This window comes from Beta vulgaris, chromosome 4 (genome assembly GCF_026745355.1).
Source record: "Beta vulgaris subsp. vulgaris cultivar EL10 chromosome 4, EL10.2, whole genome shotgun sequence".
NCBI lineage: Eukaryota > Viridiplantae > Streptophyta > Magnoliopsida > Caryophyllales > Amaranthaceae > Beta > Beta vulgaris.
Window position 1 is genome coordinate 39809807 of NC_079205.1, and position 144179 is coordinate 39953985.

Genomic DNA, 144179 nt, shown 5'->3' on the forward strand with positions numbered 1-144179 from the left:
TTGTGTCAATTTGACATAAAAAATGCAAAAAAATAATTTTTTTATTTTATTTTTTTGGGGTCCAAAATGGCTGCGTTTTTTGACTAAAAACGCAGCCCTTCTTCAAGTGAAGGGCTTCTTTTTGACAAAAACGCAGTCCTTCACTTGAAGAAGGGCTGCGTTTGTATGTAAAACCGCAGCCCTTCGTTTTGAAGGGCTTCGTTTTGAAAACCACAACCCTTCCTTTATGTTGAAGGGTTGCTATGGAAAGGGCTGCTGTTAAAAAACGCAGCCCTAAGGGTCTTTTTAACCGCAGCCCTTCCTTATTTTTCCACTAGTGATTCAACAATGTTTGGATGTTTGTGTGATATATTATATTTAATATAATGTATATTATTTTATATTTTACACAACTATAATAATCCAAATGAGCATTTTGAAGACCTTCTAATTGTCCAATTATAAGAGATTATTGATGAACACAATCCTCTTGATTTATTTTTAGGATGGTAAGAGCTCTCTTTAACAGTGATACATGTCAGAATGTGAAATTAAAGCTAATTAGAAAAAACAAATCGGATTGAAGGACATACAATCTACCTAGAGCCTCTGAGTTTGTTGCCTTAATAATTGGAGATACTTATAGTGGGAAAAAAGAGATAAAACTATTGAAACAAATAGCGGAAGATTGAGACAGATATTCGAACTTCGTCCTTCTTATTTTGTCTTGCAATATCCTTTTCTATTTCCATATGATGATGGTGGATATCGAGCTAAAAACGTGTTTTGCTCAAATAAAAAATAGGAATAGTGTGAACACGTTTTCTTTTGTTGAACTTCATCCTTCTTATAGAGCTTAATACTTCCTCCGCTTTCTTTTGTTGAACACATTTATCGCATTATTAATGGTGAGTTAAAAATGACTATTAAATAGTAGTGCGAATACAATTTTTGCACCTTAAGACTAATGAGACTTTAAGTCATAAAATTATATTATTTATGGAAAGATTTAAAATAGGAAATATATATTGAAATTTCCCAATAAAAAACACAAGTTCAACAAAAGAAAATGGAGGGAGTATTAAAAATTAATTTACTTTAACTTCGACGTAAAAACATACAAGATTACAAAACAAATATATAAAGGCCTTGTTTGGTTGACAAAATAAATCATGGGAAGTGTAAATTCCTAGGAAGTAGAAAGATATGAAGTTGTTTGGTTGGCAAAATCATTGGAATTTGCACATCCTAGGAAGTTCTACTTCCTCCAAAATGGAGGAAGTTACTTACCTAGGTCCTCCTAGGTAAGTAGAGCTTTCCACAGGAAGTTCTACTTCCCATTATCAACCAAACACAATTTTACACTTCCTAGGATTTCAAATACATGGAAAGAATAACTTCCTAGGAAGTATGACTTCCTATATACAACCAAACAAGGCCAAAAAAAGAAGTGATAACTTTACAAAAAGCTATGAAAAAAACTTAACGTTTTAGAATGTTTTTTACCACAAATAGTATTGTATTCATTCATTAAATTTTCTATGATCTTTTTTAATGGAAAGTGACAATGTTTTACATTAGTATATACTCCCTTCGTTTCCTAAAGATCTTCCCTCTTTCCGTTTAAGTGCGTTTTCAAAAGATATTCTCTCTTTTACTTTATTCCTTATATGGAATTTTTTCCCTTTTTACCCTCTCATGTCCCTATCATATGGTCCATAATTACATTATTAATTCAATTTTACTCCCTTTCTCTCTTCTACTTTAACCCCTTTTGATTTGTTTATTTATCTTAACCTCTTTCTCTCTCCTACTTTACCCACCCCATACCTCACACACATGGATCTTCCTTGGTATTAGTAGGAACAGTAACAAGGAAGATCTTTAGGAAACGGAGGGAGTAGTTATAGAAAACATATTTAACTAATTCTAATAAATATCAAGGTATGTGATCAAATAAGCAACATACATGAAACTTTCTAATAAACATAAGTAATGAATAATACTCCCTCTGTTTTTTTTATCTTTCTCACTTTCCTATGCGCATCTCCTAATGCACATCTTTGAACTTAAATATCTTTCATTATATATTAGTAAAAATTATAATGATTGAATATTAATAATATACTAATTGAGACGAATCAAACAAGACCCCATATGACTATATTTTTTCTTATAAATTGAAAATTGAGAAGATTCTCTCTAAGTATGAATACTGTCAAGAGTCTAAGTGAGAACCATACAAAAAACAAAGGGAGTAAGAACTAAGAATTGAAAATGATAATGAATACAAAATGAAAAATTACATAATGTAAGATGACATGATGAAAAGTCAGAATTTACTTTAATTAGAAAGATCACTCCAACCAATAGTATTATACTAGTCTTCTATACACGCGATGCGTGCGTCTATTATTTGGATCTATTCTTAATAAATTTCATCAAAATATAATTATAAAAGTGTGATTTATAATTATTGTTATACAAACTACTGTAATCTATAAAGCTTTTAGAAATTGAGATAAACATTTAGATGTAAAGTTTTATGGTCAAACTATATTGAATTTTTTTTATATTGAGTAACCATTTTTTCTTAGTATGTCAAGTTACTTTGTTAATGTTTATTTAATTTATTATTAGAATTTTAACCCATCTTTAAATTAGGAAAGGATATAATTGTATAAAATCTGAATATCCAATTAAGTATATATATATTTAGGTAAGGATAAAAAAGACATTTTATTAGGGGGACACCATAGCTCTCTCCTTGGCTTATGTAATAAGATATGAGCCAAAAGAAAATGAAAAGTGTTAGGATTACCCTAGAACAAGTGGAGTATTAGAAATTAATTTACATTAATTTTGCAATGCAACATACAATGATACAAGACTATAATACAAATATATATAACAAAATTAATATAATGAGACTTTTATGGCAGGTTATTGAATTCTCGATCATTTATGTGCAACTACTTCCTTACATCGTAAAGTCTGCCAAATAGTTTTTTATCGATAACACCTGCCAAAATTTCCCGTAGCATAGTGTTCTAGTGGGTGGTGGCTTGGTGTAGTGCAAGGTTGGTGTCAGAAAACAAGAGAGTGGCCGGTGAACATGACTACATAAAGTGGGAGTGGAAGTGGTTCCACGATTGACTGCAAGTGGTGGTTCTAAGTTACTAAAAAAAATGATTAATAACGTGTTCCACCATGATATAAAGTACATTAGTCACTGAATGTACGGGTCATAAGTCAGTTTTGAGCATTTTGACACATGATATGATTATAAAAATTTAAATCACGAGCTAACATCACACTATGTTTTTAAGATAAACATCTTAAAATCTTAATTCATAAAATAATAATAAAAAATCATGTGAATTTTGAATGGGTCCACGAACTTTAAACGACGAAATTATTTGGATCACCATAATCAATGTGACATGAGTTATGGATTACAAATTTACCAATGAAATTCACGGGTTGTAAGCCATAAGCTATAAGTCATAATTGTACAACTCACGGGTTGTAAGCCAATTTCGACCTAATCAGTGTGATCAATGATGATTATTACAAATAAGTCACAAGTCATAATTGCGATACTTACGAGTTGTAAGCCAATTTTAAATTATTCTAAATTAAAATAGTTATTCAAAGTTAATTAATTTACCTTAAGCAAAGTGCAGGTTTTTATTTCATTAAACTCTATACTGAAAATCTTTCCTTAAATTATATTACATCTTTAGCAAAATTTTGTTAACATAATATATTGTATGTTATAATAAGGATATAGCATGGGTATATTATCTTTGCAAGCACTAATTTTTTTTCAATATTTAATTGTTAGTAAATAAAAGAAAACAATGAACAACATTAGTATAATATATTTTGGATGGTTTATAATATATAATATAACAAGATATAGCATGAGTATCATATATCATAATTGTGCAACACATGTGTTGTGTTGTAATCAATTTTTAAATATACTAATACAATATCATAATTTTAAAACAAAAGCTAATAATTTAATTTTACATATTATATTTTTTCAACTTTATATGTATGCATTCTAATAATAGCGCATTTAATAGATTTGGAACCGAAAAACTAGTTATGTAATAAAAGATATTTAAAGTCAAAAAAAGTGTATTTGCAAAAGCGCACAGTCAAAATAGGAAAGATAAATAAATACATAGGGAATACGCTTATTTCAAATGAGTATGCATTTTGTCATATGAGTATCCATCTTTCCAGATGAATATTTAAATAAATTTTGTACATCTTCTGCAATTGAATATTTCAAATAAGCATGATAATTTTGCATATACTCCCTCCGTTTCCTAAAGAGCTTCCCTATTTCCGTTTAAGTGCGTTTCCAAAAGATGTACCCTCTTTTACTTTATTCGTTATTTGGAATTTTTTTCCCTTTTTACCCTCTCATGTCCCTATTATATGGTCTACCATTACATTATTAATTCAATTGTACTCCCTTTCTCTTTCCTACTTTAACCTTTTTTTATTTGTTTATTTATCTTAACCCCTTTCTCTCTCCTACTTTACCCACCCCACACCCCATACAAATGGATCCTCCTTTGTATCTGTAGGAACAGTAACAAGGAAAGTTTATAGAAAACAGAAGGAGTAATTGCATTTATTATAATATTTATGCTGTTTTTTTCAAATGGATATTTATGTTGATAGGCTAGTGTAAGTAATTCTTGTTGTTACACAAATGAGTATGATAATTTTTGAATGTGTACAATCTCTTGCAAAAAAAATTATATACTCTCAAAATAGTATTTGGGAGTGTTATATTGTCTAGGTTGAGCAGGTTGTGGTAAAGTTATAATAAAAGAATTTTCTATACTCACATAAAACCTGTTGTACTTATTTGAATTTTATGTAACTTACTTGATCCAAAAAAAATTTGGAGAGAAAGCAAACATGATTTAATTAGAAATGTGTACTTCATTTATTTTGTTTTCATTGAAAACCAAATCATAAAGCAAATAAAGAAATCCTATGTTAAATAAAATTCTTTTCCTAAAAGACTCTAAAAGGATTTTGACAAATCTTCATATATATATTTAAAAATGAAAAATTGATTTTAAAAATATCTTCTAACTAATTCACTAGAATTAAGGAAACATATATTAAAACCTTTAGAAAATAATTAGTAACTAAATTATTAAACCAAAATACACGTTATAACTAACTAAGTGCTTGTTTGGTATACAGGAAGTTATGTAGGCAATTGAAAATGCCATAATTTTCTGATTTGGGTAGTTGTTTAGTTGATGTGAAGTTAGAAAAATGGAGGCAATGAGAATTCCTGGGAATTTATTCACCCACCCCCTGGCTATTCAAGATTCACACATCAATTCATGATAAGTACAAGTTCCTCACATTAAGTCCATTTTCTAGGAATTACATAAGGAAAATAACTTCCTAGGATATGGAACTTCCTATGGAAATTAAATTCCTATGCATAAACTGGTTGTTTGGTATACAAAAAATTATTTAGACAATAGAATTCCCCCGTAATTTTCTAGTTTGGATAGTTATTTGGTTAATAGGAATTTGGGAAAAAATTATTTAGACAATAGAATTCCCCCATAATTTTCCGGTTGGGTCTCCCAATCCCTTTTCACCCTTAGTTTGCGTCGGGACTCCCTATCCTCTCCCCCAAGTTTCGCGTCGGGCCTCCCTATCCCCTCCCCCCTAGTTCGTGTCGGGCTTCCCTAAGTGGGCTCCTCCTACAGTTGTTTATCAGTAGTTTCAAGAAGTTTATCAGTATGTTTCTTAAAAGTTTAAGGGTCAATTGGTTGGATAAGGCATGGGGTTTCAACACAGTCAAATTTGTGGTCTTTTTGGAATTTGTGTTGGGGATACAGGTGAATCAAGTGACTAGTGCGTGTTGTCGGGGTGATGCACGTTTTTCATGGTTGGGTTTTTCGTTTTCCGGTTTCGCAAACCGGCGAAGTGTTCGAGACCTCACTTTATTTAGCTCTCTATCTAGCTTGGCATTGATCTTACTGATCTTTGCCTTGACAAAATCAAATCTGCAGGCGGCACATCAGTTGTATCTGGTGGTTTTCAGCGCGCCCACACGACAGCGTTTCTACCTTCTATTGGAGAAACCTGCAACACTCTCGAGCGAGAGTATCGAGTCACGTAGGACTGTGACTCTTCTCAAGATCATGAGCCTAGAATCCCAAGCAATAACAGTTTATTGGGATTGCTCATGCGGCGACGTACGACACTCGCCATTGGTTGTTCGTCGTCCGAATCGTGAACGACAATCGTTCTTCTCACCACATTCATCAGCGATCCATGTTTGACCTCCACTATCACTAACTTTGACAAGCGATGCCCTCCGTCATATACAACTCTTTCTAGTTTTATGTTGGTTTTGTTTTTTATGTATTGTAAGAACTCTTACAGTTTCTTTCAGTTTGTTTGCTTGTTGTATATGTAGTTGTATTAGTATTAGGTTGTAATTCCTCTTTTAAATTAATGTACGATTTCTTGATGTCAAAAAAACAAAAAAAAAACAAAAATTAATACCTATCTATTTTTGCTTTATTATCTAAGGACTCCTTACTGATGTTAATGAGCTAACCAGAATTAACAATTAGATATCTTTATTAAACATACCTGCATTTATCTTCTTAGAAGTGATTTATTGCTTTGGCAAAATCCATCACTAATGAAGGCTTAAGCGTTCTTTATTTCGAAAAGACAAACTTTAAGCTCATTATTTTAGCGAGACTTAGTTTATTATATGGTTTGAAAAACTAAGTGAATTCTTAAAATTAATCAAACTATATATACATAAACTAATATGCATTTGAAATATTAAGCACAAGCAAAATATTAAATCCAATAACTCAATTTTTTTAATGTGGAATCCAAAACTTGTCTTGACTTAGAGTTGGATCCCATCCATCTCTTTTATTAAATATCCTAACAAGTCTATAAGATATACTTTAATAAAATTAAATATTACTTTATAAAAAATACAAAACATTTTTTGTTTATATTTGTCCCAAATTAGTTTGTATACTTTTATTTTTGGTATGGTCACATTTTGTTATAGAAGCTTCTTACACCCTTTTGGCCCACACTATATTTTTATCAATAAAACTACTCAATTTTCTCTCTCTTTGAATATTTTAAAAATAGTATTTTTTGCACGCTATGTATGCATGTCATATTAACATTCTTTTTCTCAATTACTTATTCATCAGTGCTACAAAAAAATTGATTTGAACAGATATTCTTAATGATTTTAAATTATTTACACATATTTTTCTTAAATCAATGTCTTGTTAGTATTTTTAGTTATTTGTTAATCATTATTCAAATCTCTATTATATAAGTGAAGGAAATACACAGCAAAAGAAAGCCCATGCTCAAATAAAGTGGAAGAATTTGTATATCAGATTCAATCGTTGAATATTAATAAAGTGGAAGAATTTGTGTATCAGTTTCAATAATTGAATATTAATAAAGTAGAAGAGTTTAATTTATATAATAGAGATTATTCAATAATAATCAATATTTAGGTTTTAAAATATTATCATTATAATTATTAAAGTGGAAGAGTTTAATTTATATAATAGAAATTATTGAATAATAATCAATATTTAGGTTTTAAAATATTATCATTATAATTATTAATATGAAATAGAATCAAGTCCCATCAAGTTATATTGTCAATTTAATTTTTTTATTAGAGTTTTTCTCACATATTAAGAGAAAATCATTCTCCTTAATTTAATATTTAATTTAAATTTGAAATTCACTTTCATTATTAACTTGTTCAATATATATGGCAAGTAGGAAGAAGAAAAGACTATTAAATATATAAAGAAATTTAAATCATTAAGGATATATTAGACTTTTTGTGAGGGGACATCATCTTCCTCACCCCCTCACTTATATAATAGAGATAGACGTACTAAAAATGGACGGTCATTTGATATTTGAAAACTACACATTGAAATGAATTTAACAATATCTCACATAACTATATATTTTCTAATAGTGGATACCTAAGGATATTCGTATAATATGTGCAAACCTATATTTTAATACAATTATAGAGGTTTAATTTTTGTTTGTCCTTATGCAGCTGACATTTGGAGTAGAATTTGCCATATTCTTCACTTCTTGGGTCAGGGAGTGAATTTTGATCTTGAGTGTCGGATTGCCATCTAAAGCCAGAGGTAGCAGTAGATTTGCTAGACTCTATAGTATGTGCTTTACTGAATCTGTTTATGCTATCTGGAAGCAAAGAAACAACAAGATCTTCAACGGGAGAGCTGCCCGTAGTTATCGGCTTGTTAAAGATATTATCTTCCATGTTGCCTATAAAGGTAAGGAATAAGATAGAAAAGTGTTACTGTATTGATCCTTGATCCTCTATAGTTTCTTTGGTGCTTGCCTGTGTGCAACTCTTTTTGTTTGGCCTTCTTGTTGAGCTTGTTCAATAGTTGGTTTAATTGTGGTGTTTGGTTGTTACTTTCATTACCAATCTTTTTTTGGTAGTCACTAAAAATTTTGAATTCACAAAAAAATATAACTATAGAGGTTATTTGGTATACATGGAAATTTAATTCCCATAGGAAGTTCCATTTCCTATGAAGTTATTTCCCTTATGTAATTCCTAGGAAATTAACTTAATGTGTTTAGTTGACATCAAGGAATTTGTAACTCCCATGGATTGATGTGGAAATTTTGAATGACTAAGGAAGGGGCGGGTGAATAAGGTTCTATGTTTTGTGGGAATTTCAATTTCACAGAATTTTTCGCCTCCCCCATTTTCCCCAATTCTTGTCAACCAAATAACTATACAACTCAAAAAATTATGGAAATTTCTATTACCTACATTATTTTTTGTATAACAAACAACCACATAGTGTCAGTACTCCCTAGAAAGCCATGCCATCATTAAGTATTCACATGGTATCAAGAGCCAAGTTCTCTCTCCCCCTTGAATCCCAAACATGCGACATTCTTCTTGTTAGAATGGTGTCTCTCAATATTGTAAATTTCTTGTAAAAATAGTTTATAGGATTGATTACGGAATATTTATCTATTCATATTAGGTAATCAAAATGTTTAGTTGGAAACCACTTTCGATTTGTTAACTCAATAAGATCAATTGTTGTAAGCAGCTTAATCATAATTGAACCTATAGAATCACACATAAAGCATTGAATGAACCATTAAGTTGATCTTGAAGAGCAACAAATATAAACTAAATAAAATATTAAAGTCGATAGGATAAAATTGCGCTTTTGTGCAAATAATTGGAAATATCATGTGATAAAGAGCAAAGCGGGGGGGGGGGGTGTGGCTTGACTTTAGCTAACAACAAAGTCCGAGTTTGTTGAGTGAATGAGTTACTGAAAGTTTTAGAAGGATACAGTAAGCAGTTACACAACATACCCACACTCTCTCTTGCGCTCTCTCTCTCTCTCTCTTTCTCACGACATTCTTTCTCTATCTCACTCGTGACATTTTTTGTAATTAATTGTATTTTTTATAAATATTTTCTAAAAGTAAAAGATATTATGAAAATAAGATTTTTTATTTCTTAAGATATATAATTGAATTCCAAATCCAAAAGATATTATTCAATGAAACATAGAAAGAATCTTTTAATTTCGGATAACAAATAAACTTTGATCAGATCTATGATTGAGTGATGCAGCAGCCGGATGCATCAAGTAGACCAGGTTGCGCAAGCGTAACATCGAGAAAATCAACAAAACTTAGAAGCGCATGAAGAAATGTGTGTGACACATTGTGATGCGTATTATGCAACACATATATCTTGGATTTCTAATTTTCCGTATAAATAGACACTCCAAATATACTTCAAACACATATTCCAAACACTTTCAATTTACATTCAATCTCTATCCAAGCTTCAATATTTCTCCTCATACAGACCGTTATTCAAGACTCAGGCGAAAAAATGTATAATTCTTGAGGGTCAATTCCAATTTATTTCTTATTATACTAACAATAATCTACTTTTTATGATGTAGATCTTTAAACCATTCATGCGCTCTCGCATATTCTTCTCTAATCTTTCCTTTTTTGTATTTCTTTTCTATATCATATTCATAAGCATGTCCATGAGTCTATTGCTTTCATCACCGCACATGTTTATTTCTGCTAAATCAAGACCTAAACAAATGTTCCCATGCTTAGTAATTAAGATAATTTGGAGGACAATTTGATTTAGGATCCTATTAATATGATTACTTAATAAACATGTCACTAAATAAAACTTAGTCATTATGTGTTTAACAATCCAAACTAATGAATTTTTAGAAAGCATGAATATATTATTTAGTTATTTAATTGCATAAAACTAGATACATGAATCATTTTGAGTAGAGGCTAACAATTGGTGAACTTGATTCTTGCTCATATTCATACTCTCACTTCCAAACTCAATATTTGGTTCATTGACCAATTAACAAATCATAAATGAGAAATCTACATTAGATAAGTTCCTAAGACGTCCCTATGGTTTATCAAATATCCAATTAGGTTTATGAGTCTTCCTTTAAAGACTTGTTGGCGACTTCTTTTTCAAAACTAAAAAACCTATAAAATTAGGTAGTCAAATACGCACTCATCCCACGAATGCAATACAAATATTAAAGCGTCTTACGTAAGGCCGGCCACACCTATAAATACAGGTGTAGCTGCACGCGTGTGTGACACCCTGTCAACTTATTTTCAAATGGTCATATCTCACTTGTTTCTCATCGGAACCAAGCTTTTGACCAAGAGTTGGAAAGCTATCGAACCAAATTTTCATCTTCAACTTGAATCTTACCAAAATATGAGTGTGATGTGAGATATGGCCTTTTAAATTTGATCCTTGTGCACAAACCCTTAAGAACAAATGGATTAACTCTTATCAGCAAATGAAGTTACTTGTATGAATATATGGTTACTCTTAGCATAAAAGGGTGTACAGTTATAAAAAAATGTGGTTACTTTAATAACAAAAGGGAATACTAATCAGTTTACTTTTATGAACGAATGATGTTACTCGTATGAAGAAAATGGGTTTACTTTTGTCAACAATTGGAGTCACTCATATGATTAAATAGGGCCACCGTGTTATTCAACAAGGTTACTCTTGTGAACTAATAAGATTACTCATATGAATAAGTGAGGTTACTTTTGTTAGCAATTGAGGTTACCATTATGATTAAATAGAGTCGTCATATGATTAACCGAGGTTTCTCATAAATAGTGTTACTTTAGTGAATAATTGGAGTTACTCATATGATTAAATAGTTAAGTGATCAAGTTACTGTTATGAACGAATGGGGTTACTCGTATGAAATAATGGAGTTACTTGTATGAATAAATGGGGTTTACTCGTACGATTAGCGTCATCGTATGATTAAATGAGGTCATGAATGAATGAGATTAATTACTCATATCAATAAATGGGGTCACTCTTATGAATGAAAAGAGGTTACTCGTTTGAGTAAATAGGATAATTAATCAGTTTACTCTCATAAATGAACGGAGTTACTCTTTGAATAAATACGGTTAGTTTTGTGAACTTAATTTTGCGGTTATTTCGTATGATTAAATTAGGTTACTTGTATAAATAAACGAGCTTACTCATATAAACAAATAATGTTTCTAGTATTAATAAATGGGGCTACTTATAAGATTTAACGAGGCTACTTATAAGATTAAATGAGTTTACTCATATATCCTAGGCAAAATTAGCCTCGATACCCTAAATTATAGTACACTTGCACCAAACACACCCAACTAATACTTATAGCCATAACACCCCAAAGTACAAATCTAGGTGCACTCTGTACCATAAATGAGGTAGTGATCGGAATCCTCGCCGACGACGGAAGATTCTTAATTTTTTATAGTTATTATTTTCCATTCCAAGCCCCTTCTTATTTTCTTATTTATTACCCTAATTTTTTTACTTAAACAAAAAAGGCACGAAGAAGACACAAGCAGTAGCACCGCCAACAACCACCACCAACAAGGACAGTAGCGTTGTTGAACTAAGCAACCCACAAGAGAGAGAGACGGGGAGAGAGAGAGTCACGCACAAGAGAGAATGGGAAGGGTTTGGGGTATTGGGATTTTGTTTCCTATTTAATTTGGTGATTAATGAAATACATAGTCCTTAGCTCAATTGGTATAGGCTGGTAATGAGTCAAGAAGGGGAGCTAAAGGTAAACACACAAATAGAGCAACTCTGGCTTAAGATGAAAGAGACACGAAAAAAAAGATGGAAAGAAAAATTGTGGCTTCCTTACAATTAGACATGAGGAGAGGAGACATAAAATGAGAATTGGTAAAAAAAAAAAAGAAGAAGAAAATAAGAATGGGGAAAAATGAAAATAATATTTAAAAATATTAAGAATCTCCTATTGCCGGTGAGAATTCCGATCACCTACCTTATTTATGATACGGAGTGCACCCATGTCCGTACTTTGAGGTGTTCTGGCTATAAGTCTTAATTGGGGGTGACTGGTGCACCTATGCTATAATTTAGGATGTTGAAGCCAATTTTGCCTATATTAAATGATATTCCATGTATGACTAAGCGAGAAAATGAGAAACTAATCAATTTACTCTTATGAATGAAAGGGGTAACTCGTTTTAATAAATTTAGTTACTTTTGTGAACAATTGGGGGTTACTCGTATAATTAAATGAGGTTACTTGTATAAATAAATGAGGTTACTAGTATGGATTAATGAGGTTATTCATAAGATTAAACAAGGTTACTCATAAGATTAAACGAGGTTACTCATAGATTAAATGACCTTACTTGCATGACTAAACGAGAAAATGATAAACTAATCAGTTTACTCTAACAAATGAATGGAGTTACTCATTTGAATATATGAGCTAGGTTACTTTTGTAAACAATTGGGGTTATTCGAATGATTAAATGAGCTTCCTCGTATAAATAAATGAGGTTACTATTATGAATAAATAGGGTTACTTATAAGATTGAACGAGGTTACTTATAAAATTAAACGAGATCATACATTAAATGACATTACTTGTATGACTAAACGAGAAAATGAGAAACTAATTAATCAATTTACTGTTATGAATTAAAGGGGTTACTCGTCTGAATAAATGTGATTACTTTTGTGGATAATTGTGGTCACTCTTATGGTTAAATAAGATTATTAGTATGAAGAAATGATGTTACTCATAAGATAAAACGAGTTACTCATAGGTTAAATAACATTACTTATATGATTAAATGAGGTTACTCGTATGATTTACATGAGGTTACCCATAAACTATTTTTATGGTTAGGATTTCTATAAATCACCAAAAATAACTATAAAACCTGTGAAATTTTGGCAAGAACTATATCTAGATGTTATAAGCACTCAATTAAAATTTCACAAAATAATTCAATTTCAGTAAATTGCAGTTATCGTTTTACTCCAACTGATCCAGTTTCTAATGATTTCATACCAACTTCAAACTTACGCTTCAAAACCATATCAAAACAACTCGAACAATTATCAAAATTTAACACATTAAACCAAAAAGGGAATAATACAATTTAGGCTCAAGAAACTCTGAAAAAGTCAAAAGTATGCTTGGAGACCAAAGGTTTCAAAGTTCACTTTAATTATGTGCGAAAATCAACAAAAACAACTCCAAATTATGTGAAATTATGATACAAACTACGGTTTTTTCACCATATACCCCTGAAATTTTTTTTTTTGCACTGTATACCCTTTCAACTTTCCAAATTCATCATATACCCCTCACTTTTGAAAAAATACATTAACTTACCCTTTTGACTAACGGAAGGCTAACGTCGTTAGTCATTTAACCCTAATCATCCCTTTAACCCTAATTAGCTATCATAAAGCTAAACCAAACCCTAACCCTAATCTAATACCATAAGTCCCTAACCCTAACCAGCCCTTACCCCAGCCCCCACTCCCCCCACCCCCTACCCTAGCAGGCAGCAGCCTCCACCCACTCCCCCACCCCTTACCCCACCACCCCCTCCCCACCCTTTACCTCACCACCCTAGAATCTAACCGCCTCCCCAAATACACCACCATTGAAACCCACCCCCGAAGCCCACCCCCGCCCACCCCTTTGCCCCACCACCGCCGAAGCCCACCCCCGCCTCTTCTACTCTCGCCATTTTTCTTTCTCACCCTCCTTCGCACCTCACCGGAGCCATTTCTCCTCTCGCGCTTTTTCTTTCTCTACCTCTCGTTGCTCCTCTCTCTCGCCGTCATTTCCTCGGCTCACCGGAGCCACTTCTCCTCTCGCCAGTCTTCGCCACTCTGTTTTTTGAAGTCTTCGCCGCTCTGTTAGTCGAAGGAGAACAGGGGTGTGGGAGGGGGGTTGCCGGTCTTTGTTTTTTGAAGTCTTCGCCGCCCTGTTTTTCGAAGGGGAACAGGGGTGTGGAAGGAGGGTCGCCGATCTCTGCTTTCTCATTGGTGTGGGGGAGGGTTCAGGGCGTGGTGGCGTTTCTCACTGGTGTAGTGGTTGCGCGGGAGCGGACAGGGGGGGTGGGGTTGCCGGGGAAAGGGGAGGGGGTGGGGTTGCCGGGGAAAGGGAAGGGGGTGGGTTTGCCGAGGTGGTGGTCGGTCAGTTGGTGGTGCTGGTTAGGGTTAGGGTGAGGGGGGTGGTGGGCTGTGGGTTAGGGATGGGGTGGTGGGCTATGGGCTAGTGGGGTGGGTTAGGTTTTGAGAGGGTTAGTGTTAGGGTTTAGGATAGTTAATTAGGATTAAGAGTAGATTAGGGCCTAATGACTAACGGAAGTCTAACACCGTTAGTCAAAAGGGTAAGTTAATGTATTTGTTGAAAAGTGATGGGTATATGATGAATTTGGAAAGCTGAAAGGGTATATGGTGCAAAAAAAAAATTTTCAGGGGTATATGGTGAAAAAACCGTACAAACTATATACAGATGTTATAAGTACTAAGTTAAAACTTGACGTGAAATTTCAATCCCAGTAGATTGCAGTTATTGTTTTACTCCAACTGGTCCAGTTTCCAGCGATTTAATAGCAATTTCAAACTTCCACTTCAAAACCGTATGAAATCAACTCAATTTTTTTTGAAAAATTAAAATGTAAAAATAAATAGGCATTAGTACAATTTAGGCTCAAGAAACACTGAAAAAGTCGAAGTATGTTGGGAAAAGGAAGGTTTCAAAGTTCACCTTAATTATGTACGAATATGGACAACAAGTAAGGAGTGTTTCCCTTATATCTTGGGCAAAGCTGTCAAGTATCTGAATGAAGAAGAAAGAAAACCATGAGAGAGAAGAGAGAGAAGAAGAGATAAGAAAATCACAAAAAACAAAGAGGAAGAAGAGGGTGGATTTTATATAGGAAAAATTCACAAGAAAAACTATCAATTTTTTTTTATAAGTCTCAACTATGGAATATTCAATACAGGTTCCAAGTTTAATATCTTGTGATTTTTATAGGACCTGACAAGTAAGCAACTTAATATAGCAGGTTAAATGTCACTTGCTATCACATGAGTTTTAAAATGTCAGCCCCCCATTTAAATCTCCCATGAACTTGTCATTTCCTCTCCTTTCTTTCATTTCACCATGGCTGTACGAAAATTTCAGCTTGTTGCCATTAACCAATACGAAACTATGGTCATCCAATGTCGTTAACCTAAGAAAACTCCCCCCAGCTTATTGCCATTAATAATAAGACCGGAGAATGAAAAAGAGGCGGTAGATTTGGGAGAGGAGGAAAGAGGATGAGCAGCGGTAACTGCGTTGCAGCACTAGTGAGAAGCACCAGAACAACCTTAGCACCAGTGCAACAACCAACCCTCAAAAATGCATATAACACCCTTATTCTGCTAGGAATTTCCAATCCTATGGATTCAAGTTTGCGAGGCAACGTTTGCGGCACTGCGGCGTTCAGTGGTAAGGTTCGGCGAGGGTAGAGGAGAGAGAATGGGGGTGAGGCTGGAGATTGGGGTGGGGTTGGGAGGAGAGAGTGAGAGAGATATTGTATGAGAGAATGAGGGGTGAGGTGGGAAAGGCGGCGACAAGGGTGGCTCTGCCCCTGTTTTCCGTCCAAGTGCTGATGCGGCAGTTTCTTTTGCGAAGGAGAAGGAAAGATTGTGAGGGGGGAGAATAGAGAACAAGGAGTGAAGCTAGAGGTTGGGGTGGGGTTGGGAGGAGAGAGGGAGAGAGAGATGCTGCGTGAGAGAATGAGGGGTCAGGCTGGGAAGGCGGGGCAGTGTGGCTCAACCCCTATTTCCGACCAGCTAATGCAGAGGGAGAGGGGTGAAGGAAGGAGAAGAGGTGTAACCTGCATTTTTTAAAAAAAAAAAAAACAAAACCTTCTTAACCGGTTTAAAGTAAATCAGGACCTATAAAATCACAAACTGTTAAACATGGAACGTATAGAGAGGGACTAATAAAGAAAATATGGAATAGTTGAGTCCTCTCATTTGAAAATTTTCCTTTTATATATGGGTCGGCAACACCTATAAATATAGGTGTAGTTGGCCAGGTATAAGAATTTGCGCAGAAATATGCCTACATTAAGATACATATTGGGCAAATGGGTTATTCGAAACACTAGGTGGGCTCAATAACGCCAATATAAAGTAAAATAATTTCATGGCCATTAATTCAAACTCTAATAATTTGGAACCAATGTCGATTGTTTGGAACCAGGAAGCCATTATAAAACCAAAATTACCACATTTGAAGCTCTCAAAAAAAATCTGCCTTAATCATTTGTGAAATTTATTGTAAAGAATATATTATTTTAATAAAAAATCTTAAATTTTGTTCTTAATAATTATTTAATATATAAAAAAATTGTTAAGATTTTGAATTGATTATGAAAATTTTCAAAATTCGAATTTAATACTCGTAAAATATTGAGGTGGCAAACGAACCTTTTGGGTTGTATACATGTCGGGTATCTTTGGGTTGGTCTATTTTGGTATTCATATAAGCTTATTTTTAGGTGATATCAGGTCGCGTCGAGTTTGTTTAGGTTAAGTAAATATTTGAATTTTAAAATGATTAATATTTAAATGAAAATATTTTCAGTCAATTATTATAAATAACTGATAATATTAAAGTCAATAACAAAGTATTAGAACAATATAAAATTAATAGTTGGTTCATTTCCTAGTGGAGAATCATACACTATAGTTCAGGTTGAGTTATTCGAGTCTTCGGTCAATTTCGGGGTCTCCACGAGTCTTAGATCGGATATCCAGTGGGGTCATTTTGTTGGTATCATTAATTTGTATTGGGTTAGTAAAGTCATGTCTACATAATTTGTTTAATGCCTTTTCCATATATAATTTTACACAACAAGACATCTAGTCTTATTGTTGGATTTATGAAAAGTATTCACAATTTTTCTCAAGGATATTATGATGAATTTCAGGTCATTGAACAAAAAAATATATATTTGAAGTATAAATTCATCATTGAAAGACCAATTTGACTACCACACTAGTCGCTAAGCAGAAATTCACTTACATTTATGCATAGCAAAATTGGGAATGCTCCCTTTCTCATTGTTTGATTTTAATACTTTTATCTTGTCACATGTTGCCATTTGGAAGAAAAAAAACCCCACAAAAAGGCTTGATCCCCGTGTTACAATTTGTTCAGCAAAATTCTTGATGAAGTCGGCACAAAAAGGTTGCAAACACCCCTGCTATCCTAGTGCAAGATCGAGTACAGGCTTCACGAAGGTTTCGAGCAAAAAGTGCGTCATGTTTACTGGTGTACAACTTCTAAAGAATTTTGTAGAATTACGAATATATGTATTTTCAGTGTATATACACAGCTCATGCTTTACAATGTAATCAACTACTCTGGCCAATGATTCTTTACTAGAACTCTAGTCTCTACACCTTCGCAAGGCTAGAAGTTGATCTAGGTGGAACCACGGACCTAGCATAAGCAATCGGCAACGAAAGCAGCTTCTTTGCTTTGCCAACATAAGCCCTCTTTGTGAAGTTATTGTAATCATTCACTTCTATTTCATCCAGTATCTGACGGTACAAAAGCAATGATGCCCACACCTGAAATATATATCAATTTGGTTGTCTTAATTAGATATACAACCTTTCTTTACTCTATAATTTAGGGAGAAATAAAATCAACAGTATATTAAAATACTTCAGCAATTTGAGCAGTATATGTAAAATTATGATATGCTCATTCAGCTCACCGGCCATCTGCTAGCTGCACTGAGTTCTGAAACTCCATTTTCCGCTTGATCAAAGAACATCCTGGCACGCTTGATCTGTTTCTTCATGAAATTCCTCCATTTATCCGTAACCTTTCCTGCAAATATATCTTCATCTGAAAGACCTGCCTGTGCCAATTCGTCTTGTGGCAAATAAACACGGCCTCTCCTGGCACTGAACCCAGCAATCAGAGTAAGTTGTATGAAACTTTCTTTTATTACAAAAAAATTTCAAAAAAATTAAGTCTAGAATAGGAGGATATGTAACTAAGAATGATAGCATTATTAGTTGCACTTACTCTTCTCCGACATCTCTAAGTATGTTGGTCAGCTGATTGGCAATTCCTAATGCTAATGCAGCATTGTAGACACTTTCTGTTGATGCCTTTGATTCAGGTGCTATGCCCATAACAGGAACACTCATTAATCCAACTGTTCCAGCAACATAATAGCAGTACAGGTATAATTCGTCAAAGTTCTTGTATCTAGACTTCTTAAGATCCAGCCTCATTCCTTCAATCATATCTTTGAATGGCTGCCAGACAAATAGTAAATTGTCAGAATAATCGATAAACAATACATACGATGAGACTGAGAAGAAAAAAAAGTCTACTTGTTGAGGAGAAGAAATCCAAATCAACATGACACACTGAGGAGGATCTTTTACATAAGTATTAGTACAAGTAACTAAGAATTATATTATCAAAAAACATAGCTGTTTTCAAGAATGAGTATAATTGAATGGGCTTCAGTTTCGCAACCCTCTTCTCTGATCCCTCCATCCTAAATGAAACATTATGTTCCTCTATGTAACTTGGACTCAGGTATTCTTGTCGTATGCGAGTACATGTCTAAATGTTCCACTTGGCAAATATATGAAAGTTCTATGATTTTGGCACAATGAAGTGTCAAAGTATCTATGCCTATGTAGGGGGTCAAGGATCCGATACGGGTACCTGAGCTAAAATGAAGAATCCGGCTATTATCAAAGCAATTTTTCAGAAATTACAAGTAGGCAGTTGGCAAGTGTTGTTGAAAATTTTTATACTAAGAACAATAATTACACAGAATAGGCTTGTTCTATGAATTAATGGCAAACCTGGATATCAATTGGGAACTTAGTAACAGTGTCAGATAAGGCAGCATCAAGCATGTCAAACGGACGGCCTCTAAAGAGGTCTTCTAACCTTGCCTCCCACCTATCCAAAGCCATAGGTGTTATATGTGAAGCATTAGGTCCATCAACAAGCTCATCCTCCTACACCACACTGCACAGAAATGTAATATGTTAAGGAAATAAAACTAAAGGAACATTCATTATAAGACGAACAAAGGCACAACCCTCAACAGCAAGGAAAACAGGTTACAAAGCAATAAGGGAAAAACAATCACATGGCTCACATTTCGTCAAAATGCCAACCTCAAGGATTTCTTCCCACAGCAAACGAATCAGAATTACGTGGCTAGATACAGTATAAACAGCATATCAATTTTAAAATTCAAATTCTTATGGTTATGCAACTGAATCCTATGTCCTTTCAATGCAAAACAGATAAAAGAAACTTGTCTTCTTTTTATAATGACGTTAGATGTATGATAGAGTCAAGCATCCAAGCACAATCTCTCTCTTATTTCGACTTTTGTTTTGTTACCTCGTTTCCAAGCAATTATTTTTGTTATTAAGCATCAAAAGTTCTATATCAGGTAAATTATGCTCAAGGTGTTACAAGATCAGTAGTGAAACATATAAAACAACCATTTGCTTACCATATATTGCCCATATAGCCTGTCGCTTTACAGGGGTCATAAGCTGAGTTCCTGTGACATTAACAACAATGCTACTTATAGTTAGAATCATACCCCCAAAAACAATAGTATACAGAAAAATTTATTTTTTGCAACTGTCTCTCTTTTGACACTTTCTTTGTTCCTTATTCTAATTTTTTGTTTCCTTTTCCTCAAAAAACCTCTAAGTGATTCTATTCCTAAAAGGAGCAAAACTCACCCAAGTAAAAAGTTTTGGCATACTCAGCACAAACTTCACCACACCGGTCATAAGCCTCACCAAGCAAGCTTAGAGTCCCTGGAACAGCAATATCTGGCTTCACATCAACATCAAGATCATCTCGCGACCTCAACTCCCTATTTACCAAAGCTGCCTGCTTCAATACCACATCATACACCCTTTGCTCTGACGACAAAACTGTCATGTCTCCTGTTGGATTCGCCACCATGCTCGAAAGCACCGGAAATCCTCCTCTCTTTTGCTGTTTTGCAACATTGAATGTCCAAGAATTCCAATTCTCTTGTTTCCTAGAGATCTTCTTTGACCTTCCATTGAAAATAGAACGACCCACCAATGATTCTGTGACACCAAATCCACTATACACCTCTGTACTTGGGGATACAACCCATACTAAACTGAGAGGCATGCTGTTTCTTTTTTCTAAACTAAAGCTCTATATATTCCTCCCCTTTGTACACATGTACAGTTCTCAAAAGATTTGATCAATCCCAAAATGCAACCAAGTAGAATCCTTCCAAATTTCTGCAAATAAATCAAAATTAGGCAAACAATACATACCATTAATATCATACAATCATAATTAGTGATATATCCAAATGAGTTTCATTCCCGAAAAAAAACTTGAAAATAAATTAATTAAATTTTAAAAAAAAAATCATTAAATTTTCAAATGAGATTGACCATACTTAACTGCAGGACTACGGTCCATAATTATATCCTTTTAAAGTAAAAACTTAAATAATTATACTTAATTTATAGCTAAACTCATTTTATAATACAACTTACAAAGATTATTTCTATTTCAGGATGATTTGTCTTTGTCCCACCGCACAAGTTTTTAAACTTCCAAAAGATAATAAAAACACACCCTCATAACACCCTTAAACCCAGCATAAGAAAATGGATTAAAATTAGATGGTTAGTTATAAAGTTGTTAGTCTATTGTTTTTTTTTGTATATTCTCTATGAATATAAGAATAAATATAAATGTTTTTTTTTTTCTCCTTTCTCTCCTATCAATGGATTTTCTTCTCCAAACTTACGATTTCTAATAATAAGGATAAAGGATATCCATTTGAAAAAAGCAACATTATCAAATTAAACGCACTAATTTAAAAGAATATATATACGAGAGCTCAACGTACCTGTCTCAAATGGAAATTAGAAAAATCGGGCAGAATTTTGCAAACTAAGCTACTCCAAAAAGAGTTCCCTTTCTATAAAATTCGAAATTCTTGCTATAATATTGGCCCTTGTTCTTGATTTTGACCCACCCAGCAAAAAATTTCTTGCTGGTTTTGTACCCTCTTTTTAAGTGCCCTTTTTGTAAAGTGGAATTTTCGATTATATAGTGAACTGTGAATGTGAAGGTTTATTTCTGGAATTGTCAACTTGGCACTGGAGAAGGAAATTTGTGAACAGAGTGATTAACCTCTATTATCTCTCCACCACATCTTAATGTCAGTCGAGGCAGCATCTTTTTATTTGCTTTTGTTTTGTCTAGAGTCTGGACCCCAAAATCTGCGGTCAATTGCGCTTGCACCTTGTCCGCTCATCCGGTTTGGTTTTTGATAGACTAGTAAGATGCTTTAAAAGCTAAAGCACTCGTGGAACGGATTAGAGTCCATTGAGGTGGCAAATAGGGAGTTCGGTTAAAATCAAGTTGGGATTATTTTTAGGTGATGAACTAGATGGATCGGTTTTATGTTGGCGAGGGTTAATTGGTATTCTGTTAGATGATTAATTTCAGAGGAGTTTGGGTTTAAATGTTGTACTCGTAATCCACAATAGGGGTAATTATGTAAAAGATATAATCTAGTGAGTTAAAATTGATCCTATCAAATGTAACACCTTTACGTGTGTCGGAGCCTACTAGTATATATCGTTCTCTTTAAGCCTAACCCGCAAGGTTTTGCTCTAGTGCAGAACCGAAGTCCTACCCAAAAGGCTTATATTAAGTTGAGGTGTCCACCTCTTAATAAATCAGGTTTCTTTCTCCTCAACTTTCGATGTCGGATAGCCAAGTCTTAGGCACCTTCTCCCCTTTTTCACTCATAATTACAAAACTTAATTAAAGAAACATAATAATAACAAAATTAGATTAATAAATTAATTTAAAGAAGAAAAGAAAGAGAATGACCACCAGACGACCACCACACAACACCACACGACCGGCGAGTCACACTTCGCTCGACCCACATTCACACAGCACCGCGCGCAGGCCTTGCACACAACAACTTGACTCGGCAGCGATAATGACTCGCACACCACACTTCGCGTTGCACATCCTCGCACACACCCTCGAGTCACTCGCACCAACCACCCGCACACACCGGCACACAACACTTGTCAAAGGGCCAACTAAACCAAAAGCTTAAGCTAATGGTTGAGACCCCATGAATAGATTTATACTCTATCACGCCCCTCACGCAAGAGCCCTTTGGGCTTGAAGTTTGAATGCAGCACAGGTCTTCCTCATACCTAGTGCTAAATGTTCCACTGAAAAAGGAGGGGTGGATGAGATTCGAACCTGTGACCTTTCTGTCACGCTGGCTCTTGATACCATGTCAAATGTTTCGAATTTGGGAAACGGCTTGTAGAACAACTAAATTTCTTGTTATTGAATGATATGGGTAAAACCCTATTTATATAGTACAATGACCTTGGACAATAAGCTAACCCTAGAATCCTAATAAAGATTCTTACCTAATATCATAAGAAAACTATATTCGTTTCCTTATAAGTCTAGGACTCTAATATAATATAATTACCATAACTCTAATACTCCCCCTTAATCGCAGGGTAGTAAGACGAACACTACGATTGAAAAAAATATATATATACAAGAATTATTAGGAGACCAATAAGACGTGAATCAATCAACTTCATCAATAACCAGACAACCAATAAACACCATTTTGGATTAGGGACAACCAAGAAATACCCTTTTTGGATTATGGACAACCAATCAACCTTCATGATCCAATTCGTCACTTAGGTCATCAACGATGCACAACCGCAGACAGCAACAATAGTATGCACGAGTAGAACATATTAAGAAACGAAGAATAGACCGACAGCACACGTGCACTCGTACAAACGGGAGTACACACGAGTACCCGCAGAACCAAATAGGAGAGAAAAAAAACGTGCCTTTGAAAAAAATTGAAAACAAACCAGGAGAATAACGACCAGCACAGACGCGCGAAATAAACCAACCAGAGAACATAAGGTCTGAAGAAGGTGAGCGAATAAGACAAAGTAATGGCAAAGTCAACCGACAACAGCAGTGGATAAACAACAGTAGCTGTAGACAAACAACAGTTAACAACAGAAGGGAGCAGACTGGCACACTGTCAAAGCAGAAGACAGCAGGTAATAATAATAGAGAGCGTGACAGGTGCGCAAAGCAAACCCAGCCGGAAAACACAACCAACACCTATACGAAAAAAATTAATGAAGACAAACCACACGACAGGTAAATCGGTGATCAAGAAGACATAAAAAAAATCTCACATCCGCAGAGCAAACCCAGCGAGAGAATACAAAACGCACTCGCACCAACACGATGCAGAATAGCACCAACACAATAGCTTGGATGGGCCACCATAACCCATCACAATAACGATGCGTAACCACACCAACCCAACGAGGGACCCAACTACGGTTTTGTAGAAACGATGTACAACCGCATCAACCGAACAAGATCATGTCTTGGTCACACACCTCCAATATACCACAAGCAAGATCAAGAAGACATGAAAAAAATAGTTATCGCACAAAGTAGATGCGTAAAACAACAACCAGAACACAGTAGCAGGCAAGAAACCCAGCGACGCACTTTCACGAAGACAACCAGTAGAGAACAACATCAGAAAATGGATCACACCCGCAGGCCGAAGAGAAAGCAAACCTAGTGAGGCGATTTCATGAAGACAAAACAAAAAACATAATTTATTGGAGAAAGACAAAACACTCACACGTGAGAAAGTCGATCACACACACACACAGTAAAGCAACAAAGACACCACGACGGCGGCAAAAAAAATCTCAACTTTGACGGAAATAATTTGGCCGGTGGGTTTAAATCTCAAACCCACCGGCAAGAGAACGAGTTTTTACCCAAGATTTTAACTTGCTCTTGATACCATGTTAAGGTTTAGAATTTGGGAAACGGCTTGCAGAACAACTAAATTTCTTGTTATTGAATGATATGGGTACAACCCTATTTATATAGTACAATGACCTTGGACAATAAGCTAACCCTAGAATCCTAATAAAGATACTTACCTAATATCATAAGGAAACTATACTCGTTTCCTTATAAGTCAAGGATTCTAATATAATATACTTACCATAACTCTAATAACACTCGTGCTTCGCAACCCTAGCACACACAACCCCTCGCCTCGAACGTTCACAACCTCGCCCAACACTCAAACACGCACTCCTCGAGTCCCGCACTTGCTTCGCACACACACACTATAGAACCCTTGAGTCTCGCACGACAGTCGCTCGACTCGCTCTGATGCTCGCACACACAGTCGCTCAACTTGCCTCGACCGCATCGACCCACACACGCAGTCTCACATAACACTTGAAGGTTGACGAAAGTTCAGGGGAGTGAAGAAGAAATAGTGCGAAGGAGGAGGAAGAAGAATGGTGAGAGAGTGACGAGAAAAATCTTTGAGGGAGAATGAGAGAAAACAATTGATTGTAAGCTTAGGTTTTTTTTCTCTCCTATTTATAACATGAGTAACCTAGGTTTAATAGGATTTGTTTCCAAAAACAATTTCTTATATTATTTATTTGGAAAATAAAACAAAATCGAATTAAAATATAATTAGGTAGAAAAGTAGGTTTTATATTTAAATTATAACTGTAGGTTTATCCAAACTATATTTTTCTGTAAATAATATTAAAATACTTTCACTTTATTTTTTTATTTTCTTATTTTATAAAAGAATAACTCCCAAAAAACATGGAGTATTACAGGCTTCCAAGTTCCCCCCTTAAAGGAAGTTTCGTCCCGAAACTTTGGGGTAGTCAGTTTTAACGATGATCTTTTGCACTTCTAAGTCCCAATGTTTAACAAGCATTTTCTAATTTTCGCAAGTCACATAAGCAATAAATACGCATAAATAACAACTTAACATACTTTAGCAAACTTTAGGGTGGAAGCGCAAAATTCTATCGCATTCTTCCCCCCTTAAAAGAAAAGTTACATCCCCGTAACTCACCTACCTTTTGAAAAAGCTCAGGGTACTTGAGACGCATGGCATCTTTTTGTTTCTCATGTGGCTTCGTCAGTTTTCTTATTTTCTCTACAACACCTTCACAATTTTGACGTCCTTATTTCTCGTACTACGCACCTTGTGGTCTAGGATCTTGATGGGTTTCTCCTCATCGGACAAGGTTTTATTTAACTCGACGATTTCGGGTTCTAGGACATGCGACTTGTCAGGTATGTATTTCCGGAGCTAGGATATGTGAAATACGTTGTGGACCCTTTCAAACTCATTGGGAAATTCTAAGCGATAAGCCACTTTGCCTACTCATGCCAAAATCTAATATGGTCCCATGAACTTAGGGCTTAGTTTCCCTTTCTTCCCAAATCGCATCATTCCTTTCACTGGGGACATCTCAAGCAACACTTTTTCACCAACTTCATAATTCTCTTCCCTTTGCTTTTGATCCGCATAGGATTTTTGCCTGTCCTGTGCAGCCCTAATCTTCTCTTGAATGACTCGGACTTGATCAACAGTCTCTCGAATAATTTCAGGACTTAACACCATAGTGTCACTAATGTCGTTCCAACACAAGGAACTACGACACTTTCTCCTATACAGTGCTTCGAATGGAGCCATTTTAATACTAACATGATAACTGTTGTATGAGAACTTTATGAGGTTCAAATGGTCTTCCCATGATCCTTGGTATTCAAAGGCACAAGCTCTTAACATGTCTTCCAAGGTCTGAATCGTTCTTTCTATCTGACCGTCTGTAGCTGGGTGAAAGGTTATACTCATCAATAGCTCACTACCAAATGCTTCTTGGATCTTTTTCCAGAAATTCAAAAGGAATCGCAAATCCCTATCAGATACTATACTCGTGAGTACTCCATGCAATCGAATGACATGTTTAACATATGCTTTGGCTAGGGCTTCCATACTCCACGTGTCTTTCATTAGTATGAACCTTGCAGTCTTGGTCATTATCACCCATATTATATTATTGCCTCCCCGACTCCTAGGTAAGGCTACGACGAAGTCCATGGATATCAAATCCCACTTTCATGTTGGAATGTCTAGAGGTTGGATTTTTCTTTCATGTCTCTTGTGTTCACTTTTAACCTTCTGACACGTCAAACATTTGAAAACAAACTCGGCTAATACCCTCTTCATTCCAGACCATTAAACATTATTTTGAGGTCCATATATAACTTCTCTCTCCTGAGTGGATGGAATAGTTCGTGTTATGACCTTCACTCATTATCTTTTTCTTCAACTCCTCACATTTTTGCGGTACACACCACCGACCCTTGTAGCATATACTCCCATCTTCATAGATGTCAAACCCTTCTGCCTTTCCCTCCTTAAGTTTCACTTTGACTCACTCAAGTTTCACATCCCCAGGATAACCCTCTCTTATTTCATCTAGGAAGTTGGGCTGGATAGTTAGGGCACTCAATTGTCTAACCCAGATGTTATCAGAGCCAGGGCCCATTTCGATGTCCTATTGTGCCTACGGGAACGTAGACTCCTTAAAGGAGTAGAGAAGGTGCCTAAGATCTTGGCTATCCCACATCAAAAGTTGAGGAGAACGAAACCTTTTTTTATTTAGAGGTGGACACCTTAACCTAGTAGAGACCTTTTGGGTAGAACTTAGGTTCAGCTCCAAAGCAAAACCTTGCGGGTTAGGCCCAAAGAGGACAATATCTACTAGCAGGCTCCTACACACTTAGGGGTGTTACATTTAATACTAATGACTTGTTTAATTTTCTAGTATATATTAATTGACGATAAACTAGAATATGACTCAATGAGAATAAATTCAAAATGATTAGTATTCCAATCGTATAGCTTATCGTCAAATTATAATAAATTAGATAAACTAAACCTACATTCTCTTAACAAGCCTATAACATAATTTTTTTTAAAAAAACCCATACCTACATTCTCTTAACAAGCTTAATACATCTTAATCTAACCGAACACTATCCTCATAATCTCGCAACAACCTAGTCGTCCCTTTTTTTGTTTCCCTTTGAATCTCGTAGTACAATAGACTATTTTAAGAATCATCCCAATAGTCTTACAAAATGGATTAAGCTAGTCACTAAATGGATTAAATAATGTGAAAACTGAATGGATAAAACTGGTCACCGAATTGATTAAACTAGACACTATATTTATAAAGGTGGTTCGTTCTCTTCTAATTTTGGATTTAAACTGTTACTTAATTTTAAATTAAAAGTAGGCGTTCGCTTACAAGATCAACCCCAATTTGTTTCAACTATGCTACTCCTACATTATTATTTATTCCACACTAACCACTTTCGATATAAATATACTAGAATTTTTTGCACGCGATGCGTGCTTGAATTTTTTCGAAACAGAAACTCGATTTTCTTCGGCATAAGAGTCAAAATTTGAACATTAGACATACAAAGTATAATTGTTTTTAGTTGTAAAATTTGATTGGTTTAGTTTCTATCACTTAAGTCTCTCACCATTCTTTTTGTTTTTTTTTTTTTTTACTTTTCAAAGTTAAATTCTATGAACAAAATAGAAATTTTATTGAATTTATTTATGATTTCTAATATTATAATTTTTTAGTTGATTTTTGAATTAAGTACAATACTTCATAAATTGTAAAGAAAGTGGACACTTTGATTTCAAGTCAATTTTTTCATAGGTTGTAGTTTGTAAGTGAATTTTTAAGTTTTTATAAAGTTTCCTCATTTTAGTGATTAATGATTTTAGTTGACTTGTGAGTGATTGTTATAATTATATTTTTGGTATTGTTGTTTGAAGCCCCCTTTGATTTGTAAGTGAATTTGTAATTTATAATGGGAAGGGGGGCAAAATATATTAAAGGCATTCCTAACAAGGAACGGTGTCACGTGACGCTCTCCTAAGGAGAATTTTAGTTCATGTAATCCATGTACAATAAAAAAAAAATTAGAAATTACATAGTGTAGGTTTCAATCCCGTGACCTCAAATTCACATACAAAAGTTTTAACCATCAAACTAAGCTGTATTTAGTGTTATCATTTTAAAGTGCAATATTTTTTTTTTTGGGAAATTCAAAATTGTTATTGATAACCAAAAAAAGGTTTACAAACACCAATACATCAACTACAGCATCATGATTAGGATATTACAGCTTTAGAACCAATCTTTTCCCACCTTCTAGGAAGGGTTGAGAAGATTAACCTATCATGAACTTATCCTAAACATATGAACTATAACTACAAAACCCAACAATTATCTATACAACAGATTTTTCATGCTGTCATTCACTCTTGCAGCAACATTAAACACTATATCATTAATAAGCTCATCTGGAGACTTGTATTTGCCTTCAAAAAATTTAAAGTACAATATTGATAAATAGAAGTTTTCCTTACTTGAAGTATAACCCGAACCTAAAAACTAATTGAATATTAAAAAATGGTATACGAGTAGGGTACACATTTTATAGAAAGACATTTTTTCAGTACCACCCCCTTCTAGTTACATTCCGAGTATAGACCACATGTTGTGCGGGCCCCAGCCATTTGCTCTTTTTGCATTAGATGGACCCAAACCCACCACGAGGGCCATAGTTTTAAAGTAATTACAAAAACAAATGCATCACCACTTTTTCTCCAAAATTCCAATTACAATTCTTCCTCATTTAAATTTTGCTACGTCGACAATGCAACACGACCTCTGGGCCCACTCCAAGATGATCGTGGCACTTGCATTACTCCCCCCCTTTCCCCTAATTCAAGTGATGACCCATTACCTATAGGCCATACAGTTGGTCTTGTAAGAGACCGTCTACTTTTAATTTAAAAGTAGGCGCGGTCCAAGCCCAATATTAAGAAGAGAATAGATCATATTTCTTAATATAGTGACTACTTTAATCTATTTAGTGACCATTTTAATCTATTTAGTGACCAGTTTAATCTATTCAATAATAACATTCTTTAATTCATTTAGTGACTGATTTAATCCATTTAGTGACTAGCTTAATCCATTTTGTAAGACTGATGGACTATTTTTAAAAATTGTTTGTTCTAATTCAAAATTAGAAGGGAAATAAAAGAAGGAGAAGAGAATGGACGACTAGGATGGTGCAAGATACCTAAAAATAGTGTTAGGTTAGAGAGAAATTGAATGGGCTTCTTAGGAGAACGTAGGTTTGCATTGTCTAATTTTATATTAAAATTAGACCGTCTATTATAATAATTTGTGTAGGCCATAAGCCATATCCATTCATCTTGCTCCACTTTTTTTAAAGGTTTAAATTTGATGATGATAACGTTATCTTGTCCTGATTTGATGACCCTTCCACGTGGCTATCAATTAGCTTATGAGTTCAGATTCCACATATCTCTTTTGCTTTCTTTGCTCATCTATTCCTATTTGGGTAGATTTTGGAATGAAGAATATGCGTTTTTTATTACTATACCTTTTTTTTCCTATTCTTTTCCTCTTGGTGGGGTATAATATAAGTAGGATTAACATAATATGAAGTTGGACTTAAAAAAGCTAATGCTCCAAAACCTGCCGACTTTCTGGTTAGATTTTAGATTTTGTGTTTGATTAACACTAATTTTAGGACCCGTGTATAATGTACGGATATTAATTGCTTTATAGCATAACTAATGAGCAATAAAAACAATCAAAATGATGCAAATAACGGAACATCATAAAATCATCATATATGAAGGGATCAAATCATTAATTATACGTATGATATTTTAACGCAATCTATATGTTTGAAAACACTTCCTTATAAACTACATTTGTTGTACTTGTACGCACTCCGTGTTCTTTGTCAAAAGGAAGAATCTCCAAACCTTTTATGCTCGTAACTCTGGAAACAACAACATAAAATTGGCCGTGGTTAAAAACAGGTCTCGGGAGATACAAGCTTACATGAGACAAAGATTTTCCTTGACTTTTATTTATAGTCATAGCAAAACAAACCATTAAAAGAAATTGACTTCTCTGAAATCTGATAGGAAACTTGGTGGAGTCCGACGACGTCAATGTCATTCTTGGGATAAAAACTTTTGCACCCACATTACTTCCGGAAATAACAGTAGCTTCAATAACACGATTACCTAAATGATGGACGACTAACCTTGTGCCATTACATAATCCAGATGTTTGATCAATATTCCGTAGAAGCATAACCGGTGCACCAACCTTTACTCGTATGCTATGATTTGGGAAACCAGCGCATTTTATTGTATTGAGGAATTCATTGGAGTATATTTCGTGGACTCCAAAGTTTCCTTCCTCTTTGCTTATAGCATCCGAACTCCAATAGACTTTCTCTTCTCCTAGAATAGTAGATAGAACATTATCATTTACTATCTCCACTATCTCATTTGTTGGGGCCAAAATAGCTCTTTCCTGAAAATATTTAGCTTCCCAAATATGCTCCAGTAGGTCTGGATACGTGCTTTCAACAATTGCTGAAATTGGATCGGCCCCAGGATCTATAAGGATATCTTTTGCAACCTCGATGACGGCTTCACCATCATTAGGACCCCCATCATTTCCATCTCCTACGCTTAGTATCCACTTTGAGAATTCTCCCAATTCATCAACAGAAGGTTTCGAGGAACCTGATTGTAATCTCATATTGCGAGTAAATCTTAGAACCTTACACGAATCTCATAAGTAAGACGAATTAACGGTGGCGAACACGATATCCTGCCCAGTATCCCTTTGGTACAACTGGTAATATCTGCCTGAGATCACCACCGAATACTATCACTCTACCTCCAAATGGTCGATGCAAGTTATCCCTATCAACGGACCTCATTATGGCCCTCAATCTTCTACCAAGTGCTTCAAAACAATACTTATGCATCATTGGAGCTTCATCCCAAATGATTAGTTTTGTCTTAATGAGAAGAGTAGCCATCCGACCAGGGCGAATTCGGCGCAAGTAGAATTCATTTACATTCAAAGGGATACCAAATCTAGAATGAGCTGTTCTTCCACGTGGAAGGAGGAGAGAAGCAATTCCACTCGAAGCTACTGGCAATACAATTCGCCCTTCTTTCTTATTGCAGCACATAATGTTTCCAAACATAGTTTTACCCTCCCTCCATAGCCGTAAACGAAAAATAACCTCCTTCTTCACTCGACACAACATCCAATACTTCTCGATAAATCATCGACTGCTCATCAGTTAAACCTTTATACAATTTGTCGTGTTCCAAGGTCATTTCCTCAATGTCATATGAAAGCTCATCTGCTATAAGCTTGTTTTGTCCTTCAAACATGATTAGTTCATCGGAAAGGCATTTCACTGAATCTAGCAAGCTGCTACCATTACTTTGGAGCATGGTTTCAATCTCAGCCAATGCAAAAGCTTCAATTTGATCGTCAGCTAAATGGAGGTCTGTGAAATATTTTTTAAAAAATAGTAACCTATATTAAGAATGCACGTTGCTAAAAAGTATATCGTTTTTGACTAAAAAATTTTCGTAGTTTTACCTTTATTTTTTTGAACAAGCTGCTTGTAAGATGTCATCAGATAATAACTGCCATGTCTTTGCCAAACTTCCTCCGGCTTCGACATGCTACCAGATAATAGTAACTAGAGAACAAATGTCTTAGATAATACCTGATTCTCTAAAACTTGCTTCTGTTATTGCATACATATTCCTTGTCATCATCAAGTAAACCCCTTGCTAGCAAGCTTCCTTGAATGTAGGATACAACTACACCATCAACCGTTCTAATGTCTTCGTAGCATGTCGCGCCTTTTACAAAATTAATAAAGTTCTAAGTAGAACTTCTCTCCAGATCCTGGTGAGACTGGTAGATTCGTCCTATTGTGAACCGACTCTGGTGTCCATCTCTCTGTGCCTGTTTCCAAACAAATTTTGTAGGGAACTCCACATAAGTAAGCTCCCTAGCTTCTTCATATTTTGGTTACATTGCATCCAAGTAGGAATTTCGTATTGTCAATATGAGGTCTTCTAGTACAGATTCCACATCCGCATGGTCTTAAACAAAACGTTTGTTCTCCGGTAGATGAAAATTAATCTTTCAACAGCAGGGTTCGATAATGTATGCTGAATCCAAAAATCCTCCAAATTGCTTCACACGCCGAAATATATCGGCAATCATAGTACATCTTTATTTCATCTATTTCTTTAGCTTCACCTTCTTTCTGTTTATCTTGATAAGCCACACTGTAACCCTATCATACCCTTGTTTATATATTTGAACAAATATTTAATTATCTAGATTGTTACACCATTCAACGTTTATGTTTCCTTGATATTTACGAAGCAATTCAGCATTATACGGAACAAAATATCGATTATCAAGATGAACCCCACTCTTCTCAACCATAGATCTATTATCTCTTTGCCTATACACTGGATATCCTTCATCATCTACTCTAGTTGCATCATTGAACCTCTTGGGAAAATGCTTACTGCATTGCTTGTCAATCATACACGGAGCATTTGCATTTGCTGACCCACATGGACCGTGCATCATGTACTCACTTACGGCTTGATATAGTTCTAGATCTTCACATTTGTCGGGAAACTCAGCACAAATAATCTTATCAATATCTAAAGCAACAGGGTATTTGTCTTCCTGATGCATGAACAACAAAATATGAGCGTGCAGCAAACCACACTTTTGGAATTCAACTGTATAAACCATTGAAAATAAGTAGACAGCAAAATAAGTTTTGATATTAAAATTAAATACAATATATAATGATAACAATCCAATTTAAACTAACATATAATAATAATAATAGAAATAAGGACGATGTCTAACATACCAGCCCTAACCCTGCCTAATATTTCGCGATCTTTCAGATCTTTCACCAGCTGGTCTAGTTTCATCTTAAAAACTTGGCATATGATGTCTGGCCTATCCTCTGACCTTAGGCCTCTTTTTTTTTTTTTTTTACAAATCTAGTAATCTCTGGCCACTTAGGATTACACATAAATGTTATGAATAAATCTGGATAACCATAACATCTGCAAATAGCCATCGCATCTTGATAGTTTTCTCTCATATAACTATGTTCTCCTGTGAAGGAAGCTGACAATACTATACGACTTCCAGTCAAAGATCCTTCTGTTTCACCTCTTTCGACAGCACCTCTTAAATTCTTGACGTTCGCGGCTCTCAAGCTCTGTTGGTTGTGTCTAAGAAAAGACAACCTTTCAGCTTCAATCATTGTGTAAGCATCTACTAAGAATTGTTGTAGCAACCTCCGAGATAATAGTATTGTTGCCGCCTCCAGAGCTCGATCTTGTATTCTGTATGCAAAAAACTCATGCATTGTGAGTTTAAATCTCTTTCCTGTTGAACCGTCTGTTGGAGTCTTATCTCTATGCATAATATCTGTTCTAAATCCATCTTCTCCGTATGGAAATAATAGTGGATATTGCATAGCGAGGTAAGAAGGATGAAGCGGAAATTTGCTATAGCTTTCCACCCTTCGTTTCGATAATTATATCTCTTTTGTCGGCACTATCAATATCTCCTACAATAAGTGCAGCTACTTCTGACGATGTTGTTGGCAAATTGTAAGTTCTTCCATCAGACTCTCTTTTGCCAATAAGTTTTAATTTAAAATTCTCACACGTGTTAAATGCAAACCTATCCATAGCCATTCTTAAATTATGAGTTAAAGGGTTATTATGATCTAACATATTTTGTAATTGTGCGACTAAGCGATCATCAAACTTGTCAGGGTTTGACGTAATGGTAAGACATAATGAAAAATGAGTTAGAATCCGAAACAGAATATGCAAATTAAACAATTAATGTGAAAATGATACTTAAATCCATTTAGTATGTTGTACCTTGCAGCTGTTCTCATGTTCTTTATTTCATCCTCAGCATCATATATGTAAAGTTGGGAAAACTTTGGTCTTGCACCATCAGCAGGCAATAAAGTTCCTATTAAGTGATGATTTTGACCACCAATTTTGTAATTGTATGGACCTCGACCTTTAGTTGTAGGTGCAATAATCCTTTCACCCATCGATTTAAACAAATACATCATATTATATCCTCTTATATTTTCAAGAAAGTGGTTGCTTCTATTATGTTTCTTCTTCAATAGATTATAAATAAGTTGAGGTGGATGTTTTAGTAGAGGTAACTGAACCTTCCCTTGCATGCAACACAACGAAAACTTTGGGTTGATTTTTTTGGTTTTCTTGTTGACTCTCTCGTCAAACCACATTTCCGCGCCACAAAACTCACAGACATATGTTGGGTCTCCTAAATCTGAGCAGCTCTCTGTGAAAAAACAAAATCATTAATATAATAAATATGTAATATAAATTGTAAACAATAAGAAAACACAACAAATTACAATAATAATCATGACGTTTCACATGATTTGCAATAGTTAGTAAAAATTATATGCCAACCTGTGACGATATCCATATAATTGACGTTGTTGTCACTATCGTCTTATGTAAGACACTCATCTTGAACGATAGTGTTTGATTGGTCATGAGAAGTTGATTCAATAGTTTCATCTTTATATAACAATCATAAACAATAATACATTTGAGATATGATACGAAAAGTACTTCAAATATTACATACTTATATTAAATAAATAAATAATAAATTAATATCGTTTATAATTCTCCGTGTAACAAGGATATTTGAAATTCGAACCACATATCTCTTAGATCTAACATGACTATGAGATTGTGCCAGTTCCAACATGTCTCCAGAAACCATAGAGTTGCCTATTAATTATTGCGTTTTAGTTAATATAAACAAACAAATCGATGTAATTATCGAATACAATCATGACTTTGAAATGTAGATAATGCATACCTCGAGCTCTTTTTTCTAACATAATAAGCTTTCTGTTACTTCTGGCAATATGAGAAGGAGATTTTGTCGCTAAAGTAAATTTCAAATAAATATGATCATGAGATTTTGCATATTAATTTTATTTTATCGTTTAATATGAATAATAATAATTATATATCGAAATGTATGTAAAGCATATACCGTTAATAACAATGCTGGTAGGATTATTGTTAGAAATAACTGTGTCTAGCGGTGCCTCAAAAGACGACTTAGAAGATGATGATTGCAAGTCTAGAACAATAAAAAGTGTATATTAATTTATGTTAATATAAACATTAAAATTTAATTACCATATCAAGGGAATTTATCATATACTTACCTCTACGCCCCAATGGAGTAGTACAAATAATACTTGAATCATTAAATATTGTGCTTATTGACTGTGAATGAACAACGGATCCATCTGAATATAATACGAAAAGATAAAATAATTTTATATTTAACTTACGATAATATCTCGTATAATAATAGCCTCTATAATACACATCTATATCCTTCAATGAATGACAAAAAATATTGGATCCGTTTGCCAAATAACAAAAACAACACAATACAAAAATTTAAGTTATATAACGATAATATAATTGCCAAATAAAAACCCACCAAAAGATAATTTGTCATTATACTAATTAATTAAATTTTAAATAATAATATTTTATTATGCCTATATCTTAAGTATTCATAATATCACAAAAAACTAAGTATTCAGAGGGCTAAAGATAATATGTTTACATAAACCATAGTTCATAATATTTAGTAAATTTATATGCACTTTTTCATTATACATTATTTAAAACATTGTTTTTAAAAATGATATTCATGCACTGTTACTAATTAGATTCATTTATAATGTATCAAATATTTAGTTCATTAAACCGTTAATCATTGATTCATCTAAATATAATTTAGAAAATGTTTTTCACAAAGTCTTCTTAAAATTGATGTTTTTTGACATGAAAATGGACTGCTTTCATGAAATTAACCTATATATTATTTGTTTTCTTTAAACACATAAAATAACATTACTAACATACCATTTGGCTGTTTATAGAAATCCAAATTATAAGCCCAAAATGAAGTGATTATTTCGGTCAAATACATAAGTTGATAATCAACACTATTTATTATGTGTGATGATTCACATTCCTCATTAACTTTATTCCATTTCTCAAAAGTATCCAACAACTTCATTTTTTTTTTCAATCTCTCTAACTTCTCTCTAAGAATATTCAACTATCTCTTCATCTACTCCTCCAAATATTTCGAAATTCTCTTCATTTCTCGCGATTTTGTCCTAAAAATTCTTATTTACACAATCAAATATACAAATTCAACATCAAATATGAGAACAACAAAAAAAAAAAAAAACAGATTTTTTGGTTCGAAATATGTACGGATGCCCATAATATGGAAATGCTACATGTTATTTCACTATGAACACTACAAGAGGGGGAGTGAATTGTATGTGTAGAAATAAACATAACTTTTTGCGGAAATTCAAACTTAAACAAATAAACAACCTAAAGCAACACAAGGGATTTTTACGAGGAAAAACTTCTTGTGCCCAACAAGAAGAAACAACCTCGACCACTAGGGATTTTAAACGAACTCAACTCTTTCACTAATTAGGCCAAACAACTCTGTTACAACCTAATTCTATTTACGAGCCACACCTTGAGTTCCTAAACTCAAGTTCTTGAGCCACTGTTCCCTTAACAACAGTTCCTCTCAACTTCACTCGAAGTTTTCTCACTCTTTCTAGCTTTACTCAAAGCTTCTCTCTTACAGAACTTCACTCAAAGTCCCCTTACCCCAAAAACTAAAATACAATAGATCGAAATAAGCTTAGTGGAATTAGAGTAAGAAAGCAAAGAAAAAATGACTATTATGAGAGAATGAAGGCACTGACACTTTAATTAGTTAAACTCACTAAAACACTTAGTCAGACACAATTTGGAACTTACTTAGAAATTATTATTTATAGTGACAGTAGTTTAGAACGTGGGAATTAAAATATGTATTTGTGAAAACCATTATCCCATGATGTTCCTTACCCCAAGGAACACGTTCCTCAAAAAATCCCATGATCATTGTTAGACGTGGGAGTGTTTTTAGTTACTGCTCCTTAATTATAGTAACTATTTTGAGCATTACTCGAAAATCAGATTTAATTTAAAACATATTAAATATTAAATCTGAAATTAAATTATTTCAATAAAAATATTATCTTGAAATAAATTTCGTAAAAATCGAATAATATTTTTATTATCTTTTGAAAAATAAAATCTTTTCCTTAAAAAGATTTTCCACAAAATCAGATTTTTCCTTAGATAAAAACGGTTACCTATATTCTAGGCATTATCTTCTCAACTGCCATCAATGTACCGTTGTAATGCTTCAACCTAAGTCTAGTTCCTTTTATTTGTTAGTTCCTTTAACTCATTAGTTTAGTGCCAATTCGTCTGTTCCTTATCAAGGAACAAACTATCATTCTCAAATAAAAACTGCCACAGTTCCTTACCATCTTTACTCGTTCCTTTACAATGGAACTAGAAATAAAACGTCTCGCTTTATTCTTCTTGCTCCAATGCTGCTCCCGTATCAATTAAGAAAACATCTTCACTTAGTCTTCACAATCCAAACTTGATTTCTTACTTGACTTAGTATTCTCTTTGTTCCTTTCAATGATACCTTGAAATTCATGCACTTAAATAACTCATTAGTCCACTACTTAGTTTGCATCTTTGTTCCTTTGTCATCATCAAAACTAGGGTTCAACAATTTTCCCCTTTTTGATAATGACAACAAAGGTACAAACTAAGGAAATAACAAATAATATAAGAGAATGAAAAAGACAAAATAATAAAACAGGAAAGAAAAATAAAACAGGATTAAAGTATCTTAATTTTGATTTTTCATTTACTTTTACCTTAAAAAAATGTTCTTATTTTTTATTTTATTTTTAGTTTGTTCCTTAATCTTTTCCCCCTTTGTCATCTTCAAAAAGAGCAAACTCTGCGTGATTTCATGAAATGTGATCAAGACCTTGAGACCATGAGCAAGCACCAAAAAATGGTTAAGTTAGAATATTCAAAGGGTAGACTAGCTCAAACATCAATCACAAAATACTAGCCATTCCAAGTAAGAAATTATGCACAAAAATCACAAACGAAGAGAAATAGCAAAAGTCATATATATATAGCACTTGTTCCTTTAAGTACAAAAAGAGACAAAGAAAGAAAAAGAAAATAAAGCTAATTAGTCTTGTTCCTCGAAGAGAAACAAGAACTAAGAACTAGGAAGGGAAGGGGAATGGTGTTGTAATATCCTGAAAACTTAAACGTGTTTAAGTAAATAATTAATTTTTTTATGAGTAGTTAAATTAGATTTTACTTAAAGTTTCACTAATTAAGTAATGTTTAATAAAACGAATATAAAAATTCCCAACTTAAAAATATTAATATACTAGTGACGATAATTTATTTACGATTTCATGAGTTAAACAAGAAGGCTAATATAGTTGATAATTCACTTAAAGTACAAAATGTCAACATTTCACCCAAAATTTCATTAAGTCACGTTTAGGAGTGTTAGTATGGAAAATTTTCTGATTTTTGGGTTGCAAAATAAAAAGAGAAAAGAGAAAACAAAGCTATGGTTAATTTCCCCCCCCCCCCCCATTAATGGTGTCTTCTTCCTCACTCCACCATGTCCATTTATTACACATGCAATCACAACTTTCTTCTCCTTCTTCAGACAAATCTGTCACCAATCCTCACCCAAAGCTTCTTCAAGTTAGCAAAATCAGATTATTTACTTCACCATCCTCCTCCCAACCACTGATTTTAACTCCCAAATTTCCACTATAAATAGCCATGGAAATTCAACATCAAGAACTCACCAACAACAACCTTCATCCTCTCTTCTCCCTCTAAATCAGAAACTCAGTCAATAATCGCCGGAAAATTGTAACTAAAAGAAAAGAAAAGAAAAGAGAAAACCCCAAATTCATAATCTCTCTCCTCTGTTTCGGACCCCACACAACCGACCACCGCGGCCACCGGGCGCGCCACCTGTGCCGCGATCAGTCCCGCCCTCACCTCGTCGTCGCTCGCCGGCCGCCTCGCACGTCACTCGCCAGAGACCGCCGCGCCAACAGTTCTCTCTCTCTCCTCGCGCTGTCTCTCTCGCCCCTCTTTTTCTTCGCGCGACGCTGCTGCACGCGCAGCACTGCCGATGACCCGCGCGCCCACCGCCGGAGATCGACGCTGCTGCTGGTCGCGCCGTTCACCGGAGCCGGCATCCCACCTCTGCCGGAATTGTCGTCCTCCCTGCTCCTAGTAGCAGAGGTGATGATACTCTTCTTTTAAAATTTACTGACTTCTTATTTTCTAATGCAAGCCCAAGTTTATAACCCTTAACCTTTAATATTTTATTTGGGCCTAGAACCTTGCACTCAGGAATAAACTTAAGTTTCAAATCTGAATTATATTGTTGTTGGGCTAAAGGAGTTAAAGTAAAGCTGATTTAGTGCTTTAATAAGTCATGTTAGGTTAATTTATTAAGTTAAGTATAATGTTGGGCTTATAATATGATTTATTTAGCTAAGTCACTTAAGTTAATCTTGTTGCTTTAATATATTGAGCTTTAGTGGACTGATTTAGTTAGTTTTACTAAACCACCTAACTTATTTACTAAAATATATTATTGGGTTATAATTCATGATTTCTAAACTAGTTGAGTTGTTTAAAAACTAATTAAAAATAATTCATTAAGCTTGTTGTTATAATTGAGTTTAAGTTATGAATACTTCACTAATTCTTAAGTTCACTTATAAAAACTAGTTACTTGACTTGTTAGTTTTAAATGACTAAATAATATTAAAATAATGTTAATGGATCTATTATAACCTTAAACTTAATATATTAGCGGACGACTAATTAGTTATTAACTATGAACTAGAATAATGTTATGTATTCGAAAGGTTATATAATATGTAGTAATATAACTTTAATGTTTCGATAATTCTAAAAATATAGCTAAATGAGTTATTTCATTAAGTGGTTGTTAAAGAGTCACCTTAATTGAACAAAGTTATTAACGATTAAGAAATAATGACCTTTAAGGAGACTTTACGACGTTATAATGACCGTTATGACCTCAATAAGCGCTAACTAATATTTAGGCTTAAAAGCTAAATAACGAAACATTCATTAATAAAATTATTCTTGAATAGATTAAAGAAGATAAAGGATATTACAAGCCTCACCCGACTATCAAGGTTGGTAAGCAGGAATTCAGGTAACGTCTACTGCTAACACCCACAATCCCTTTCGAATGATGTTTTATGGTATTTCGCACTATGTTGTTGATTTATGGATTGTGGGATATGAAAGGTTTTACGAATACGATGATTTTCGATGAAATGAAACGACTTCGATGTTACGAAAATATGAGTATAATAATGCTATGGTTCAATGATGTTTCATGATTATGATTATAATGATGTAATGTAATTATGATATTTGAAACATGATAAAGTAAAGTGAAAGATGGTTCTTGGCAAGTATGTGGGCATTGGAAATGTCACCTATGATGTGACCGCCTTTCTGGCAATATTTGGACACCAAGAGTGTCATCCATTTGTGGCCTTTCTGGCAATATTTGGACACCGAGAGTGTCATCCATTTGTGACTGCCTTTCTGGCAATATTTGGACACCGAGAGTGTCACCCATTTGTTTAGGGAGACGTCCCTATATGCGATATGTGATATGCGATATTTGCCAAGTTACCAAAGTAAAAGATATATGATGATGAACATGATAAAGAAGATAATGTAACATGATATGATATGTTTGTGAAATGTTTGAATTATTCTCTCCTCCCTGTTTATAAATAAAATGATGTGAAATGAATTTACAATGTTAGAGTAGTATGTTACTGAGCCTCGGCTCACGACGTTTTGTTTTATGTTTTAGGTATGGGAGAACAGTTGTGGATCACGATTATATTGCGTTATGGAGATTATGTATGATTCATGAGGTTTTGAGATACTTTGTATAATGGATAAACAAGTATTATTATATGATGAATATTTGTATAGTGAATTTTCAATTTTAAGCTATTACTTTATTTGTGGGTCATAACCCACAGGATTAAGTTATGCTTCCGCTGGCGATTAAGGTTATGTAAATTTGTCGGGGCGTTACAGGTGTTCCTCAACAACTTCTTCTTCAACCACATCCTCCAATTTCTTCATCACCTCTCCATGATTTTCACCAAGTCTCTGCTTCAAACTCTCAAGGGCTTGGGCCATCGTCTCCATCTTCTCTATTGATCAATCATCGTATCACTAACAACTTTCATTAAACCCAGCATCTTATCAGTTTTGGCATCTAAAGTCCAGTGAAGGTGATTATAAATTTAATCATGTGTTGTGCCGGAAGACAAACTTCATTTACCAAGCCACAATAATCAGAAGGAACTTGTTCCTCTCCCTTAGAACTAGAGGCAGTAGGTGGTTTTATTGGTGGAGGAACTGGGGTGGTGTCTTGTGAAGGACCAACTGTTCCTGGAGTAGAAACAGATGGAGAAGTGGTGGTATAAATGGGAGGAAGAAAAGGAGGAGGAGGTGGAAGATCAGTAGAGGTGGTGGAGAAGGGATTGGGACCAGTCATCTCATCCTTTAACTGTTCAAAGCTAGAAGGAACAGAGAAGGATGAGGGAGATATGGAAGAGAGTTTAGTGTGGGGAACAAAGATTTTTGGTGAGGATGGAGGAGTTGGTTCCTTAGGAGAGTTATGTTCCTGTTCGTCCGCATCAGAAAGTACTAATGGAGAGTCCTTGTTGGAAGGAACAAGGGGCAGTTTTAGCAATTTTTAGTCTAGAGCTCTGCCTAACTCTTTTAGGAACAGGAGGGGTAGGCTTTTTGGCTATTGTTTTGCGCCTCTTAGGTTTCGATTCCTTTGGTTCAATGGGAGCAGGAACTTGTTCCTCCAAAATAACGTCAGCCAGTTCCTCTTCAACTGCCCTATGCAGTTTCCTCTTGCTAGAGGAACTGGGAGCAGTTCTCCTTTGAGTTAACACTCCCTCTTGCACAGAGAGATCCAAACCATGAAGTGTTTTCTCATTTAGAATATTTCCTTGCTTAATTCCCAATATAGGCCATCCGGTTATTTTTACTTTAAAGTGATGAAGAAGAGACGTAATTAAAGCTCCATAGCCAACTACACAATTGTTTTCAATGCAATGAGTAAAGTGTTGGATGAAGAGAGAAGGAAAGTTTATTTGGATGTGGTGGTCAAGGTAGAACATATAACACATGTCCAAGAGACCCACTTCATTCCTCTTTTCAGTTTGAGGAATGAGTGCTCTCCAAACTAAGTTAAAAAAAAATTTTGTGGACAGGAGAGAGTAGGTTACGGTTGATTTTATTTTGGCCAGCAGTTCCCCCAAAAGATTCAACAATCTTGTATTGGGGAAATTAAAATTGGGAAAGGCAACAGTTCCTTTCCGTTTAAAGTACACATCAGTTCCTTTGCAAGGAACTTCCCAAATCTTTGCCAAAGTTTCTTTAGAAAATTTTATTTTCTTCCCCCTTACTTCAGTAGTACAAATTCCATCAGTGTTAGCAAAATTTGCACAAAATTCATCCGTGGCTAAAGGAACTAGGGCATTGTTAAATGCATATTCAAACAGGTATTTCATACCCTATTCCTTTAGAATATCGGTCAATTCATTGAATTTCACCTCTTTTGCCCATTTTAAATCGACACAAAAACCTAAAATATACCTTGATTCACTTCTTTCCACTCGTTTCTTGGAGGAAGAATTAGCAGTTCCTTTGGAAGGAACATGGGTAACTTCTTCTTCCCCCTTAGATTGTTCCGGGGATTCTTCTTCATCATCCTCCCCAATCAATTTTCGCCTTCTCACACTTCTTCTTGGTGATTCTAATTTTTGTTCTTCTTCCACCATGGGTGTTTCTCGATTTTTTTTGGTTTCTAGGGTTTTGGTAGGAGAAGAGGTGTTTCCCATTTTAGAGGTTTTGGGAGATTTTGTGTTTGGAAAAGGTGAATTGCTGAGGTTTTTGCCATTTTGTGAAGTGAGTTTGGTGTTTTATGGTGTGTGAAGAGGATAAACAATGGTGAAGATGAAGCGACTAAGGAACACGGTTTTGGGATGAAATAAAGAAGGAGAAGAAATGCATGTAACAGTAGGTGAAGAGTTACACGTGGAAAAATAGATAAATAAAAATAAGCGAAAAAACAGATAAATGATGAATCATGTTTAATTAAATCTGATTCCTATATTTTTGGGATTTTCGGATCTTTTTGGATTTTTATGGTTTTTAATTTTGAAAAGAAAATAAAAGCTAAGGAACTTGTGCTATAGGAACAACTTATGCTACATATCAACGTTCTTCATATTATGCATGTTTCTTTAACTTAGGAACAGTAAGGGGAGTATTATGTGACATTTGCGAGTTGTTTTATTCCTTTGAATTCATGTTTATGTTCTTCAGATCTTATTTTGCAATGGTCTTAGGCAATCAATCACAATCACTTCATATCACATAGAGTAAGTCAAATTAATTCAAACATGGGGGAATGGAATAGGAACAACTACTTAAGTTTTATTAAACCTAACTCAAGCCTTAATTTTTCATATCTATCTCTTTGTAGAGGCTTAGTTAGATATCAGCAATTTGAATTTTTCAGCTTGACAAAACTCAAGTTTAACTAAACCTTTTTCCACATTTTCTTTTAGAAAGTGATGTCTGATATGTATATGCTTAACTCTTGAATGATGCACTGGATCTTTTGAAATACTAATGGCACTAGTATTATCACAATAAATAGGAACACAATTAAAGTTTATTCCATAGTCACATAGTTGTTGTTTTATCCAAAGCATTTGAGAGCAACATGTAGCAGCAGCTATATATTCTGCTTCAGCAGTGGATAAAGCGATTGTGTTTTGTTTCTTGGTGCTCCAAGAAACTAAACTATGACTAAGAAATTGAACCATACCTGAGGTGCTTTTCCTATTTACAAGATCTCCAGCATAATCAGCATCACATATCCTTTTACTCAAATGTGTTCACTTCTTGGATAGTAGAGTCCAAGATCATCTGTTCCTTTAAGATATCTAAGAATTCTCTTCACGCGTTATATGAGATCCTTGGATTAGCTTGAAATCTAGCACACAAACCAACACTGAAAGCTATGTCTGGACGACTAGCAGTTAGATACAAAAGTGAACCAATCATTCCTCTATATTTTGTTTGATCAACACTTGTTCCTATGGAGTCTTCATCTAATCTAGTTGAAGTTCCCATAGGAGTGTGATTTATCTTTGAGTTTTCGAGGCCATATTTCTTTAAAGTTCCTTTATGTATTTTTGTTGATGAACAATTATTCCCTTTTCAGTTTGCTTAATTTGTAACCAAGAAAGAAATTTAACTCACCCATCATATTCATTTCAAATTCATTACTCATGAGATTTGAGAATTCATTGCATAATGTTTCATTTGTTGCTCCAAATATGATGTCATCAACATATATTTGAACAAGTAAAATGTCCATTCATTCGATTTTAGGAACAAGGTTTTATCACCTTTCCTCTTTTAAAGTTGTTTTCTAAAAGGAACTTAGATAATCTCTCATACCATGATCTAGGCGCTTGCTTTAACCATAAAGAGCCTTTCAAGCTTGTAGACATGGTTTGGAGATTATTATTTTCAAACCAGGAGTTGTTCAACATATACATCTTCATTTAAATAGACATTTAAAATGCACACTTAACATCCATTTGATATAATTTAAATCCCATATAAGCAGCAAATGCAATTAGAATTCTAATGGCTTCTAATCTAGCTACAGGAGCAAAGGTTTCTTCATAGTCTATTCCTTCTTGTTGATTATAACCTTTTACTACAAGTCTAGCTTTGTTCCTGACAATGGTTCCATATTATCTAGTTTATTTTAAACACCCATTTTAAGCCAATTACTTTTTGTTGTTTAGAAGAAGGAACTAGATGCCATACCTTGTTTCTTTCGAACTCATTTAATTCAGCTTGCATGGCAGTGATCCAATCAGAGTCAGTTAGGGCTTCTTCATGATTTCAGGGTTCCATCATTGATAGAAACGCATGAAAGGCACAAAACTTCCTTAACCGAGATCTAGTATGCGTACCTTTTAATATGTCACTGATTATGAGCTCCATTGGATGTGACTTTTGTTGTCTCCAAGGTTTTGGTTAAAACTCTCTTATAGGAACAAGTTGTTCTTCATGAGTTCCTTGAGTAGATAAGGAGCTATGATATGTTATTCCTCTGTTGGCCATAGTAGACTCAGTTCCTTCGTCTTGAGGAACAGGAACAGCTCCATCACCTTGAGGAACAGGAACATCATTGTTGTGATTATTTTCATTTTCTTCGTTCCTTTCCTCTTTTACTTCTTCTTCTTCATTTGAATCTGCATATTTCTCACTTGGTTGTACCAACCCAATTTCATAGTCATCAACCTTTCTTATTGTCACCAAATGTCACACTTCCACCTTCGTAGGTTGAGAGTGAGAGAAACTTAGTTTTGTCTCCTGTCATGTGCTTGGAACAACCACTATCAAGATACCATGTGTTGTTCCCCCTCACTCCAACCTGCAAAAATCAACTAATTGTTAGTTGTAGGAACCCCTTCTTTCGTGGGTTCCTGTTTTTGACTAGGACTTGATTTGATAACCCCCTTTTTTTTTACTTATCTTCACATTCTTGCCAATCATATCAGTTTTTAGTTGATGTTGGTTTATGTAATGACCTACCTTTCCACAATACATACAAAATTTATCGCTAGGTAGTCAACATATTTCTTGTCTTGTTCCTTTTCTTGTAGTTTTCAAAACCAAGACCTTCTTTTCTCTTGGTCTGTGGTTTCTCAATCCACTTAGGAACAACCATCGTTTTGCCTCTGTTCCTTGCAACAACCAGTTCCTTCAAAACAATTTTTTCTTTATTCAAATTTTCGATCTCAGATCTGTATCCTTTCAAAGGGGTTGATCTTATATCAAAGGAACTTAGAACAGGGACAAACTCCTTCAAGTGTGAAATTTCTAAATTGATTAGATAATTTTCATTTTTCACACTTTCATAATATTCTTTGATTTTTAAGTTTTTGTCAAACAAATCAAAGAATCTAGTTTCAACATCTGTTCTCATTTTCTTAAGCCATTCTATGTGTTCTTTGCAGACCTTTAAGAGGCTTGTTCAGTTTGTTCACGTTTTTCACGTTCATCTCTACATTCAAGAATTGCATCATAAAGAAGATCATATATTTCAGCCTAGTTTTCAATCAAGTCTGACTCAAGCCATGTTGACTTACCTCAACTTTTCTTCATCTTCTTTTTCATCAATGTTTGCCATGAGGCAAAGTTTGCGTTTCTTCAGTTTGTTGTTCTTCTTCTCTTCCGTTTTTGAATCTCCCCAAGCAGCTATCGTTGCCTTTCGAACGTTTGCCTTAAAGAAAGGTGCCTTTGATTCTTTGTTCCTTTCAGCAAAGCATTCCTTGTTCCATTCTTTGGTTTTATCCATTTTCCCAAAGTGGACATTCCTTGATGAAGTGATCTGTACTACACATTTATGACAAGCAGCTTTGTTAGAAAATTTTTAGTTTTACCTTTGAAGTTCCCATTCTTCATGTTCCTTACATCTTTCGAAATTTTCGAACCATGAGAGCTGCTTCTCTTCTTCTGAGTCGAATCATCTTCATCATCTGCTTTGAGAGCAATGGATTTTGATTTGGAGCTTTCACCATATTCAGTATCAAGGTGAAGCTCATGAGTCATAAGTGACCCGCCAGCTGTTCAATTGAACTTAGTGAAGTCTTTTGTTTCTTGTAAGACAGTGACTTTAGCCATCCATCTGTCCTTAGGAAGACTCCTAAGAACCTTTCGAACCTGTTCCTCAGATGAAATAAACTTTCCAAGAGAAGCTAACTCATTAATAATGTTAGTAAAACGAGTAAACATCTCGAATGCTTTCCTTAGTTTCATGGAGAACAGTTCATATTGATTCATAGTAAATCAATTTTGATCTTTTGACTTCATTAGTTCCTTCTGGGTTACTTCTAGTAAATCCCATATTTGCTTTGCGGATTTGCATCCCATGATCCTATTATGTTCATGGGGTCCAAGTCCACAATGCAACATTTAATAGCCATTGCATTTACTTCCATTTTTTCAAAATCATCTTTGTCATATTCAGAGAGGGTGTTTAGAGTTACCTCATTTTTGTATTTGTAGTTGTGACCTTGAAATCACCAACTTCAATGACTCTCCATACCTGGTAGTTTTCAGCCTTGATAAATATCTCCATTCGGTTCTTCCAGTAGGAGTAGAACTTCCCATTGAACATGGGAGGCCTTTGACTAGAGTAACCTTCCTTAAGTTTCTTGGTGGTATTCATTTTTCCTTGGATCTTTTTCTCAAAATAGAGTTTCCTATCTTTTGTGAGTTCTGGCTATGATACCAACTGTTATTTCACTAGGAACACTACAAGAGAGGGGGTGAATTGTATGTGTTGAAATAAACGTAACTTTTTGCGAAAATTCAAACTTAAACGAATAAACAACCTAAACGAACACAAGGCCGGATTTTTACGAGGAAAAACTTTTTGGACCCAACAAGAAGATACAACCTCGACCACTAGGGATTTTAAACTCAACTCTTTCACTAATTAGGCCAAACAACTCTGTTACAACCTAATTATACTTACGAGCCACACCTTGAGTTCCTAAACTCAAGTTCTTGAGCCACGTTTCCCTTAACAGCAGTTCCTCTTAACTTCACTCGAACTTTTCTCACTCTTTCTAGCTTTACTCAAAGCTTCTTTCTTACAGATTTTCACTCAAAGTCCCCTTATCCCAAAAACCAAAATACAATAGATCGAAATAAGCTTAGTGGAATTAGAGTAAGAAAGCAAAGAACAAATGGCTATTATGAGAGAATGAAGGCACTGACAATTTAATTAGCTAAACTCACTAAAACACTTAGTCAGACACAATTTGGAACTTACTTAGACATTATTATTTATAGTGACAGTAATTTAGAACGTGGGAATGAAAACATGTATTTGTGCAAAACCATCATCCCATGATGTTCCTTACCCCAAGGAACACGTTCCTCAAAACATCCCATGATCACTGTTAGACGTTGGAGTGTTTTTAGTTATTGCTCCTTAATTATAGTAATTATTTTGAGCATTACTCGAAAATCAGATTTAATTTAAAACATATTAAATATTAATTCTGAAATTAAATTATATTAATAAAAATATTATCTTGAAAAAAATTTCGTAAAAACCGAATAATATTATTATTATCTTTTGAAAAATAAAATCTTTTCCTTAAAAAGATTTTCCACAAAATTAGATTTTTCCTTAGATAAAAACGGTTACCTATATTCTAGGCATTATCTTCTCAACTGCCATCAATGTACCGTTGTAATGCTTCAACCTAAGTCTAGTTCCTTTAAGTCATTAGTTTAGTGCCAATTCGTCTGTTCCTTCTCAAGAAACAAACTATCATTCTCAAATAAAAACTGCCACAGTTCCTTACCATCTTTACTCATTCCTTTACAATGGAACTAGAAATAAAACTTCTTGCTTTATTCTTCTTGCTCCAATGCTACTCCAGTATCAATTAAGGAAACATCTTCACTTAGTCTTCAAAATCCAAACTTGATTTATTCCTTGACTTAGTATTCTCTTTGTTCCTTTCAAAGATACCTTGAAATTCATGCACTTAGATAACTCGTTAGTCCACTACTTAGTTTGAATCTTCGTTCATTTGTCATCATCAAAACTAGGGTTCAACACTACATATTTCCATTTTTTCGAATTTTTCATTCGAAAATTTAGTAAATGTTGATTAGTTATGGAGGAAATACTTGCAAAATTTATTTGCATGTCATCATCTCAACAAATTCAAGATGGAAATTAAAGATTTTTGGTAAGTTTTAACATTGTTTTTTTTTTTTCCGTTTATGTATAGATAGTTTGTGTTATCTGGATACGTAGTTTTATAGTTGTTGGCTTTTACTTATAAAAATATGAATAAATACAATAAATTATATTGGAAAATTGATTTGCGTGTAAAAACTTTGATGAATAATGGGTGAATTTAAGCTACATAAGTTTAATAGGAAGTGAAAAAAATATTTCTTTTACAATTTTTTTCTTTCGATTATATTATACATGATGAATCTATAATTACAAATGTTTTTCATTATAATTATTCATATCACTGGTTATTAATACAAATATGATTGAGTATTTAGATTGCATATTAATATTTCTTGAAAATTAAAATTTTATCTTCAATATAATGAAAGTAAGAAACAAAGATTTTTGGTAATTTTAACATGGTTTTTTTTTTTTCGTTTATGTATAGATAGTTTGTGTTGTCTTGATATGCAGTTTTATAGTTTTTGGATTTTGCTTATAAAAATATGAATAAATACAATAAATTATATTGTAAAATTGATTTGCATGTAAAAATTTGGTGAATAATGGGTCAATTTAAGCTACATAAGATTTATAGGAAGTGAAAAAAATATTCTTTTTACAATTTTTTTTTCTTCCGATGATATTATACATGATGAATCTACAATTACAATTTTTTTTCATTATAATTATTCATATTACTGGTTATTAATACAAATATGATTGAGTATTTAGATTGCATGTTAATATTTCTTCAAAATTAAAATTTTATCTTCAATATAATGAAAGTAAGAAATAAAGTCCTAACCTTTTTTCTATTATAATTTAAATTTAAAACAATGTACTATTGAATAATTATCTGATTTTATTATTTTTAAAATTATAGATCTTGGTGGAATATCAATAATAAGTTGGTATATTTTATATTCGGTTCACATTAATTCAATTTCAGGTAAAATTATATATTTACTGTTTTTTTATTTCTGTCCATAAATCTATATTGAACCAAGTTTGATTATAATATGTATGTATACGAATTTTGCACTTGTGTAGTTAAAATTGAAAATTGGGTTGCATGTCAGTATGTTGCAAAGCAGATTTACCTTTTTGAGTAAATACAAATTGGAAAAACTGAAATATGCATAATATAATCTAACATAAACATATTTTAATTTGAAGACACGGATATTAGTGCAATATAATTTTATGTACTATTTTTTGTAATTAGATTAAATTTAATTTTCTAAATGCAAATTTAAATTATTTGATTCGATTGTTAAGGATATGTATTAAAATGTGATTCCATACGACTAAAAGAATATGAAGAAAATAATTTATTAAGTTACTGTAAATGGAAAAAGATATTGTTTCTATTAGTTTTAAAACTAACAATAAATAAAACAAAATAAATATGACATCTATTATTACTATAGTAAATTGTATTTCATGCATAATTACAAATAGAGTAGTATAAAAAAAAATAACATAATTCATGGGCTTTTAACTTTTTTAACATTAAAATGGGAATATTATGCAATCGAAATACCATTAGAGATGTCGCATAAAGGATTTTCGAGTAATACAACTTATGTGACTTCTTTGAGAATGAAAATGTAGTTCTTGTTCTTTACTAACATTATGTGCAAAAATTCAATAAAATGTTATATTTCATATAACCACAAATATTAAATGATATATTAAAAGCAAATGTGTATAGACAAATACAATGAACAATACATACCATGTAATATGTTAGGATTTTTGTTACACTTTTGATGTAATATATATTTCCTGTTTTTCCTTGCTAATTTGTACTTCTCTCTTTGCGTAGTGCCCCTTGCATATATGATTGGTGAATATGGATTTTCGTTTGATTGCACTTGTGTTTCAAAACTTGTCACAACTATATATTTGAAAATTATCAAATATGTCACAACTATACACATATTCAAAATAAATGAAGTTTCTATTATAAAATAATGATAAATATATTACCATTTGAAATATCGCTTAAATGAGAGCGTTGACTTGTAAATTGCTCTTCTATTCTTGGCAACAAAGTACGCGATTGGATTTCGAGTAAGTCTGGTAACCAATCATATAATTTAGTAGAAGGAATACTTGTATAAATAATAAACATACATATTGCCATGGAATAAAATACATATACATATAGTGTTTGCTATTTCTGAAAGTTAACAACTTCATCAATTGTAATTTATAATCTTAAATATAATGTTTTATTGTAATAATAAATCTTATTTTTTTTTGTCATTTTGCATGTGGATATGCATTTGAAAAACATGAGTAAAATCAAATAGTTTACAACACATCGCACAAGATTTATGAAGAATTTAGGTGAGAATCCTAATACTTATATTTTAGACTATTTATATATAATCTTTCTTTGCTTTAAAAAATGATTACTAAACCGTTTATAATTAGTTTTTAAAAGAAATATCTGATATTCCATCTATATCGTGAAATGTTTAATGTAATAATTAGTTACTGTAATTTATTTATAGTTAAATTGTAATTTAATAATTTGGTATATTGTATTTATTGGCAAGAAGATGGAATATCATATATTCATATATAAAAGCTAACTATAAATGGTTAGATGAATACATACCTATATGATATGCATGTCGTTTTGAACCCTTTCCCTTCTTAACATGACCATCTTGTTTCGATACACTTGGATCATCATTTTCATTATTCATTTCGAATTGGTGAATGAATTTAATTAATAGATTAAAAATGAATACGCTATCTTAATATATAATTTGAATGAATATTATAAACTATTAGCATTGGTAGACATACATAATATATATTATGTAATAGGAATACATATTTATTTATAGTTGGCAAAGATTACAATCCTGATTTTAGCCTTAATTTTAGTTGTCAAATATTACCTAGCTAGGTTAAATTATCATGTAATATATATAGAAAGATAATTTCGAAATATTTTTTTATTCGTCAACATCAATATCATAATGGATATTATAAGATAATATTAGCTTAAATTTGACATACTTCCTGTTAATACACACCAATTACGATTTTAAAATTTATTAAATAAAAAATACTACTAATGTGTATATATATTAAGGTTGAAATGAAGGAAATTAGTCCTATATATATTATATTATTCGACTTTAAATATTATTTTATGATGAGTTCAAGGTTATATTGAAATAAGGGGTGAGAGGATAAAACTTAAACTGTAACACCCCAAAATTTCTCTGAAATTTTCACGCGTTAATTATTATTACCTGAGTGTTAGATTATATTTTTCCAATATATTTTCGGTAAGTATATATATATATATATATATATATATATAAATATATATATATATATATATATAAAATATATATATTATATATTATATATATACACCTACATTATTTTAATTGATATTGTTTAATGTATTTATAATGTGTGTTATATGTGTGGCATTGTTGTTAGACGTATGATATTCATATCTGCGTTATTATATGAAACGGACAATGTAGTGCTCGTGTCTGTGCCAAGTGTAAAATGTGGTGGTGTAGGGCGTGCGTATTTGTATTACGTTAGTAATTATAATTTTAAATTTTAAAAATATTTACTTATACATATTATTTTTGAACGTTTTTTACTTGGTGCCTGAAATGTACATTGTACTAGTATTTTCGTACATTGTATTATGTGTATTAGGAGGTCTGAATTTCTGATCTTATGTCATGGTATGCGAAGAGTTTTGGACAGCCATGTTAAGCCCTTGTAACGTTAAAGTTAATCAAAAGTTATCTCTTCATTTACCCCCTTATTACACCCCTTAATCATCAACCTTTTCACCTTCATTTTTCTGAAAATAAAATCAGAAAACTTCCCCCTTTGTTACTCCATTTCACACGCCTATTTCAAGAAAAAAAGGGAGAGGAAAAGCTTTGATTCTTCATTCACATTCCTCACACAAAAATCAGTCATTTGTTACTTGATTTCAAGCCGTTGTTGCACCGGTTTTCAAGCACGTGTTGAGTTCGTTGCGTTTGTGTTCGTAGGAGACGAAGGTGGTGATATTCCACAAGGCGTTTAGGGTACATTTGAAGCGTTCTACTACATTTCACTTCAAGGAAAAGGTAACTAGCGTTACTCTAGTTCGGTAGAGTATAGGTTTTGGAACTTAGGTTGTTAGAATTGCGTTAGAGAACGTAGTATCATGCTACGAGGAACTTAGAGGATTGTATGATTAAAGTTTCATGTAGATTCTATGGTATTTGGTGTTGTTTTTGTACTTTGGATTGCTACTATGATCATATATGTTAAGACATGTCGATTAGTGGTCTCCTTGTTGTTGTTGTGGTTGATTTTATTTAATTGGTTCACTTTGATTTCTTTCTTGGTTTTGAGTGGTGGTTGTTTTGATGAGTTTAGCCCATGTGAGGAGGATTAGTGTTGTGTTTGGCACGAATTTGAGTTAGAGTGGGCGTAGGAGGCTAAGTGTAAAATCATTGGATTTTTGGTGGAAGAACGAGCGAAGCCCGAAGGCCACGAGCAATCGCTGCTCGCGACTCGCGAGCCTCCTCGCGACTTGCGATGGCTGGGTGTTGCTACCCGCGACGAGGGCCTGTCCCCTGGGTCGTGATGCTTTGGTTTAATTTCCTTTTTAGCTTACAACTTATATATCTTTGCTTGATTAGTCTTAGGCATGTATACTAAGGGTGTTTGAGTAAACTTGGGTTGATTTAAGTATTACATTAAGGGTGTGTGCCCAATTGTGTTGGGTAGCTTTTGGATTTTTGCTTTGAAATGGGTTGGTTGCTTGTGCTTGGCTATGTATTCTCATGATTGAACATTGATTGGCTAGATGGTTTGGTTTGCTTGTATAACTTGTTGTATGTACATTTGAAAGTGGATTTGGGATTTATTGGCGTATACCTTGACGTGTATACTTGTACGTTGTTGAGTTGTTTGATTCTAGGAACGGTGGAGTTCTAGAGATTTGTGTTAGATGATCCTAAGAACGGTATGGTTCTAGGAACTTGAGTTTGATTATCCTAAGGGCGGTATGGTCCTAGGAACTTGGTAACTTAACCTTGGGCGGTATGGTCCATTGGTTCACTTACGAGTGGTGTGATCCGTAGATTATAGCTATTCGAAAAGGGCGGTATGGTTCCTCGAATATGCTGGCTATTCGAAAAGGGCGGTATGGTTCCTCGAATATGCAACTTAGACCTAGGGCGGCATGGTCCAATGAGTCTACTCACAGACGGTATGGTCTGTTATGTTTGAGCTTGTTGACCGCATTTGTTGCATGATTGACCGGGACTTGGTGTGTTATAGGTTTTTCCTTACTGGTTACTTACAATTGTTGGTATCCTATGGTGAGAATGATACCTTGATAATGTGTTCTTTGATGTTGCTTCGAATTATTTGAGTTCATTATCCGTTTCTATTTGAGCTGGGAGAACTGCTAGTTACTCCCCACTGATTGTGGAAGTTGTTGATTTATTATGCAGATGGTGATGCTGTTTAGGATCGTTACAGTTTGGACCGGGGTTGTGCGTTATAACCATGTGAGCAAGAATGTGGTGCTAGTCATAGTGGACGATCATTTTGAGACCGGAATTAGAACTAGCTACTTAGTTGGTCTTAAGTAGCTATCGCTCTAGTTTTGTCATATGTTTTGAACTAGGGATTCCAGTTGTTTTTGGTTTGAATTTACTCTATTTTAGGTTTCTTATGGTAATCTTATGACATTTCGAGACTTGTTGGGATGAGGGTATGTGACCTCATTTTCCCTTTTGATATATATGACTTTGGAGTTTGATTAATGTCTTTGAAGGCTTTACCTATTTATAGTTTCATATTCTACTCCATAAAGTAGCATCTCCGTCTTATTGGTATTTCCGCTGTCACTATTTGTATCATTTTCTTTACTTTAAGTCTCCACTCTTCTTTGAATTGGACGGGATGTTACAGTTGGTATCAGAGCAAAACGTTGCAGAAGCTCTCTTTAAGTTGCTATTTATTTCCAGAGGTTGAGTAGACTTGTGACTAGGATTACTAGTGTCTTAGGCTTCAAGTTTAGAGCGTATGAGAGTTACCTGGGTAGGAAAGTAAACCTTGGGAATCATTTTTGTTTATCGTATTGATCGATTTAATGCCTTCTTATGTGAATTTAGTTAACTAATGTGAAAGCTTCTGTTTTGTAGAATGCCTCCACGACAACAGTTGGCTGCTAGAAAGGAAGCCGCTCGTCGTCGTCGCGTAAGCCTGGAAAATGCTTTTATATCCTTGGCTAACAGAGCTGTTACTCCCAGTGGTGGGAAGTCTGCTTTCGATCGATATGACCGTCATAGGCCCCCTACTTATTATGGTGCTGCTGACTCGGTGGCTCTGGAGAATTGGTTAAGGGAAATGGAGAAGCTCTTCACGGCAACAAACTGCCCCGTTGCTGAGATGGTACCTATTGAGACGTAGTATTTAAACAGAGAGACTGATAATTGGTGGGGTACGGTGAAGGCTGAATGCATGGCTATTGCTGGTTTGGGTGCACTCAGTTCTCCGCCAAGCTGAAGGAGAGGTTCTACCCTGACGAGTTGCGTTGGCAGAAGCAAGAGGAGTTTTTATCTCTGACTGAGGGGAATATGGATATCCAAAAGTACACCGACCGCTTCACCGAGCTGTCTAAGTTTGCTGGTACTATTATTCCCACCGAAGATGAGAGGGTTAAGAGATACATGAAGAAGATGGATCATATGGTAAGGACTCTTGTGTTGTGCTTGGGAGTTACTACCTTCCAAGCTGCTTATGAGATGGCCCTGAGCGTCCATGCGTCAGTCAAAGAGGAAGAAGCTGTTAAGGCTGCATCTGAGAGGAAGCCTATACCGTCTGTTGCTCCTGGTCTGGTTAAGAAGCCGACGTTTGAACCGAGTTTCCGTGGTGGATATCAAAGTTCCAGTTCTAGGCCGAGTTTTGACCCGTCCAAGTGTGGGAGGTGTGAGAAGCCGGTGCATCCGGGGAAGGATTATGATGGATGTGCTATTGTTTGCTTCTACTGTAGGGAAGCGGGTCACAAGAGTTATGAGTGTCCTAAGAATCTGAGGGCTACAGCTAAGCCTCCTGCTACTCCTAGTCTTTCTGCTCTGCCGAAGAATCAAGTTTACAACATGACTCATTCCGACGCCGGTGTTCATCCCGACGTCATCTCTGGTACCTTCCTTGTTAATTATGTCCCTGCTTCTGTGTTGTTTGATTCTGGTGCTTCTGTGTCATGTGTGTCTAACTCTTTTGACAAGAAAGCTAACCTGTCTTCGAGTTCTCCTCTTCGAACTCTTATAACTTTGCCTTCTGGTGAGAACTACCCTTGTTTTGTCAAGTATCGTGATGTGCCTATTTCTTTGTTGGGTACCAATCTTCCTGCTGATCTCAAGGAATTCTCCATGGTTGAGTTTGATGTTATTTTGGGTATGGATTGGTTGGTTAAGTATCGTGCTCAGATTCATTGCCGCGATCAAAAAGTGACTCTTCGTAGTCCGTGTGGCAAGCGTATCTCCTATAGTGGAGTGATGTTGAAGAAAGGGGTAAAGATCGTGTCTGCTCTCAAAATGCAAAAGCTTCATCAGAAAGGGGAACAAGTGTTCCTCTGCATGGTTAACGATGCATTGGGACTAGAAACAAAAAACCTTGCCTTGTTCCTCTTCTTCCAACGCTTCTCCAGTATCAGTTCCTTGAGCATCTTCACTTAGTCTTTAAAATCCAAACTTTATATCTTCTTCTAACTTAGTATTCTCTTTGATCTTTGTAGACATATAATCGTGTCTCCCCATTTAAGGATCTGATGATGAAACATACCGTGGTCTTAATTGGTCTGATCCAAGGGCAGAGCAGTCTAAAAAGCTATTCAAAACCATTTTGAAAAGTGTTAAAATTCCTATTTTTAGAACCCAATTAATTATTCATGATAATAAATTGTATTTTGAGCCCAATCCTTTGACAAGCGCAATTAATTGTTTAATAATAATTAATTATCATATTTTTAATAAATAAATATTTCAAAAGATATTTTTTATAGTTGAAATTAGATTTTCTTTGCCGAAAAATAAGATTTTCGAAATTAAAGGATAAAATAAAATCTTATAAAACGCGTTTTAATAAAGATGACAAAGACACTTTAGGAGCTAGGCCTTGCGCTTGGCACACGTTGTGCGTCAGGCGTAAGTTTGTCCACCTGTATCACGTGCATTAATCTGCACCTGACACGTGGATTTCTGACTCACACAGAGTCCGACATCAAACGTAGACCCAAGCAACAATAAATCCTGAGGGTCCTTAAATAAATTCCTATTTTTATATTGAAGTTACTAACTATTTATTTCATGATGTAGATATTTTATATAAAATGGTCCTTCGTATATTCTAAACCTTTTTCTTTATTTTTATTTATTTTTATATATTATTATATGCTTGTTTGAGTGCTCTATGCATATTATATGATTGTCATGCATTATTTCTTTTATTACCCACATGTAGGGGTGTTCAATGTCGGATATCGGATCGGATCCGATCCGAAAATTTCGGATCGGGAAAATTGCGATCCGAATCCGATTGGAAATTTTCGGATATCCGAACTTTTCGGATCGGATCACCGGGGTTTTGGATCGGATGCAGGGTTCTCGGATCGGATCACCGGATTTTCGGATCGGGCCCGTTGAAATTTTTGAAAAATCCCGTTCCGTATCCGATCCGAAAACCCGGAATTTTTTCCGGATTCCCGATCCGAAATATCCGAAATCTTAAAATCGGATCGGATATCCAAAATTTCGTATCGGATCGGCGGATTTCGGATCGGATATTTCGGATCGGATATTTTTGCACACCCCTACCCACATGTTATTATTGTTAATGAAGACCTAAAGAACTGCTTTAATATTAATTATATGAACTTGGACAGCTTGTTAAGTTCCTTGTAAATTGATTGCATAATAACATATCACTAAAAATAGTCGTTTACGTGTTTCCAGAACCAACCTAGACTAATTATTTTTAGGGTGCTTGAAACATTATTTGGTTATCATTTTGCATAAACATTGACATGAATCAATATTTAGTGAAGGCCAGCAATGGGCAACATGGTTCATGATTTTGTTGTACCTTCACCCCTGAACTCAAGTTTTAGTTCAATTTGACCATCTATGGAGTTTAGACGGAGAAATCTACATTGGATGAACCCCTAATTTTGTCCCTACGGTTTTCGAATATCCAAATAGGTTTATGATTCTTCCTTTAAAGAATTGTTGGCGACTTGAAAACAATTATCAATACAAAAACTTTACAGTGGAGTAGTCAAATACAAATACTCGCTCATCCTGTGTAGGCGAAATAAAAACACGCCTACAATTTGGCGACTCCACTGGGGAAGATTTTAAAAAATTAATTTTTAAATTGATTGGGTTAAACTCGAAAAATACAATTCATACTGTTTCGATGCATTAAAATGACATTGCAGTTTTGCATATGCATGACTATTGCTTAAGCCACCATAAGGACAATCTATCTTGCCTCATTAGTACATGTTCTATGTGTGAAGTCACTAATAAGTCATATTTATATATAGTTTTTGGGTGCATTTAGGTTGCATTTTAGAGCATTTTGTTTCATATTTAGGTTCATTATTGCATCATATTCTTTAGTTATGTTATTCTACTGCTATTCGGTTATGTTTTCTTGTTTTTGATGAATTTTAATGAGAACTTATTTGGAGTATTATTAGCTAACTTGGGGATTAGGAGTACTTGTAAGGAAGCTACAATGCATAATGATCAACATGGATATTTTATAATACGAGTTTGAGCAAAAACTAAGCGGAAATTCATTAGAAAAAAATGTGGAAAAAGAGTCACGTCAACTCTTCTAACCATAAATTTCGATGTGCTTCAGAGAATTGAATAATTGCAGCATATTAAAAAACTACACTTGAAAATCTTTGCAACGATAGGTGGCACGCCCTGAAGAGACTTCTATTCAAGGAGTTATGCCTTTCGGAAGATTGCATTGTTTCTGGTGGAATCTGCTATCGTACGCGCGGACCACTAATTCGCCCATTTAATGATTTATTCAAGACTTTAATTATCTTGTAAATTACTTTTCTAGTCATATTAGGTTACCTAGTATTAATTATATTAGGTTTTCATTCTTTCTCTCCTCTTCCATATCACGTTATTTTATTTCTTGGTTTAGTTTTAGTTTTAGTATTAATTAAATTTATTGATGGTTTGATTAGTTATTTATATCTCTAGTTGATTAGTGTTTTATTGTTAATCTTGCCATCTAATCAATTGTTTGATTAAATATTGCTAATAATTATTTGTATTGATCAAGATCTTACTTTTAGGAAATCTGATTAGTTAGTGATCGTCCTGCATATGTTGATTTGAGAGCGTTAAGACCCTGTAAGATTAAGCTGTGCTCTAGATATCTGATTACTTGAACTATTTATGATATTTTGGTAGATTATATATATGAACATGATGAACCATCGCCCTAAATCCTTTTTAGTTCGATTTTCGTAGTTTAGTTAGTTTAGAACTTTCACTCTCATATTCCTAATCTTGTTTAGTTTCCCTATACCTTAAAAGCTAGATTAAAACAACCATCTCTATGTGGATTTGACCCTACTTATCCTACTTTATTGTTAGAAGGTTTTCTAGTTGTTCATTTTCACAGGTGTACGACAACCTATGAACATTTCCATTACCCTAATGAGTCGTATATGCCTGATTATACCCAATGTTACCAACCTGGAGTGAATAATTATTTTCAACCCGAAATATCAAAGCGTTAGGAACTTTTTAACATGATGAAAGAGTGTATTGTTAAACAACATGAAGATTTAAATGAATTAGCTCATGATTACCAAAATGTGACGGATTTTATTGAATTACTTGTTGTGCAACAATCTACTAACCAATATGTTATCTTGATGATAATGATTTCGATGTTGAAAATTATACTTCGGAGGAGAAAGGCGTTGATTTGACTCTTGATAATTTCGTAGAAGGTAAGGGGTTAATTGGTGAAGTTGCTAGTTTGTGTCTCTATGTTGACGAATCAATAGCTGAGAGTGAAGTGTCTGACACTTCTTCGATAAAATTTTCATCTGCATATAAGTCTAAAGTTGAGAGTGAGATAATGCATGAGTCTTTGTCGGTTCCATTCGATACTGTTTTTGAGTCTCATGTTCCATTCTCTAAAAAACTTGGCATTGTTCCTTCATCTCCTGTATTATATCCTCCACTGTTCCTTTTTTCTCCCCTTTTGAATGACTATCATGATAAGGTAAATAACGTACAGTTAGTTTATTTTCCTCCTTTTGAGTCATGTAAAAATACTAACGATTTTTCTTTTTTGTAGTTTTCATAGATTTTTAGGACTATTTTTTTCATTTTTCCTTTCCATTCTTATATAATATGCTCTGAGATGTTTGCAGGAACATATGATAAGCTTCTTAGAGCATTGAACTATTATAAGTGGTCTATTAGTCTTCACGATTTGCACTTCTCTTGAGGCAACCCGAGCTTTAACTTATTTTCACTTTTCCTTTCTTTACTTTTTATTTTTATTTTTATCTCTGTTTCATCCTTTTTGAGTGATTTTACTCACTTTGGTGATTTTTTTGTGTGTGTTTGTTGTAGGTGGAAGGAAAAAAGAAATTTTTTTGTCGAAGTGTTGGTTTGCGCGGTCGACGGGGAAGAGTAGCCCTACTGGGCGTCCAAGCAAAATTTAGAAATTTAGAGAATTTTTCAAAAATTTGGCCAAGTGTATCTCCCCTGGTTGACCGAGCGAGTCGCCGAGCCAGGAGAATATTCAACTTGACTAGGCGGACATTCAGACTGACTGGGTGAGAGATTTTTCAAAAAAAAATATTTCGTACTTGTACTCCAGTACCCTTTTCCTTCATTCCCTCATGACACACTCGTCTTCCCTTCGTCCTCCTGCGGTTTTCTTTTGTCATCATCACTGGCCACCTCTTCTCCTCGCTGGCACCCACCACGGTGCCATACCACCGTACCGCAAGCCTCGACACCAATGGACCACCACCAAACCCCCTTTCCCCCTGTTTCTTTCTTTCGTCCTCACCCATACTCTACTTCACTCTATTATAGTCCACCACCAAAAACCAGAGCACTAACACCGTCAACTCGCCACTAAGCATCGTGTCCTGTATTCGCGCACCATCATCACCCGTTATCCTTGTTTTCCTATTATCCACCCTCTAGCCCCGTTGAGCCTTCCTGACTATGTTTGATCAATGCCTACATTGGCCTCATTTGATTCTTGTCCCAAGCCTAGCTTGGGGGAACGAATATTAGTTCTGGTTCAATTTGTATTGAATTAGAGTGCTCTATTTGTGGTTTAGATGGATAAGAAAATATGTTTAGGGAGTTCAAAAATTAAAATGAAAGTTCGAAAAAAAAAGAAACACAAAAAAAAAAAAAAAAAAAAAAGTGAAAAAAGGTTGTGAATAAAGTGAATAAAAAAAGGGTTATTATTGAATTTCTTGAGTGAAAGTGTAGTTAGTTATACTTGGAGATTGTTGGTTGTTGCATAGAGTTTTTATGACCTTTCATGGTCATGTTTTCAGTTATATGATGCTCCCCCTTATTGGTTTTTCCACCACAATTTCAAAATTATTTTCCACAACTTAAACCTGTGCCCCATTACAGCCCTTAAAAGTCTTCTTGATCCTTATGTATTGTATTGTTGATTAAAAAGGGAGTCAAAAAGCCAAAGTTAAAGAGTATATGTTCAATCTGAGTCGACTTATTTTAAGTTGAGTGAGATCATTTACCCTTTAAACACATGAATGATTTGAGTGCACATAACTATAGTGAGGTCTGTCAGGTTTTGTTAAATCCAGCTTGGGGAAGGTGGTTTGTGGTATATGGATTGAAGAGTCGATTGTGATACATGACATACTATGCGGCTTTGTTCGAGGTTGTTACGATGCTTGGTTTTTGTAGTGATTATATCTTTTGTATTTTCAATTGAGTGTTAGCCCTGATTTAGTCCCATATTGTAGGTCATATTTATTTTTCAATGTCTATGTTAATTGTTTGAGGACAAGAAATGGGTTAGCTTTGGAGAGTTTGATAAATCATATTTATATATAGTTTTAAGGTGCATTTAGGATGCATTTTAGAGCATTTAGTTTCATATGTGAGTTCATTATTGCATCATATTCTTCAGTTTTGTGTTTCTACTCCTATTCGCACTAGTGGAAAAAACTGCTTTTGCTACTTATCAAATGCTTTGGTTGTCTAATCAACCCGAGCATTTGTGGAAATTTTAATAAAAAAAATTCACAAATGCTCGTGTTGATTAGTCAACCGGAGCATTTGATGTCAAATGCTCCGTTTAAGTAATCAACACAAGCATTTGTGAATGAGTGCTCCACTGCTCCCCCAAGGCCCAATATCTCGTCTTTCTGGTCTTATCTCCCTCCCTTAACTGGTTTCTCTTTCTCTCATCCCCTCCTCATCTCCTTCCATACTCAACCACCAAAACGCTAACTACTCCATTTCTACCCTCCTTCTCTCCATCTCCTTATCGTTTGATTTTCATGCTAAAATCCCTAATACGTTCGTAAGAAGCTCTGAATTCGAACGGATCCCCCATTTCAAGGGTTTCCAGTTCAATTTTCACTCGCATCTCACCCATTCTTCACAAAAACAAGTAAGTGGCTCGATTTTTTGTTGCTTTTTTTTCGATTTCTGATTAATTTTGTTCTAAAACTTGAACCCTAGAAATCGAAGAAGATTTAATTTATTTTGTTCTTCCTCACAAACTCTTTCCACATTAAAAAAGTTGTCCATCACGGATGTGAATATAGTTTCTTTTTCGATTGATTTCTGTAATTTAGAGACCTTATTTATCAAAAATTGCGAGAAACTCACAAGTTTGATCGTTGTTTCTCCCAGCTTTGTGACCTTCGCATCTGGGTTTGTCCTGAATTGGCCTTACATCCACAATCAATCCGTGGCCTTTCTTCTTTACAATCACTTTTAATTGGGGGCTGTCCACACCTGGAGACAAGATGTTGGAAACTAGACGGTGAAGATTGGTCCCTTATTCAGCACATCCCTTGCAATAGATATCATCTTCAATTATAAATTGTTCCCCTGAATTTTTTTTCTCTTTCAGATCTTGATGTCTCATCACGAGTTCTTCAGCGCCGTTCTTCAGCACCACGGTAGGAGGCAGCGACGATGGTGGTTCTTCAGCATAGCTATCTCTCTCATCCTTTTGTGTGAGTTCTTCAGCATCGTTCATTCAGGTTTGTGATTTTTTTGTAGTTGAGTGTCAACTTTGCTCATCTAACTGTAATTCAATTAATGTTGTCTGGAGGAACTCATTTTACCTTTTTTTTTATTAGATTCGTTATCTGTTGTTTCTTTTGATTTTTTTGTTGTTGTTGATCTTTTTCGATTTTGTTTTTGTCAATTTTGTAAACCCTAACTTCTAATTTTATGGTTTTTGTGGCTGGATTCAGTTTGAACTGAATTGTCACATATATCTTGGCCCATAATTACAGTATTAGTTCTAATGTGCCGAGCTGAAGGCCAATTTAATGCTGAACATGTTATTAGAAATTCCTTTCACCAATTCCAGTATGAGAAGGTTAATCTCCTATCTTGATCTTTTACTTGGTCTGCTTGTAGATAAGGCATATATCAATTACTTGGTCTGCTTGTAGATAAGGCATCACTCATGGTTATTTTCAAACTTCAGGATATGGGTATTGAAGAGAAGGAAATTGTTGAGTTGGTCAGTCAAATTGAGGAACTAACATAAATTATTTTCACATCCAATGCACAAGGTTACTTTCATATTTGATGTGAGATAGAGCACTGTACACTTAGTTTTAAAAGGCGCATAGCGCACCGAGGCTGGATGAATTTTGTAAGCGTATCATAGCATATCATGTTGTTGTATCCAGTAATTGATAATGTTAAATAGTATGCGACATTGTCAGAGGTCGGAATGGTATTTCTGATTGCTTACTGAACCAATTAGCTTGTTTTATCATTGACAACCAGCAATTTATCTCATTTTTCTACCTATCTTCTAATATCCTGTTGTGTCCAGTTAATTCTAAATACAGCAATGCGTGACAAAGACCTGTTTTCTCAGCCTTGATCGTGGTCTTGGATATAAATATAATGCTTTCTTTCTATAAGGGGTCTTTTGTTTTTTATTCTTCCTGTTGTTTTCTCTTAAGATTCTAATTGGGTAATTGGGAAGAACCGTTTTCTTAGCTCATTGGTGCTGACATTCAGGTACATATAATGATCTGGATCATGATCAAGTTGCCGCCCTTGCAAGTTGCTTTATCCCCGGAGATAAGTCAAATGAGTAGATTCATCTGCGAACGGACCTTGCAAAACCCTTACAGCAACTCCAAGACAGTGCACGAAGAATAGCATAGGTTCTCTCCTTCTCCATCCTTTATTCCCTTTGTTATCCTAAGTTTCAGCCGCTAGAGTCTAACAATATGTTCATATTGCAGATACAACATGACTGTGGGTTGGACGTAAATGTTGAAGAATATGTTGAGTCAGCTGCGAGACCGTACTTGATATCTGAAGAGACTGGGACTTACACTTATGAAGCAGAGTCTCCTGACAAAGCTGCTTTTCTTGCGGCTGCCAGGGAATTTGGTTTTGAATTTGTCAAAAGAACCCAATCAACTGTTGTTCGTGAGAGATATCCTAACCATGGACAACCTGTTGAAAGGTCAACATGTGTTAACAAGTTGTTCTTACTGTAAATCTTCTCTTCCTTTCTTGGTCCTCAAAATTTGAAATTTATTGAAACAATTTTGTTTCCATGTGAATTTGTCAGGGAGTATAAAATTCTTACTCTTTTAGATTTCCAAGCAAGAGAAAACGGATGTCTGTAATAGTGCGTGATGAGGACAGCCATATCCTTCTCTTTTGTTAAGGAGCAGACAAGTATATGTGTCTATGGTCTTTTCTCCATCGTTTCTTGGCATTGCAAATGTATCAATCGAATGAAATTATCTCAGCTTCATATTAATTTAATTAGCTTTGTTGATCTAGCTATTCATATGAGAGTTGACACTGCGTTTTTTATATCTTATTTGGTCTTACATCAACTTGAAGATTAGAAGCCCTCTTATTGACCTTTCATGATTCTGTGGGTCTACAGCATAATTTTTGATCGGCTCCCACAAAATGGAAAAACGTATCTGGAAGACACCACAAAGCATCTGAATGAATATGGAGATAATGGGTTGCGTACATTGGCCCTCGCTTATAAAAAGCTTGAAGAGTCTGAATTCTCTGATTGGAACAATGAATTTCTGAAAGCTAAGAGCTCGATTGGGAGTGATAGGGACGTAAATCTAGAGCGGGTTTCAGATATGATGGAGAGAGACTTAATTCTCGTAGGTGCAACAGCTGTTGAAGATAAGCTGCAGAAAGGGGTATGTCTCTGTGTTGTCTCAGAAGTACAATGTACATGAATTTTTGTTTATTAGTTTCGAATTTCGATCGAAACGAATAATTCGTTCCCTCATTGTGTGGCAAAACATAATAACAGCAATAACCAAAACTGATATGGAAATGAATATACCCTGTTACAAGTCCCTCCCTTCCCCTCCCATGAACCAAAAGAATTAAAAATATGATTTTTTTTCGTTTATATGAAATCAAAATAAAAAAAAAGTTGTAAAGATTTGAAAGAAAAAAAGAACAAAAACCCTTTGAACTCAATAATACAAGTTGTGTTGCTCCTTTGGAATTTTTTCTCTTCTTTGAAAACTTTTATTACCTGTTTTCACTGTGCTTATATAGAATACAAAATATATGTTCTTATCCTATTATTTTTTTGCCTTTACAGTTTGTTTAGCAGCTATGCGATTTGGATTTTTCTGAAGATTTGGTGTAAAAATTGATTATGACAGGTGGATGTTCTTGTCTATACATCAGATATTTATGTTAAACCTTCAGATAGATAACCAAGGTCTAATGGAGGTAGAAAACAAGAATATGGATCTGTCATAGTTGTACCACAGAAGACTTCAGCTGGTGGTGCCTTTTATTACAATTTTTTTGTCTTATTGCTTGTTACATGGTTGACTTCATAAATCGGACGTAGCTGATACTTCAGTTTTGGCAGATTGACAAGGCAATGATGGAGTGAAACGAATAGCAAATCCTATTGAAATTTTGCCACTGGTCAAGAAGCTGCAGGTGTGAAAGTATTTGTTGCTTGCTTTATTTATACAATCAATTTTCAATTATTTGCAGCATATGAACTAGAGTTACCATCTAACTCAATTGTGATACGATATTCATCACCAGGTTTTCTCAACATGCATTATTTAAAATTTTAATGATCCAAATTGTAATTGATAGACTTTGTTTTGTCGTTATTTTTGAGTCATATTCTTGAGGGAGCAACTTGTTACGACTTTCGGGCTCATAAGCAATGACATAGCTGCTCATTGAACCATGAAGTATGTATTAAATTTTATTTGTTCTAAGCCTATTGTATTGAAAGATAATGCTGAAAGCAACATGATGGATTGAGTTTGAGTAGCCTACTATATTATGAAATTTATTTGTGGCTGGAAGATCATTGGGAAAAATTTCTTTTCTGAGCAACTCCTGATATTTTATTTTCTTTGCCAGGGACAAGTAAGTAGGTCGATAATATTCCCACCTACTGCCAGGAGAATGGAGACACTTAATGATTTAATGGCTGCAAGTGATGTGATCTCTCTCCACTGTGCTTTAACAGATGAGACTGTCCAGATTATCAATGCTGAATGTTTGCAGAATATCAAACCTGGTAATTTAAAATTTTGCATGCTATTAGTATATATGTCCAATCAATTTTCTTTCACATTTCTTTTCTTTGATTCAGATACTTATCTATACTTCTTGCAGGTGCATATTTGGTGAACACTGGAAGCAATCAGCTTTTGGATGATTTGCAATTGTATTTCTTATAATTTGCAATTGTTGTTTATTTGTAGTATTTCTTGTATTCAAGAACAAAAATTTTAGAAATATAACTTTTTACCTATATAATTGATTATGTATTAATTTAGTGTAAAAAAAAAAGCCAAAAAAAAAAAAAAAAAATTTTTGAAATTTTTTTGGGCCTCAAATGCTCCGGTTTTTAAGGAAAACCGGAGCATTTGTGTTGTCAAATGCTTCGGTTACAACCGGAGCATTTGTAAGAGTCTCAAATGCTCGTATGGCGTCTGCTACGCGTGCAATACGGAGCATTTGCGGCCTAAAAAACCGGAGCAATTGAGGTTTTTTCTACTAGTGTCGGTTATGTTTTCTTTTTTTGATGAATTTCAGGTACTGAGAACATATTTGGAGTATTATTAGCTAAGCTTGGGGATTAGGAGCACTTGTAAGGAAGCTACTATGCATAAGGATCATCATGGATATTTTATAAAACGAGTTTGAGCGAAAACGAAGCGGAAAATAATTAGAAGAAATGTGAAAAAAGAGTATGTCTACTCTTCTGACCATAACTTTTGATGTGCTTCAGATAATTGAATATTCCATCATATGTCAAAACTAGAATTAAAGAGCTTTCCAATAATAGGTGGCAAGCCCCAAGATTCAAGGAGTTATGCCTTTCAGAAGATTGCACTGTTTTCGTTGGAATCTGCTACCGTACGCGCGAATCACTAATCCGCCCATTTAGTGATTTATTCAAGACTTCCCTTATCTTGTAGATTACTTTCCTAATCATATTAGGTCACCTAGTATTAATTATATTAAGTTTTCACTCTTTCTCTCCTCTCCCTTATCACGTTATTTTGTTTCTAGGTATATTTAGTTTTGGTTTTCTTCTTCCTTTATAATTGTCTCTAGCTTAGCATCAAACCCTAGTTTTTCATTAACTCAGGAGTTTATTATTTCTATTCTCTTTATTTCACTGATTTCTTTGATTATGTTTTTCTTTGTAAATGTATATTCTATTATTCATTTCATGATAGATTATTTTTTATTTATTTTTAGGGTTCGGGAATCCATGTTTATATGCTATGATTTGATTTATATTTATTGATGGTTTGATTAGTTATTGATATCTCTAATTTATTACTGTTTTTATTGTTAGTCTTGCAATCTGATCAATTGTCTGATTACATATTACTAATAATTGTTTGTATTGACCAAGATCTTACTTTTAGCAATTTGATTATGTTAGCAACCATATTGCATATGTTGATCTGAGAGCATTAAGATTAGATCGTAGGATTAACATGTGTTCTAGATATCTTAATTGAACTATTGATGATATTTTGATAGATTATATATATGAACATGGTGAACCATTGCCCTAGATCCTTTTTATTTTGAATTTCGTAGTTTGATTAGTTTAGAACTTTAATTCTATATTCCTGATCTTGTTTAGTTTCTCTATACCTTGAAAACTAGATTAAAACAGTCATCTCTCTATGGATTCAACCCTACTTACCATACTATATTGTTAGAAGGTTTTGCATGAATTATTCTTGACAGGTGTACGATAGCCTATTAGTCACCCCTGGGGTGTTTTCGCTTTGTCCTTCCAAAAAGCTTCCTGAACGATAGTGTTGGATCTTATTCATAAGCAAGCCTACCCAACCATGGCATTGTTCTCTTGTTCCTTACTTGAGAACTGGAGTGCGTATTACACGTGGCCACCTTTTTAAGAAGGGGCACGAAGCATAGGATCAATTTCTTAGTCATGGACCCTTTCAAACTGAACCTAAACAAGACCAATAGTCGAAACATAGAATTGGACTTTAGGTTGGAACTTCTGCATCCATGTTATATGATAATTTCCTGTGATTGTAATTTTTTCCTGTTATTATCTTGTCAAATCATCATTATTATGCGTCGTTCCTAAACATCGTGCCAAAACAAAATCGCCAATCGGCCAAAACTTCGCCTAAATCCCCGAAAAACACATCGGGGAGTAGTGCGTCAAGCGCATTAAGTTGCGCATGGCGCACCATTCATACGCCAGACACACGGTTGTGCGCCGCGCGCAGCAATGCTGCATGGCACGCAATCCGTGCATCACATGCTTTTCGTCGATTTAGTCGTCGTGGTGGTCGATCCTATGTTCGATATGTCTGTATGCTCGAAGTACATGGTCTTGTTAGAGGTCTCACCTAATTCAATAAAACTTGGTCTTTTCATGCAAGGTCGAGTTTGTCCCAAAAGGCGCATCAAGAAAATTGGTCATTGTAGAGTTAGAGTTGTCATGCATGTTTACCTCTTCCCATTTTCTCTCTGATGTTCAACTAATCTTCCCTATCAATACTACCTTAACATATTTCAATCAATTTAAAAAACTTTCATTTTTCAAAAGCAATCCTACAGCATATTCTATTCTACTCTTTTACAACATCATTTACTAAACATCATCATATACGACATTTACAAGAAAACATTTTGAAAACTAATCCATCATCTTTTCCTATGAAAAGATAAAACAAGGGGTTCCTTTCAAGAAAATGAATTTAAAAAATTCTAAGACCATTCGAAACACCTTCATACATTTCAAACAACTCCATTCAATCCACTTGCATTTGTTCTAGGCCTATATGCATTAGAGTCCATTTTGCACTTATCCTAGGCTCGTCGAATTTGAGTCCATACATTCACTAGAATTAGAGTCGATCTTAGGCTCATATAAGTCTAGTTGATTTCAAAAATCTAGGCCCATCTGCATCTTTATGTGAAGTCTAGTCCAAGGCTATTCCTAATCCATTCCAATCTAAGTCTAAGTCTAGTACAATCCAAACCTTATGTTCATTTAGGCCCAATTCATTCCCTAGGTCTAGTTTGCATCATATGTAAACCATAGTTAGTCTTTGGACTATAAATGTTTAGTTTTAGGATTATAAAATTTTCCTAGGTCTAGTTTGCATCATATGTAAATCCTATTCAGTCTCCGCACTATAAAAGTCAGTCTTATTACCATAAATTTTCCTAGGTCTAGTTTGTATTATATTAACACTAGTCATTCTTCGGACTATAAAAGTCAGTCTTAGGACTATAAATTTTCCTAAGTCTAGATTGCATTATATGTAAACCCTAGTCAGTCTACGGACTTTAACAGTCAGTCTTCGAACTATATATAAAATTTCACTCTTAGGACTATAAAATTTCCCTAGGTCTAGTTTGCATTATATGTAAACCCCTGTCAGCCTACGTACTATAAAAGTCAAGTCTAGGAACTATAAAAGTTCATCCCCTAAGTCGAAACACCTTTATTTGTCACCCCTCCTTTCAGTCTAGTCTACTTATTGAAAGTGCAATGTCTAGTACTCAACAAAGTCCAATAATTCAGTCTTCTTGCATAGACCATTCAAGTCCAGCCCATGTCTGCATTTGCATATAGTTAGACCTATATAACCATCATAATAATCATATCCATTTCTGGTCCTCCATTTTGTCTTCAGTTGTCATTTCCATTTCTCCATCCCTTAAAGTTTACGAGGTCCATCTGATTTATGTTCAGAACAGGTCGTGAGATTATAACTTGGGAACGTCCAACAGAGAGGAAACAAGACCGACCTACTCGCAGACTCGTCAAGTGCATCCTCACTTTTTCAGACGAATCCTCCGACTCTTCTAAAATGGGTGACACTAATGAACAACTCAGTGCCATTATGGACCCACTTACACTAATGAACTCTCGTCTTGAGGAACAAGACGAAGAGATCAAGGCACTGAGAGAGAAACTAATTGAAGAAGACAAACAAGGTGACACTCTACAACTACCACCTCCACTCAAGAACAACACGGATTTGAGGTTAAAAAACTCGAGTAATTGATCCAGTCATTTCCTGCACTCGAGAGTCAGGCTCATGGCCATAACATAATTGATTCCGAACTGAGGGACAAGCTCCCTAAAAAGGTAACATTAAGTGACCTCCCAAAATTCAAGGGGGTCGAAGACCCAGATGATCATCTAAGAGATTTCTCTATCTCTATGGCTCTCAAGGGCGTGATCAAGGACCTGTTTGCTTATGTCATTCCCTTGACCTTGGATGTACATCTATCTAACTTGTTCAAATCATTGAACAAAACCAGAGAGAATGACTAGGACTATATTAGAGAAGAGTTCCACAAACAATACATATATAATACTCAGCTTTCCATCGGTCTTCGTGAGTTGGAGTTAACTAAATAGAACTCTAACGAAGATTTAATCACCTTCCTTAACAAATTGAGGAAAAAAGCTGCACAAATGAGTGACATGCCATCTAAAGAAGATCAAGTCCGCCTGTTGATCTGTAACCTGCAGCCTAAGTATGGGGATCATATCAAATTCCAACCCATAGAGTCTTTCACGAAGCTCTATAAGGTAGGATTCTGATTAAAGAAGAAGTAAAAGCAAACAAGAACAAGGGTTCCAACAATAACAACTATTTCAAGAAGATTAATAACAACCCTTCTAGATCTAACATCAATTCCCTAACTACTGAAAAGAGAGGTTATCAAGATCCTCAAAGAACATTCACTCCATTGGGCATGAATCTAGAAGAAGCCTTCACTAGGCTTCATGCAAAAGGACAATACATCCTATCGGTCCTACTATAGACCCTGCACCTAAAAATAGGCATAAGAAGTGGAATCTTAATGCATATCGTAAGTACCACCAAGGAAATGGACACCCAACATCTGCGTCTTGGGCCTTAAGGAATACTCTACGTGACATGGTTGATAGTGGCAGACTTTCGGTTCCGTTGGCAGCGAAAGTCAACAATAACAACAACAACAACCCCTTCGTTATCATGTCAACAATACATTGGGATTAGTGATTTAGCGTTGGTTTTCTAGGTTGAGTCGGAGAGTCCCTCCCCTAGCTCCTTCATTTCCTTTCCTGTCGAGTCTATGTCACTTAGGACTTTATTTCCAATAAGCCTTATCTATTCATTTTCAATTAATAAAATAATTGCATTTTCATTTTCATCAGCCTTCCATCATTTTATTTATACTTATAATTCAATGATGAAACTTAAATCACCTAACGAACTTGACTAACAGTCATAATAAAAAAGATCCGAAAAAAAAGAGAAAAATGAAAAAAATGGACACACTTTGAATTAAGAGTTATCCCCTCTTCCCTCCATCATCCATAAACCATCATTGGCCAAATATCCCTTCGACATCGAAACTCCACAAATATCCTCCAAACCTTGCACTACCCTAAACCGAGAGCTTGTGTGCAAGCCTTACTACATAAAAAATTAAAAAAATATCAATGTCAGGCAAAAAAGTGAAAAAAATTCAAAGTGCGAAAAAAAGCAAGAGCAAAAGAAAACGCACAAAACAAAAGATTCAAAAAGAAAAAGCCAAAGGAAAATAAATAAAAAGTCAAGCTAGGAGGCTTGTACACAAGCTCTACCCCTTATTCAAATCCCTTCAATCCATCAGAACCTTATCCCAACCAACTAAACCTTCATCTAAGCCTTAAGCCTTAAGCCTTTCAACCTTTCATCAACCCTAACTCTTTCTTCAATGTATGTCCAAGCCCACTAGGTTAAAAATCTGAAAGGACGGCCTAGGCAAAAGTTAGGGCTCAAAAAATAATAAATAAAAAGAAATCAGACCGGGAACTATGAATGGTCTGATTCCATAAGGATTCGTAGGAATCCTCATCTCGAGGTTCGACCGCTTCAATAAATTTAATTAGTTAAGGTCTAATGATTTGACTTTCTAGAATTCAGCATATTCTTTATAGATCCCGACATAGACTCGAGTTTGAACCTAGCCTTGTTATAACCTTTTCCCACCTACATTATTTTGAGTCACAAATTTAAACCTTTTTATTTTTCAATCCAAACTCTCCTTTTCCCCGAATGACTCTCCAAGAATTTCAAGATTTCTGGCGATATTTGACTGTCTTATCAACTTCCCAATAAACAATCCCCAGTAACAACTTTCGACGTTCAAGACAGATCAACTACATCACAATATTAGATCAAGTACATGCCAAATTCAAGACAGGCTCACCTAAAATTGGGGGCTTCCTTATATGGTGCTGCCACTAAATCAAACTCCCGAAAAGTTGTAATCCGCAGAACTCGTTTACGGACCCCGATTTTTTACTAAAAATGATTTTTGAAAATCATTCTATATATTTCTGATTATTCTGTCATTCTATACATCTTCTAGCCTTGCAAAATCCTGACCTTGCATTGTATACATTCTAGTCTTGCATAACCCTAACCTTGCATGATGTGTCATCCCATAGCTTTGCATAACTTTAATCCTTTCATAGCGTCTCATGTATCCTTAAAGAGTCTTAGTTTGCCTTATTGCATCATTATGTGCTCATCTGAGTCGTTTGTAGCTATATGCTAACATCTTCTTTAATCAGAGTGCCTGTAGTTATTGTCCTGCATACTAACTTTGTTTTGCAGAGACCGGCCTATATAGATCAGTTTTAAACTGCAGAGCGTTTAGAATCGTTCACTATCTCGACACCATATACTTTGACTTTCGGTTTCCTCAAAGACTAATGAAAGTCAGTTAAATAATTGTTGGACAGTGTTTAAACCATATATAGTATTTGATGACAATTTTTTCCTTAAAATTATTTAAAAATTATAACTAATATGACAACTTCTCGAGCCGGGTTCGGGTAGGGGTCATCATTATCGGGACTATTTCGGGTCGGGTCACTTCCAATACGGATATGTTCGGGTCTTATTCAAGTCTACTTTACTTTCGAGTCGGGACGAATTATTTCGGGTTTCAATTCTATTTCAGGTTATTATTCTCGGGTCGGGTATTTCAGGTCGGGTCAATGGGTACGAGTCTATTTTGCTGGCTATAAACCTAGCGCACGTCTGTGCGTCAGGTGCAACTATGTTCACCTGTGTCAGGTGCACTAATCTGCACCTGACACGTGGATTTTTTTACTCACATAGAGTCCGGCGTTAAGTGTCATTCTCTACGTGAGACGTGACGTTTCTTTCTTTTCTTTTTCAAAGCGTGTACCACATGTAGTTTTCTAGTGGGCATACCGCGTCATGCACTTGACATGTCCTCATGCGCCAGACGTAGGTGGCGCGTGAGGCGCAGAATTGTTTTCCTTATAAATAGGCCGGATTTCCGTACAGATTTCAGAATGGATTTTTCACAACAAACACACTTCGAACTCGACGAATACCACTCTACGGATTATAAAACTTCCCTACAAAACTCATACTTTCCAACACAAATACATTCAGATCTTTTATACATTCAGATTTTCAGGCTTCACGATTGCTCGTATCGAAGGTTGTCAATCTAGCAGACCCAAGCCACAATATAATCCTAAGGGTCCTATTTTTATATTGATGTTACTAACCATTTATTTCATGATGTAGATCTTTGATATAGAATTGTCCTTATGTATTTTCTAAACCTCTTTCTTTCATTTTATTTATTTTTATATATTATTATATGTCTGCTTGATTACTCTATGCATATTATATGATTGTCCTACATTATTGATTTTATCACGCACGTGTTATTATTGTTAATCAAGAGCCAAAGAACTATTCTGATGTTAATCAGATGAATTTGGACAACCTGCTGAGTTCCGTATAAATTGATTACAAAATAGCATATTACTAAAAAATAGTCTTTTTATGTGTTTTCTGAACAAACTTAGACTAATTATGTTTAAGGTGTTTAAAACATTATTTGGTTATTATTTTGCGTAAACATTGACATGAATCGATACTTAGTAGAGGCCATCAATGGGCAACATGTAAACTGAATGTGTTGTACCCTCACCTCCGAACTCAATATTTGGTTTATTTGATCATCTATGGAATCTAGACGGGGAAATCTACATTGGATAAGTCCCTACTTATGGTTTTCCAGTATCCAATTAGGTTTATGATTCTTCCGTTAAAGAATTGTTGGCAACTTTAAAATAATTTTCAATACAAAACCTTTACAGTGGAGTAGTCAAATACAAATACGCACTCATCCCACGTAGGCGAAATAAAAACACACCTACAATCTTTTCATTGATATATTGAAAAAATTCATTCACTTAACAGCTTGTTAATTCATTACTTAGTTTGTAGTGTTGTTCCTTTGTCATCATCAAAACTAGGGTTCAACATAAGACATAAGGCTTATTAGGTACAAAGTCCTAAATGACATAAACTCGACAAGAAATAAATGAATGTCCTCTTCAGTTGATTAGTTATTCATTTGCGCGACCTTTTCCCTCCATCTATTAAGGAAGGTGATAAAATCTTCGCTGGGGCTTTGTTTACTTAATATCAACTTATGCAGACCAATAAGAAGCCGAGTGTTGTATATGTACTACTTGTGTAACTCTTCTTTGATATAGTCCCAGTCATTTAGTTTTGTTTTATTAAGTGATCTGAACCACTTAGATGGATGTGCATCCAAGGTTAAGGGAAAAACATAAGCAAACAGGTCTTTGCTCATGCCTTTGAGATTCACATAAATGGAGAAAGCTCTCAAATGATCATCTGGGTCTTCGACCCCCTTAAATTTTGCCAGGTTGCCGAATGCTACTTTTGTGGAAGTTTTTCCCTCGGTTCAGGATCAATGATGTCATGGCCTTGAGATTGACCCTCGAGTGTAGGAATTAACTGGATTAATTGCTCGAGTTTTCGAACTTCAAGATTTGTATTAGACTTGATATGAGGTGGCGGTGGTGGAGTATCTTCCAACTTTCCTCAGTTGTCAGTTTTTCTGTTAGCGCTTTGATCTCTTTGTCTTGTTCCTCTAGATGAGAGTTCATCAGTTGGAGTTGAGCCATATGATTGAAGTCATATGTTTAGAAGTGTCTTCCATCTTAGAGGATGATTCAAAAGTTTCGGAGGATTTGTCTGAAAAAAGTGAGAATTCGTCTGACAAGTCTAGGAGTAGGTTAACCTTGTTTCCTCTCTGCTGGACGTTCCCAACTTATAATCTCACGACCTGTCCTAAACAAAACACAAATGAACCTCGTAAATTTTAAGAAATTATTTATTTTGCAATGAGAGATGAAAATGGAAATGAGAAATGAGAAATGTAAATGGAAAATAGAAATGGGAAAATTGGAATGCATACGAGAAATGGAAATGGGGAATGGGAAATTGGAAATGACAATGAGAGATGGAAATCGTAAAAGGTATGGGATTTGGAATAGTATGGGGTTAAATGTATGCAAATGCAAATATGGATCGAACTGGCTAGACTATGCAAGCAAACTGAACTCCATGACCAAGAATTGGTGTTGATAGGAGAGACTAGACTCTTAACTTTAGACAAGCACGATAGGTAACTAGACTTTGAACTTACAGGTGAGCAAGCAGGCTAGACAACTAGATTTTGGAACTTACATTAGACTAAGCAAGATGGACTCGAAAATTGCCTATGTGGATGCTAGACTCGCTAGACTTAGGGGTTGCCATTATGGTTTTAAGAGATGAGTAGCTTCGCTAAACTCAAAGGGTGCCTTTATCGTCTTAAGGATGACTAGTTTCGTTAGGTTAAGGGTGTCATTATGGTCTTATAGTTGAGTAGCTTCGCTAAACTCAAAGTGTATTGTTATGGTCTTAAGCATGACTAGCTTTGTTAGGTTAAAGGGTGTCATTATGGTGGTAAGGGTGAGTAGATTCGCTAAACTCAATATTTGCCTATGTGGTCTTTGAGAAGTGCTAGCTTCGCTAGGCTTAAGGGTTTAGAGTTTTATAATTTGGACTTCATCCTATATGGGTTTGGAATTGGTCTTGACTAGACTCAGGATATGAGTTGGGCCTTATATGAACCTAACTTTGGACTTAATCCTGTATTGGTTTGAAGTTAGACTTAAAGATGCAATTGGACTTAGATTGGAATCATATACCAGGATTCACATAAAGATGAAAATGAGACTAGATTTTGACATGCGGTAGACTTATATGGGCCAAATATGGACTATAATGAATCCAAAACGGATTCTAATGTACATGTGCCTAAAATGAATGCAAGGACTCAGACTCAGATGGGCCTAAGAGAATGAAAATGAATTGGGTTTGGGTTGATTGGAATGGATTATAGGTATTTGGATTGGAATTAGATTTTCAAAATTCATTTTGAAAGGACCCCTTATTTTTATCTTTTATTGGGAAAAGATGATGGATTAATTTTGAAAATATTTTTTGCAATGTCATGGATGATGATGATTAATTAATGTTTTTCCAAAAAGATAGAATAGAAGTGGGAGTAGGACTGATTTTGAAAAGGATAAATTTCTTTTTTTTTTTTTAAATTGATGGAATGTGTTATGGTAGATATGATAAGGAAGATTTATTGGATAGAGATAAAATAAGAGAAGGTAGACATGCATGGCGACTCTAACTCTACTAGGATCACTTTACAAGATGCACTTTTTAATATAGACTCGATCTTAAATGATATGTATGAAAAAATTGATTTTTTGCTTGAATTAGGTGAGCTTCATTCTTAGACAAAAAGGATTCCTAGAATGATCAGGATTCCACAGAAATGGGAACACATGATCGACCACCACGACGACTAAATCGACAAAAACATGAGATGCAAAGGATATGTGCCACGCAACATTGTTGCATGTGGCGCACCTCAATACGTTTGGCGCACTGCTCCACTGCATGCTTTTTGGTGATTTAGGCGAGGTTTTGGTCAATTTGGACGATCTCTTTTTCTTAGACGCAATTTTAGGTGCGATACAATCAATGTTTTAACAAGTTATGAATAGGCAAAATTTCAATCACAAGCAAATGTTGTAATCCCTCGTAAATTTATGAATTTTATAAATATATTTTAATGAATATTTCTATATATTTTAGTATGCTTTAGTATTTATATAATTTATTTCTTAAAAGGTTGACTATTTGAAAGTCGGAAGGATTACTTAGTGATTTTAGATAATCAAATATTATATAAAGTCATGCTTTGAAAAACTACTTTACAATTAAACTAGTGGTGTTAAAATAAAAAGATTTTAATATTGGGTTAGAGAAACCCAAACCTTATAGCTTTTCCTTAATTATTTTCCTTCTAGGAAAGTGTGGCAAGTAATAAAAAATGGAGGAAGTAGTTAATTTGAACATGGTATACTTGGGCGTCTCTCTTCTGAAGTTAGCTCCCCTTTTAATCTTTCTAGTCTTATTTTATGGCTCATTTTCTGCAGCACTACACACGATTTTTGCAGAAACGTAACTCAGTCAGCTAAATTGTGAAGCATTAGCAATTTGATTTGAACATATACAACCAACATGGTGACACTAGTGTTTTGCCATTTCTTACACGCTTAAACATTGTGTTTGGTAGTTGCTTAGTTGAAAAAAATGTAAGTGGTTGTAATATAGACGTTCAATTGGGACTCGTGTGGGTTTTGGCCTTTGCGCCTACTATTAGTTCTTTCACTAATTAGAGAGTAGAATTTCTAGCCTTGTTGAGCATAATATGCTTAATAAAATGAGTATTAATAAATATTATTGATTTTGTATTGATTAATACTTATAAATGAAAAAAAAAATGAATTTTGGGGTAATCAAGTGCTTCGGTTTTGACCAAAATCGGAGCAGTTGACTTGATTAACTGCTCGGTTTTCACCCAAAACTGGAGCAGTAAATGATTAACTATCCGGTAAACCTGATGGGTTAATCAGTGCCAACTGTTGCGAGCCCACCCGATCTGGACCAAAATCGGATCAGTAAGCCTATTTTGATAGGATCGGGTGAGCTTTTTCCAGCTAGTATATATATGAGATTGTTCATCGACTATAAGGAGCTGAACAATGTGACTATCAAGAACAAATACCTTTTGCATAGGATAAATGACCTGCTCGACTAGTTGAATGGAGTGAGTATGTTCTCAAAGATTGATTTACGTTTGGGGTATCACCAGTTGAGGGTAGCTGATAAGGATATACCTAAGACTGTGTTTAGGACACGCTATGGTCATTATGAGTTCACTGTGATGTCGTTTGGATAGACCAATGCTCTGGTCATATTTATGGATGTGATGAATAGGTATTCCATGAGTTCTTATATAGGTTTGTTATGGTATTAATCACTAGTGGAAAACAGCTCAAATGCTCCGGTTAAAAAGCCCACAAATGCTCCGTATTTCACGCGTAGCAAAAGCCATGCGAGCATTTGACCATTTTACAAATGCTCCCGTTGACACCGGCGCATTTGGTGCCTCAAATGCTCCGGTTGTTTTTGAAAACCGGAGCATATGACTATCAAATGCTCCGGTTATTAAGGGAAAACCGGAGCATTTGTAGTGCAAATGCTTCGGTTTTCCTTAAACAACCGGAGCATTTGCCAATTATATATTTTTTTTTTAAAAAGTAGAGCTTACTGATGCTATACAGCAACAGCAAGCATCAAGCCATACATCAGCCAGCACGTTTGAAAGACATGGCCAGTTGCAGCACATTGTGCAAAAACCAGAAAATTGTGTATGAAACACTTCTTGGATGGCAACTTAATTTATAATAGCGCTCCAAAAACACATGCACAAGCACTCTAGCGACAAGTTAGAAGTATCAAATAGCTAAAAAACAAAACAATGTTCCATTTGAAACCTACCCTTGGTCAAAACTGAGATTACAATTAAAAGGTATGGAGAATCTGCTTATTCATCACTCTTTAATAGCTTCCTAAATTTTGTAAACACAAAGATCTTACATTTATACAATGGACTACAATTTGAAGGCTTGTATAATTTGTCAGATGATGCAACCATCGCAGCTACAAGTAAAGGGAGTTGGCACTTGCCTCTGCAAACATGTTCTCCAGATTCACTAGCAACAGCTTTCAACTGCTAAAGGCACACGTATATGAGAATTTTATGTAATGTAAGCATGTATCACAAGAAATGAACAAAAAACCAGATGGTTCCACCACCACATGATTCAAATAAGGGAAAACTTGTAATCTAAAGCTTATAATTCTCACTACAAGAAGTTTTTGGATTAACACGAACATTCAATGATGTGTATACTAACAAAAGTAGAGTTTGCTATGTCAGATAGGTCAACTCAACCTCAGCCACTTATAATACGTCCCAAGACATCCAAAACCTAATCTCCTCATTATCACCAATCTAGATTCTGACCTTCACTTGATTTTTCCTCTCATGGTCTCTTATTATCATTTTCATGATTGGGCTCTTCCTTAAACTCATTGAAAGAAGGCTATTCTAGGTAGCTTGCGAATCACCAGCTCCGTGAGGATCTCCAGATTCTACATTCTACATCTCAATAAAATCATTTGCTAGATCACATTTAGTAGTCATTTCCCACATGAATTTGAATTTAGGGGAAAAAAATTAATCGGATGGGTAAAAATAGCACAGAAACACTGTTGACGATAGAATTTCTCTCTATTATATGCAAGCATACTATGGCAATAGGAAGCGCACAAGCATATATAATGCCACATTTGCCAGAATGGACACTGGAGTGCGCAAATTTATATTAATTATGGTGCTTCAACTGGAGCAAAGTCCAAATATAGAGTGCGATATCACAAACATGAAAGAGAGAGGGAGAAGAGAGAGCCCTCATATTATAACTCACCTGATTTAGAAACTCATCAAGCCTTCTTGCCAGTCTTATAATACTTCCCTCAAATATATCGGTCATTTGTATAACCTCGGAAAAATTGGCTCCCTGAAGACATGCGATATCAGAATACAGAAAAAGGGATAAAAGGAGGCAAAACTTAGACATGTTGCTGAGACCAACAAATCCTGCAGATAGAAACTTCGACAGAAGCAGCAGATGGCAAAAGTCCCCCTACTTCAGGGGCATGAAAAATAGAAGCATCAACTTCAACAACCATTACCAAAGACGGTCAACAAAGATCAAATTGATGATAAAATATCAAAAGACATCAGATATCATCATGAAAAGCAATTCAGTGCAAAATTGGCTAGTAGATAGAAACCTAACCTTTGACCAACAGTATATCACATCCATCAAGTACGGTCTCGCAGTTGACTCAACATATTCTTCAACATTTACGTCTAGCCCAGTCATGTTGTATCTGCAATATGAACATATTGTTAGACTCTAGCGGCTGAAACTTAGGATAACAAAGGGAATAAAGGATGGAGAAGGAGAGAACCTGTGCTATTCTTCGTGCACTGTCTTGGAGTTGCTGTAAGGGTTTTGCAAGGTCCGCTCGCAGATGAATCTGCTCATTTGACTTATCTCCGGGGATAAAGCAACTTGCAAGGGAAATATAAAACGAAGCCATTCAAAGGATGAAAGATAAAGAGAACATTATAGTAAGAGAGAGTGATTGTATTGATGTAGCAGCAAATTGATCAGTAGAGGACAAAAATTTCTAGATGATCTCATAAATTCCCAAATCCTACAACCCCATATATTTATTCCTCCACAAATTACATCATTCTCAATTTCTCACCGTGCAGCTAACTTATTCATTGAAGTCCTTTATGCCCTCGCTTCATTCTCAACTCACAACTGTTTTTACCAAAGCATAATATTGTCTTTGATAAGGTACACCAAAATCCTAGTAAATCATTTCATATAGACAATTATTCCCCCTCCCACATTAACCAAAGCTTAGAGATATGATAAATATGGATTGCCATAAAAAAAGTCCAATTGTGATAACTGTAAAATCCCGAACCTACTATTGCCAAGATCCAATAGGTTGTAAAATAGTGTGTTGTATTTAAGAACAAATTATAATATACTGACTTAAATAAAATCAATTATAACCCTTTGAAAAATACAAATTTAATGTTAGCGAATTGAACCAATTTCGGAACATTTTGAGTACTCACCAAGAATAGAAGCTCGGTTAAACAAATGACTCTGATGTAAGTGATATTTCTCACAATAAAAAGATGGATGAGGGGTTGTATAATTGCAAGAACAACCATGTTTGCATTTTTGACATGCTCTGACCACTAAGACAAAACAACATTAATTAATTAATTCGTTCTGGATATGGAAAATATGTTAAGGTAGAATGCTACTATGCTGCTTACATTGGCATCCACCAGGAAGATATGCGTTTCCTTCATAACCTTTGTCGTCGTTGCACTCACACTGATATCGTCCTGCATATCGATATAGTTCCATACATTGATAATTTTCTGAAAGGGAAAAAAAAATCAATGTCAGCAAAACACATGGTCAGAGCATAGGTATCACCATATCATCAAGATACATAGGAACCATCTTTGCAGCTTATTAGAAGAGAAACAAATTCCAGAATACTTATTTTTCTTTTAAGACTTGAGAGCACTTGATCTTACAGTGTAATAATGCAACATGAAGATCGCGACTCCCTATAGTTCAATATAAGTATATTACTATTTAAAAAGACAAATAAAAAACCATTTCCACAACATATAATACAAGACACATGGTTCTTAAAGGTTAAAGTTATAATTCAGTTTATATATAGTTAACGAGCCATGACTTGGTTTCTCCGAAGGTAAATCATAAACATAGCTCATTGAGATTTGAGATCATGATTCCCCCCTCATGGTGCAAAATGAATTAAAGACCTTGTATTTATCATACAGGACTGGAAACACTTATCAAACTACTACTGAAGTTAAAAAAAATTCAAGTTCTAAGTCTAGTATCATCAAGCATAAACATAGCATGATCAAGTGAATTTATAGGATAGAACACTAATGTGCACCAATAAACATGAGTCCACTCAAACAAGACCAACAATATTATGTTAGTCATCACATGAAAAATTGTAGATTGTAGAAAGTTAGTGAATCAAAAAGTTTTTCTTAGAAGATGATTTAATCGATGAGTTGTTATGAAAACCGACATGTATGAAAGTTTTTAGCTTTAGTTATTTGGAGTATTGGATGGGAAATAGATGAGATAGAACATGAAAGGAGAAGATGGAGAATTTTTATGAGAATGGGCTATGATTTTGTTATAAAGTTGTACAAGAGAGATTTGTTTTTAATAAAGAACAACGAGCTCACTAGAACATAATATCAACGCAGCCACAAAATCAAATCACATAAGCATCATCCAATGACATAAATTCACAGAAACATGAAACTAACAAAAGAAAATGCATTTCTTTAGCAAAATCAAATATGCAGAGCCATATTCACCAAAAAAATCGTACAAGATGGACTTACAGACAATCCAATATTACCACTAAAAAATGAGTTAATGATATCATACCTTATATCGAAAGTTGTAATGCAACCTAGTTGATCCACTATAATGAATTTCCTAACAATCAACAAAATAAATTACATATTAGTATATGAATTTACAATATTACGCAATAAATTGGATAGGTTTTATATTAAAATTAGACGGTCTCTTTTAATAATTTTTGTTATTCTGTGAACCATCAATACTACGAATAGTAATGAAGCTAATTAAGGATAAGAATGTCATATCTATTTGTTCTGCAAATAACTTAGTCTTTGGTGTAAACTGTTAACCAAACCCAGCCAAAATGCAACGAAATCGATAAACGAAGACAAACAAACTCAGACAATAGGAAGGTAAATTGGGTTACTAATTAACAAGGCCATGAAAGTGAGCTAGTTGTCTGTTAGTTTACATGTTGCCCAAAAATAGAAGTGAAATATACATAGGTTTTCATTTAAAAGCCGTCTACCATAACAAGCTTTAGTAGTTAAAGTAAAACTTCATTAAGGAGTGGAACTAAACACAGAAAAGGGTTAACCTGATCTATATTATCGACCCTGGTATCAAACAGAAGATGGTTTGCTAGAAGGTTGATTGGCTTCTTGTGGAGTAGCGCGAGATATTAGGACGTCAAAGATAGCAGGCTCATCCTTCTGGCTTACAAGCTGAAACACGCACACATCAAATTCTTTCAACGAATTATCCTTAACAAACTTGCTCCACCCGGAAACAAGCACACCGCCTCCACACCGAGGCTCAAGATTAACCCTCGCGATCCACTTTTTGTCATCTGTACGGAGCTCCACATCCTGGTTTTTTGGAGCAAGATACTCCCTTGACAATGGTGCAGGAATACTCTGCATTAAGATAAAGCGAAAAATTCTAGCATCTTTTTAAAGGCATCACAAGTAGATGATCCAAAATCAGAGATAGTTTCAGTTTAGCAACAACCACAACCCGGTATTTATCCTATTCAGGCTAGGTTAGAGTAGGGGTTAAACTACTACAGAAGCTATTTCTAAACGACCACTTCTTTTCATCCAACAAAAATTGAGTAAAGAGGCATACACCAAAATGAAGTTGGAGAAAATGAGGGTATATTATAAGCATTATATATTCCATATTGGCTGATTTACTACCTGTTTTAGATTTCTAATCCCTAGTAGAGAGGTATACTTTGGCAGTAAATCTGGATAAATTTGTCATAGAATCTTAACCAAGTGACTGTCATCCTGTTTGAAAGTCATTGAAGACCATTTTTTTCGCACAGTTTAATGAAAATGGAAGAGACAAAAAGCTTACCAAGCGATAATAATTGGAAACATTATTATTTGTCATGACCACTTTAAAGCTCTCTTTTGTCAATTCTCGATCCGCTATTGGCACAGCTCTCTCTTTCTCCGCTGCACTTGGGGGACTCTTATCAGTGTAAGGTGTACTTGCTTCAGCATCACTACTCCTCAAGCCACACATAGAATTCCTGCGACTCTTCTTCATTGAGGCTCCTGCAGGGTCCAACTCGGAATCTGAACCTTCAAGCTCTGGATTCTCATTATTGACAGCAGCGTCGACAGAACCACCTCCGTGTTTTTTTCTCTTTAACTGGGAATTTTCACCTGCCTCATTTTTTCTAGAAGCAGATTTCCAGACAAAATATGAACCAGCTTTCTCACACAATCTTCTGCTATCGAACACCCAAATGTTGAAGCAGGAATCCCGTTCGTACTTGAAGATAAGCAAGTCGTTCTCTTCAAAATTATGAGCTTCCGCAAACTCTTTCCATCCCTCTCTAAAGTAAAGGGTTTCATTATTTCTTACAAGCTGTATATCCCATGTAGGACCTCTGGGACTTTTGAGGACAGCCATTTGAGGTAATATGTCCTTCAGCTTCTCAGAAAAAAATCTTCGGGATCATCTGACGACCCGTATGCCATAGGAACATATGATATTCAGTATGCACTTTGAATAAAGAAAAGAGAGTTCAAAATAAATCCACATGAGATTTCATTTTGACATTTTCGTTCAGCGCTCTTCATAATATGTTCATGTTACTAATTATTGAGGAGAATGTGCAGCAATTATACAATCCGGGTAAGTAAACACATAAACTTGAGGAATGTTGGAGCACGACAGCACGTAATTCCCATTAGAAATCATATTATAATCAAACGTATGCAACCAATGAAAGCTGGAGCAAATCAAATGATAATGAGTAGGAAAGTTGGAAATTGAACACATATATTAAGTGGTGATGTTAATTCAAGAAACTAATCCAAGCAAATAGTTTTTAGTAAGAGACACAAAACTCCAGCAAACCATCGAAAAATCAACCATCTTCGAAATCAAACATCAAAATCCTGAATACTTCATAAATTAGATTGACAACTTCACGGACAAAAATCATACAAGTTTATAAGAATCAATTCACGAAACCTAAAATAGACACACTAACAGAAAGTCAAGTATGGCAAACTGATATTCGCCAATTAAACAAAATAAATGAAGAATCAATTCGTAAAACCTAAAAAAAATGCACTAACAGAAAAGTCAGTGTTACCTTCAGACCTGAGAACAAGGAGATAGAAAGCAAGTGTTGCCTAATTTGTATAGTGAGGTATGAGAGAAGGAATTGGGAAGATAAAAATTCAGAAAAGGGAAACCTTAAAACTCAAAACCTTAAAGAATCAATGAAAACCCTAAAATAATCCCCAAACTCCAATAAACCAAAAAAAAAAAAAAAATACAGCAATAAAAATAAAATACAGCAATAAAAATCGAAAGAAATTACCTGGACATGCATTCGAAGAAGCAGATCGAGAGTGAGTGAAGAGGGGAAGAGAGGGGAAGAGAGGGGAAGAGAGAGAAAGAGAAGCAGATCAAGACTTCGAGAGTGAGTGGAGAGGGAAAGAGAGAGAGAATAGAGATTAGAGGGGGAATAGTTTTAGACTTTCAGTTCCAACTTCCAAGTATTAAATTTCTTTTTCAAAAAAAAACTATTAAATTAGTCAAATGCTCGGGTTGTTTTTAAAAACCCGAGCATTTGTGAATTTTTCTTTTTCATTTTTTTCCAAAAACTTGTCAAATGCTCGGGTTGTTTTAACAACCCGAGCATTTGTAAAGTAGCAAAAGAGGTTTTTTCTAATAGTGAATTGATGATATTCTGATTTATTCAACGAGTGAGGAAGATCACGATAAGCACTTGAGTATTATATTGGAGACGCTTAGGAACAATCAATTTAATGCCAAGTTTTCTAAGTGTGACTTTCGTTTGGAGAAAGTAGCATGTTTAGGTCATTATGTGTATAGTGATACTTCGAAGAATGATTTGGGATGTAAACTGCAGTAGAATGGGAATGATCGCATGTGCATCACATCAGTTGAAACCGTATGAGGATAATTACCCTACCCATGATTTAGAGTAAGCAGCAATCGTGTTTGCCTTGAAAATTTGGAGAAATTACCTTTATCAAGAAACCTGTAAGATCTTTACCGACCATATGAACTTGAAGTACATTTTCACCCAGAAAGATCTCAATATGAGACAAAGGAGATGGTTAGAGTTGATCAAGGACTATGACCTAGACATCTACTATCATGAAGGAAATGCAAATGTAGTTGTCGATACTTTGGGTAGGAAATCGAGCCATAGCATGAATACCTTGGTAGTTCCCGAGGAATTATTTCGAGATATGCAAAGGCTTAGCTTAGAAATTTTAAATCCTAGGGAGATCGAGGCAAGATTGAGTGATTTGTCATTGGGGTATCAGTTTTCGACGAGATCAAAGAGGGTTAAGTTGGAGTTGAGCACCTAGACAAGATTAAGGAGAAGATGAAGTAAGGTAAAGAAGTCAACTTTAAGATTCATGATGGTGGAAGTTTGAGATTCAAGGGAAGGTGGTATGTACCACAAAAATGTAACGAGCTTAAGAGACGACTTCTGTATGAGGGGAATAATACTCCAGATTTTGTGCACCCTAGGGTGATAAGTTGTATAAGAATCTTAAGAATATCTATTGGTGGCCGACTATGAAGTGTGAGGTCGTTGAACTCGTGTCTAAGTGTCTATCCTGACAGAAAGTGATGATAGATCATAAGAGACCAATGGGGAAGATTCAATCCTTAGAGGTTCATAGATGGAAGTGGGAATCTATCTCAATGGATTTTGTGACATACTTTACCGAAGACGAGAAACGGCAATGATACTATTTGGGTTATTGTGGACCATCTGACGAAATATGTTGTGTTCATTCCAATTAAAGAGACATGGAAGAAGAAGCAACTTGCGAAAATGTATATCAAGTATGTAGTGAGATTACATGGGGTCCCAACAGATATTATTTCAGATCTTGATTCGAGATTCCTCTCGAAATTTGGGCACAAGGTCCGGTTGAATCTTGGGACAACATTGAAAATGAGCACTGCATTTCACCCTACAACCGATGGTCAAACTGAGAGGACTAACCAGACTATGAAAGATATGTTGATAGTGTGCGCCATTAACTTCCAAGGTAGTTGGGAAGACCAATTAGACTTGATTGAGTTTTCATACAATAATAGTTATCATGCGAGCATTAAGATGGCTCCATTTGAGGCACTGTATGGAATGAAATGTAGAAGTCCTATCTACTGGAATGATTTTTGTGAGAATATAGTATTGGGGACATAATTTATTGACGAGATCGTTAAGAAATGTGAAGTTGATTCAGACTAGAATTCAAGCTGCCCAAGATAGGCAGATGCGGACTTAAAGCGAAAAGAATATGAATTCGCGGTGGGTGATAAATTGTTTTTGAATGTATCACCAACTAAGGGAGTGATGAGATTTGAGAAAAAAGGCAAATTAAGTGCTAAATATGTTGGCCCATATGAGATTTCGCAAATATTTGGGAAGGTAGCTTATAAGTTGGCATTGCCAATGGAATTCGAGAAAATGCACGATGTATTTCATATTTCCCAACTAAAGAGATATATCCCTGATGAGAAATATTTTAGAGCCTGGAAGAATCCAAATTGATAGTAGCCTCGCATATGAAGAAAAACCAGTGAGAATTCTCGATAAAAAGATGTGTAGTACACGCAATAACAATGTGAATATCGTGAAAGTGTTTTAGTCTAACCATAAGTTTGAAGAGGCAACGTGGGAAGCCGAAGATGAAATGAGGAAGAACTATCCTGAGTTATTACTTGAGGTGAGTTACGAGGGCGTAACTCCTTTTCTTTAAGAGGGTTAGAATGCGATAGAATTTCGCGCTCTTTTACCTTATTTTATGCATTTTATGCTTATTTTGGCGATTTCCACATGTTGGTACAAAATAAATAGATTCTACGCATGAAAAATGTGTTCATGAGTAACGCAAGTGATTTAAAAGTTAGTAAAAAGTGTACACATGTTGTGATACAAGTATTTCCAGTGGAATTTGAATAGAAAAAGCTTTTGAAAATGCGTGAGTTTTCGTGCCAAGTTTCGGGATGAAACTTTTTTTAAGAGGGTTTAAATTGTTATCTTCCATAGATTTATGAATTTTATAAATATATTTTAATGAATATTTCTATATATTTTAGTATGCTTTAATATTTATATATAATTTATTTCTTAAAAGGTTGACTATTTGAAAGTTAAAAGAATTATTTAGTGATTTTAAATAATCAATTATTTAGTTATTTAGGGTCCGTTTGTTGTCGTTTTTTGTTTTTAGTTTTCAATTTTTTTGAAAACTAAAAACCAAAAGCAGAAAACCAGAAAAAGTGTTTTTCACTTTTGAGTTGTCAGTTTTCAAAATCATCATGTTCCCAATAAATTTGACTAATTTTTTATTCATTATGGGACATATATCGTATGACTTTGAAAATCCAAAAACCAAAAAATGAAAAACCACAGTAATGCCGAACGGGCCCTTAGTGATTTTATTTCTTAATATTAGCCTAGAGGAGCTCAAACCTTATAGCTTTTCATATGAACATCTTCATTAAACTAACCCACTCCTTATTGGACCCCTACTAGGGGAACTTATAAATACCCTTTATTACACAAATCGCCACACATTAAACACATTTATTTTCTCTCTCTTCCTCCCCAAAAATTCGGTCATATCTCCTCTTTTTCTTTTCTCTCTTTTCTTCTTCCTCCACACGGTTTTCTCTCTCTCTCGGACTGCCGTCATCATGCCACCGCTGTTGCCACCGTGCCATGCCCCCGCCAACTGCCTCCCTCCTCTCAGCGTCCGTCCTTCTCTATACTCTTCTTTGTTTGGTTATTTTTCTTCCTCAAGTTATTTTAATGCAAAGTTTGTATTTTAAAGGGTATGTTTTAATATGTTTATGTTTAAAAGTTATAGTTTGATGATTTAATTATGAATCTAAGATTATATAATTTATGTAATGAAGTAATTAAAATTCAGATTTATTTATTATGTTTGAATTGAAATTTTAATCATCAAAGCATGAATTTTTAGGGTTTTATGAGTTGAAAAATCATATTAGTATATTATAGTTTATGAAATTGAGTATTCTTATGACTTCAAGGTCATGAGATCAAATCCCACTAGAGGATTTTTGGGGTGAGGTTTTCCTTACCATCTCTCCTCCCCTCCAATGAGTCTGACCTGCAAACCTAACTGGTTAAACCTGTGCCAGGTGCCAGTTCAGTAGGGTCCTTCATCTTACCAACTTTTGAAAAAATTTGAGTATTCTTATGATTTTAAGTATGTTTAAAAAGGGTTTTAGTATATATTATATGTTGCTGAAAATGTAAAAAGGATGTTAGTGATGGAATTTTTATGATTTTAATACTTCCTCCGTTCCATAATAAGTGAAACACTTCTCTCTTTAATGTGAGAGGTTTTTTAGAGAAGTGTTTCACTTATTATGGAACGGAGGAAGTATGAGTTTTTAAGGGTTTTTAATAACTAGTGTAATAGTACTATACTAGGAGGTTTTCATAATTAAGTTTAATGATGGGAAAGGTTTTTAAATAATTTTAAGAAGGGTTTAAAGTATTTTATTCTTGCTGAAACTTTATAAACTATTGATTGTGGATTATATTGGTTATTTTAGAAGGAGATTTCTCTTTAGACGACTTTTAAGGTTGTGAAAGTGGCCTATCGATTTGTCTACACAAGATACCTGCATACCTATGTGTTAATTAAATTAGTATCGTGCTCTAAGGATAAGGATTATGTACTAGCAAGTATAGGGAACTATTTTTAGTTCATGTGTGATTTCTATTTCATTGAATTTTCATGTTTTATGTCGTTGTGTGAAACATTTTGGTTGTGATATTATATTATGTTTGTATGGAAGATTGATGCAAGTATATGAGATTTGAGAACTTTATTTTATTAATTTACATCACGAATTAATATTTATGTTGGTTTGGATCATGATTGAATCATGTTGTTCCCTTTCGATTATTTAATTACTTTATGAGGACCGAGGGCCTTATTTGATAAGTTGATTATTATACCTATAAAAGGTTGGTTGGTTGTTGACTTGGTTCAACGAATAAAGGAAGGTTATAGATTAAAAGTTGGAATTAATCTTAGGTTGTTAAGTTGATGATCACCTTGTCTAATCCTAAGATCATAATAACAGAAGTTTATGATTGTTTGATGATTATATTTTTTGTCCTACTTTTGAGTCATAACAAGTGAATAAATTATTAATCATGTAAAGTGAAACATGGATAGCAATAGCTTTAGACTTGCGTGCACGTATGAAGTGTTGGACAAGTATGAGTTGGAGTACCTGGTGGTAGCCCATGGCTTTTCTTGGAACCGGATCAACGGAGAAAGTTATATATTCGGATAAAATCGAAAATCCAATCCAATCCAATCCGAATTAGTAATTCGGATCGGATTCGAAGTGTGTTTGGATTGGATTTGGATTGAGATTTTTGAAAAATTGGATTTTTGAATCGGATTGGATTAAGAGTAATTGGATCCAAAAATCCAATATAACTGAATAACAATATGCCTTGTATTATGTATCTGGATTGGGCTTAAGTAACTAATTGATTTTTTTTTTTTTAGAAAAGCCTAGTCCATAGCCTAATAGACGTATCTCTTCAACCCTTCCGATCCCCTAAAATCCTAACAACACTTAATTCCTCATTTCCTAAATCTATTAGGCTTCTGTTGTGCTTAATTTATTGGAAAATTTGCATAAAACCACCTTAAGTTTTCACTTATTTAGAAACTCCCACCTTTATGTTTTTTTTCCCTAAATTTCCACCTAAACTTTACAAAACCTTTATAAACTCCCACCACTTAACGGATTTTGCCAAACTCCGTTAGTGGTGGGGCCCACATCAATTTTTTTTTCCCTCCAAACAACTCACTTCCCCTTCTTATAATTTAGAATTTCCCTCCAACTCATCACTTATCTTCCCCCCTCATTTTTTTCATCTCTCTGCCACCATTTTAGAAGGAGCAAAGTTTGAGCTCGTTATTATTGATTTGTTGTTAATATACCAGCAGTGATATTTTGCCAAAATGTGCGAGAGCGGGTGATGTTTCTGATTTTTTTGGAGGGAAAAACAAAAAAAATAACTAATGTGGGCCCCACCACTAACGGAGTTTGGCAAAATTCGTTAAGTGGTGGGAGTTTATAAAGGTTTTATAAAGTTTAGGTGGAAATTTAGGCGAAAAAAACATAAAGGTGAGAGTTTCTAAATAAGTGAAAACTTAAGGTGGTTTTGTACAAATTTTCCTAATTTATTTCATTAAAAAACTAGAGTTTTAAAAAAACGGATTTTCAGATCGGATCCAATCAGAGTATGAAAAATCGAATTGGATTGGATTATATTCATGCTCTAATCGGTTTGGATTCGGATTGGAAAATTTAAATCCAAATTTTGTTTGGATAGAATTGGATTAGGCACTAATCCAAATCGTGCACCGAACTTTCACACCTTGACCGAATTGATCACCGTGTCATATTTTTATTTTAAAGTTTCCTCGACATTGTAGGTCATGGAAATATGGAGTCATGCCTGTATTTCGTTTTCTAGATTGAAGACTGGTTTTGGTTTAGACAGCACGTTCCACTAACTATTCCATCTAAATTAATTAATCTGTTACTTGTGGAGTTTAGTTCAGCAAAAGTAGTCTGCAATGTTACTTTATTATTATTATTATTGTTATATATCCCTACTTATTATTTATTAGTATCATGTTTAAATTGTTTTATTTATTTATTTATTTACTATGTAGTACTCAGCTTAACTGATTACGTAATTTGTGTGTATGTGTTGATCATAGTTATGCCTTATTGATTATGTGATGACCTATTTGGTGAGCAATCTATAGGGATCAGTAGTGTATCGTGCATCATAGGTTTGAAGATGATGCATCATGGCTTCGGGATTGGAGAGCTTGTGTTTACTATACATTTTATTTGACTTTGACTTTGACATTGACTTTGACTTTTGAGGTAGACTTTGTTGGTTTGACTTTTAGAATTGACTTTTTGGTTGACTAAGTTTTATTTCTAAAGTTCATTTATTATACTTTCCGCTGCAAAATTCTGAATAAGACGATACGTTACCACACGGGCGATAATACTTTGATAATTCTCTAAGTTTTATATTGAAAAAGGTATTTTGGAAAATAGAGAATTGTCGGCTTTCAAACATTTCTCGACCTAAAGTCCAGTTTTACGTTTCAACTATGGTCAAGTTTAGGTTAAGACTGAAAATGGTCCATGACTAAGAGGTTGATCTCACGCTTCATACATTTGCTTAAAAAGGGACCACGTATAAGACGCACTCTAGTTCTTAGCTCGGGAACAAGAGAACAATGTCATGGTTGGGTAGGTTTGCTTACTAAGATCCAAAACTATATCTTAGGAAGCTTTCGGAAGGACAAAGTGTAAACCCCCGTGGGGTGGCCTCACGAATAGAACATGCGCTAATGAGGTGAGAAAGATTGTCCTTATGGTGGCTTAAACGATAGCCATGCATATGCAAAACAATGCTACTCTAAGAATCTAAGGCATAAAAAGAGAATGAATTGTACTTTTCAAGTTTCACCGATTCATTTTAAAAAATACTTTTAAAAAAATTCTCCCTTGTGAAGTCGCCAAACTATAGGCGTGTTTTTATTCACCTACCGGGATGAGCGTGTAAAGTTTTGATTGAAAATTGTTTTGTGTTCAAAGAAGTCGCCAACAAGTAATTCAAAAAAGACTGATAAACCTAATTGATATTGGAAAATCTTAGGGACAACTTAAGGGACTTATCTAATGTATATTTTTCCCTCATGACTCCAATAATGGTCAATGAATCATATATTGAGTTCGAGGGTGAGGGTACGAATAAGATCTGGAATCAAATTACCCTATTGTTAGCCTCTTGATCATTTCAAGTTTTATGCAAAAGAATAACCAGAGAATATTTTCAAGCACCCCAAAAATATACTTCCTCCGTTTCTTAATAAGTGCAACATAGAGAAAGTGGGGGAATACCAAGGAATGTAGAGAGAGAAAGTTGGGACCACAATAAAGTAGAGTAATTCAAGTGATGAAACAAAAAAGTTGTGGTCCCCTTTTGCTTTTTGATGGCATATTTGTAATAATATTGAACTTTTTTTACCATTTTGAGCTTGGTTGCACTTATTGTGACTATTCCAAATAAGGGAAATGTTGCACTTATTAAGAAACGGAGGTAGTATTAGTTTAAGTTGATTGATTAAATATTTCGAAAATACTATTTTTTTTTAGTGATACGTTATTAGGCAATCAAAATTATTAGGTTCCTAATAGATTGTTCAAATATTTGAATAATATTAGAACAGTTCCTTAGGTCTTAATTAGAAATAATAGCATATTAGTGATGAAAACATCAGTTGGACAATCATGAAAATATATATGAAACAAAAAGAAAGCGTAGACATCAAAACATACAAAAGAACGAGCTTTTATTAAAGATCTACATCATGAAAAAAATCGTTAGTAACTTCAATATAAAAATGAGAAATTTATTCAACGACTCTCAGAAATATACTGGTGTCGCTTCGATATGAGGGAATAACACTAGTGGAAAAAAACGCATCTGGTCTGGTCAAAATCGGGCTTATCGATCCAATTTTGGTCCGAATCGGGTGGGCTCGCAGTATCTCATAATGATTAATTGATCCGGTCCTAAACCGGATCAGTTAATCAGTTACTGTTCTGATTTTGACGGGAAAACCAGATCAGTTAATCATATTAAGTGATCCGACTTTCCTTAAAAACTGGATCAGTTGAAGTGCAAATCTAATTTTTTTTTTAAAAATGGCAAGCAAACTAATCCAGTTATCTTGATGAACCGAATCAGCTATTTGCAATCTTAAATTAAAAAAAAAAACTAATTGGTTGTCATTCAACCAGTAGGGACAAGCCCTTTACAGCGCATGTAAACACTTCATTCTTGTTTTCCCTATACAAGGAGATGTACCATACAAGAAATATACAAAATGGTTTAATCCCCATCATTATACATCAATTTTGACTAGAAAAACATAATGTGAGTTAGGGGAACAAAATTAACTAGACTAATTAACCTATATTGGTTAGAAAAAGTTAACTAACTTGCTTCAGACTAACTTGTTGCTACTCATCCCTCAAATACAACTCACAACCCACAATGAAATGGCGTGTTGACGAAAGATCGCGTGTGAGAGCATTGCTTGAAAGAGAGGAGAACACCCTCTTTCACCTTGGGTGTCGCGTGTCTACTCGACACGACGCTCGACATGCCTGGAAGAAGTGTCTGAGTTGGGTATTAGAAAAGTGTCGGAACAGATGTGTCAAAATCACCCAATCTGAAGAGAGAAATAGAATACAGAAAAGCCCATCAAAATTACAAAGGAGAAATTACAGATCTAGGGCTTGGATGACAAACTCTAGATGTGAAATTGGAAAGAGAGGAGATCAGGCTTTTGAAAATTACCACGGGGATTTCGCTTTTCGATCAATTTCAAACTAGAAGGAGGACTCCATTATTATCCAATGCTCTGATGTGATTTACACAGAGAGGGAGAACGAAGAGAATTGAAGAAGATGAGAGAAAGAGATAGAAGGTGAAAGGGTGGGAGGTACAAACATGGGAAATGATTATTCTGGAAAAAAAAAATTACTAAAAGCTTGAAATGTTATAAAGAAAAGCAAAATAAATACTTATTAAATGTGTGTATTGACTATTGGAACTAGTGTGTATTGGAACATGACCCTCATTTACTCTTACTTATTAAACTAACATGAAAAATAAATATTTGCTATTCTTAGTTATAATAATTTTCAAGGTAAAAATTTAAATTCTACCTACTTTTTAACAATTTTCCAACTTTTTTTACGGAAAAAAGGTGTGTGGATTTTTTTCGGACACTTATACTATACTCGTGTCTATAAAATTGGTCAAGGCACTCTTTTGACCATATCCTCGTATCGGCCATACTGTTGGGGTAGAGTGTCGGATCCTCTTATCTCTACTTGAATACGACATCCGCATTCGTGTCGAAGTAAGATAGTGTTAGAAAATGAAAATAAGACACATGAAGTTAATAAAACCAAACTGCGAAATAGATATGAGTATTACAATACAGTTAAAGATGTCAGACTCTGAAGCTGCTAACCTATAGACCCAGTATTAATGATCCTGGTCTCTATTTTGCCATCTCCAGTTAAAGAAATAGAATATGCAGAATACATTAGATTTTGTGAAACATGCTACTTTTTTTAGAGTATAGCTCGAAACTGATAGTTCTAGATCTTTGATCATGGCTATCATTTATATGTCATATCACATCTTGATTTCAAGAGTCTACATGGTTTAGAAATGAGAGGCCATCTAATGGAGCAGCATGCCCTCACAAACTGAGCTCTGGACTTCTTAGTATGTATTTGAAAGTTTATGATCTGTTATTGTGGAGTATCCAAATATTTTTTTTCTATTACTTGTCACTGATATACATTTTAACTTGACAGCCATCACACTGAAGTGTGTCGGGGCAACATTGGGGAGAAGCCACCATTGACTAAGAAGTTGCCGGCTACAAAAACTGTAATCTTTTTCACCTATATTGTCTTATGATGGTCATCTTACCCCTTCATGGATGCCCCTAAACTGTTAAAGAAGGGGTAGAGGAGCTAGTAGGGTTTTAGAGAGAAAAGAGAAAGCAAAAGGCGTATAACAATAAGTAACCCACTTAATTATTCAATATTTTTCATTGCCCTCATATTCTTGGATATTGAAGAGGTGTAGAGATGCGACAGGAGAGAGAACAATATTAGGGAGAAATATGAGAGGATAAGAGGTGAAATTGGGGGTTTAAGTGCGTCATGTGATGTATGCGTGTGATTGTGAGTTAATGCTTGAAAAATAGTGAAAGTTACAGGTTAGTTTTGGACAAAAAGTTTCATCTCACAAAGAAAAGTTTATATATTGCGGGTTCTTACCAATTTTTTTAATAAATGGTTTCTCAACAAAATGGCATTTAAAAGGTGATTTTTTAACACATTTTCCTTTTCTTTTAGTGTAAAAACTAAATTCCTTTTCTTTTGATTTTTTCGCTTGTCTTTATACAACTTTGAGCATTGGTATTTCTGATTAAAATTTTTTGAAAAATATAAAAAAGATGAAATCTTATAAATATACATTGAGATAAATTCAACAACACTTTACATGTTAAAATTTTGTAGCTCACAAACTTTAATGTTCCAAGTAAAACAAAATGGTGGAAGTAAAATTTTTCATGAAATAGTACACATAGGGTAGCTTGGTTCAATTTTTAAACCGACATAATGATAGGTCAATTTGAGGTTAGTAACCACAATCTAGTTGAAGTGATTCGAATCCCCTCTTTCCTTCTTTGTACTGCCTTCATGGCTCATATGGTTAAAAAAAATCTAGTTGAAGTGATTTCTAAGCCTGAAATTAAATTCAATCTTCTTCATCATGATTAATCGCTTTTTTTAAATAAAAAAAATTACCCTAGCAAGACTCACCACAATTCACCCAACGAGCAAAAAAATTTGTGTTGATTGTGATTGGACCTGACCCAACATTATCCATATCCATGATTAATTTGTACCAACTCGATACGACTCAACCCGATCCTTCCAATAACCCAACCATGCTTTGTTATCCCATACACAAACTACAACATTGGATGGCCCAATTTTTGAGGGCAAATCAAAGTATTGAAAAGCATTGTAGAGACTAGAGAGGAGAGAGCAAAACCAGCAAGAAGGCAAAGAAAAATGGCAGCGCAACAACCAAATTTAACAACATTTCTCGAATGGGCAGCGCAGCTTGGCGTCTCAGACGCGCCTCATCATCATCCTCCTTCTACGGTCTCCTCTTCATGTTTGGGTCATTCACTCTCCATCTCTGATTTTCCTGAAGCTGGAGGGTACTTTTTCCTACTTCTTACCCTTTTTTTTTTCTTTTCCCACATTTTTTTTGGTAGTGAGTGTATGATTTTTCAATTGCAGGAGGGGTTTGGCGGCTGTACGTGATCTTAAAAAAGGGGAAATGATCTTGAGAGTTCCAAAATCTGTACTAATGACAGTTGAGAGTGTTCTTGAAAAAGATCAGAAACTTGCTCATTGTGTTCAATCTCATGATTATCTATCATCTACACAGGTTTGCGTTTTTGCTTCTTTAATCATTGGATTCTTAATTACGGGTATACAGAAATGTTTGAATTTGAGATGGAATTTGTGTTATTATGTCTGTAATTGCATTTATAATTTAAGAGTTGGGTGGAAATATCCCTTTTATGATTGGGGGAAAGCTGTGTTGTTATAAGCTTTGTGACTTGTGAGTGATAGTATATGTAGGAGTTGAATTAAATGTAGAAGTTGAAGATAGGGGATTATGGGATTTGTGATTGTTCTACTTTTAATTGATGTTTATAGTGATAAATTTGTTGAACGGCTGACTGTGACTGTATGCCGAACTTTCCAACTCAGAATTGCACCATTAAAACATCGCTCCGGTCAATTCGATAATGAGCATTTTGGGATATCTTAATTTGAGTCCTTGACTATTGCACAAAAATGGCTTAAGGTTCTATGTGTCATAGTCAACATGTTTAGAGTGTGTTTGGATAGGGGAAGTTGGAGGGACAGGAAGGCAGGGATGCATTTTGTCTTGTTTGGATAAAACATAGAAGAAGGGAAGGGAAGGAAATTAGAAGGATATCATTTTCTTCTCCTCTTAATAAACTACCTTTGAGTGTTGGAAGCATTTAGAAGGAAAATCGAAGGTTGCTCTTCACTCCCCTTCCTTTCTTTCCCGTCCTTCCTGTCATGATTACTATTGAAACAAAGTGTTACACTTTGTTTGGATAGCAATATTGAACATAGAATGGAAAGGAAGGGAAAGGAAGGAGGAGGAAGGAACGGGAGAGAAAGGGAACAAAGTCACGTTTTTACCACTAAACTATACCCGCCACAGTTGGATTATTGCATCCAAATAGAACTTTTGTCGAACACTCTAATTGGACGTACTCAAAATGGGATTGTTAAAGTATCATGAAATTTATAGTATTGGTGTTTTTTGTAGGATGATTTTAGATGGAGCTCTATTTTCATATCAAATCTCTCCAAATTAAAAAGGACAATGTTTATTAAAGATGGAGGGAAAAATAAAAAATGGATCCCTCCCTCCCCTTCCTTACCCCAATCTCTTATGTGAACAAGGGAACTTTTCTCCTCCCTTTTTCTGTATTTCCTCTAATTCAAATATAATGTTTATATTTTGACTGGAAATAGAAGTTTGTTGGAGTTGTAGCTGGGAAGAAGGAGAATAAGCCTCTTTGCCGATTCAACTGTTTTAATTTCTGTATAAGATACATCTGACAGATGTAGTGTGGGTTTTAGTCTTTTAGATAGGGTGGGGTTGGCTCGTGGTAGGATTGTTTCCATTACATGACTAGTGCCAATGATTTTATAGCAAGTCTTATGTATGCCTTAAACAAATTTATGGTAAGACCACCTCACTTTGTGCCATAAAATAATCACTTTGTAAGTTAAAGGAGTCACTATATAAGTTAAAGGAGTCATAACTACCGCAAGTGACCTCTTTAAGATAACAAGTTACCCTCGTCTTACCATAAAATATAGTAAGACAGTCTTATATGAGATTTTGTAATGATTCAAATTTTTTGCTGCTCATCACAACAATAATTATTAGTGCCTATTCTCTCTACTTTAGGACTAAAAACTCCACTCACTTTCTCCTAGACACAAATTTACAAATTACAACCCAAATAACAGTTTTCACTTTTCAACAACTGCCTATCGACTGATGCAAGAAATTTGAAATAGGATAGAGTGGAATTAGATTTCATAATGCATAATGAATCATTAACATCATATCACCTAAGAAAAATGTTTTATATATATATATATATATATATATATATATATATATATATATATATATATATATATTTTGCATCTTTTCTTAATTTTGGGAGCAGAGTGATACAAGTATATAACTCTTTTTTTTAAACTTCAACTAAATGTCTAAACTTGGCAAAATTTTCCCTTTTTTGTGTTGTTTATTAGTTCGGGAGGGGGTCGGAAACGGGGATCATCTCCTATCCCAACTTGGAAGTATAGAGCCTACACAGATTTTGTAACTAGTAAGGGAATAACATTATGAATGAAGAAGATACTCCAGGGAGTAGAGAAGGGGGAAACAATAACCAATGGGGTTTTAGTATTTGTTTGTATTTCAAAACTTAAGAACAAAACCATTTGGGACTAGGAGTTTTGACTAAATCTTCCATCTACTTTGGCTAAGGCTGATAATTTCTGGATGCTTCCTTTATCAATTTTTCTAGATGGATTTTCTGATCCACCAGTGATGTTCCTTGGAAAGTGCGTCATCTATTGCAGCTTTTGAGGAGGTGAAGAAAATTCATGTTATGAGATCCAGTTTACTGACTGCACCTTTTTGCTTCCATTGTCTAATCATGTCTCGCTTCTTAATGTATGCCAATTTCTTCTCACTAGCTTCCATGATCTTTCTTACTCTGTTATTATCCGTACAATGTTGCAATGAGATGGGACCAATGTTTTTTTTGTCATTATTATTGATAATGAGCATCCATAGTGAGCTTTTTTTGTTATATATTGCACACTGATTACTTGGTAACTTGAAGCTGAGGAAAATGATGAAAAAATTCAACTAGATTTTGTGTATAAATTCTACAGTTGTTGTCTTTGGGTGGTGATGGTTGGAAAGAAAATTTGGAATATGCAATGGACTTACTGAGACGCTGCTTTCTGCTCTACTGTGTTCTTTGACCTAAATCATATTTTCTTTATGGCACTATGACTCTAATATTAGATGGGATGTCGTTCAGTTATCATGTTTAGCTTTCTGTAACTTCTTGCTAGGAAATGAAGATTGTTCTTGCCTTGGCCGAGATCCATCTACTGTATTTGCTGTTCTTGACCACCTAATTCCTTTTAAATTTGTCACATGTCATCAAGTTTTACTTTATATCCATAATTGTAGCATTGATCTATTGTTTCAGATTGTTCTGTCACTTCTGTGCTCTATGGTTAAATCTCAACCTGCTTAGACGGATACCTGAGTCCTTATATAGTTATATACTATACAGTAATAGGGCTGAAATATCTTGGTTTAGATTGCGTAGGCATATTCTTGATAGAAGACTTCCCGTAATTTGTCTTTACCTTTCCTTTCAAAAAAGAAAAGTAATGCAGAAAAAGTTGTGTCAGAATATGATCTGAACCAGACTGTTTCTTTGAGTTCTGACTCTTATATTAGCTGTTTTCCGTTGTGTGCCTTTTCTCACTTAAGTAATTGTTGTTGAATTTTGTAGGTTCTCTCCGTGTGTCTATTAGCCGAAATGAACAAAGGAAAGAGGTCTGCTTGGTATCCTTATCTAGTGCATATTCCTAGAAGCTATGACACTCTATCAAGTTTTGGTCCGTTCGAGACAAAAGCATTGCAAGTTTGGTTCTGACATTAGTAATTTACGCTATTCATTTCATCTTTGTTCTGCTATCATTTGCTACCAATGCTTGATAACTTAGAATATCTACTTATTTATTGTCCCTGCTGCCTGAATTTTCATGTCACAAATCTTTAATTTATCCATTCTCCTCCTGACCACATTATTTTGACATTGTTTGCTGAACTGTGAATCTTATTCGTAGGTGGATGATGCTATTTGGATAACAGAGAAGGTCACATCAAAGGCTGAGTCAGATTGGATGGAAGCAATGTCATTGCTAGAACAACTCCAATTGAAGCCTCAACTTGTGAATTTTAGGGCTTGGCTTTGGACGTCTGCAACGGTAAGAATATAACCACGCATCTATGCAAGTATGATAACTTGTAATGCTTACACTCAAGTGCATGGGCATGTGTCTACAAACTGTCTGTATATATGGATATGCTTTAATGACCTTAAGTAGATTGTCTTGTCTGTGACTTAGTGTGGATTCTGGTCACAAGTCCTTGAACACAGATCTCGAAATCTAATTACTGATACTTCTTAATTATTTGCTGTTATGGTGGCTTTGTTCGGAAGTAGGAAGTCACTTATGGTTGGTGTCAATCCTGTAAAGATATTTTTGGCAAGATGAATTGTATCATTTTAGACAAGTGGCTGTCTTTTGCTCAGTTTTGCCTTCTGAATGCAGCGGGAAGTCACTTCTCAATTGTTTTTGTTCTTCCCCCGAATCGCAAAATAGTCTGCTCTCCCCTCAGCCAAGCTTAGGACATTTGGTAGAATAGCAAAGCAACTAGTATCAGTGGCATAGCAAAAATGCCTTTCTCATTATGTCATCAGTATGCTTTATGTTTTGCTGATGGTAATTGTAGCCTCTCAAGAGAGTCTCAAGAGAATCAATGACAGCAATCTCCGGAAATTTTACTTGTTCCATAATCAGGTTATCACTAACATAGTTATCCATCTTCTACTTTGCTTAGGTTTTGAAACAACCATTCTACTAGTCTCATGTCTCACTGTTTAAGGCTATCTATTATCTACATCTGGGCCTTCCTAGATCTTGCCAACTGGAGAGAGTGCAGATTCATATTACTTTCTTTACTTGGGGTCTTGCTTAATGATGAAGGAAATTGCTTTGATAAGCTTTTCTCATGGCTTATACTGTATTTTGACCTCAACTTTCTTTTCTTGTAGATATCATCACGAACATTCCATATACCATGGAATAGTGCTGGGGGCTTGTGTCCTGTGGGAGACCTTTTCAATTATGCTGCACCTGGAGAGGAGTTAGCTGATGCAGAAGTTTGCGAGAGTTGGCTTGGTGACTCTTTGTTATCTTTCCAGAATGGAGGTGAGAAAGAGGATCCACTTTTAGATGCTGAACAATATGATGCCTGGTCAGACAGGTTAACTGATGGTGGCTATGACGAAGATGTAGCTGCATATTGCTTGTATGCGAAGAAAAACTACAAGAATGGGGAGCAGGTACGATAACCCACCAATCTTTTGAGAAGCTCATTGCTGATATCACATGTGGTTACTGTACTGAAAGTATTGTCATTAATGCAGGTTCTGTTAAGATATGGGATATACACAAACTTGGAACTTCTTGAACATTATGGGTTTGTTCTGGATGTGAATCCAAATGACAAGGTTTTTATACCTTTACAACATGACATATCTGCTTGCCATTCATGGCCTGCAGATTCTCTGTACATTCAACACAATGGGAAACCTTCATTTGCACTGCTATCTGCATTAAGATTGTGGGTAACTCCTCCAAAGCAGCGAAAATCTGTTGGTTACCTTGCACTTTCTGGGTCACAGATCTCTCTAGAAAATGATAAAAAGGTGATGAAATGGTTGTTATCAAATTGTCGTGCACTTCTGAATAGTCTTCCCTCAACTATAGAAGATGACCAATCATTACTTGGCGCAATTGACAAGGCTCAACAACTTCAGTCCTTTGAGAAGCCAATCAATATGACTCATGCAGCTACCATGGAATATTGCAAATTCTTGGACCTCTGCTGCGGCGGAAGTGATGTGTTAGCTCTGTCCTCAAAGGTGAAAAGGTCCATGGATAGGTGGAAATTGGCAGTTCAGTGGAGGCTTAGGTACAAAAAAACGCTAGTTTATTGCATTTCGTTTTGCTCTCAAGCTATTGAGACTCTCCACTGTAAATGGCGTGAAATGGAGAATTTATAGTCTTGGGAGAACTATCCTAATCTCGTTGTATCTCTCCTGAATAAATAAAATTATGGGTCTAATATGTGCAAAATTGAGGTCGACCCAAATGTGTCAATTTCGACCACATAACAGAAAATCTTTCACCTATGCAAGAATTCTCCGCTTTCGTGATTGAACGATAATCAAACATTAATTTCATCTCCTTTATCTTTGATAATATAAAGATCGACAAAGGATTTTGAGGAGACATAACTACAAAAGGAAGATAAACTTAATCAATATCTCACCGATGAAGAATCTTGGGACAAATCCAGTCTTGAATCCTATAATAGTTTCAAAGAACTCAAATACATACACAAATAAATAAAAAAGAAGAATTTCAACTTTGGCCTAATTGAAGTTTATTGCCTCAACCTTTCCATATTCCATATTTAGTGGTTCAAGGTTACAAAATAAACCTACCTACTTGAGAGCTGAGGGTGCTAAAGTTCCATCAGAGCCACAATGCACTATACAAGATTTAATGTGTTAGATAATATTGTCATTTATTAAAATAACTAGTTTTGAAACATGTGCGTTGCACAGATTGTTTATTTAATCTTTTTGCAAATTTTTATTAACATCGTAGATTTTTTTGTTGTTGTTAAATGAGATTTTTCAACACCATTGTATTTATATACTTCCTCCATTTTTTTTCAATTATAACAATTGTCAAAGGACCAACTCAACCAAAAGCTTAAGCTAATGGTTGAGGCCCCAGGAATAGATTTATACTCTATCACGCCCCCTCTCCCTCATACCTGGCGCTAAATATTCCACTGAGAAAGGAGGGGTGGATGAGATTCGAACCCGTGACCTTTTTGTCACGCTGGCTCTTGATACCATGTCAAAGGACCAACTCAACCAAAAGCTTAAGCTTTTGGTTGAGGCCCCAGGAATAGATTTATACTCTATCAACAATTACCACTTTGGATGGTTTTAGCTATGAGAACCATTGCACTTTTGGTATATAGTAAAAACAACTACAGTTGACAATATCGTCTTAACTTTGTTAATAAAACCATCATTAATTACTCAAATTGACTCATAAAGTTGCATTTATTTTATTAAGGATTTACCTATCCATTACTCTAGTTAATTCCTTCTATGCTAAACTACCAATTTTCTTTTATTTTCTTAAAAAGCATGTTCAAACTTATTGTTGCAGTAGAAAAAGACAAAAAAGATTTGTCATTATCCTTTAATTTATAGATTTGTTATTGTGATATATAAATTTTATATTTTTAATGCTCAATTGAATATTATAGCTAATTCTATTATTAAATAGTATCCCAATAATTAGTATGACTAACAATAGCTAACACAATTTTAACATGAAAAATACCCGAACAATATTTTAAGAAAGTAGAGGGTAATAATTTAATATGCAAGATAGAAAGAATAGAGAAAAAATATTAGTGGTAGCCATAACTTTAATATAACGCATGAACACTAACACATAGAATAGACGATGGAAAAGCCAAGAAGAAGATCATATTGATGGTATCATGAATGACATAAATTAGATATTAAACTAACCTATATTAATAATCGAAAATATTATTTAAGAGAAAAAAATCTCTTCATCAATCATGACCATATCAAGACTTATGAAACTTACCCTTTTCTTATGATCTGCGATCTCAAAGAATCTATAAACTTGACCCTCGATTTTCCAATTTTTTTAGTAGAATTAAGTTTATTGAAAAAATAATAAGATCTGACATATAGATATATGAAAAAAAAACATAAATAATTATCTATACAATAAATATTATAGGAACAAAATAATAAGCCAATTTCATAATACCTCTGCAATGTCGTTGACATAGTTATTTTTATATGTATCCAAAATAAAGAATAAATATAATAATATGTTATTGTTCATCTAAATAAATTTATTTTCGTAAGTTGTAAAACTATATTGTATATGAAAATATATTTCGAGCACTCTCCGATGATAAGAAATTTATAATATTGTGTATTATGTAGCAAAAGTTATATTCAACTTAAATAGTTGAATAATTTAGGTTGTTTATTTAAAATTAGGTGTAATATTCACTTATTAAAAATACCTTATGTGTATTTATATCCATGTGAAAAACTATTTTTAAAAAAAATTAAAATTAGAAAGAATAACATGTCATGTTTAGGTGAAGCTCTCTAATATTTTAAGGTTATTTTCAAAAATCATACTCTAATTTTTTTTTATCATCCAAAACTCTAATATATATGTAACTTTATCGATATAGATTTTAATTTTTGTTGTAACAACAAAGTTTCCTTAATAAATTTGGTTGCAATACTAAATTGCTTTGGTATAAGGCTTGTGTTTGGATCCTCTAAAGTTTTAAAAGAACTCTACAATGTAGGGTTTGAGCAATATCAACTATTGAATAAAAAATCAATGGCTCATATATTATCTTTCCAAGAGCCGCTATATGTTTTCTCATTAAAATTCACCCCCTTATTTCCCCCTTCCACCAATATGAGCCTTTGATTTTTTAAATGTATGGTTCATATACAACTCTATCTTATAAAATTTGATTAAAACTCTAGAGGATTTGGACTCGTAAGACTGAGGTTTTTGAAAAATTATATATATATTTAATCCTATTAATTGGACCTATGATAAAATGATATAGTCACATATAGTTCACTATAGTTATAGTTTACCCCTAGATCGCAACCTAGGTAGTTGGCATGTTCTGTACCGGGGATTACATCTATCCCACCGAATTTCTTCTACCACAAGAAGAAAAAAAAATACCATAACAATTTCATCTAAAATATTTCCATCATCAAAAAAATATCAATAGAGATACCCAATGATCTTACACCCAAAATTCAGAAAAAAAACAAGGATCGTAACCCTAAGTAATTCAAATTTCAAAATCATCTCACTTTTGTCTTCTCATTTTAAAACAACAATACAAACTCAATAATTATCAAAATCAACCACCATGTTCACAACAAACCAAATCATGAAATCAACAATCTCACAACAATACCAATAAATCATAACGTAAAGAATACTCCTTTAATCATTCCAAAACATAACAACAAATAAATCACAAACTCAACATTTCCAAGCAACAATAATCTATCCAAAATAAATGACAACAAAATATTCGAAAACATAATGGAAACGGTTTTTTCACCATATACCCCTGACAAATTTTTTTTTGCACCGTATACCCTTTCAACTTTCCAAATTCACCATATACCCTTCACTTTTCGAAAAATACATCAAGTTACCCTTAATGACTAACGACGTTAAACTCCGTTAGTCATTAATCCCTAATCACCCTCTAACCCTAATTAATTAACCTAAATCTAACCCTAATACCCTAACCTAGCCTAACTCTAACCTTAACCTTCACCCCCACCCCAACCCCACCCACACCCCCACCCACCGCTGCAGTCCCCCTCCCCACCACCCTCGAAGCCCCCATCCACCCTTCCGCCACCTACAGCACCGCAACCCCCTCTCCTTCCGCCACCCGCAGCACAAACCGCCTGCCTCGTCGAGTGGCAGCACTGGAAACTCGCGCAGCCGCAAAATTCGACAGCCGCAAGTTAAACTCGCTGAAATCGGGCTGAAATAGGGGGAGAAGGGGAGGGGGAGCTGCGAGAAAAGGGGAGGGGGTGCTGCGTGGTAGGGGATGGCGGAAGGGGGGAGGTGCGAAAATCCGGTGGGGTGGGGTGGGGTGCGAAAATCTGGTCAGGGGTGGGGGTCACATGTGCGAAAATCCGGTGGGGTGGGTGGGGTGTGAAAATCCGGTCAAGGGTGGGGGTGGTGGGTCAGGTTGTGGTAGGTCAGGTGGTGGTGCTGGTTAGGGTTAGGGTGGGTTAGGGGTGGTGGTGGGCTTTGAGCTGGGAATGGTGGGTTGTTCATGGAAAACAATGAAGAAAACAATTCTTTTTCTAACTTACTCACTCAATCAAAAAACCTTCTACCCTCCATTGAGAATAGAAGAGATTCTACTTTCATACAATATCTTAATGGAATTCTTTATGTCTATTCTTTTTGTTCAAAATACAATTTACAAGAAATTAATATTAGAAAATCACTCACAACGTTTGTTAGTTTTTTACATTAACGAATTAAGATATTTCAATTCATCTAACTATTAATCTCTCATATTTTATGTGTAATCATAACTATAGTACAAATGAAGTACATAATAAAATAACAATTTTTGAAATTAACGCACGCATCGCGTGCATATTAGAGACTAGTTTAACATGTTACAACCAAGACAAGACACATTCAATTTTAAATATTAGGCATAAATATAGAAAGATTTTAAGATATATGACAAAAAGTGCAAATTATTAATGTATTGATTTACTTTCCAAATATATATGTATGAAATAAGGAAATAATCAGCAAGGATCCACTACATTAATTTCTTGCTTCCATACAAGAATTGAAATTAATGAAACACGTCATACATCCTCGATTCTTATGGGAAATTTCAAATCTTCATCAAAGATTAAACGCCTTAGACGACTATAAATAAAGCAAATTTTCATCATTTTGAGAAAAAGCAAAAGTATGAAATAGATATATTATTCTACTCACAAATTCTGATATACTCTCAACACACGCAAAAAAGTTGTTCACCAAAAGAAAAGAAAAAATACTACTACAATGCTAAAACTTGTACTAGCTATAATATTAATTTTAGGAGTGACACACAATCCATGTGTGACATGTTGGAGTTTGTGGCCAGCAGATTATTGGGTGAAAGTAGAAAATGGATTACGCAAGGATATTATTGATGTACACTGCAGTGGAGGTGGTAAAAAGATTGAAGATCTAGGACTTCATCATATATCCCCTAAAGGTAATTTCAATTGGACATTTAAAAGTGAAATATGGAAAAGGGTTGCCTATACGTGTAACTTGACATGGCCTAATCATGGTCATATAAGTTATGAGGCATTTGAAGATGATTATAGTTTCGTGGATAAATATTGTGGGGGTCGTCATTGTACTTGGAAATCAGCTGAAGATGGACTTTATCTCTATAATAATAATAAAAAGAGGTATACTCGACTTGGAACTTGGGATAAGCCATAGAATATATCATTATTGTACTACTTTTATAATTGGCATAATAATTTGAAATATTATTACAAATTATGTGGTTTTCTTACCTTTTTTTTTCAACTTTAGCTATGTCGTTGTGGCTTTTAGCTTTTTACATGGTGACCACTCATGGTATAACAAATTCAACATGGTGGAAATTTTATTTTTTCACATTCCAAAGTAGACTTCAACTATCTAATTATCATAACTAAGATATAAACCACAATAATTCAAATGGTACCACACGGGATCACGCCGTTTATCATTTTTGTTAGACGCATTTCTTCCGTTATCTAAATGTCATTTCATTCTTCTAAAATATATATAGAGTTTTAATTTAGAGAGATGAAACTACATTTTAAGAGTTTAAAAAAATAAGAAATAGAGTTTAGTTTACAATGAATTACAAATACCTAAGTATAGTAAAATCAACTATAACTTTTAACATAAATTTCAAAAACAAAAATTAATTTTTGTCCAATTAAAAAGAAGTTAAAAATACTTTGAAACAAAATTCATTTCTAATAAATTTGAAAATCTGTAAATAGAGTTTGGTTTAGAAATAAATTCTAAAGTATGGTAAATTGATTATAACTCTACTTTCAAAAATAATAATTTTTGTAACATTGAAAATAGTTTGAAAATACATTAAAACAAGATTCATAGAGTATATATTTAAAAAGTTATGCATAAGATATTTTTATATAATACAAAGTATACATTGCACATGAATCCAATTTCTACTCAACTAATTCGACTTTCATAGATCACTAATCGATACTTCATTGCTAAAAGGTTGAGTTACTAGATATATACTCCCTCTGCTTTTATTTATTTGCTACATTTTGGTTTATACAGGAATTTAGGAGATGTCATTCTCATTCTTTTTTAGTGTACTTTTTGACCCCTTTATCATTAAATAGGGTGGGAAAAGGAGAAACAAATATAATACTATTACTTTTTGGTGGGCCAAGTCTCCTAATAAGGAAATGTAGCAAATAAAAAAAAGCAACCTGTTTTGGAAAATGTAGCAAATAAATAAAAGCAGGGGGAGTAGTAGTTAATAGAAGAGAATATGACGTGTAGAATTTAAAAGATAAATTTTTTTATCTCCAACGCGATTTGGTGCGAGGTAGAATTGTAAAATAGAAACAAACAATAAAAAAAAAGTTATATTTGACAGTTAGTAAGATAAAGCCAAAAATTTCTTTAATTTCCTTTAAAAAATTAGAATTAATATAATTTCAAAAAAAAAAAAATAGTGTATTAGAATTAATATAATTATGATGGGATTTTTTTGTCAACTGAATTGAGAAGTGTTTGATATGAGTAAGATCATATCGTTTAGAATACAACTAATATTGTAACTTTTTGGTATCGTTAATTATTTAAAATTTTATATACTGCATTGGACCAGTGTGAAAACTAGTGTATCATGTGTATGTGTGTGTAGCCAATTAAATAAATCTTGTTACCAAACACTTGATGCCTTCATCAAATACCAAATGTTCCTACCTTTTTTTTTTAGAAAACTACATATGGGTGATATAACATATATGGCAAGAATTTAATATCGCTAACCATCTATATAATACTATAAAGCAATAAGGATTTGCTTATGTGTTAAGAGCAAATTGAACTGCTGATGTGTCAAGAGCAAATTGAATTGCTGATGTGTCAATCCTTTGTAAAATCTTTTACAATTTTTCGCCACGTGTATTTGTCTTTAAATATTTATGTTATGCATTACTTTTTTAGGCATATAATTGGAAAGCTATTTCAGAAAGTTCTCTGTTATGGAATGTAAATCAACTAAATTTTAGGAATCGATTGCTATTAATTAATAATTATTTATGCATCATAAAATTGCCAAAAAAAATATGTCTCCTAAATCCGATATTTTAGGCACTAATTAAAAAAATCATATCCCCTAAATACGGTATTTTAGAAATTAATTAAAAATTCATATCCCCTAAATTCGGTATTTTAGAAAATAATTAAAAATTCATATCCCCTAAATTCGGTATTTTAGAAACTAATTAAAAATTCATATCCCCTAAATTCGGTATTTGAGTTACTAATTATATATTTTGACACTAATTAAGAAATAAATTTATAGCAAGAAGCTGATATTTTAGGTACTACTTAAGGTATTACAACTATTTAAATGAACATGTTGTACTCTCTTCTTAAACCCAAATTAAAACAAAAGTCTTAACAGATTACAATATTGAACTTAAAGTTTACCAAGGGACGTATTAATCATACAATAAATTGTATTATAGGTTTTTTTTTTAAAGTTCAAATTATAAGATCATTGACCACTTATCCATACCATCAAAATTATGAGTTCATTGCAAACTATAAAATCGTGGACCGTCATATTACAAAGACTACGGTGTATCCCATAAAACGATGATAATTATTAGTGAGTTACAATGTGATTAGCAATACAAAACACGATCCACGATAAAATCAATAATAATTGCTATTAGCACCTCATGTATAACACAAAAAAATAAAGATCTTATGTATTAACACTTAGCATAAAAGAATAAACATCTTATGTACTAACACTTAGCTTGCACAAAAGAATAAACATCTTATGTACTAATACTTGCACAAAAGTCTAAACATCTTATGTACTAACACCTAATATTAAATTAAACTATCAACTAAAAAACGGATTAGCCAATATATGAATAGATAAGAAAAGCTAACAAAGTCTTAACAAAAGTTAACTTTTACTTGGCTCATGATGTTTGTAAAACTTAAAGGAGGGCAGCCTAATTGTAACAGCAAGCATGAGATGTCTTAAAGTTTAGTATAATAACAATGGGACCCCTTTCATTGTACAAAATATCACATTGCAGTATTTAAAGTCCGCTAGGAATATGCTATCTTAACTGGTAAATGTATGGCATCTCTATGTAAGGTTAAAGATTAAAATTACATATAGAACTTATGTGAAATTTATTGTCTATAATTTTAGTGTAGTTGTATCTTTGTGAAGTTTATAAGTCATATACTTCCTCCATTTCGAATTACTACACTTTGAAAATTGCACTGTTCATGAATGAGGTTTGACCATGCATTATTTACTATTAGATAAAATCAAATGTTATAATATAATATGTTGTTGGATTTGTCTCAATGTATATTTTCAGAAAATCAAAATTTTATACTTGACTCTAATACATAATTAAAGATATTAGTAGTCAAAATAGTGCATCGACAAGCATAAAAGTTAAAGTGTAGCGAGTAATTTGAAACAGAGGAAGTATATTTGTTCAGTTTATTCACAACAATCGAATCACAACTAAAAATAATAATATTACCATACATATGAAATTTGAGAGCTCAAAATTTCTAGGTGTTCATCTCAAAGAAAAGATAAAATATCATATAATATATTTCCACATATAAATTGATTTTTATTGACCTGGGTCAGTGAGCTAATCACAAAACTCACAATAAAAATGAAAAAAAAGGTGAATTGTGCATGTAGCAAATAATTGACAATACAATTCATTCTATATTTTACTTTCTAAAATAAATAAAAAATATGGGTCAAATAGTATGAAACTTACAAACTTTAAATTCTAAGAGAGGTGCATAGAATCTTACTTCTATCTAGAAGTCGAATATAATCTTAACAAAATCTAAGTTTGCTAATTAATAAAGTTCCAAACTGTAACAAACCCTTGCTTAGAACTCTCAGTTTTCACTGCCATAAAAATTTTGTCTTTTCCATCTCAATTCGAACATCTAGAAAGTGAATCATCATCTTCATATAAAAAACTTATGTAGATAACATCTGAATCTCACACATCCAACGTTAATGGATAAAAACACAATCAAATTCATTTTTTCTCCATTTTTGAAAATATCAAGTGTGTTCGATGAATCTGTGGTCAAACTTTTTGGATAACTTTTTTCGAATAAATCTGGAATTTAACGTGAAATTTTTTTGTTTAATAACATAAGATTAAATTGATCGAATGTAGCAATTTTTCGAATAAATCTCCATTTTATTTAAATATAATATTGCCCAAATTCAGGAGAAAGGTTCAATTAAATATAACAATTCTAGCTATGTTTTAAATCTCCATTTTTGGTTTGTAATTTGCACGGGTTTAGTTAGCCATATCAAGAGTTGCCAGCATTAGGGTTTGAAATTTTATTTGTGATAAAGATCACGGGATCTCAAGACAACAAAAGAGTGGGGTGTGAGGGACTGTGGAAAGTAAGGACGACAGAAAGTGAAAAAGAAGTGGTTGCATGATTGAATCCCAATAATGAAGCGAATTGTGATTTTATTTGGTCCTCAATATGAAGCAACGGGTAGAGCAAAGACTTTTTCAGTTAACGCTGCACAATAATATTTATTACATCAGTCGTTGAGCGCACGAGTTATAAGTCAATTTTAAAATATTCCTCATAAACGATATGATTATAAAAAGTTTAAATCATGATTTAATATTCACCCCATGATTTTGGGAGAAACATCATAAAGTCATAAAATTTATAGATAAAAAAAATTCCGTGCATTTTGTACGGGTCAAAACCTAGTACATAATAGTTCTATTAACTAGAGATAATCGTATGTAAGAATCTTTATAGCTTATGAAAGCTATTTGGAATTATTACTAATCATAAATAGAGGTGTAAAAACAAAAAAAGAGTTGACCCACGTGTGAACCTGCATCCAACCCAGATTTAAGATTTTTCGAGCCGAAAGTGGAAGATTAAAAAGCCGACCTATTTCAACCCAAGTCTACCCCCCAGTTGGACTCGCCAAAAATCGAAACCCAAACTGATCTGCACCGACCCAAGTTGAACCCACACCCAATTGGACCCGCAAATATGACTTATGTCCGACCCAATGTCAACATGCACCCAACTATACCTCAGAATGACCCAGCTACCCAGCTAGGTCCGAGTTGTGTAGACCCAACTCAATGGTGACTTACCCAATATCAACCATTCAACCTGACTCAATCCTAACTCGACACAAAACTCTTTCGATTCAAGGCTACCCGACCTAAAACCATGTCGACTCAAAGCTACCCGACCCAATGATGGTATCTCATGATGAATATTAAATAATTAATACTATTGTGTCATTGTGATTCTTTTAGGAAATTGTATAAATATCTTTAGTAAACAATTTTTAATATGGTTTTTATTTTTTAAGTTAGCAATTAGTTTTGGTTTGCTAAACATTTTGGGAGAGAGTTTTGGTTTTTATAATATACTAGTTTTTTAGCCCGGGCGATGACCCGGGTCAGTTACAATAAATAAATATGTTGTTATTTTTTATTATTTCATAATTTATTTTGCTACTTTTCGTATTTTTTGTTCATTAAGAATAAATTGAAAATTCACATCACGCGTGATAAGTAAAAAATATTTGAAAGTTTTGAGTTTGAAAACATACAATACCTAAAAAGTGATTGTGGTAAGAGAAAATGACATCAATATTCTCTTGTAAGTTGTGTAATAAGAGTGTTAAAGATGTACTTGCTCTGTTTTTTTTAATTGCTACATTTTTCTTAAATGATTGTTTCTTTTTAATTGTTATATTTTTATTTATTTGGGATACTTGGCTCACCATAAAGTAATACTTTTATATTTGTTCTTCTCTTTTTCCACCCAAAAATACTACGTTTTCACTTTTTTTCATTATTTTACATTAAATGGATCAAAAAGTATACTCAAAAAGCTTGAAAGTGACATTGCATAAATTATTGTGCATACAACAATGTAACAATAAAAAACGGATGGAGTATATACTTGTTAAGTTTTTTTAGTTAATTACAATTATTACAAGACTTTATCATATTTTATTTGAAACATTGAACAATTAAGTCATAGTGTAATGATGGTTAAAATCTTACTTTTCATTTCAAAGGTCACGTGTTCAATACCTTGCACTTACATTTTTTAAAATAAATGAGGAGTACACTTGAACATAAAGCATTTGCATTAGAAATTGGAGGAGAGTGCCACGTGACATATAAACTTTCTTTCGCACGCCTTTTAGTATAGACACTAGTGAGTGTCCGCGGGATGCCCCGGGGTTGTTAATTTTCCTAACTTTTTGTCAAGTGTGGAAAAATTGACATAATGACATGATAAGTAATTGCATGATTTTTGAAAAATAAACCCTTAAAAGTTTGGGGAAGAAAACAATTGCTTAATTCCTTCTACAAGGAATTGAATTAAGAGTTTATGTCTATAATAGTCTCTTTTTATTATCTAATAAAAGGTTAGGCATCTAATTACTTGTACAAATCTTTTAATTAGTGGAGATCCTTTAGAACGTCAACTGTCATTCTTCTAATGTTGGTCCACGAACAACCCTTGGATCACCACGTATGCTAGTAAGGAAGATGTAGAATTCTCTTGCTTTTTAGGTGTTGTGTGCAAATGGGGAGAAGGAAAATCTGATTTTTCTCTCTAGGAAATGTAATGTAAGTATATTCACTTTGTAACCCCATATCCCTTTATAAGGTGGTTACAAAGGAGGTGCTTCATGAGGCTTTATTTGCCTCATAATACCTTGCACTTACATTTTTTAAAATAAATGAGGAGTACACTTGAACATAAAGCATTTGCATTAGAAATTGGAGGAGAGTGCCACGTGACATATAAACTTTCTTTCGCACGCCTTTTAGTATAGACACTAGTGAGTGTCCCGGGCGATGCCCCGGGGTTGTTAATTTTCCTAACTTTTTGTCAAGTGTGGAAAAATTGACATAATGACATGATAAGTAATTGCATGATTTTTGAAAAATAAACCCTTAAAAGTTTGGGGAAGAAAACAATTGCTTAATTCCTTCTACAAGGAATTGAATTAAGAGTTTATGTCTATAATAGTCTCTTTTTATTATCATAAAAAGGTTAGGCATCTAATTACTTGTACAAATCTTTTAATTAGTGGAGATCCTTTAGAACGTCAACTGTCATTCTTCTAATGTTGGTCCACGAACAACCCTTGGATCACCACGTATGCTAGTAAGGAAGAGTGTAGAATTCTCTTGCTTTTTAGGTGTATGGTGGTCAAATGGGGAGAAGGAAAATCTGATTTTTCTCTCTAGGAAATGTAATGTAAGTATATTCACTTTGTAACCCCATATCCCTTTATAAGGTGGTTACAAAGGAGGTGCTTCATGAGGCTTTATTTGCCTCATAATATCATACACATTATGAGCCTAATAAACTCATAATTTACATTTCACCCATTTAAAAACCGTCCAACCCATTTCACAGATGGATTCGGGTAATATCCAAGGGTTGTCATATTGTGTGACCTCATAGGACCCAATATATATTAGTAGGTGGCCCTATTCATACTAGTCCAAACCGCAATTAGTTTTTAGCAAAACATTGTGGTCACCTAATATTATTGAATATATTATCTCTATAATTTGTCCATATATATTTAGTTTGTTACACTTGATCGAGGACATAATCCTTCAGGCTAACCACCCAATTACTAACCTACCCGTAAGTTAATTATTTCAAAACAAAATAAAAACATCACCCATTAATTGATAGATTGGTTTGAGAGCATCATGTGGGAGCCCAATGGTTGGAGCTCCCACCTCCTAACCTCATGGTTTGGAGTTCGATTCTCATTAACTCCATATTTGGGGTGTTTGTGTGGATTTATGCTTCTGGATATAAATCCCCGATTTTCAGTCTCTGAAAGTTTCTTTATGAGTTGGGATCCCTTTCTTGCCTGGACCAGTATGGTTTATTTCTCCTTTAATGTTGTGCGTTTGATGGACTTTTGTTTGTGGACTTCATCATGATAATTGTTATAGAACTTGGTGGCTGAATGTATCTTGATAATAAGTTATTCCATGTATAATCGTGTAGGTTGCCCTGGTAAAAAATGCAGGGATGCAAGTGAAATTAGGGAGAAATTAAGGCTAATAATTCCAATTTTCCCGACCATACTCGCGCAAGTCATCAGACAGCAAAACGTGATTTTCAATTCATGGGTGATGTTTTTTTTTTTTGTTTTATGACAATTAGCTTGGAGTAGGTTAGTAATTGGGTGGTTAGTCATGTTTTGAATAAATTGGGGTATTATGTATAATTATTTAAAATAGGAGATCAATTTGTATAAATTTGTTTTTGTCTTGTCACCAAATAGAAAAATTGAAAATAGAAGGTCATCATGTAAAATTTTTCTAATATTTAAATGTTATAGTTACAATGCGATTATATATTATTTGTGACTTTGGAATTCCTAACCTAAATTACATTGAGAAATTCTTAATCGTTTGAATAATTGCTAAAAAATCATTAACTAAATAGTGACTAGGGAAAGAGAATAACATAACAAAACGTTGCAATCAACTTTAAACTATGAGATCGTTAAATGGAGAAGTGAATATTAAGTTATTAACTAAAAGTCTTATCCCCTCAAAAAAAACTAAAAATCTTGTAATCATAAACTTGAATAGTTGATTCACTTGAGTGTTTATGTATAAAACTAGTTCTTGTCTCGGAGAATACGCTCCGGATTATTTACCAATGTGTGTTTGAAGTTTTTAAAAATAAAAATAATATCTCATTTTTGAATGACTTTTTTCCCCATAAAGACCAACATGAGTATTGTAGTATAGGTGGTTAGTGCATTAGCATATCAAAAGAGAGGTCATGGGTTTGAATCTTGAAACACACATTTTTATTGTTTAAATGTCTTATTTAATTGTGGGGGGAAGAGAAAGGTCAATGTGGCAGCATGATATTTGTTTATATTGGATTTTAAATATATATATGTAGATATAAATTATTTACAACTTAATTAATAACTGTTAACTACTATGATAAAAACTTTACTATTGAACCACTATATTATAGATATTAAAACTTAACTACATAATATAAATTACGATTTTTTCACCAAATACCCCTGACAAATCAACAAATTTACAATATACCCTCAATTTTCAACATTCACCATATACCATGACTTTTCATTTTTGTGCACCAAATACCCTTTTTTTAACTACTGTTAACTCATTGTTAGCTTTATTTAGCATTTTGCCACAATTAACTCCTAACCCTAAAATCTAAACCCTAAAAACAAACAATAAAACCAAACCCTAATCCACCCTTAACCCTAACCCTAACCCCCTGCCAGCCCCCGGCCCCACCCCCTCCCCCTCCACCTCAGCCCCACCCCAGCTGTGGCCCCCCTCCACCACCCCTCTTCCTCCACTGCAGATTTCCCCAACCCCTCCCCCACCCCCTCTACCGTCGGTTTCCCCAGTCCCCACCCCCTCCCCTCCTCTGTTTTAGTCTGTCCAAAATCGAACCACCACCACCCAGACCCCACCCCTCCCCTCCTCTGTTTTTGTCTACCAAAACCGAACCACCCCCCCCCCCTCCTACTCTGTGTTCGTCTGCCAAAACCGAACCACCCCACCCCCTCCCCTCCTTTGTTTTCGTCTGTCAAAATCGAACCACCGCCACCCCTTCACTCCTCTGATTTCGTCTGCCAAAACTCGAACCAGCGCCGACGACCACCTTGCACTCTCCAAACGCACTCCCTCTCTGTTTTCGTCGCGGAAATTCAAGAAGGGGGGAGTTATTCGAATTTATGGGCTACGAGGGAGGGGAGGGGTGGTTATCCTCGCAGGGTTGCGGGAGGGAGGGGGAGGGGCTGCAGCGGAGGGGAGAGAGGAGTGGGGGGTTGCGACAGAGGGAGGGGGAAGCGGTGGGAGTTGCGACGGAGGGAGGGAAAGGGGTTGGGGGTTGCGGCGGGGAGGGGGGGTTGCGGCAGAGGGAGGGGAGGGGGGAGGGGGCTGGGTTGGGCTTAGGGTTAAGGATTAGGGTTTAGATTTTAGGGTTAGTATTTAGATTAGGGTTAGGGATTAGGGTTTAGATTTTAGGGTTAGGAGTTAATTGTGGCAAAATGGTAAATAAAGCTCACGGGGAGTTAACGACTATTAAAAAAAGGGTATTTGGTGCACAAAAATGAAAATTCAGGGGTATATGGTGAATTGTTGAAACATTGAGGGTATATTGCGAATTTGTTGATTTGTCAGGGATATTTGGTGAAATACCGTATAAATTATTATCAACTTCATTTACAACATTTTCTATATTGTACTACTATAGGTGTGTTATATTTGACTACACGGTGTGTGTACAAATTTGACTAACTCATTGTAAATGTTTTAGTTTTGAAATTTATTTTGAAAAATAAGTCGCGAACAAGTCTTTAAAGGAAGACTCATAAACCTAATTGGATATTGAAAAACCATAGAGACATCTTAGAGACTTATCCAATATAGGATAATTGGTCAATGGACCTAGATTGCGTTCAGGGGTGAGGCTATAAATATGATCATGAATCAAATTTTTCATCACTGGCCTCAACTTAATACGATTCACGTTCTCTTTTTATGCAAATATGACCCCTTTGATCCAACAAACCAAACAAGCTTTAACAACCAAGCTATATAATCTATGTTGGTTTATTATTTGAACAAGCAAAAGAGTAATTTTTGTGATACATTTTTAAGTAATCAAATTACTAGGTTCCTAATTCAATTGTTAATTTATCGATTTTAATGTTGGAACATTTATTTGATTAGAAAAAATAAACATATGAAAAGTGATGAATAAAAAAAATGCATAAAGACAAGGAGATCAAAATTCTAAGGGAAAAGCCAACAACTCAAGAACAGGTTCAGGACGAGATTCCACCATCACCACCTCTTGTCAAGTCCAAGACTCACTTGAGTTTCAAAAAACTCGAGCAATTGATCCAGTCAATTCCTGCACTCGAGAGTCGGTTTCATGGCCATGGCATCATTGATAGATCCTGAACTAAGAAAAAAACTCCTTAAAAAGGTAGTGTTCAGTAATTTTCCAAAATTCAAGGGGGACAAAGACCCGGACGATCATTTGAGAGCCTTCTCCATTTCTATATGGCTATCAAAAGCATGAGCTTGGACTTGTTTGCTTATTTCTTTCCCTTAACCTTATATGCACATCCATCCAAGTGGTTCATATCATTGAACAAAACTAAGCTAAACGACTAGGAGTACATCAAAGAAGAGTTTCGTAAGCAATATCGCTCCAACACTCAGGTTCCTATTGGTATTTGTGAGTTCTAATTAACCAAGCAAAACCGCAGTGAAGACTTCGTCACCTTCCTTAATAGGTAGAGAGAAAAGGCCGCATAGATGAATAATAGGACATCGGAAGAGGATCAAGTTCGACAGGTGATCCGTAACTTGCATCCCAAGTACGGAGATCACATAAAATTCCAACCTATTATCTTCACAAAGCTCTACAGGGTTGGCCTACAAATTGAGGTTGAGATACATGCCTCTAAAAATAAGGGTTACAACAACAACGACTCTTTCAAAAAGAGTTCCAGTAATCCTTCTAGATCTAACAGCAACGAGGTTAATGCCTTAATTACTAAAAAGAGGGGTTATCAAAGGGCCCAAATAACTTTTACTCCTTCAGGCATTTCTGTAGAAAAAACCTTCACTAAGCTTAATGCAAAACGAGCGTGCCAACATATTGGTCCCACTCCAGACCCTACACCGGAGAATAGGTCTAGGAAGTGGAATTCAAACTCTTACTGCAAATATCACCAAGCGAACAGACATCTAACATTTGTATGTTGCGCCTTAAAGAATACTCTGCAGGATATAGGTAAGAATGGTAGACTTCCAATTTCAACGCATTAGAAGTCAGCAACAACAACAACCCCTTGGGCATCGTCTCAACAGTGCATGGGGGGGGGGGGGGGGTTATTCATTTAACATTAATTTTATACGTTGAGTCGGAAATTCCCTCCCCTAACTCTTTTATTTTCTTCGTGTCGAGTCTATGTCATTTTACGATTTTATTGTTATCAAGCCTTCTAATTATTTAAATCAAATTAATAAAATATCATTACACTTTCAATTTGATTATAATGTAACTCGTGCCGATCATTTTTTGTGCTTCTAATTCAATGATAAAACTTAAATCATTTAAAAGACCTTGATAATAATAAAAAAATTAAAAATACACATTATTTGGAATATGAGTTATTTCCCTCTTTTATCCACTAGTTCAAAAAGTCAGCCATCTCCATCCAAACAAGAAAATAAAAAACTTAAGCTACCATATCCATGATCCTTAACCCAAATCAAAGCTCCAAAATATCCTTCAAACATTCCAATATACTAAACCACAAAAAACTTGTATACAAGCCTCAGTGCATTAAAAAATTGATTTTAGAAATGAATGTAATATTCTTGTCGGGTTGCAAACCATTGTATGCGTGGATGCATAAACCCCGACTCGATCCCCTATGTAGGATGAAACTAACGAAAACCCATGTTTTGCAATCAGTGTGTTACAATTTGGAAAAACTATCTTACTTTTTGATATTTCTCTCTTATCTTTTGTTGTCTAAATAAGGTAATATTCTCTTCAGGGAGAACTTTCTAAAATATCCTAATTAGGGAAGTCAGGATGAACATTTAGAAGAAGTTAGAGGTGTCTGCTTCTGGCCCGTGAAACTAATCGAAATAGACTCTCATCAAACCTGGTTATGATCCAAGAGGTGTTGAGTCAAAACCAACTCGAACTTACCTCGTGACCCTATTCGACCTAATAATATACACCGGAACCTTATATGTATCCAACCCGAAAACAACTTGACTTGTTATTGACACGATCCAATTAAAATTCGACCCCTAAAAGCCCCAAAAACGATTCAACTCAAGATATAATTGACGTTTCCAAACCAATTACATTCCATGATCTATTTGGCCCAAATTATTTTCAGTCTGACCTGTTATTGACCCGACTTGTTACTACTTGAGATTTGATTTTACCCTACTTATTTGACCCAACTTGTTTTCAACTCACCTGTCATTGACACAACATGGTTTACTAATTTTAAAAGATATAATTGTGATGCTAAACTCCTTATATGAAAAAATCTTTTGAATGTTTAACAATATACTAGTTGTCTCCCATATTAATCACAACATACCTTTGCACAAACTTTTAAGAAGTAGATGAAGTGGGGCATGATTGTAATAGAATTATTTTATTGTGAAAGTTTATGTGATTGAAAGTAGTGGGTGAATTTTTATTATGGGTGAATCATGTATTTCCTTCATTTTTTTACTCGCAATACTTTTTTTTCGTCAACTCCAATGTAATTTTTGGGTGTGAAAGAAGTAGAAAGGAAAAAAAAAAAAGGAGAAAGCTCATATGATTGGAGAGAGATAGAGAGAAAAGAAAAACAAAAATAAAAAGGATTAACTATTTCCCTTTTAGGAAAGTCTTACGCGTAAAAAACACTAAGGAGGTAGATCATTTTATGAGGGATGTGTGCGCACAAGTGGTTAAATTTTGTTAGTTTTCATCATTTCAATATAGATATTGGGTATAGTTGTAGTGAGAAAAAAAAAAAGTGGGATCATGTCTAAATTAGATATTATAATTAATACGGAATAACTGGGTATGAAAAATGTTGCTATTAGCATAAAATAGGAATAGTATGACAATAAACAGTATGATAACAATCTAAGTGTATAACAAATATTGTTTCACTTATTAATTATTTAAACTTAAATATTACGTATATGATTATCATTTGTTATGATTAATAATCGTATAGTTGTACAATCGTATTCTCCATTAGTCCAATTGGTATTAGGGATGCAATTTCAAAATTACTAGACAAGTACTGATAATAACTCGATATAGAGAATGCTGGTAAGATCATAATAACTCAAGTTCATGAGAAGACCAAGATGAATATAAAACCAAAAGCCTCAAATTGGAACATAACTCGGACATAATTTTGAGAATGAACAAACTGGACATAACTCTAATCGATAAGGCGCTATCCAAAATTAGACTGACACCAAAAATAGCTTGACTAAAGATAACTTGATACCAAAAATTACCCGACTAAGTTACAAATGGAACATAACCCGATAAAGACACAGTTTCAAGAATGATACTATCTGAATATAACCCCAACATGATAAGGCTCCATCCGAAATTCAACTACAATCGAAAATGACCTGACATACAATAATCGGATACCAAATATGATCCAATCTAAAGCCATCCCGAACTCAATAATGACCTGATTTTGAGATTGACATGATGTGACTATAACCTGGGCTAGATATGACCCGATCCAAAATTCAATTGAATCCAATTAACTCGATTCATATATGATCTGACTCGAAGTCAACCCAAGTCCAATAATGACCTGGTTTAGAATATGATATGATCCAAATAGCTTAAAAAGAAAGAGGACCCAACTCGAAAACCAACTGAAATTAAAAGGATTCAACCGAAGATAAAGTCAAGCCAAACCTAACTAACCCGCTTACAGCCTATATCGGAATGACCCGCATCGAACATGATCCAACTCTTGATTGATACCTGACCGAACCTAGTGGGCCTAATTGACTCATTTCAATTGGACCCAAATGCCAAATTGACCCGACTCAATCTAATCCGATAAGCACCAACTGGGTAAGTGCGGACCTAGAAACAATCTAAGTGTCCAAACTAATACCCGGAGTAGTAAACTTTCTCGTTAAGCTGATAGTCCAAGGTCACAATGTAATAGATAGAGTTGCCTTTTTTTATACACTTTTAAGGCTAGTAGGGTAAAAAGCAGAATCCAAAAAACCTTTCCAACTTTCGTCATGTAAAAAGACACCCGTAGCTTTACGTTCTTCACCTTTAATAGTAGTACTCCTAGTACTGAAATGTATTATGTATGTATCGTAAAATAATTACTGTCTCATTAGAAGTATATAATTTCTTGCATGACTTGAGTAGGCAAGGAATACAACTATAAGAAGAAAAGAACGCATAAAGAGTAAAGCAAATATAGTTCTCTTTATTTAGTATAAACAAGGTATCTCTCTTCTCCAATGCATTCTTTCCTAAAACCTCATGAAGTCATAAGGAATGTTCTTGCCTTTTTCTATTACTTTTATATCATTCTCTAAAACTATATATACCTGGGCATAAGGTTTCTAGTTCACAAACCAACCTTACATATTTCCCTATACAAAGAAAAGAAAACTCAACTCCCACAACCCCAATAATAAAGAAGCCGAGCAACACAGGAGTTACACCTAATGGCGACTTCACCAGCATTGATGAAATCCGATTCAATAGCAGATAACATGCCAGAAGCATTAAGGGAGAGAAGGTACCTAATGAAGAAGTGTTTTGCACGGTATCTGCAGCAGGGGAAACGGTTGATGAAGCTCCATCATCTTATGGACGAGCTTGAGAAATCCATAGATGATCATGTCGATAGAACTCAAGTCTTAGAAGGCACACTTGGCTACATACTGTGCTCTACCCAGGTACTCCTCATTGTTTAGTTAGACTAAACACATACTTCATTTCTTTTCAATTACTTTTGCACTATTTATGCACTAACCTTGACTATACTTCTTTTATTAATATAGAAAGCTAAATGTTAGTATGCAAGACGTTAAATTTCTCTCAATGTATGTTCTCAGAATATCAATATTATGATTTTACTAGTAGGTAAGTAAAGACATAAATGGACAAAATCGTGTGTTAATAAACGTAGTAAGTCAAACTGTTGTAGTTAAAAAGTTTGGAGGAAGTATAAAACATTCCTAATGTTCTTTTTTCTTACCATCCATTTTCTTGGAAGGGGGGGCTGTAAGGTAATACTTAATACTTAAAGGCTGTCTAAAAATCCACAGGAAGCGGCTGTTGTTCCTCCTCATGTTGCCTTCGCAGTAAGACCCAGTCCCGGCTATTGGGAATACGTTAAAGTAAATGCTCACGATCTCACAGTTGAAGGCATTAATGCAACGGAGTACCTGAAATTCAAAGAGACTATATATGACGAGAACTGGTATTTTTTGTAGAATAAAATCTCTCTTGAGAAGAACTAATTCAATATTTCTGAAACTATTGTCTTAAACAAAGTATGTGCTGTGTGAACATGACAGGGCTAAAGATGAAAATGCACTAGAGGTGGACTTTGGGGCACTTGAACACTCTACCCCACACCTTACCCTGTCTTCTTCCATAGGAAATGGAGTGAATTTCATATCGAAGTTCTTGAGTTCAAAACTATGGGCAGATAAGGAAGCTACAAAACCTCTTGTGGAACACCTGCTCTTATTAAAACACCACGATGACGTAAGAAAGCACTCTGTATATACATCATATTGCATATATGTATTTCAACATGGTTGCTCAAATTTCCAATTTTACCTCATCAGAAACTAATGATCAATGAGACACTGAACACGCCAGCAAAGCTCCAGGCAGCATTGGTTGTAGCTGACGTGTTTCTTTCATCACTTTCACCCGACACACCATTTCACAACTTCGAGTTGAGGTATATCTTGTTTGACTTCCTCGTGAGCATAGCCAGAAATTTCAAATAATTTTTTCTGATACTAAAATATTAACAGATTCAAGGAGTGGGGTTTTGAGAAAGGATGGGGTGATACCGCAGCAAGAGTTAAAGAGTTCATGCGTTCTCTCTCTGAGGTGCTCCAGGCACCAGACCCAGTGAGCGTGGAGAAATTCTTTGGCAGGCTTCCAACGATCTTCAATGTTGTGATATTCTCTGTACACGGTTACTTTGGCCAAGCAAATGTTCTTGGCTTGCCAGATACTGGGGGACAGGTATGTGTTTGGTAGGGACTAGTTATAACAGCCTGCAAAAGAAGACAAAGTACATGAAATGTGATCATATTATTATGCTATTGCAGGTGGTATATATTCTGGATCAAGTCAGAGCACTGGAAGAGGAATTACTCATCCGATACAAGAATCAAGGGCTTAATGTAAAGCCCCAAATTCTAGTGGTGGGTACTCTAAGATTGATATCATCAGTTCATTTCAATTTATAAAGCCATTAAGCTACAGCTGATTGGTGTTGTGTATATAGGTTACCAGGCTAATTCCAGATTCTCAAGGAACCAAGTGCAATCAAGAACTGGAATCAATTGAGGGCACCAAGTACTCCAACATTTTACGCGTTCCTTTTAAGACAGAAAATGGGATCCTCCGCCAGTGGGTCTCTCGATTTGATATATATCCATACCTTGAGAGGTTTACCCAGGCATGTATCGATTGAGTTACCAATAGACTTGCTATGTTTTAGGATCATTATATTTACTCTAGTTCATCATAGTTCTTTTTTATATGACACCAGGACGCCACAGCCAAAATCCTTGAGCTTATGGAAGGAAAGCCGGACATTATAATTGGAAATTATACAGACGGAAATCTAGTTGCATCACTCATGGCAAACAAGCTTGGAGTAACACTGGTAACATAATTTCAGGAATCAACAACCATAGTAAGAATATAGTATATCTCTATTCTGAAGTTAACCTTTTGTCTTGATAGGCCACAATAGCACATGCCTTAGAAAAGACAAAGTATGAAGATTCAGATGTCAGCTGGAGACAGAAGGATCCGAAGTACCATTTTTCATGTCAGTTCACAGCAGATATCATTGCAATGAACTCGGCAGATTTCATCATCACAAGCACATATCAAGAAATTGCAGGAAGGTCAGACATAGATCATTCTCCATTTAGTATTGAAATTTCTAATGTAAAAATTTGATCAGCATTCTATAAAGCATAAAGCAATTTTATCAAATACCAATATGGAGTTTGTCATTATGCAGCAAAGATAGACCTGGCCAGTATGAAAGCCATGCAGCATACACTCTTCCAGGACTATATCGGGTGGTTTCAGGCATCAATGTTTTTGATCCAAAATTTAACATTACCGCACCTGGGGCCGACCAAACTGTCTACTTTCCATTTACAGAAGCACAGAGACGGTTCACGCACTTTCATCCAGCTATTCAAGAGTTACTGTATAATGATAAGGATAATGATGAGCATGTGTAAGTACAAAAAGATTCCAGTAAATGCATCATATAACTAAGCTAACCTGTACTCGATACTCAGTATATATGGTATTTTTTTTAAATTCCAACAGAGGATTTCTAGAAGACAAGAAGAAACCCATCATTTTCTCCATGGCAAGGCTGGATACCGTGAAAAACATTAGTGGATTGGTTGAGTGGTATGGCAAGAATGACAGACTCAGGAGTTTTGTCAACCTTGTTGTTGTGGCAGGCTTCTTTGATCCCTCTAAATCAAAGGATAGAGAAGAAATGGCTGAAATAAGAAAGATGCACACATTGATGGAAAAGTACAGATTAAAGGGTCAGTTTAGATGGATTGCTGCCCAGACTGACAAATACAGAAATGGGGAGCTGTATCGCTGCATTGCTGATACACGAGGTGCTTTTGTGCAACCTGCGCTATACGAAGCATTTGGTCTTACAGTCATTGAAGCAATGAATTGTGGATTACCCACTTTTGCTACCAATCAAGGTGGACCAGCGGAGATTATTGTTGATGGAGTCTCTGGCTTTCATATCGATCCCCTCAATGGAGATGAATCAAGCAACAAAATTGCTGACTTCTTCCAGAGGTGCAAAGATGATGATGAACAGTGGAATCTTGTCTCAGCAGCTAGTTTGCAACGAATATATGAATGGTAATAGCAATCCAATATAGCTAGATTCTATCTTAATCTAACAGCAATACTGTCAGTAAAGCATATTATGTATTGCTGAATCATCATACTCAACTAGACAGAGTTTTATAGTTTTTTTTCTTCCTTGTTTTCTTGTGCAGCTACACATGGAAGATCTATGCGAACAAACTGTTGAATATGGGCAGCATGTATTCTTTCTGGAAAATGCTAAACAAAGCTGAGAAGCAAGCAAAGCAAAGATACGTCAACATGTTCTACAATCTCAAATATAGGAACCTGGTATGTTTCGTTTCTATCAAGATTTGATCATATCAGCTCACAAAAAGAAAATATGATTTTTAGAGGCTTATAGCTCTAATATAAACCTGTTGCAGGTCAAAACTGTGCCTATCCCTAGCTTTGAAGTTCCAAAGCCAGTACCAAAGACAACAGTAAGACCGCAGCCCCAAAAAAGGCATGCTGTTATTCTCTTTATATTTAGTCTTTTCTTGATGCAAAAAAACTTGGCTATTCCATGATGTAATTATCTGATCAACTTACGTAAGATATATCAGCTTTAACGAACAACTATATTTTCTCTGTTTTATTCCTTTTCATCTTAGCTACTAATAAAAGTCTACTAGAGCTCTTTCCATATTGGAAACATAAGGACATGAGAACTGGCCAATACTCGAACTGTAAAATTGTGAAGGAAATCGAAAAAGAAATATTAATCTGAGCCATAATAAGGTAATTAATGCATCATATATGAATCATGCAAAGCAACACAAGTTAACAGGATTCAATGTCCTACTTTTCTCCTATTTTCCATAAATATTACCATGATCTAACTCAATCTCTCTTCTCCAGCAACAGGCGTCAGCCAACTCGGATACAGAGGTAAACTGGGACATAGCAGTCAATGACTTTGCAATTATGTTTCTTGCGTTTCTTTGCTTGACATAATGCAATGAAATTTACTACTTTCAGGTGGTTCGGGGCTTAATTCTACGCGCAAAAAAGTTCGGGATTTCCCCATCCAACACAGTGACCTCGAGACTGCTCGTCATTCCTCTCCTCCTCCTTTCATTCTTTTTAATGCGTTGGACCTATTTCTCAACATACCATAGTCAAAAGGCATTGACTAGTCAATAAGACAACGACAATGTTCTTGTAAATAATCTGTAAAGCAATTCCAAAAGAGAAATGTCTCTCAACTTTGGGATCAAGCAACATGTTTTATACTTCAGAAAGTAATTTACTGTACGCATGAGAAGATTATACTTCGACTACTACTTGGAAAATAAGGAAAATCATTTTATCTTCGTATTCTGCCAGCAGAATCTGTACATCTTTTATTTTCTTCCCATTCTTTTTCTGACCCCCCAGCCCCCCAAACGCCCTGCTTCTACTCATTTTAATAACTTGAATGTATTTCTCAACTTAGCATGGTCATACTAGAAACGATAAAGGTATCCAAACTTTGGGTCAGCATACATATTTTATACTTCAGAAAGTAAATATACTGTAAGCACCAAAAGGTACTTCAACCACTGGGAAATAAGGAACACTAATTTATCTTCATAAATCTGCTAGCAGAAATTGTGCACCTTATATTTTCTAACCAGTCTTTTTCGGGCCTTCCTGCCTACTAATGACTGTTATGTCAGAGCCTAAATCCCACAAAAATGGGGTCGGCTGCATGAGTCAAAAATTTATCTCCGGAAGTTGTCGACTTGGAACCTCTGCCTCCATTATCTTCTATCACGTGCTACATGCTCCTATAAACCTGACTTCATCATATCGTTTATAGCGCTCTCCATCCAAGTCAACATCGGCCTCCCTTGACCAGTTGTGAAATCCTTTACCCACGCCCAACCCCCCCCCCCCCAACCCCCAAAAAAAAACATTGCAAGATGGGGTTTTTGTAAGGAAGCAAGGAGCCTAGAGAGGACCAATAAAGAGCTAAAACGAGTGAATCAAAGACGCATAGATAGACACTTGTGGCAGCATGATCCTAATGCCCTTAGGCGGTATATACCTCCCATGACTTGCCTAGACAAAATTGCTTTGTTCAATTCTTAGAGTTAAAAAAGGATCTACTAGGAATGGATGGGGAGCAGCGAAGTAGTATCTCTATTCCATATGTGAACTCCTGATCCTTTGGTGTCCACCCTTAATTACCTAAATACCCCCAACTACCAACAAATATTACAAAATCAATTCAAATCTCTATTATATATGTCAACACATGGGGAACACCAAAAAATAAAATATAGAAAAAGAAATAAAAAAAGACGTGCTACATGCTCCTATAAACCTGACTTCATCATATCGTTTATAGCGCTCTCCATCCAAGTCAACATCGGCCTCCCTCCATTATCTTCTACCACGTACTACATGCTCCTATAAACCTGACTTCATCATATCGTCTATAGCGCTCTCCATCCAAGTCAACATCGGCCTCCCCTGACCAGTTGTGAAATCCTTTACCCACGCCCCACACCCACCCCCACGCCCCAACCCCCCCCTCCCCCCCCCCCCCCCCAACCCCCCAAAAAAAAACATTGCAAGATGGGGTTTTTGTAAGGAAGCAAGGAGCCTAGAGAGGACTAATAAAGAGCTAAAACGAGTGAATCAAAGACGCATAGAAAGACACTTGTGGCAGCATGATCCTAATGCCCTTAGGCGGTATATACCTCCCATGACTTGCCTAGACAAAATTGCTTTGTTCAATTCTTAGAGTTAAAAAAGGATCTACTAGGAATGGATGGGAGGAGCGAAGTAGTATCTCTATTCCATATGTGAACTCCTGATCCTTTGGTGTCCACCCTTAATTACCTAAATACCCCCAACTACCAACAAATATTACAAAATCAATTCAAATCTCTATTATATATGTCAACACATGGGGGACACCAAAAAATAAAATATAGAAAAAGAAAAAAAAAAAGACTAACTACCTACTTTAATTACAAAAAGTTATGATCAGTGTATCTCTATCTTCGTTACATATGAAGAATTTTATATGTTTTCGCACGCATCACGTGCATATAAGACTAGTCTTCATCAACTAGAAGGAATATCTACTAGCATCATCTAAAGAATGAACAAGAAAACGCTGATTGTTTGGGTAGCAATTCGGATAGACAGATAAGGTCCAATGGCATGGGCCACGGTGTAAGAGACTGACATTGATATGGTAGATTAGGGAAGAAGATTAAGAAACTAAATGGACTTTGATTGATAAGTTTCTAGAAAAAGCGATAATTACAAGCTTTAGTGAGGCTTCTGCTCTCCCAATCACCAAACTAATCTGCTGTATTTATAGCACCTTTTCCTCATTAACTCTCTTACTTAATTTCCAAGCTAAATTGTAATTAAATTATAGTGCACTACCCAAATTACCCCTCTACCTAAAGTTAGTTCATCAAACATGGCTACACTGTAGACTCTGTCCAGCTTCTTGTAGACTGAATTTGAAATGGGTGGTGAGTAGATTTTGGATGACTTCTTGGCAATTAGAAAAAAGAGAAATGAAGCTCCCCCACTCATTTCATTCAGTGGCAGCTTCAAATTTTGAATCTGAAGGGAGCTGCTAGGTCAAAGGATTAACAAAATTTTGCATCAGTTGTTCTTGGATCTCATATGTCTTTTACCTTTGTTATCAATTGGATAATTTAATTTAAAATATTCAACTTTCAGACAAACTCGGAAGGTTGTTTTTCAAATAAAGCCTCAAAAATCTTTCAGGATCCCTTTTCTCATTTTTCTTTTTTAGGCGCAATCTAGTAACTTCTTCTAACAGCCAATTTAAGATTACTAGATAGTGACAATAGTAATGAATCTGTGTACTTTTACAATGTCTGTGGCAAGTGGCAATGCAAATCCACGTGCAATATGTGTATCTTCAATTTCCAGTAGCACTCTTCAGGTGATTGCTGTAACTGAAATCTGGGCATTGGGAATTAAGGGAAGAAAAGATGATTTTTACAACAAACTAGGAATTAGAGTAGTCAGAGATATAGTATCAATTTCTAGTGGCTTAACGCACTCTCAAAAGTAGAAACTGCAGATAACACTCAGCGATGTTCTTCATGATCCTCTCTCCCTACTCTCCTCTTTCCAAAGGAATATGAGTCACTCCCCCCCCCCCCAACCTCTATCTTCTTCAATCTACTCCTAACAAACTAATAATGCAATACCTACACTACTCCGCCCATTCGACCATGTTTATTGCAATTTGCAGTTGTATTGAGTAGTAATGAGTTTTTCTTCAAAAGAACATACCTGGACACTTGTGGGATCATATTGCATTCCCATAAACTTTGGCATAACAAAACTAAACATAAACTATTTTCTATTATCATCATTTATCGTATCCTACAAAAGGACAACTAAGAGCAGAGATAGTTTATAATTCATTGGGTACTTCTATAATCATGATCCTTAACTTTTTAGCATCTATTTTTGCATGTTCTTTTTTCTTGAAAGATATTCTGTTCTGGAATATAAGGTTTTGCACTTTTGTCCATCATAAAGGTCCAAAAATTCACAATGCTGAATATTTTACTAGTCTACCACGATACATATTTCAATATAAAATAAATTTTCAAGAGTATGTAGGATAGGCTATTTAGTCATTTGAAGATTGTAAGATGTTATATGCCAGGAAAATATGGTATATAAGCAGCCACAGGCCCACATTGCACTCATTCACCAAACTTATAAGGAAACAGTACCAAACAACTTGAAATATATAAGCTTCTCCATGTGGAAGTTGAGTTATTAGTTAGCTTACCTAGCGACTACTAGCACAGCTGCTAAAATCTTCAGGGGTTGTACCAATACAAGAATTTGAAATTCTTCTGTATGAGCCTTTGCATCTTCCTTCCAGCGCTACTAAAAAGAATAAAAGTTAAAATAACGAAAAAAGGTAAAAAACACAGCAACATTCAGGTCAAGAAAGAATTTGGCATTTAGCAGCCACACATCCATAATTCTTTTTTATTACATACAGATCCAAAATGTTTCTGTGCTTGCATCAAAAGTTGCCCCATTTAGACCACAGCCTCCCCTATAGCATTTATAGGAACACAAGGGAGCAAGATAAAGTATTCCTTAAACTAAAATATTCAAAAGTTTTGCCCAAGATGTATATAGAGCCATACTTCCATGAGAAGGACTAGTAATAACATAGTTCATATATCTTTTACGTTGCATAATTTGAGGTAAGGCCAAATTCAGCTTGACCTCCTGCAATCAGCCCTCGGGAAGTACCAAATTACGTTGATATATTATGTACTAAAAGACAGCAACAAAAGATTTGAAGAGAGTCAAAGTATTCGGATTTTATTTATCCTTAACTGATAGATTATGTCTGCACAAGATTGGTCATACACTAGCTGATACATTATGGCTTCAGATTCCAAGTCCTATTCTAAATGACAAAGAAAACGACGAAAGGATGACCAGCATCCAGAAACAACCAAAAAAAAAAAAATTAACTACCTACCTCGAACTTTCACATGAAGTATTGAAGTCTATGAAAGTCACCACAATTAACCATGAAACATCAATGGGATCTTTATCTTAAGCAGTAACGCCTCTAGCCTTGATTTCTAGCAGCATTTTACTGACACATATGTTAAATCCAACCACAAAGCTATGTTATTTTACATCAACACTGCAGTAGTGCTGCATAAAACGATAGTAGAAAGGTTTTGCTAAGAACCATTGAATTAATTCTACTCAAATTGAAACTGTAAACAATAGGATGATATGATTGCACTAGATGCACTCAGATTCTCACCAAACTACATAGCAACTTTAATCGTCCGATCTCTCCAAAAGTGGAATGACCCAGTCTCCATCTGTTGTACTTTCCAAACTCTTGTCTGTAGCTGCGCTTCTTCTCTCCTCAATGCTCACTTTGTCAACCTTCAACTCTTTGGTATTACGCCTACCAAGCAACATGAGGTCCAGCATTTTTCTTCGGACATTATAGAGAGAGTTGGGCTCAATTAAAGCACCTTTGCTGTATGCCTCTCTAAGAAAAACTGTCTGAGTATCTCCTTTAGTTGAGATATAAAATATCCCAGGATGCTTTAATAACAGTTCACGGAAATTAACCTCAATACCGAAATCCTTCCGAAAGTGCACCAATCTTTCAACATTCATCATTTTCTCAATCGTCAAGCTTAGAAACTCATGTAATATTCCGACAACTCGTTTCTCAAAACGCTCAATCCCAGCTTTGGTACGACTACGCTTAACCTCTCTATCATAAGGCTTCACATAAGACAATCTTTGCCAATTCTTTAGCTTGTCCTTAAATCCTATCTCTATCTTAAAACCTGTAGGAAAATACATAGGGAAAGCATACTTGGTCTCAAATTCACTATACCATTTCTCTCTGTATTCCTTTTCCCTCCAATGCTCTACATTCGCAACCGCCAAACAATCATCCCTCTGCACTAAAGCCACTACCTCAAGATCAACCAACTTAAAATCATCACTATACTTTCTTAATATTGACTCTCTAAAATCAATTGGCAACCCCAACTCTCGCCTCACCAATCGCAGAGCATGTAAATGAAGCATACCCTCTTTTGACATCATCAAAAGCTTCTTAATCCGTCTAACATTGTCCAATTCACATTCCTTCATCACAACTTTTTCCTCCTCCAACAAAGCCATCATCTTTCTTGTAACACTGCAACAAACATTCTTCCTAACTGGGTGCGTGAAAACCTCAAAAACATGTGGGTATACTCCAATGTAATCACCCATGCTAACGTTAAGACCAACTAAATTCGTCCAACGAGACATAATTTGCACTGAAACATAAGGGCGTCTTCTTTGAGACATTAAGTCGAACAGTTGGAGTGCAATGTTAAGTTTCCTCAATTGGGAAGTGAAGAAGTCAAGTTTCAGGTCCCGGGTTCGAAACTCTAAACGGGTTTGTGCAGTGTCAGCGGGTTTTTTCCATCTTCTTTGAATGGAGAAATTGAATGGGCCAAATGTGAATGGTGATGTTGGGGATGTTTGAGAATAAAATGTGTTGTTTGAAAGAATTTTGAACAATGGTGATCTCATGTCGTAAGAGAGAAAGAGAGAAGTTAGAAGTTACAAGCAACGGTTCTCGATGTCAAATTCCCTCCCTTTCCAATTTCCAATTACCAAATTAAACTGATTTCACCTGAACCAAAGTCATCCAAATGAAAAAGTGACCCCGAGGCCCGAAATAACACACATTCATTGACCTAGATAAAACCCAAAATGAAGCAATACGACTTCACTTGTCAGTTTGGTTGGAAATAGAGCTGTCAATTCAGTTACTCGGATCGGGTTCAGGTCGGGTCATTTCAGGTTTCAGGTCATGTTCGGTCAGGTCGTGTCAGGTCATTAAATCAAACAGGTCGGGAACGGTCGTAATTCGGTCAGGTCTGTCTCGGATAATTTCTTCTTCCGGGTTCGGTCAGGTTCGACGCGGTCAATTTCGGGACAAGTCATCTTTCATGATTATGTGGTGTCGGGTCGAGTTTATAGCAGGTTTGTAGCAGGTGCTTTCAGGTTCAGATCATGCACGGGTCGGATACTTATCAGGTGAGGACAATAGCGGTTTGGGTCAGGTTCGAGTCGGGTTCAGTTTGGTAGTTATCGGGTTATACCATACTTGGTTTCAAGTCACTTTCGGGTCGCTTCGAGTACGGAACATGTCATGAATTTTGTGTGGCGTCGCTTCAAATTTGTATCATTATTTAAGATTTCATTGAAAATCAATGCTTGAATAGTTCATCTAGTTATATGCCTTTTTATAGTAGTGTTAATTTATGATTTACGTTACTATGTCGTGAAATCAATGACAAATCGAGTTATCAACAATCAACAAGTCAGGTAAAATCGGGTAAGATGTAGAACCAAGTCAAGTAAAATAATGTACCGGGTCACAACAGGTCTAGTAAAATCAGGTAACGGGCCGAACAGGTCGGGCTAATGACAAGTTACGTCGAGTTATAATAAGTTTCAGGTCCTAATCGGGTTAGGTGTCGAATCAGGTTCAAATCGTTGTCAGGTCGGGTCATTTCAGTTATCGGTCTTTTTTGGGCGGGTATCGGTTCAGGTCCAGGTCATAAAGTATCGGGTCAAGAGCAGGTATCAGTTATTATCAGGTCGGGTGCAGGTCAGGTTTCATGTGACCTGTTTTGCCAAAATTTCAGGTGCAAGTCAGTTACAGGTCATTACAGGTTCAGGTCGGGTTATCAGATCAGGTCATTTTTTGACAGCTCTAGTTGGAAAGGGTTGGTTGAACTGCAAACATGTTGTCGATTAAGTTGAACTGAATGGATGTATAACTCAAAAGTGAAATTAAAAAGTCAACCGGAATAAAGTGAATTGTATTTAACGAAACTGAAATTGAATAGAAAATCAGCTGAAATGAAATTAATTAAATGAAAAATTGATTTTAACAGACAAAAACAAAGTTGAAACTTACTTGAAATCAACTGAAAATTGTTTGAATCCATTCTAAATTTAACAAAATCAAACTGAATCAAATCGTTTCAAAGTATAACAACTAATTATCTAATTTATTTATTTTTCTAAATTACTTATATTTTATTACTAGTTAAATAGATATATAATTATATTCCTAAAACAAGTGTTAAACTTTGAATAGTTAACCATCCATCTAGATAGACATTAAAGCAAATACAACAAAGAAGCGTTAAAATTTTATTTTATTTTCGGTATCATCTATATAATCATATAAAACATATTCTCAATATCATCTATATAATTATCTAAAACAAACGGAATCTTATTGATCACATGGCATTCAGTTGTCAAAGTTAAGTCCAAGTGGTTGTGTAACACCCCGATAATTCTCTCTTTCTAGAAAATACTTTATAATATAAAACTTAGAGAATTACCCAGGCATTATCGCCCGTGTGAAAACGTTTCGGCTTACTCAGAATTTTGCAGCGGAAAACTTACTAAAACAAAAATCAACTTTATTAAACTTATGAAACCAAATGACAATGTCAACTTAAACACACCAACTAAATAAACCTCAAACTTAAGTAAAGATGTTCCTACGAAAACAACTTAAGTAATACTAATGACATAAAAGCCTCTCCATTCCAGATTCCCCAATGGTATGCATCTTCGAACCTGTAATGTCAATGCTTTATTGACTCTGCTCCCCGAAGGATCACCACAGGATCAATAGGCAAAGCCATGATCACAAACACAGACAAGCACGTAATCAGCAAAGCTGAGTACTACATATCAGACAAAAATAATCCTAAACATGATACTACACATAAATTCGTAGGGATAAATAATGACATAAATAAGTAATACTCTGCAGACGATTTTACTGAACTAAACTTAAATTAGCTTTTTATCACTTTAATGGAATAGTTATTAGACGAGTTGTCCTGCCAAAAAAAAAATGAAATGGGGGCGCGACTCCGCATTTCAGAGTGACCTGCGATATCGAGGAACCTTTGAATAAAAGGGATGGTGATCAACCCATTCCTAGAAAAGCTATGGCACGCTCACCATAACCCCAACCCTTATGTCCAACTCTAGACGTGCACTAGTCTAAAGTCTATAACTTATTCTCGTTTCACTTTACGTTGCATTCCTTTTAATACTTGTGATGACACCACAACAACCAAATAATCACAATTCATAATCACATAATCATAACAAAATTCCTTTTATCTTTAGATTAACAAGTGTTCACAACTTATCAATCAAGACTCCTTTTATTTCTTTTTTATCCTTTGTTGAACCCAGCCAACAGAAATCCGTACCTTTACATAGGTATAATCCAAACTTACCAAATAAGATCCACGTTCTTATAAGATAAATAAATAAACTCAAAGAATCCATGATTCCAATTTACTTACATTAATTCACTCACGAATTAATACCAAACTAAACTTAGTTGCTTGCATCAAACTTCCATACAAACAAGTCATACTTAACATATTCTATTTACATGTAGCACACAGCAATAACATGTAAAGATTATAGTAAATCATATATATGACAACAAGGTCCTATACATGATACTAATAATTAAAAACATCCCTAAGGCATGTTTCTAACCATTTAGCACGTAGACTATGTACGTACCTCGTATAAACGTAACGGTAGGCCACTTTTAAGCACTAAAAGTCCCCTACAGTGAATTCTCCGCCTAAAACAACCAAGAAATCGAGTAAATACTTGTACTAAAAAAATACAGCAACTTTAAAACGTCCCAAACCCTTTTAAACTTCTTTAAAAATCGCTTTTATAATTTAAACTCTCATTATTTTTAATCCCTAGTATAGATAAACTATTCTAGTGATTAAAAACCATTAAAAACCTTAAAATATTAACTTTCTGAATTTCCAGCAACTATAAAATTTTCTAAACCTTCTGAAAATATTTTAAATGAATATAAAAATCGTATTCCAATCAAAATCATATTCATACTCTAAATATGCGATTTCTAGTGATTTAAAACCCTAAAAATCACATCTTTCATGATTAAAACTAAAAATAATAAATCTGAAATTTTTCTTTTATACATATGATCCGAAAAATACATATTTCATAATAAAAATAATAACTCAAATCGAAATCATGCAAATAAAAAAAAAACAATAAAAATTAGAACTTTAATGGAATCTTAAAGGAGAAGTAAAGAAAACAACCAAAATAAGAGGAGAAGGGGCGCCGGGCTGGACAGCAGCAAGGCCGGCGGAATCACCTTTTTCGGCTTCAAGAAAGGTTTGTGACGTTTCTTGTTCAACAAGAAACGTTACTTAGCGAAGAAGAAACGATTTTTGAGAGAAAAATGAAAGTCACGCTCAAGAGGAAGAGGAGAGAGAAAATGTCGAGTGAGAGGAAGCTCAAGATCACGTGCAAGTGAGGAGAGAGAAAATAAGTGTAGGGCAAAAATTCGGGTTTTAGGATATTTAAATAGGCTAATCCTATTGGGCTTAGGAAAAGAAAGAATTAATAATTAAAACAATAGGCTAATCCTATTGGGCTTAGGAAAAGGAATTCAATAATTAAAACTTTGATGACTAACAAGATGGGCTTGTTAGGACTTTAGTCATCAAATTATCCTTTCCCTTTTTATTTCTTTTGGGCTTTCGATTCCATTAAGTTTCTTTTCAAATATACTTTTAATAATTAAACTCTTATTTAAAAACGCTTAATTAAAATATACAAACTTTATTAAGCTTAGAAAAATATTTTTAGTTGACTTTTAAAATAGTCAACCCTTTTTAAAAGTCAAATCATTTTCCAAACTCATTTGGATTTAATATAATTACATAAATAACTTAATATATTTATGAAAATCCTTTAAAAATGTGGGGGATTACAGTCTACCCCCTTAAAAGAAGTTTCGTCCCGAAACTTAACACAAACCCTCTTGTTTTCGAAAGTCTGAACTCATCATTTCGAAAATCTTTGAAGAAAAGATAGTGCCTCTGGTGCACTTTCCCATTTTTAAACACTTGTGTACTACGAACACTTTTCTTATGCGGAGACTCTACTTCTTTTGCACTAACATGTGCAAATTGCCCAACATAGGCATACATATACATGAAAATGTCATAAAAATAGACAAAAAGCGCGAAATTTATCGCATTCTACCCCCCTTAAAGAAAACGAGTTACGCCCTCGTAACTCACCTCAAGGAATAGGTCTGGATACTTTTTCTTCATATCCTCTTCGGCTTCCCACGTTGCCTCTTCTGACTCGTGGTTAGACCAAAGAACTTTGACAATATGCACATCCTTGTTACGCGTACTACGCACTTTCCTGTCGAGAATCTTGACAGGTCTTTCCTCATAAGTGAGGCTACTATCTATCTGACTCGTTCAGGCTCTAACACATGGCGCTCATCAGGGATATAGCGCTTCAATTGGGATATGTGAAACACATCGTGCATCTTTTCAAACTCCATTGGCAATGCCAATCTATAAGCTACTTTCCCAATGCGCTCCAAAATTTCATATGGGCCTACATATTTAGCACTCAGCTTGCCCTTTTTCCCAAATCGCATAACGCCTTTGTGGGTGATACTTTCAGGAATACTTTATCACCTACAGCGAACTCATCTTCGCGCCGCTTTAAGTCTGCGTAACTCTTCTGCCTATCTTGCGCAGCTTGAATTCTAGCCTGAATCAATCTAACGTTCTTGACGGTCTCCTCAATGAATTCTGTCCCCAAAACTACATTCTCACTATAGTCGTTCCAGCAAATGGGACTTCTACACTTCCGACCATATAACGCCTCAAAAGGTGCCATCTTGATACTCGCATGGTAACTATTATTGTAAGAGAACTCAATCAAATCTAATTGGTCCTCCCAACTTCCTTGAAAATCTATAGCACAAGCTCGCAACATGTCTTCCATAGTTTGGTTAGTCCGCTCAGTCTGACCATCGGTCGCAGGGTGAAAGGCGGTACTCATCTTTAATGTTGTCCCAAGGTTTGCTTGTACCTTCTTCCAAAACTTAGATAGAAATCTAGAGTCACGGTCTGAAATAATGTCCTTTGGGACTCCGTGCAATCTCACTACATGCTTGATATAGGTTGTAGCGAGTTGCTTCTTCTTCCATGTCTCCTTAATAGGTATGAAAATAGCGGACTTGGTCAGTCTATCCACTATAACCCAAATGGTATCATTTCCCTCCTCGACTTGGGTAAGGCAGTCACAAAGTCCATAGAAATCGAATCCCACTTCCATCCAGGAACCTCTAGTGGTTGGACTGTCCCCATGGGCCTCTTATGGTCTATCTTCACTTTCTGACAGGTTAGACACTTAGACACATACTCGGCTACCTCTCGTTTCATGTTCGGCCACCAATATATCACCTTAAGATCCTTATACAACTTGTCACCCCCAGGGTGCACAGAATATGGAGTGTTATGTCCCTCATCCATAAGACGTCTCTTTAGATCGTTACACTTCTGTGGTACACACCACCGTCCCTTAAACCTTAGACTCCCATCCTCATGAATCTTGAAGTCTACTTCTTACCTTGCTTCATTTTCTCTTTTATCTTATCTAGATGCTCATCCCCACTTGACCCTCAATGATCTCATCGAAAATGACACTCCCAAAGAAAGTTACTGAGTCTAGCCTCACTTTCCCCAGGATTTAAAATTTCTAGGTTCAACCTTTGCATATCTCTACACAACTCCTCAGGAACTATCAAAGACTCAGGCTATGACTCGATTTCCACTCAAGGCGTCAGCAACCACATTGGCTTTCCCTTCATGATACTGGATGTCTAGATCGTAATCCTTAATCAACTCTAGCCATCTCCTTTGTCTCATATTCAAGTCTTTTTGGGTAAATATGTATTTCAAGCTCTTATGGTCTGTGAATATCTTGCAGTTGCCCCATAAAGATAATGTCTCCAAATCTTCAATGCAAATACAATGGCAGCTAACTCTAGATCATGGGTAGGGTAATTAGCCTCATAGGTTTCAGTTGACGCGATGCATAAGCTATTACCTTCCCATTCTGTTGCAATACACAACCCAAACCATTCTTCGAAGCATCACTATAGACCTCAAATCCCTCATTCCCATCAGGTAGGGTTAAGACAGGTGCAGTGGTTAAACGATCTTTCAAGATCTGGAAGGCTTCCTCACACTTCTCATTCCACTCAAACTTGGTCCCTTTTTCATTAAATTGTCATAGGTCTGCTATTTCGAGAAATCTCTCACAAATCTCCTATAATAGCCAGCTAAACCCAAGAAACTTCTAATGTCAGTCACACTCTTTGGAGTTGGCCACTCACTCACAGCTTGAATCTTAGCAGGATCTACAGAGACTCCTTCCTTAGACACAAAATGACCCAAGAATGCTACTTTCTCCAAACGAAATCGCACTTAGAGAACTTGGCATATAGTTGGTTCTTCCTCAAGGTTTCAATATAATCCTCAAATGTTCATCGTGTTCGGTTTCATTCCTCGAATAAATCAAAATGTCATCATGAAAACCACTACGAACTTATCTAAAAATCGCTGAAAGATTCTATTCATCAAATCCATAAATATAGCAGGAGCATTGTTAACCCAAATGGCATTACAGTGAACTCGTAGTGACCATAACGCGTTCTAAAAGCAGTCTTAGGTACATCCTTATCAGCTACCCTCAACTGGTGATATCCTGAACGTAAGTCAATCTTCGAGAACACACTAGCTCCGTTCAATTGATCGAATAGGTCATCTATTCTAGGCAAAGGGTACTTGTTCTTGATGGTAACATTATTCAACTCCCTGTAATCGATACATAACCTCATACTCCCATCCTTTTTCTTCACGAACAAAACAGGAGCTCCCCAAGGCGATGCACTCGGTCTGATATAACCCTTATCCAAAAGTTCTTGCAATTGCGTCTTTAACTCACTCATCTCAGGAGGTGCCATTCTATAAGGTGCCTTAGATATAGGTGCAGTTCCAGGAACTAAGTCTATGGTAAACTCGACAGCTCTTGCAGGCGGCATACCTGAAATTTCACTCGGAAATACGTCCATAAACTCATTCACTATTGGAACATCCTCAAGTTTTAACTCAGCTTCTTTACTCACATCTTGCACACTACAGAAAAACAGCTCACACCCCTTTCTCATCAACTTCTGCACTTGTAGAGCAGAGATCACCCAAAGTTTTTAGGTTTCCCAAATCGTCTATATGAGGTAAATTTTCCCGAAGGGTTTCTCAACACTACTTTCTGGACTTCACAATCGATCCTGGCCTTGTAATGACTCAACCAGTTCATCCCAAGAATCACATCTAAATCTCCTAAGTTAAACTCGATTAAATGGAGGAAAGACACTCCCTCCTATCTTCAAAGGTAAGTTCTTAAACAACTTAGTACACTTAACGACTTCCCCAGTAGGAATACTAACAGACAATCAATTGACTCATACTCCACCAATCCCAGACTCTTTAAAACAGAAGGCGAAATAAAAGAATAAGTAGCCCCCGAATCGAATAACGTTTTAACGAAAACTGAGTTGATAGAGAAATTACCAGTTACCACATCCGCAGATCTCTCTGCCTCGTTATGACTCATCACGAACACTTTTCCTGCAGGTTTGTTCTGGGTAGATTATCATTGTAGTAGGCCTACTATGGTTTCCTTGGTTATTCTGACCTCCAGGCTAGGACCCTGGTTCCCTATTTGATTAGACCCTGGCTTAGCCTGATTACCTATTCCCTGATTCTCAGTCCTTTCCATGCTTGCGTAGCACTCAAACTCTCTATGACCCTTCTTCTGGCAGTAATGACAAGTCACAAGTCTCCCTTACAGTCCCCCAGGATGGTTTTTGTTGCACTTCTTACAATGGTAACCCTTTCAGGTCTACCCTGACTACGTTATCCTGGTTGGTTCTTCCTTGGAAATTACCATTCCCATTCCGGTTTTTCTTAAAGTTGCTTTGGTTTCCCCAGTACTCACCTCCTTTCTCTTTCACCAACTATTCCAGCCTTCTTATCCTTCTCGATTGCAACCCATAAATATGAGAAGCTCTCCCATACCCACATCTAAAGATGTAAAGGTTTCACCCCCTAAACCCAACTGGATCTCATCAGTCAACCCCTGTTCGAACCTCTGAGCCTTAAGCTCTTCAGTAGCTACAACCTCAGGTGCAAACCTAGACAAGGCTATGAACTTACTATAGTATTCAGAAATGGTCATACTACCCATTCTAAGGTTGATGAACTCTTGGGCTTTCTGCTTCCTCATGAAGGCAGGGTAAAACTTTCCTCTCAGCACAATCACAAAGGCTTCCCAATTGAATCCCTCAGCAGCACTCAATCTAGCCCCTTTTCTCTCCACCACAAGTCAGCCTCATCTTTCAGGTATAAAACAGCTTGTCCTACTCTCATGTCAGCAGGGCAATTCACTACCTCAAACAACTTTTCAAATTCCCTAATCCAGTTTTCTAGGAAAGTAGGGTCAGCTTGTCCCTTAAAGTAAGGTGGTTTCACTTTGGACAGTCTTTCAAACATTTCTCCAGCAGTCTCTGGACGTTCAACCTTGTCCTGGTTCAGTTTCTCCGCCAAGAGGCGAATAGCGTCAGCTAGTTCAGTGTTGTTAGCCATTCTACTTCGGGACCTGAAAGTAATATAACTCTACTCAGGCTCCAGAAAACTAGTATAGACATCTAAGCAAGACAATACTTGATTTGATCACTAAGGATCGCATCACATACAATTTCACTAAGTTTCAACATGGAATGTTCACTAATATTCATACAGTTGTTCACGTAAGTAAATTCATAGTCACATGAATTTAGGCAAGAAAATTGTCATCACAAATGAAAATAAAAAAAAAATATTCCCCATTACGTGTCCAAAATAAATTTTTACTCCTTGAGCTAAACAAACTAAATTTATTCTTCCATAGAAGGAGAAAAAAAAATGTGAAATAAAATAACACACTAGTATAAATATATATTTCCTAAAATGCTAATCCTATAAAACACCTTTGTCCGTTGGCATATACCCAACCTTATTCTTTTAACTAAAACTTTATGTACCTCTATATATATAAAAAAAAAATATCTATAAGTTTATAACTTATGGCACTACACTGCCATCCTTGTCCTTATCTTCCTTATATTGTTGAGGTA

At 34.9% G+C, this 144179-nt stretch overlaps 9 protein-coding genes across 30 annotated transcripts; 4 read left to right on the forward strand and 5 right to left on the reverse strand.

The window, feature by feature from the left end:
- Positions 1-17449: 17449 nt before the first annotated feature.
- LOC104891263 (phytoene synthase 2, chloroplastic) lies at positions 17450-21744 on the reverse strand. Its single transcript, XM_010676929.4, is given in 8 exon segments — positions 17450-18091; positions 18241-18433; positions 18558-18793; positions 19358-19515; positions 19518-19526; positions 20026-20076; positions 20264-20806; positions 21430-21744. Coding segments are annotated over 7 exon segments (1251 nt in total). The 5' UTR covers positions 20691-20806; positions 21430-21744; the 3' UTR covers positions 17450-17914.
- A 7030-nt stretch (positions 21745-28774) lies between these two features.
- LOC125496662 (uncharacterized) lies at positions 28775-31150 on the reverse strand. The gene is made up of 2 exons (XM_048642183.1): positions 30505-31150; positions 28775-28869 (listed from the first exon to the last, which is right to left on the reverse strand). The coding sequence occupies exons 1-2, from the start codon at positions 31148-31150 to the stop codon at positions 28775-28777; spliced, it is 741 nt and encodes a 246-aa protein (XP_048498140.1).
- A 10855-nt stretch (positions 31151-42005) lies between these two features.
- On the forward strand, positions 42006-57141 carry LOC125496664 (uncharacterized). The gene is made up of 3 exons (XM_048642185.1): positions 42006-42196; positions 55606-55855; positions 55954-57141. The coding sequence occupies exons 1-3, from the start codon at positions 42006-42008 to the stop codon at positions 57139-57141; spliced, it is 1629 nt and encodes a 542-aa protein (XP_048498142.1).
- A 5681-nt stretch (positions 57142-62822) lies between these two features.
- Positions 62823-67512, forward strand: LOC104891228 (probable phospholipid-transporting ATPase 4). Of its 10 annotated transcripts, XR_008969048.1 has the most exons (9): positions 62824-63127; positions 63373-63505; positions 63596-63728; positions 65105-65188; positions 65297-65900; positions 66381-66504; positions 66596-66669; positions 67111-67270; positions 67369-67512. XR_008969048.1 is itself a non-coding variant. In XM_048643098.2 (7 exons), exons 5-7 carry the CDS (start codon positions 65604-65606, stop codon positions 67431-67433), a joined length of 522 nt encoding a protein of 173 aa, XP_048499055.1. In that variant the 5' UTR covers positions 62823-63127; positions 63373-63505; positions 63596-63728; positions 65070-65188; positions 65297-65603; the 3' UTR covers positions 67434-67512. The 10 variants fall into 10 exon arrangements, 3 of the variants coding, with proteins under 3 accessions (XP_048499055.1, XP_048499054.1, XP_057250269.1); XR_008969049.1 differs by lacking the exons at positions 66381-66504; positions 66596-66669 and adding an exon at positions 66317-66380; XR_008969047.1 differs by having other exon boundaries at positions 66381-66669.
- Positions 67513-80076: 12564 nt separating this feature from the next.
- Positions 80077-81677, reverse strand: LOC130591133 (DExH-box ATP-dependent RNA helicase DExH10-like). The gene is made up of 4 exons (XM_057394060.1): positions 81573-81677; positions 81398-81491; positions 81023-81115; positions 80077-80262 (listed from the first exon to the last, which is right to left on the reverse strand). Exons 2-4 carry the CDS (start codon positions 81482-81484, stop codon positions 80077-80079), a joined length of 366 nt encoding a protein of 121 aa, XP_057250043.1. The 5' UTR covers positions 81485-81491; positions 81573-81677.
- A 2509-nt stretch (positions 81678-84186) lies between these two features.
- On the reverse strand, positions 84187-85489 carry LOC130591134 (B3 domain-containing protein REM16-like). The gene is made up of 2 exons (XM_057394061.1): positions 84926-85489; positions 84187-84480 (listed from the first exon to the last, which is right to left on the reverse strand). Exons 1-2 carry the CDS (start codon positions 85487-85489, stop codon positions 84187-84189), a joined length of 858 nt encoding a protein of 285 aa, XP_057250044.1.
- A 12147-nt stretch (positions 85490-97636) lies between these two features.
- LOC104891264 (protein SET DOMAIN GROUP 40) lies at positions 97637-103903 on the forward strand. The gene is made up of 6 exons (XM_010676930.4): positions 97637-98010; positions 98093-98243; positions 101464-101595; positions 101801-101941; positions 102793-103083; positions 103168-103903. The coding sequence occupies exons 1-6, from the start codon at positions 97859-97861 to the stop codon at positions 103804-103806; spliced, it is 1506 nt and encodes a 501-aa protein (XP_010675232.3). The 5' UTR covers positions 97637-97858; the 3' UTR covers positions 103807-103903.
- A 20064-nt stretch (positions 103904-123967) lies between these two features.
- On the forward strand, positions 123968-128843 carry LOC104891266 (sucrose synthase 7). Of its 4 annotated transcripts, none has more exons than XM_048643100.2 (15): positions 123968-124317; positions 124690-124844; positions 124942-125134; positions 125218-125336; positions 125413-125629; positions 125716-125811; positions 125895-126068; positions 126162-126278; positions 126359-126525; positions 126645-126869; positions 126965-127531; positions 127672-127810; positions 127906-127962; positions 128387-128410; positions 128501-128843. In XM_048643100.2, exons 1-15 carry the CDS (start codon positions 124084-124086, stop codon positions 128663-128665), a joined length of 2649 nt encoding a protein of 882 aa, XP_048499057.1. In that variant the 5' UTR covers positions 123968-124083; the 3' UTR covers positions 128666-128843. The 4 variants fall into 4 exon arrangements, with proteins under 4 accessions (XP_048499057.1, XP_010675236.2, XP_048499058.1 ...); XM_010676934.3 differs by having other exon boundaries at positions 123969-124317; positions 128381-128410; XM_048643101.1 differs by having other exon boundaries at positions 123969-124317; positions 127906-127985; positions 128381-128410; positions 128501-128640.
- On the reverse strand, positions 124522-134805 carry LOC104891265 (protein ROOT PRIMORDIUM DEFECTIVE 1). 10 transcript variants are annotated; one of them, XM_057394292.1, is made up of 7 exons: positions 133323-134805; positions 132312-132412; positions 126917-128619; positions 126344-126837; positions 125452-125661; positions 125210-125351; positions 124522-125107 (listed from the first exon to the last, which is right to left on the reverse strand). In XM_057394292.1, exon 1 carries the CDS (start codon positions 134606-134608, stop codon positions 133340-133342), a length of 1269 nt encoding a protein of 422 aa, XP_057250275.1. In that variant the 5' UTR covers positions 134609-134805; the 3' UTR covers positions 124522-125107; positions 125210-125351; positions 125452-125661; positions 126344-126837; positions 126917-128619; positions 132312-132412; positions 133323-133339. The 10 variants fall into 10 exon arrangements, with proteins under 10 accessions (XP_057250275.1, XP_048499059.1, XP_057250274.1 ...); XM_048643102.2 differs by having other exon boundaries at positions 124522-124809; positions 125008-125107; positions 125210-125661; XM_057394291.1 differs by having other exon boundaries at positions 125210-125661; positions 132312-132409.
- Positions 134806-144179: the final 9374 nt, after the last annotated feature.

Excerpts from the sequence above, each read along its gene's own strand:
- LOC104891265 (XM_057394295.1), bottom strand. The coding sequence starts at position 134,608 with ATGAGATCACCATTGTTCAAAATTCTTTCAAACAACACATTTTATTCT.
- LOC104891264 (XM_010676930.4), top strand. The coding sequence starts at position 97,859 with ATGGCAGCGCAACAACCAAATTTAACAACATTTCTCGAATGGGCAGCG. Across the intron at positions 101,596-101,800 it reads TCGAGACAAAAGCATTGCAA|GTGGATGATGCTATTTGGAT; the intron begins GTTTGGTTCTGA and ends TCTTATTCGTAG. Across the intron at positions 101,942-102,792 it reads GGCTTTGGACGTCTGCAACG|ATATCATCACGAACATTCCA; the intron begins GTAAGAATATAA and ends CTTTTCTTGTAG.
- LOC130591133 (XM_057394060.1), bottom strand. The coding sequence starts at position 81,484 with ATGACTGGGCTAGACGTAAATGTTGAAGAATATGTTGAGTCAACTGCG. Across the intron at positions 81,116-81,397 it reads TGATATACTGTTGGTCAAAG|GGAGCCAATTTTTCCGAGGT; the intron begins GTTAGGTTTCTA and ends GCATGTCTTCAG. Across the intron at positions 80,263-81,022 it reads TTGATGAGTTTCTAAATCAG|TTGAAAGCTGTTGCTAGTGA; the intron begins GTGAGTTATAAT and ends TGCCTTTAGCAG.
- LOC125496664 (XM_048642185.1), top strand. The coding sequence starts at position 42,006 with ATGGGAGGAAGAAAAGGAGGAGGAGGTGGAAGATCAGTAGAGGTGGTG. Across the intron at positions 42,197-55,605 it reads GGAGTTGGTTCCTTAGGAGA|AATGCCTCCACGACAACAGT; the intron begins GTTATGTTCCTG and ends TCTGTTTTGTAG. Across the intron at positions 55,856-55,953 it reads ACTGCCCCGTTGCTGAGATG|TTCTCCGCCAAGCTGAAGGA; the intron begins GTACCTATTGAG and ends GGGTGCACTCAG.
- LOC130591134 (XM_057394061.1), bottom strand. The coding sequence starts at position 85,489 with ATGGCTGTCCTCAAAAGTCCCAGAGGTCCTACATGGGATATACAGCTT. Across the intron at positions 84,481-84,925 it reads TTTCCAATTATTATCGCTTG|AGTATTCCTGCACCATTGTC; the intron begins GTAAGCTTTTTG and ends ATCTTAATGCAG.
- LOC104891266 (XM_010676934.3), top strand. The coding sequence starts at position 124,084 with ATGGCGACTTCACCAGCATTGATGAAATCCGATTCAATAGCAGATAAC. Across the intron at positions 127,532-127,671 it reads TTGCAACGAATATATGAATG|CTACACATGGAAGATCTATG; the intron begins GTAATAGCAATC and ends TTTCTTGTGCAG. Across the intron at positions 127,963-128,380 it reads AGCCAGTACCAAAGACAACA|CAACAGGCGTCAGCCAACTC; the intron begins GTAAGACCGCAG and ends TCTCTTCTCCAG.
- LOC104891228 (XM_048643098.2), top strand. The coding sequence starts at position 65,604 with ATGATTCTGTGGGTCTACAGCATAATTTTTGATCGGCTCCCACAAAAT. Across the intron at positions 65,901-67,110 it reads AAGATAAGCTGCAGAAAGGG|GGACAAGTAAGTAGGTCGAT; the intron begins GTATGTCTCTGT and ends TTTCTTTGCCAG. Across the intron at positions 67,271-67,368 it reads TTTGCAGAATATCAAACCTG|GTGCATATTTGGTGAACACT; the intron begins GTAATTTAAAAT and ends TACTTCTTGCAG.
- LOC125496662 (XM_048642183.1), bottom strand. The coding sequence starts at position 31,150 with ATGAGATTACAATCAGGTTCCTCGAAACCTTCTGTTGATGAATTGGGA. Across the intron at positions 28,870-30,504 it reads TCCTATCAGATTTCAGAGAA|GCAAATACAAGTCTCCAGAT; the intron begins GTCAATTTCTTT and ends AATTTTTTGAAG.